This window comes from Chaetodon auriga, chromosome 15 (assembly GCF_051107435.1).
Source record: "Chaetodon auriga isolate fChaAug3 chromosome 15, fChaAug3.hap1, whole genome shotgun sequence".
Lineage (NCBI taxonomy): Eukaryota > Metazoa > Chordata > Actinopteri > Chaetodontiformes > Chaetodontidae > Chaetodon > Chaetodon auriga.
In genome coordinates, this window is record NC_135088.1 from 8810475 (window position 1) to 8954653 (window position 144179).

The following is a 144179-nucleotide window of genomic DNA, read 5'->3' on the forward strand; positions in this document are numbered from 1 at the left end:
TACTAAAAGCATTATGAAATCATTTAGATATAGTCCATTTGTTCAGTATTCTGTAGACTTATGTCATGATTTTTCTCTCCTTTCTGCTCACTGGCCCCTTATAAATATACAGATCTCAAATATGAGTCATCAAAGAGAGAGTTTGATTCATGCTGGAAGGAGGGCTTACTGTCGGTGGTGGCGGTGGGGAAGGGGTCACAGAAATAGGCAGACCCACACATGCACACACCCAGATGGGAAAACGGTATTCTTGGATGATGGTGATGTGATGGGATGAGTCACACAGCGGCCAACCCACACCAACTGAAACTTTACACCACAATTTCCATCATCAATCAAACTGCTACTCTGCTCCTCCAGTTCCAACACATTCACACATTCTTTTCATCTGATGCCGTGGATTTAACGGAATAACCGCAAACTGCTCTTTCAGTCTGACTTTATTGTGCACTCTTAAAATGTGTCTTTGATGTACACATTGTTCTTTTTATTTGTTCCAAGCGTCCAGTTTTTCTTCGTCGTGCAAAATCGGATTGAATTCGTTTTGCGCATTCGCTCCAAACAGCGGATATACTAGCTGCACAGAGGTTAGCTGTGACATAGCTAGCAATGTATATAATGACCATAAGTATAGAGTCTATCTATGTGTGTAGAGCTGTCAACACACGTAGACACACTCTGTAAGTGTGGAGTGTGTTTATACGTGTTGAGCTGTCAACGCACATTGACACACTACATAAGTATGGACTGTGTCTGTGTGTGCTGACAGCTCAGCCTCTCAAACTCCAGCTCATCCTATCATTTTCCTCTTGACTTTGCTCTTGACCCTGTCTCTTGTCTTTTCTTAGTACGTTAATGATTTTAGTCATGAACCTTTGAGTTAAGCACAAAAATTTTACTCAAGTTGAAACATTTTCAACTCATTGACTTTATGAGCAATCTAGCCACTAATGTTCAGGCCGTACACACTTTTACATCCCCAGGGGCCGAGTATGTGTATACCTACAAGGAAACTGACCTGTTTCTCTCAGTGTAGTTATATTAAGAACTGTGCTGCAGAACAATTCTCAGGAAAAGAGACAGAATAGACATACAGCTAAAAACAAGGACAACAAAGCTGAACAAAGATATGTACAAACAAACAGAACTATTGCGTGCATACAAGTGGGTGAAAAAAAAGAAAAGCAACAATGAACATCGACATGCAGTGTCTATACGCGAGTCACATTCTTTCTGCAAATTGTAAAGAAGAACATAATAGTGCAAGGATGCACTGAAAAACATCTTGTCATGAATGCATAAAGGTCCACTGTGCTGTTATGATGATGGCAAACAACGTTTTCATAAACTAAGCTGGTTTACCCCCATAAACCAGGGTTAGGGTTAGGGGAAACTGAGGTACATTATTTGGGAATTCAGTTTCCAGATGAAAAGCAAGCACATTTAAGTCTAAAGTAAGTTTTTTTTTTTTTTTTTTTTTTTACTTCAAACACTGGATATGCAAGCATACCTTTTATGGCTTCAAAATATGTGGGTTAAGACAAGTTTGGTTCTGTCAGAGTAACATCATTTCAGTAGATAAAACATTGCTTCTGGCTGCTGGCCACTACAGTATATCTTATTCATCAACTGGGCATTCAGAGACATGAAAACGAGACGTGAAAACAGTAAACAACAATTATGAATCTGAATGGGAGGAAAAAAGAAGTCCAGTCTAGATTGTAATGGTCTCTCAGTGATAATGTGTTCTCCATGGTGCCCTCTCTAATCAATGAGGTGTGAGTGTAGAGACATAAAAATGCTCAAGACGCTATAGACACTGAAGACTTCATTAGGATGGAGGACTCAGCTGAAATCAATGTCTTCCAAAGAGGAAGAAGAATGAGGAGGGTCATATATAAACTGCAATCAATCTCAGCTAACAACACAGAAGCATAAACACATTCATGCCAGAGGGCAGGCAAGTTTTCATACTGTATACTGCACTCAGTAGAAAAATGTCTTTTTTTTTACATTTTTTTTACTGTTTTAAGCAAAGCTTCACATTGACCAACAAGCAGAAATTAGTTTTTTAACATACGTATGCCACTCTTAATCACCCAATAACATTACAATGGAATATTATTATTAATGGAAATCAGCACCAGCAAAGCATAGCGTAAACATAACTAATAACTAATGAACACACAGTATGATTTATCTAACAAGGGACGAGGGTCAGTCATAGCATAAAACCTCCCTAAGCTCACATTATGAGCAGTCAAGTTGTATTTGCACCAAAAAACAAACAAACAAAAGTCTTGTTGAGGTGACTGTGGTAGGAGTGTGCTAGTTGTGTCAGAGGCAGAACTTCTGTGGGGACACATTATATCATCTCAAATGTGAAACCTTCATTTGACCGTCTGGCAAAATTGAGTAGGCAAAGTCTGTTTATTTGAAATCTTCTTGAACGAGGACTTTAGTCAGAGTGAGCGCTCTTGCTTTGAAATTAAGGCTCCTAGAGGTGACATGTGCCTCATGTGCCCTTTGTTCAGAGATGTCCCTGTTTCCTAAGTATTTTATCTTGATCCGTCCCTTCCCTTTTATCATTTATGACATTGAGAAGTCAACCAAAAACAAGGGTTTCATTACCTGGCTAATTGTTGCACTAATGAGAAGCTTGTTTATCTAGGAGGAGTAATTAGATGTGTCAATTAGCGTCAATTAGACCCATGGTGTTTTAATCTGCCATTAGGATGCAGCCAGAGAGAATGTTCCCATGCCTACTCCAGGTTGGACACAGCTATTATGAAGGATGCGCTGCACAATTTGCCCCAAGATGGAAGGATGAGTGCCTCTAATCTGAGTGTTAAGTGGATGGGGAAGATTTTACTGAGCTTAATCCAAATATTAACAGAGAGAATGTTTTGAAAGTATTATGTGAATACGTATAATGTGTACAGGGTTGATCTCTGTCGTCTGGGGGTCTGACCTCATCACTCCGTGCAACCATTCACACAGGAGAGATTTGGAAATGCCAGTAATAAACAACATGCATTAAATACAGAGCCTGGCTCCTTGTATTATATGAAATGTGTTACGTGGATATTTCACATAAGACCGGCTGCAAACAAAGCATCTCCAGAGAATTATCTGCTATAAAGCAGCAGCAATGACTTGGACATGGTTATGTTGATGTCACGAGATCATGCCTTGTAGCAGACAGTCTGTTCTTTTGAATTGTTATGTCACATGAAGAGTGAAAATGATTATATCTCCTCTGTGTGACAAAAGCCATCCTAGTTTCACATGAAAGCAAAATTGCAGCAGAACAATCACATTGTATGAATGGACAACAGTCATGTCTACATTACGATTAAGCTGATCTACAGAATTATAATGCTTATATAAAATCAAGTGTTAAAGACATAAAACAGGAAATACACAGTGCAATTACAAAACTGGATGAAAACACATAATGTACAGAATGTAATTCCCAATGGAGCATGACATTACCTTTTAACAGAAGCCCGAAGAGCTAATGGAAACTGCCACCACCATAACAATGGCAACAACCAAGAAGGAAATAAATCTAAAAACAAAAATTCAGCCAATATCACATATAATGCTCAAGTTTTAGTATTCATATTTCACCACAACTCCTAAGAGAAAAATAAGATCAGCAGAAGTTAATGCATTAATACGTTAAATGTGCTGTAAATGCATTCAGACAGCAGCAGCACAAGAGCCAAAAATTAATAACCAGCAGACACCAAGACTATCCAAACAGTTCAATACTACAGCCAGGAGCAGTGGTAGCTTATTTCCCATAGCTACTGCCAAGCACACCAACACAAACACTAACTACAAACCATCGATGTGGCAAACATCAAACACCAACACAGACAGTAGCTTGGGGAAGGGAAACAGTGCACCCAAGCAACTCGGTGTAGAAACAATCATTTGTCAGTGTGGCTGAAGATGCAGATAGCTGATATGGCAAACATAGATGTAGAGCATGAGCGAGACTATTTTCTCCACAAAGCCCTCCATCATCAGACTGTTGGCAGAGGAGCTTGGTTATGAAATGCAACAAGTATTCAGCAGCAGACGCAAGTTACAGCAGAAATAGCATAGCAACAGGCCAACACAGCAGAGCAAAAGTCTTGCAAGGTCCTTAATGTCTTAAACAGGCTGCCGAAAAGTAAAGGTGCCCGGCATACATGTCACAACAGAGGATGTCATTTGTGAGTGTGGCAGTGGACTGAACATGTTGTCCTGAACTGTGCACATCCTCTCATTTATGCTCAATTTGATATAAAAGTCCAATTAAAAAGCACAAAAGTGTTGTGTTGTTGTTGTTGACAGTACATTGTGTGGCCTATTGTCCAGAAAATAAGGCCAGAAAAGTCCTGTTTTTAAGCTGCTAAGCAGAGAGTCATTTCCTGTATCTCTCAGATGATTTTTCCACTGGCCCAGTCCTTTAGGAGGTCCAGAGTCTGTTCACTATGATGGAAGAAGTGAACGTGAGCAGACTGTAAATACTGAAGCCAGTTTTCACAATCGGATGATATCACAGATATTCTCCCAAAATTCTGACACAAAAATGTCATTTTTCAGACTGACAAATCAGGGGAAAATGAACTTTGTTTTGAGAGCTGTCTCAGTCTCAGGAACACACTTGCAAGATCTGGAAATCTTGAGTGAGCATACCAAGATAATAGATAAAAACAAGCATCAAATGAGGTGCAAACATTAAATTTGTACTGTGTTTTGACATGAGCATCAAATAGTCCATCAGCTGTGCGTTAGTGTTGCCCACTGAGGATGGCAGGAGAGGCGACTGTGCCAACTTTGGAGACAGAAAGTGTGCACCATTGGTGCAGCTTATAATGGGTATTTCTTCTGCTATAGGCCATCTTTGTACTAAGCACATTCAGTGTGCTGCATACCCCGGGCAGCTAGAAACTTTTTGGCATATGCACCAGGCCAACAATTCTTATTAGACTGAATAGGCGCCATCTTTGGGTCCAGTTTCCAGCTCTTATAATACACCCATGCCATCATCCTGGTACCATGCCACACGTTAATAGCCTACTTTGCTCTTCGAAAGGCGGATAGAAAGTCTGCTCTAGGTGATTAGTGCTCTAACAATCAGAGCACAATGATCTAATTTGCTATTAAGCTGTGCATCATTCATGCATGGCTGAAGACAGAGACAGGCACTGCCTGTGCAGTACTGTGAGGAGAGAGCGAGAGAGAGAGAGGGGTGGGGGCGTGGGGGGTGGGGGGGTAATGATGAGGAAGTGAAACAGTCAAATGATTGCCATGATTGCATTTGTGCATTATGATGAATATCAAGAACAAGTTCAACACATAACTGTAATTGTAGATTTCATCTCAGGCTTGTTACCCATCATGCTGCTGGTCGGAAATGTTCTCTGGAGCAACTGTTCAACTTTGTGCACATAAGTTTTAGGGCACCAGCTTGTTCCTTTGTGTGGTTAATTTCTCTCACTGTTGCCTATAGCCACTATAGCACCTACATATTGTGGTTACTAGTAGTCCTTCCGTAGGGCTGGTGTACAATATGAAAGGCGCATACCCTCACTGAGATAATAATATGTGCATGATTTATATTGTATGAGTTCTAAGAGCAAACTTTTTCATTGTGTGTTACAGTTTTAGCTACCAAAATAGCTAATCAGTCAGGCAATTTCTAAGACAGCTTGTTAAATTTGTTAAATTTGCATTCGCATTCACTCTGGGCTGTTCTTAGCAGTACAGTAACTGTAGATGAGGTAGCAGAAATATTTGTTGGATATCACACAGTCTGTGTTTATAGGCGACACAAGAATGTGTATCTTTGCGATTAACAATATAATTTGACAGATCTGGGACTATATTAGTAAAAAGTGCTGGTAAAACAGTAAATATGTTGGTTATATCGATGTCACACACACAAACAAAAAACCAATAGCACATTACTTGCCAAGACAAGTATGTGGCCCGCTGCACAGAAAGTATAATTAGTTTGTATTTTAGTACATTATATTACTCACTAAATACCAGGGATTTATTCAGCACAGTCTCTGCCCATTAATTAGTGACCTTGCACAGTCTCTCACAGGTTGAGAGGAATGCAGGAAGAACGCAGTGCAATCTAACAGAGTTTTTTCATTTGTATCACTGAGCTAACCGCTGAGTGCTCATGAGTCTATATACAAACACACATAAACAACCACAATGGAGAGTAGATCTGTGTGTGCATGTACGGTATATCATATATGTACCATACATTATACATTTGAAATTCATATTTACAAATGTCTTGCATGGAAATGTGCAAGTCAGCTCATGAGAAAACTCAACTGATTAAATCAAGTCCATTAAAATGAGGTGCACAGTAGTCCGGCGAATGCCAACTGCTTGGCAAGACGAGCTGTTTCCACTACAGTATGGAAACTCTCCATTCATTGTGCAGTATCTGCTGAGCCACAGAGCACATGCTTTGATTGGCAGTCATATTTCAATGCCCAGCGCCCCTTGCTGTACTGAAAACAAATGACTAACACTAGCTTGTTAGCTGTTAACATTTCTCTATGAGGTTTTCTGGAATCAAAAAAATGAAAACAGTGGTTTATTAGATTGTAATTGGGATATGCAACCAGTAGGTGTGCAGATTATATGACTGAATTATATCTACAACAATCTGGATATGAGACACATGATAATGACAGGTGTAAAGGGGTCTTATTTGCATAATATGCCAACAAGACTTGCCAGACTCTGGACTTAGGGCCCCAGTGCAATGACTAATAAGATAAAGCTTATCAGGCTGAAAGACAAAAGGGTGTTGCAGCAGATCACATTGCACAAACTCCCCTAAAGAGACCCGGTGTCCTCTCCCTGTTGATGGCCTAAATTAATTTCTGGCAAATAGAGCAGCGATGGAACATCTATCCAGTGAAAGCTTGACCTTGTAGCGATTGTTGACTGTACACCAGCTTTTGCATGATTCATATCTGAAAAAATGATTTTTTGTTGCCTTCTTTTTTTTCCCACAGGCTCTCTGGCTGTGTCTTGGTCCATAGTATCAGACCCAGAATTACGATTGTCACCAGCCATTCTATAAATAATTAAAGGCACGGGGTTATGCGAAGCCCTGGCAGAATTCTTTTTTCTTCTGCTTGAGCTCTTCCCTTTGAGTTGCAATAAGGTCCATAGATCCCTCTGCAGCTCTCTGACATGCTGCCAATTACTTCCAGGTTCCCGAGGAGAAGAGGGAGTGGTTCAAGCTACTGCTGCTGCCATAGCATGAGCTGTAACTACCGAGCTGATGACTCCTGAAATAATCATGATGTTATCCTTAGCCCACTGAGCACTATAGAATAAATGCTGACTGCTGTGTGAGGGAGTGGCTATGACAAAAAAAAAAAAACAACAAAGGTGATAGAAAAAGAAAAATCTTGTTTATTTCACTGCTTGGTGCAAACATCATCCATAGATTATAAAAGGTCTGTGTTCTCTTTAGACAGCAGAGGAGCATGAAATGTGCACGAGGTATATGCTTTCTCAAGACCATGTTAACAATGCACTACATGTGTGCTATGTGCTATACTGCATTTACTGTATAAGCCTTTGAAGACCACATGAAACATACTCTAAGCTGCTGACTTAAGTTCAGGGTCATATCACTAGACACCAGTGCTGCAATGAGTATAATGCAGACGACAAACACTGTGTAAGGATTGCCTTTAAAACTTTACAGAGTTACAAGTTCAGCACTTAAGACGCTTCTTTGGCCTGTTCATTCTTCTATTTGTGCACATGTCTGAGATTTTGATCGTTCAGCTGCAATGGTATGGGGCTGTTGCATAATTTACAGAGAAGCATAACCCTGTCTATAAATAGGACGCAATAGCTTTCATTAAAAAATAAATAGGCAAGATGATTAAGTAAATTCATATTTCATTACATTGGGTACTGCAAGAAAAAAAGAGAGACACACATAAATAGTGGCAACATTTGTGGCTTATAAACTTAAAATATGGATGAGCTGCACTAGGTGTTGCGTGTTATTCCCACAATCCCATGTCTCACATTGGCGTGACCATGTGAGCAGAAGTTAGAGGGAAGACACAATATAAATGATGAGTCACATTACTACTAATGAAAGCAAAAATATGGAATGCTGTCAGCTGAGTTGCTGCTTGCTGTGGTAAGCTGATGTTCTGAATTACTATGCTTATGTCATGCATATTGAATAAGAACGCCCCCAGCAAGACCAGATGGGTTTCCGGTCTTTGTAGCTGCTCTAATCTGAAGCTGCACACAATTTCAGTGCTTGAAGTGAACAATAAAATCCTTTCATAAGACAGCCAGGCAGATTAATGAGAGGTTAAATAGAGTATACTGATAAACGGTCTGTCATGGTGGGGGGAATTATTGTCATTCAGGCTGAATCCGTCGCGTTACGTATGTCAAAGCTAAATCATTATGGGTAAAATAGATTCATATGACTATAATACACAAATTATGATGTAACACTGTGCTGAAATTATTCCTTTGTCATCAACCAGACGCTGCTTGGCTGACTCAGCATCAGGTGCTTCAGTTCATCTTCCTGTATTCCTCTATAAGTAAGTAATGATCCATTGAAAATCTGCTCATGATCACTTCGCAGTTCTTTCTTTTGCATTGCCTCAGTGAAAACCCAATTCTGTGGAAGAGAGGAGAGCACTTTCACACACACACACACACACACACACACACACACACACACAAACACAGAGATACATGCTACACACACACACATTTTGTGAGAAATCAAGAGAAGGCAGAGGAGAAGTTGGTTTGGGAATCGATTGAAGGAGTGAAGAATCTCTTCTCCTCGACTGGAGTAGATGGTGCCAGGCAGCACAGGGAGTTGAAAGAGAAAGTGCTATTTCTATAAAGAAGTGGAATGGTTGCTCAGGGGTGAATTCTCACATGGTTTTATTTCTCCCCCAGACAGCAGAACGAGCATTTGAACATCTGTCCAGATGAATTAACAATGGACTATTGATCCATGCCTTCGAATGATGTTTTCCATGAATTTGTTTGACTAGTTTGCAAATATTTGCTCTTACGAATTTAAGATTTTCTTAGATGAAAATAGCTGCGTAAATCCACCAATTATGCAAATTCCGAAGATGAAGTTGCTGCATGATGCTGAAAGAATGAGAGAACTACGCCATTGCCTGTATGCCTATTTTAAAGCCCGCCATTCTGACGTCACAGTAGGAAAATCAAACGTCACAGTCATAACATTTAAGGAGACTCCATGCCATTTAAATGTCCCAGGAGGCCATGCCAGCGAGTTGTGATGCCAGGGTCCTGGAACACCTTAAATAAATGCTGCCACCAATAAAATTATTAGTTCCATGTCTGTTTTTCCTGTTATGGCATGTCACACTGCCTGCTGTGAAAAGGACTTCCAGGCAACATCCACACTGCCGTCTGATTTGTGCTGAACTGTGAAGAGTTAGTCTGCAGAGAAAACACATTTCACATACGGAGGTTTTTGTTCTTAGACGTCCATCTGAGCTTTCATAAAAGCCATGCAACAGTAAGTGGCTGCAGCTCAGGCAACTGCACATTAGCCATCCGAAATCAATGTGGCTTGACCATCATTTTCACGCTTATAGAAGCCATCTGTGTGTGTTTCTAAACATGCTTGTGTCCATTTGTCTGTTATATATGTGCGTTTGTGTGTCTTGTGACATGTTTAGTTTATGCATGTATATGTTTTTAGACTAAGATCAACATGTTTTGCATGATCTGTCGAGCTGAGCGTTATCATTTCCTGTCTGCATCTCCCCCAGAAACACACAAACACACTGCATGTACATAGAGGCACCTCCATAAAATGTTATGCTTGTGGAGCAGTACATTAACACACACACGACATGCACACACACCCATGAATACATATGAGCATGCATTCATGTACACACGCACACATACAAAATCACAGGTTCTCTCAGCTGGACTCTGCTGATCGTCCCTTGCAGTGTTTGCGTTAGTTCATTGAGTTCTGAATCGACTGTTAGAAGAGTCCGCAGTGCAATGAGGGAGGACAATTAGCCTAATGAGGTGCAGGAGCAAATCACACTCAGTGCTGTGCTAACAGTTGCTCAGTGAATATTCATGTGCTGTTGGCTTTGCAGATGCATTAAAAGGCGGCGCTGCGTTGCTGAATACCAATCGTTACATTTCCACCTGTCGCTCGTCTGCTCCCTCAGTGAAGATAACACCCTAATCAGCCTCATTGCTGTGAAGCTTTTTGGAGTGCATCGTGTACACAGGCCACATCTATTATTCTATCCAGCTGCATCTGCGGCCATTTAAAAACAGACACCTTCTCACCTTTTACAAAATAATTAGTTTGAGTTTTTAGAGGATAGGGTAGAGGGGTAGACTGCTTGTATGCTTCACTCTTGATACGATGATGTTTTTAATGTCAAAGCTCCTTTCTGTGGCATTTCTAGTTACTAGGGCATCTTTAAAATGATTCTGGTTTCAGGAAAATGTCCATCTGAGCAGTTTGAGGTTATATTTTTCTATATTTCCAATAGGAGTTACCAAAGTCACAAATATTATACATCATACACACCACACCAGTCAGTGGATTCATTCTCGGAAATCATTCAGCAAAACTTTGAGTCTAATTTTGAGTGATGAGTTAGAATATGAAAATATTACATATTAACCTCCCTCATTTTATAACAGTAACATGGCCCTGTGCACTACTGACAGGTCATTTTCAGCTACTTTATTTATTTATTTGCCCACATGGAGGCATAGGAACAACATTAGGAAGACATCTGTCTGGAAACAAGACCATTGAGAGCTGAATTTGTGGAATGGAAAGCAAAACAAGGACCTAAATTAGATTAAAAAATGTTTTTTAATACTAGTCTTTTGCATTAAACATATAAACTGTCATAAATATATAACAAATATGATAAATGACAAAATGCATATTAATATTTTCAAGCCCTCACCACTAATGTCATATACATACATTAAAAATCTTTTTATTTTTTTAAATCTGTCACTACATTAATGTTGATCTATTGGCCTGACAGAAAATATTGTCTATTTTAAAGCTCATAGTGGCAGTGGAATGGGCCACGGCTGCCTATAACAACACAGTGAATATAATTTTGCTTTAAGCAATATAACAGAATCTGTGTCATACTAAAGTGTAATTTAATAGCATAGGAAGTATAAATGCATATTGTTGTCTTGATATTACTTTATGCTCAAGACTCCTGTATAAGCTCACACTAAAAAGACAGGCTATAAAATATAATGAAATGAACTGCAAAAGCAGGCTAGTCGCAGTAGCCCTGTAACCTGCCCATCACGAATCATTCCATTTTCTGATGATATTACTGTGCAAATCTCATTTTGTGCCGTTTTATAACAAAAAATTAGGTTATGTTTTGTCTTTTTTTAGTCTTTAGAACAACTCCCGTCTGTTCCCCTGCTGTCCTCACCCTCGCCTCCATCCCCACAGCTTGTTTCGCTCCATGTATTTCTTTTTAGCAGAGCAGGAGACGGTTTCATCATTAGCTGCTACTCACCAGTCAGCCGGGCCAGCTTGCTGGGCAGAACAGACTGCGGCTCAGGGCGGCCAGATGGAGGTGAGATTATCCTCCATTAGGTAACATAATGGTACGGTGGCCCTCATTCCCCGGAGATGAGCAGACCAGTCAACTACACAGCTATTCCTAAAACTGCTCGTAGGTGATGATGATTTTTATGATTAGTTGCATTGTTAATGCTAATATTAATAATCGGTATGAAGGAGGAGTGATGGGAGGAACAGCAGCAGCAGGAGGACCGTGGTCATTCCAGTGATGACTAATACAAATAAAACTTTCTTTCCAGGGCGTAAAATTAAAGCGTTTTATATCATTCCGCAATATTTCTTTTATTGCAGTTTTCCCATTCATTTCACTTAAATGTTGCACATTTTGTAACAGTGATGGTCTTACATCGTGCAGGAGGGAGGAGGTGTTTACAGGGACAAATTTAGGGACTGTTAGGGATCTCTCAGGGCCCACCCATGGTAAAAGCACAGTATGTGTATTCAGGATACTTGTGGCACTTAAATAAATGTGTGCACTTAAAGGCATTTTCTGCTATGTTGTGTACGATGAGCAGTGCCTGCAAACTAAGCAACTGAAAAAAAAAAAGAAGAAGAAGAAAAAAAAAGAGCCAACCGAATAAATGTGTAAACAATTCTCCCATGAAACAGTCTGAGCAGTGAGCTGGGTGGGTCAGACTGAAGCTCCCCAAAGATGCTGATCTGATCCACAGTGAGCCATAAATTTCCTGATAATGACTCTAAGGAAGTCTCAAAAAAAGAAGTGGGGATGTAGTCACTGCTCCAGGGGAAATGTCAGGCTGTAGCCATGTGAACACACCAAAAACAATACGCAGTCTGCCAGGAGGTTATATATAACTCAACACTGTCATCTAGTGGTGCTGGGGTGTAAATATTCCGGGAGGTGATGCAAAACAGAAAGACACAACTCCTCGCTTGTATTGGTGCTGATTCTGCCCTTTCAGCAGCCATCTGGCTCCAATCAAGCTTTCTAACTTTTTGGACAGTAAATATTCCACGTGGGGAACGGAACAAACATCTCAAACAGTCAACTAGTTTGAGGTTCTGGCTTCAAGCTTCTGTTATTCATCCCTCTTTTTGCTATTTTGCATTAGTGTTGGGAACACAAGTGCAGACGCTTTGGCTCATTACCTGTTCTAACTGGGAAGATACGCACTGTCACCTCCATTAAATCCGCCTGACAAATAACCCAAGTGTGTGTGGAAATAATGTCAAAACACTGCGCATAAAGAAGCCTTGCAGCTGCTAAAGGATGGCATATTCAGCAAATTCTGCAACCACACTGGCCCAATGAAAGGATAAAATACTAAAATATAGCAAGAGCCGGGAAAAGGACTAATCAAAATTCTGTACTGACACTGACTTTATGACCATATTCATTTCCTATAATGTAGACATTTTTGCTCACAGATGTAGCTACACTTTTCTCTACATACAGGAAACGATCTCTGCAGATTGTGTTTAGGCCAAGCCAAAGCTTCGAACATAGTCCAAACAGGTATCCAAAGCTAACTTCCTGCCTCCCTCTTGATGGGAATGATGGGAATTATACTAACCTCAGTGGTCATTGGCCGGTGCCGTTTCACAGCCTCAGAGACCTTCCTTACTAACACAAGGAGAGTCTGTTGTTTGCATCCTGAATAGTGATTGATCACATTGTAATATCTGAGCACAACCTTTACAGGGATCGTGACATTTGCCTGTCAAATCAGTTTGCTGCTTCTTTGCAGTGCTTCATTACTTGAGAAGCAAACAGCTGTGCATATTAGAGCGTAACTGCGTGATCCTGAGCAACACTGTCACATGCTCTTAACATGCAACTTTCTTTATCCAAAATGTGGCCTTTTGTCCTCCTACATTGGTGATTTTAAAAACAGCGCGAAGAAACTTTGAGTGTAATGTGATTTTTTTTTTTTTTTTTCAATGGCACTATTTTACACACACAGGGAGTGAGTCACGCTGTCTTGCTTCTCTAAATATTACCACAGGAATGCATTAAATAAATGTGTCTTCGCTGTGAGAGTTACGAGAGTTTTCTAACTTCAGCACTTTGTGAAACGCTCGTGAACCCCTAGGAGAGGATGATCAGATGGTGAAGAGGTTTGAATGAGGACCCGTTTTAAAGGAAAAAATTGGAATTTTGGAATGAATTCCTTCTCTGAGGGAAAGAGAAGAAGGAAAATGTGAGAATGTAAGATGCCCCTGAGTGAATCCAGATGCGAGATATTGAAACCCGACTGCAAACTGGCTGAAACCAGATAGTGTACATACACGAATGGTGCGTGAATGTCAACATCCTGCTCACTTCTGTCCGACTGACAATGCCTTCAACTGTTTCTGAGCTCCCCAGAGCTGAGAAGACGCGAAACTGCAGAATAATTTGAAGCACTCCCGTCACCGCAGAGTGTGTGTGTGTGTGTGTGTGTGAAATGAGTTGCAAAAAGAACTCATGGCATATACAATGTTTTATTTGGAGAGAAACCAAATCAATACCCACGAAAGTGCAGCACTGAACACTTTCATACATACAAGTGAATGTAAGTGGTGCTGAAATTCAGGTTGGTTCTTCTTTCTTTTTAAGTCTATGCACAAGACAGATTCTACACACAGAAGATGCACACTGTATGTAAACACTTGGTCATACCAGAGAGCAGCCTGTGAGGGCAGACTGCTCCTGCTAGGTTTGCTTCAAATGCAAAATATCTCCTTGATGTCAAGTTTGTTGGAATAGAAAAAGCACTCCATGTTCATTTTTGAATTATTCATTCCTCCTAAGTGGGTTACCGTCCATTTAAGAAGCCCCCCCCGTGTGTGTGTGTGTGTGTGTGCGTTTTGTGTATGTTAGTGCAAAGAAAACCCAGAGGCGAGAAGAAAAAACACAGGATTGTGTGCTAACCATAAAACTGAGTATTTCTTCTTGCTAACCTTGTTTACATGATGTGGGATCTTGCATTTAGAAGCTTTTCTTACAATAAGGAAGTCAATCAATGCGGTTTTAATGTAGTCTGACCAATCCCCTGCACACACAGCTGTGGTTCTTAATCTGTCAAACACAACTGACCTCAACAACCACGGTTCCACTGATGCAGATGACTAAATTAGACCAAAATGTAATGACAATGACCGCAGAAGTCTGGGATATAATACCAGGAAGTGTGTGTGTTTTGTTTAAAAGCTGATCCTGACTACACCATTAGGGAAGAATCATGCATGGATTAAAGTATGTTTACGTGAGCTTGTGAATAAGTAGCACCTGCATCGTGTGCCAGGGTGTAAAGGTGATGTTTTTACTGACAAACATGCTGTTCCTGTCAATAACGACTCCCTAGTTGAAGATAAACAGAAAACAAACATTTAACAGCAAAATTCAATAAGTAGCCACAAATCACCCAATCCCATCCTGAACATGTGAGAGGTAGAAAGCTTTTAAGAGTGCTTGCAGCTGATGACTTTAGAAGTGGAAATATTCCATTACAGGGGTGAAGCAGGAGAGGTGCTGTGTGGTTAACGCTGCCCTCACCTGACCAAGCTTTAGCGCTGGAGGTGCAAACAAGTCCACAGAGAAATGTCTGCACTCACCTTTCATATAATTACAAACCTTGTTTTAAACCTTGAAGGTCTTCCTGACCTAAAAAGCCATAAAAGCAGTATGGAGCAAAGCACGCAGATTATTTCTTTTGATCTAGCAACCAGCTGTGATAAAATCTCCCCCAGGCTGTTAAAAACTGTCATTATGTATCATACACCCACTTCTTCCATGGCTCACCAGCCGTCCCTCTGCCACACAGCAGCCAGCCATGAGTCCACGGGACAAATACAGTCCTTGTTTCTGTCTCCCTCTAACAGAGGTTATATCGCGTCTTCAAATTATCTGCTTGACTTTTCAATGTAGCTTTTAATGTCACACGGCTGATAACCTTCAAAGACAACTTTAATGTGCACGGGAAGGCATGAACAACAGATGACACATCAAAGCATACAAAGTGAGTCGACTCTAAAATAAAGATATAAGAAATGCAAAGGATGCAACAATCTATGGAGACATGTCTGCAGTTGGAAATATACAGCATCTCTCAGACTATTGATTCTCAATGTCCAATCAAATTTGTCTGCTTTTGGAAATTTGAGAAAATACTTGTGCGCAATCAGTATTTATGTCTTCTTGAAAGGCATTAAAACTCAAATGAATTTCAAGAGAATATAATAAAACATTACATGAGAAGAAGATTGAGCGCAGCTGCTGTTTTTACATCGACGATCAGGTCACTGCTGTGTTGAGCAAACGATGAGATTCCTGGCTCCTCAGTCCTGGAGAAAATATAGAGGAGACCCGCCTCATTTTACTCCACCCTTTCTGGGTGAAGTAGAATGAGCTACTGTAGTCTTGTGCAGAAGGAAAGTTGATGTTTCCTGTTGTCTTCCAGCTGTAGGTGTTTGCCACAAATGGCTCACAACAGCTATTGCAAAAATCACGGTACGTGGCATTTCCACTGGCTCTAAATTGGGCTGCAGGGTTGGCTGAGGGGTGGTCCTTTTCCCGCCTGTGTCCAAATTAAACAGTCTCCCCAGGTTTCCATTGTGTGAAGTAGTTGCTCGCTTCCTTTCCCTTCATGTCCTTAAAATCATAGGACTGCAGTCGGACGTTTAAGGCTCAACATGGTCCACAGGAAAGTTAGTTTTCGCGCGGTTTATTTGACAGTCCTCTCCTTTAAGATGTGTGAGGGGAGCAAGGCGGAGAGACATGACATGAGTGACACAAACTCCAGCCAGCAGATGGTCGAGTCAGAATGTAGTGAGAGGTGGAGGCTTATAAAAGAAAAAAAAAAGAAAGGAAAAGACAAAAAAATCCTTGGTGCCATTTTGGACAGGAGCTCCCATTTCTCTGTAATAACAATGTAATTAGCCCATAATTATACTAATTCCACTGACACTAATTCCACTGAAATTACAGAAACGATGGAGCAGTTGTTTTAAACTCTTTTTTTTTCTTTTAGAAGACAGAGATGAGTGCAAAGACCCCGTATAGGAGAGCACAGGGGTAAGCAACTAACAGCTGCTGCCCATCCATCGCTAATGCCGAGATGAAGATCTTTGAGGCTGAGAAACTGCACCAGCCAATGATTGCTGCCGTTAATACAATCCCCACCATGCCCCTATAGAGAATAAGCAGGAAACAGGAAGTTAGCCTCTGATTATCTTAACACTTGCCTGTATGAATGCAGCATTTGTACAGTCCTACACATAAATATCACACTTAAGCTTTGCTGAACCTTAGCAACCAGTGGCCATTTTAAAGTCGTACCGTACTAATACACCAAAACCCTATCTGGGAAGTTTATGCTTCTAGACAGTGTCTAGTAGCGTGGTCTATAGTCTATAGGAAAGCCTTTGCTTGATTCAGGTTTGCCTGTGTACTCACTGTAAAGAGAAGAGGACTCCAAAGCTGGAGAGGAGGATCATTGGGAGGAGGCAGTATCCCAGCACGCTGGCCACACAGCCGAAGGAGACGCCCGTCATACTCATTAGGTTGAGTAGACAGTACATGCCGAGGCAGCCGATCGCACTGATACCGTACACATAGCCAAACTGGATCTTACCTGACTGTGAATGCAAAGGAAAGAAACACACATCCATCCGCACAGTCAGATACACACGCCTCCACGATGACAGATTTAGATGTGTTTGTACCAAACCAAATGATTTACCAGAAGAAGTGTCGCTCCGAAGGCCAAGCAGAAGACCATGGGGCCAGCCAGGTCTGTCTCGTTCATGATGCTGCCGTCCGCCACCTTCATTGGATGGAGCACCGTCAGGGTCTTCTGCCAGATGTGGTCGAAGTTGATTCCTAATTCTGAGACGGAGAAAACACACATCAGACACATTGGATGACATTCTGTGATCAAGGAGAGGAGTTCAGGAGTTGTACTGGAACTTTAAAAAAGGATGATAATGACAATACGATTCGCAACACTGTAGTTTTTTTTTATCAGTATTTTTTAAACACCCTCAGCGAGTTACAATAAAGAAACAGTTCTCTTCCAGGATTTCTCAGACTTTACGTTCAGCACTTTGTAAGAGGATAAAGACAGAAAGGACTCTCTCTGGGATTAAAGTGTGAGTTCTTCTCAGAATAGCCTTGAGGTGAGTCCAGGGAATGAAATTAGCGCCTCCCACTGGACAAACACAGGCTAAATGTTGGCTGCGGCAGGTAAACTTTTCAGGGAACCTGCCACCATGGCAGACAGGTTTCCCTTTCACTAATCAGTATTATTTTAAAAAGCAATTCAAAAGAATATTCAGGCATTTTCTCAGACTTACACCTTTTACACCTTTAAAACAGAAACAAAAACAAAAACAAAACTTCTTTGATTACTCAATCACCTAATTATTCAGCTGCACAGCATGTATGCCAATGAAAGGCTTTATCATGTGTGTAAGTTGAAAGAAAATACTGCCAAAGTTTGGAAAAGCTAAGTCTGCCAATTTTGTAGTCGCACTGTCAAGTAGCCAACCTTTCATCCATCAGTCCCTTCTATTCTATCAAAACTTGACTCTGTTAGCGTCTGCAACAGGTGAATGAAACTTTAATTTCACGCCTTAAGAACAGATCTTAGGTTCATGTCCTAGAAGTGATACTGAAAACTGATTTCAACAGGAACGCTGCAATTTTAGATTTCAGGAATTCAACTGGCGCTCTCGTAAAAGTAACTTGCAATTATTCCAAAAGCCGGTGAACAGTGCAACTAATTATCATTTTCATTAACTGATTATTTCTCCACTTTACTTCAAATTACCTGAGCAAACAAGAGCATTCAAGCCGCAGTAACATGAAACAGAGCAAATGAAGCAAATCCTCAATTTTGAGAAGCTGCAACCAGCTACATTTCAATGTTTTATCAGTTATAAAAATACATCAAAAGCAATCAACTGAAAGAATAATAACAAACAATTTTAGCACAGTGTGGACTGTGCCCTCATAGTCAGTCCCCTTGCAATATCCCTGCACTCCTAAATGAGAAATATTATAAGAGAGGAGTTGTATAAGAGCAAAACAGGTAGAAGTCATGGCCTCCAGGTTGTCGTTCACCCACCTTCTAGCAGCGGCGGCTCATCGTCAAAGCTGCTACTGTACATGGATTGTGATGGAGATGGAGTGTAAGTCTGTGTGGGCTGAAAGATTTGTCCTGTGTAGGGCTGCTGGGGCTGCATCATCCCCGGGGAAGAGTAGCCCATCGGCTGGGAGTAGTCATACTGACCATATGGCCTAGGAAACACGAAATAATAATGCTCAACAGTGCTCTTTCACTAATATGACTTCTCAGCGTGCCTATTTCATCTTAAAACAGCAACGTCACATACCAAGTGTGTTGTTTCAATTAGACGATAAAAAACAAAACATTAAAACTCTGCAGCCTTGCCCTTTAACTTCATGTAATTTCCAAACACACCTTAAACAAACAAACTGCCAAACAGTGTGTTCATTCAGGCAACAAAATGTTTGGATAGTCTTTGGAAATGGCAGATAATGGAGTAATAACGTCACTCTTGAAGGTGTTAACAGTAGAGAAAGCATCATGTGAGGAGGACCTTCTTCACTTACTTGTTGTAGGGGTTTTCAGCGTTGTTGTAGCCATAGCCGGCCTGGCCGCCCTGGCTTTGCTCATCTACACTGTAGCTGGACTGGTAAAAGTCTGTGTTGAAATTGTCAAACCCTGACATCTCTCAGTCTGCTTGAAACACAGAGGCAGAACAAGAAACATCACTTGTCAGCTGGGATGATCACAGTGAGGTGGTACAGATGGTAGTCAATATTACACTGTTTTGCTTTTACTCTTAAACTTTTAAGTGCTGCTATAGTGAACAAACAACATTATGCCAGTGGAAATAATCTTGTTGGCACCCATTAGGTGAAATAACGTTTTACGTAACATTGTAAATCATTCGCAAAACATTTCATGGCTACATCTTGCAAACAGATAGGCCCTGGACAAAATATTAGCCTAAAATAAACTACCTAACGGAAGTCGTTTTCTCTAACGAACCATTCGTTTTACATTTAACTAGCTAAGTTCCTAGCTAACGTTAAGTTGACGCTTAGGTGAGCGGTAGTACCGTTACTGCTTCATTAGTTAGGTTAACAGTGCCTCCGTATACATTTAATACAACTGTGAGCTAAAGCAGCTAGCTAACGTAGCTTCACACAAGAAAGCCAAGATAAAACTGAAAATCATTGGTCTATTATGAATCAGTTATTATTGACCGACTGTATGCACTATCTAACGACTCGACCATACAACCACCTAAAAGGATAAGCTAACAATCTTGTCAAAATATTGCAAAAGCTGCTAATCTTTGGGTGGCTAACGCACCGCTCACTCTGCAGCTAGCTAACCGCTCAGCTGATGCTAGCTTTAACAGTTACGGAGACCGGGTTTGCACGTCGTGCGGATAATGTCAGCAGTGGCTTTAATACTTCATTTACCTTTTCTTACGCAATGATTATTCTTAAACTGTAAAATCATCACAAATGTCCACACTTACCTGTGATGTTTGACAAATCTACCCAGAGCCCTGCCAACTTAGTTGAGGTTGCTACGTGTCAGGAGAAAGGTATATCTTCCGGGGTGGTACGTAGCCGACGGGAAGCCGTTAGGGACAATAACAAAATACTGTTTACAGAAAATGTGCACACTCTACAGACGACTGCTGGTACTGCATACTTTTCACAAACGCTTAAATTACAAACTGGGGTAATGTATGAATTTATGAAAACAGTAAGTACCATGATTTCCGATATCCGTTGTTGTACAGTTTCCTGGTTGAAGTAATTGCAGTGTTAGACTCGTGCTTAAACATGCCCTTATGCAATCCTCTTGCCTGCTTTAGAAATCCTGGCTTTTATGCAGAAAAACATTACAGAAACATAAATATTGCAATTCTAAAGGTCAAAAAATTTGAAGTGCTTGGACTTTCCTGTATTATGGATTACTCTGATGAAAAAAGAACATCAGCATTAGCCTATAGAACATTTTACACCAGCATGGATGCAGTGCAAATACTAATGAATAAGCTATTAAATGATTTTATGGTGATGCATACACAACGGAATTAAAGTACCAATAAGCACTAAAAGGTCAGTCGCTTTGTGCAAGGACACATAATAATTCTTTGTTTGAAATATTCTGTTCTTTTACTAATAATGATAAATAAAGAAAAAAAAAAGAAAAAGAAAAAAGGTTGAATGTTGTTGAATTCACAAAGAGATGTGCTTAGACATCTCAAACATCTCAAACTACTGCCTGGTTTTGCCCACCACGGGTAGGTATGATATCCTACTGGGTTCTGACCCACAGTCGAGAGAGAAAACTGTAGTCTAATAGTAACAAATAGAGACAGACGGTAGAAGGTGATTTAACTGGACATGCACAGGGCTCCCAAGCAAGAACAAAGGTAGTCTTTTTCATTAGGAGACAGAGGAACAGATCAATCACTCTGCCTGCCGAAACCAAATAGTGCAGGTGGATCCATCCTCTTTGATGATGACAGATAATGTAGAGTAATAGGCTGATGACCTCTGCTGAGAGGAAATAGGGATGGGAGGGAATGAGAGGCAGAGAGAGCATCACAGATGTGAGTTTGACCTGTGATGAATGGAAGGGAACAAATGGGGAACAGTAAGAAAGGAATCATTGTTCATCCGCTGCACCGCTCTTTCCTCTTTTTGAAAGTCTGGTAGGCACAAGAGAAATAGCCAACAGGAACAGCAAAATACAGTAAATATGAATTCAGATGGCACAGATTATAAATATAGAATGATCAAACTGACTTTTCGTGAAAAGTCACACCAATGTTCCTCTGTCACATCTGTAAAAATCCCTTAGCCAGGGCTTATTAAAACTAGATTATTTCTGCCACAGTGCTGAAACAAAACACCTCTGGCATCCATAACAATGTTTGAATTATAATCGTAGATTAACTGGTGCGGTGTGAAAAGGAGCTAAATTATATAGACTTGGCTCTGCTCCCAGCCTGGAGTTATAGAATTCTTTACAGAATGTAAAAAGGGAAAAATAACAGCATGGAGAATGTTGTCAGAGGAGACATATTCGGCCTCTTGTGTCTTTGACAGAGAAACTGATTGAGTTATGGGTCTCAGGGCAAAAATACAACAAGAAATCTTTGGGCCAGCAGTTCCCTCAGCAAGGTTGCATGAAAAAATGTCTCGCCAGGAAACTTTGTGACATCTCTAACATTTTCTTTCCTGTTGAAGGCAACGCTGGCAACTAAATTCCAGCCTTTATGTTAAATTGCTTGTTCCAAGACAGCTTCAAGGCAGTTCTATTACAGTCATTTAATGCAAAAACAAAAAATGAAAAGAGAAAACAAAAAACAATAAGCCCAAAAAAAAAAAAAAAAATGTCATTAAGAAACCTTTCAGCTGTGCAGACCCGACATGGATCATTTCTCTGCCTCATGATGAACAAAATCAATTTGATGCACGCAACATGAATTCCTACAGCACACACCCATGACTAATCATCAAGTAGAAATTAGTCGCCTCCCCTCCATTGCCTCTCATCTTCCTTTAGACTTTTAATCATTTCTAAACTTGAAGAACATGTCTTTCTTCTTAATCCACTTAATGAAAGAAAATTGAAAAGTGCCAGAGAGGGTAATTGAATTTAGGGCAGTGTATTACCATATGCTGTCATAATTGCCTTCTTTTATAAAGTCTCTACTGTAATCCTGCTGTCACTGCCTGGGTGGATGAGTGGATTAAAACTACTGAATTTCCTTTACTCCAGCAACCCCTCGTCTCTAACCACCTACTGTACCCTCAATTAAGATTTCTCTCTGCACCTCTTCAGGCTCAGGAGAGAGGAGAAAGCAAGGGAGAAGGCTATTTTGAATATATGCTCGTCTTGTCTACAAATAGGCAGATGGGAGGCGATTTTGCTCCTTCTGCACATGACATACCAAACATGTGAGTGAGCACAAAGCACACACACACACACACACACACACACACACACACACACACACACATAGCTCTATTTTTAGCAGACATTGAGGCGCACATTTCCTCAGAACATTCCCAAGACTAAATAAATTCCTTTAATTAATCTAATTCAATTTCCTGCCACCCCATTGATACGACTGCTGCACAGATCACAAATTAGTAGGCATCTGGTACTTGCAGGGTCTCCTCTCTGAAGCAGCTTTCTTCACTCTCTGAGTGAGATGCATGAGCACTAAAATAACAATCAGCAGCTGAAGAGTTTGTGAAGTTTGTTTGTTCCAAAATGAGATTTCCACCCACTTGATATTTAGCAGCTTTGGACAAAACGACAGTCAACATGAAAATACATCTCATTCTGGAGGGTAGTGATGGTGCTTGTAACACCAAAGCATTTAAACAGGACAAAAAAACATCAGATGAGGTTGCTCTTAGGTATTGTGGACAGATATCAGGTAACAGTTCTTGTTCAAAATGGTTTTGTTTTCATCAGGAATCAAATTATTTTGAGCAATTCATGCTGGAATAGAGGCGTTACTCAACAATGACAGAAAGCATGAACGAATATACAGTAAAGTGCATAATATAAATGATAGAATGTGTTTGACTGAGATGTCTGTGCTTTGTTTCTTAGTCAATATTTGATTAAAAAAAAATGATATTGTGATATTGAGTAAGTGTCATTGCCTTTGATACTGAAAGGTAAGTATGCTCTGATACAGGACTGATGCATTATGACGGAGCACACCGTGGAGTTTTGCCATTCTTGTCTGCCTCTGGTTGGCATCGGGGACAGTACCAGTCAACCCACGAGTGTTCTACCTGTCAAAACAGATTTAGAGGCTTCTAAAATAAGTCTCACATTATAAACAGCAGCATGGCCTTGGCTCTCCTTCCTCTTCCATCCTACCCGAACAGCCGTTCTGCCAAGTTTTACTTCCCAGCTCCTTTAACTTCTGTCACAGCTTTTGGCCATACTGGTTCCATTCACTGCAAGATATGTCACACTGGACATAAATAAGTTTTGGCCCAGTGGGTTAAGGCTGCTGTATTTTGTTATTGTAGATCAAATGGAAAAAAAATATATCATCAATATTTTCCACACGACAGCATCTTGGGGGTTGCTGTTTACAGCGTCTTCAGAGTGCAGAATCAACATCTTGCAATTAAAATCTCACATCATCCAAGTTCTTAAGTTGCTGTGAAGGATAAATCGAGATTGATCTCGGCCATCAGCCTTGATGCCGAGATCAATTTGTTTGCGAAGAGAACTGCTACTAAGAAAAATTTTGTGCTGATAAATATCTTTAAACTGGCAATTTTCACAAGCTTTCGATCTTCCCCATATTTTTCTCTTTAATAGCAGAAAAGAAGATAATATGAATATCGATAACACATTTCCATGAACATGTGATTATATGAATTAATATTTAATCAAAATGAACAGACAAGCAAAGCTCATCACCTGGGAGATTCCTCTCTCCTTCAAATGTACTTTTCCCCCCCAAACTGAAGCTAATCATTCGACAGAGGTAAGAGTGGCTCCAAGACTGAGAGGCAGAGATTTCTTCTGGGACTTGAGTGAAATTGCCAACATACATTATGTGGTCGTCAGACTGGCCGCTCAGTGCCAGACAATCCTCCCTCAGATGTTCTCACATGGTTTTATATCATCACTTTATGATGTTTAACGCATTTCAGAAGTTTCAGAAGTTACAATGAAGTGTTGAAATTTCTCTTGAGAATTTTGTAGGCCTACCCACTTTCCCTCAACCCGCCTCCTCCATTTCTGCTCCATCCTGTATTTCCCCCCGAAAGCATTTTGACAGTCCTTTGAGAACAGGTATGATCTTGTTGCCTCCGGCTGGGTTTTCTTCTCTTAGCTGGACATTGGTTGAGAAATAAATGATAGGCAAGTGTCTCTTTGACTGGATGCACACTGTCTTGATGCTTCATTGCATTGTTGCATTATTAACGTTCCTGTCAATGGAGGGATAAATATCTGTCCTTCAGTGATGGATTTCTCCCTGAATGGCTGTTGAACGTCACTGCTAAAAGATGAGTCCGGGCAGAAGCCCTTGCTCTGACTCTGTGGGACCGACAGAAACGCTAAGTTTAGAGTTTCTGTTTGAGATAACTGGAAGATTTGCCTCCACGAAACACCAGCTGCACGTTATATTTCAGTGCAATTTGAATGAAAAAACTCTGATTATCAGAATATTTGGCAAAGCTGTCAGTGCACAGGTGCGTTTCAGACTCCTTCAAACTGCAAACAAATTCAAGACTTGTAATTCATGTCGACTCTCGCTCTTTGTTTGGGGTGACGCCCCGCTGGACGTTCTGCTTTTCTGATGAAATTACTGATGACAGGAGTGAACTGAGACGCAACCACACACTCAATTATACATCTTCAACTCACTATCTCTCAGAAATTATTCATTTTCACTGTGTGTGCAGGGAGCTTCATAAAGTTCCTGACTGCTCACTTTATTCATCTTACTTTAAACTGTGTCTCAGTGTGACAGCGCTGTTGAAGATAGCAGGATCAAAAGCAGAAGGAGCTGGAAAGCTGTGCATATGAATTCTATGAGTATATATATATTAGATGAGGAGAAAAATTACAAAATTTAGTTTTCCTGTAGTTCGGCAACACATTTGCAGCATACGATATACTGAACATCCTCCAAAGCAGTTACAGTAAATTCCTGATGGTATTAGCTGAAGAGTAAAATTGGATAGTGCACCGTAAAAAGAGTTTTACAGTTCTAAGGACTTTTGGAGATTTGGCCCCATCAAGAGATTTGTCACACACTGACGACCTGTGGAAACCACACTTTAATCCCAAGAGCCAGGGAGTAAAGCACGGAAAATACTGGAGGGTGGAGGGGGGGAGTTGAGCTAACACACACACACACACACACTCACACACACTCCTACACGCTCACAGAGACAGAAACACACACTGCAGGAGAGCTGACTATGGCAGTAAACTAGCACAGCTATCTAGCCCTCCACAGAGCTCCCACGTGGCCTCGACGCTGGCCGAGGGAGAACGGGTGCTTAGCAACATCTCATCTACATGGTTTGCCAAATCAACAGGGTCAAGATCCCTTTAGGCTCTGAGAGCTCGACTGTGCCATGCACCGCCGAGGAGTGGCCTCAGAGACGGAGAGAACGGCATGGATATGGGCCGACTTTACTTGGCATGAATCCCCTCTTAAATTGCTTATTCTCAGTCTTTAGCCTCCAGGATTTATTCTCACAAGAAGAGGAAAATGGCTGCCAGTGTGAAACGATCCGTACGTTTCAAGAGCAATTTGCGTCACAATTTTGATTTTGAAGGCGTATTTCAGCCTCACGGCAGGCAACAATCTGCTTCGAGGGGTTTTTAATTCAAACTGATTTAAAAACCAAAAGATTTGTGTGAAATGTCTTTCAAGCAGGTTGACTCACTTAACCTTTTTTTAATTTGTCTCAACAAAAGAAGACTTGAGGACTCAATGCGAAATCAAATGACTGCTTTGTTTTTTTGTCCGGTTCGTTCACTCTTCTTAATCAAATTTGGGGATTATTTTAGAGCTGGGTTTAAGTACAAAAAGGGATCAGTCAGTGCCGCCCAAAAGCTTCTGTTAAATTACAATCTCAAAGATTTGAAAAGAAACAAATGTCTGTTATATCACCAACTATTGCCAAACGAGGTAACACAATAGTGACTGAGGCTATAGCCTATTGATGAAAGTACTGCAATATTTCTAGATTTGCTGTGTTACAAACAGGGTGTCTGCAGTGACAATCCCAGAAAAAACACAGCATTAGATTACTGCTAATGCAAATTTCCTACTGATGCAGCTTCACATTAAAAGTGTTTGGCGAAACATGACTTGACTTTTATTATGAAGAAGTCACAAGAAATGCAATGTGTTTGTCAGTGAAATTAACACTGACTGACTATCATTCATCAAAAATGCATTCACAGCCTGCTGTCTGCAGACTTGTGCTGTGTGCAGCATAAAATCAGTTCATGGGAAAAGGCCAATTATTGCTTGACGTCTTTATCAATATGCCAACAGCTTGTTTTGATGCCTCCAGAATTATATGACCTGTGGTATTAAACTACACTTGCTGTTACCACCAGTAACTGCAGGTGTCGCCAAATCAACAAGGACTGAAATCTTAATGATTGACACTTTAAATCCCCAAATCAAGAATGAATGGAAGGCAGTGGAAACGAGTCATCACCATCATTTTTGTACAAAACACACATACTTTCTCATCCTTCCAGCTGATACGGTGGTCTACTGAAAAATGTGCTGCACGTCAAGAATGTCATTTCCAATGAGGCACAAGTTATACATAACAGAGTTACATAACAAGAGTGACTTTAAATCCAGCTAATGAAGCAGTGTGTTCATAATTAATGCGTTTTCGTAATGTGAAAGGAATATTAAAGCACTTAAAGCACATTAAAATTAAAGCATGCACACTGTGTTTATTTCAATCTGTGACTGAACTGGAAACCATGAAATGCCGCAGACTAGACATGATTTCACCTTTTGGCAAGTGTTTAATGTCCAGTGAACATATATGGTTTGAGGATCTGACTGAATGGTTACTCCGTCCATGCTCATCGCGGCTCATCTGCGTCTGATGCAATCCGGACGGAAAGATGAGTCAGTATACACTTACACACACTCTGACTCAATTGATGTTTTTTTTTTTTTTTTTAAACAAATGAACAGAGATTTTTTTTTTTTTTCCATGGAGCTGTCAGATCGTCCGCCCCCTCCCATCCTTTCACTACACCCACAACTTGATCTTGGCCAACTGCTTTCTGAGTCCCACATGGTGCAAATTGAATCAAACGCCAGCTACTGTAAGATACACTAAAAACCTCCTGGTTTCAGCAGCGTGTACGCATTTGATTGTCTCTGTGAGTGCAAATGGGCTATGAGTGGAAAAGAACATTAAGAGAGAGGTCTGGCTGCAATCATCACTTTTCAGCAACATTATTGTTTGTCTCCATGTGGAAATAAAAATGCTGGTTAATCAGTTCTGCTGTGCGTCTAAAACCCACAATTATCTTTTTACTTAAAACTCAGGCTGTAGAAAGGCAGAGTAAATCTGTACATGTGATTCCTCTACCATCCGTTGTTATAGCATTTGGCTGATTGCTGATATTTTAAACCGTTGGAAGCCAAACCTCAGGGCAAAATGATTTCACGCAGTCACGTTCCTGTTATGTCTATCTACTCATTAACAGTCCCAGATCGTTTTCTAACCCGCAGCTGGAAATTTATATGCATGTGGGTTGTCATGAAAAGATTTGTAAAGAAGATAATGATTTGACTAGTTTCTTCCTCATCATGACTCAAGCAGTGTGTGCCCACACACAAGGCTGATATCACAACTATCTGCCTGAGAAATAAAAAGCGTGCAGTGAATGGACTTTTAACGGTAATCCTTGGTAATTCCTCTGCTTTATCAGCTGTGCCTGTGATAGAGTGGTGACCTGAAGGTACCCTGCCTCTGATCTAATGCATGCTGGGATAGGCTGCAGCCCTTCTGCAACCCTTGAGAAGATAAAATGCTAGGAAAATTGATGGATGGGTAAATTATCACTTTATCAGCCTACAGTTAACCTGCTGTCTACTAGATTATGCAATGCTATAACGCCAACCTCGTTAAGAACTGAAGAAAAACGTAGACATATTCTAGTAAGTGAATGCCTTGCAGTAAGAAGGAGAAAAGTTCTAACTTGTAACTCTGATGCAATCTTTTAACTTTCTGGATCAGCATTTTGGCTCATCATGATATAAGCCATAGTGTATGAGACAGGTGATTTAATGATCTGAGTCCACAGAGATGTCACTCATAGCTCCTCCGGCATGAAGCCCACAGGACACCAGAAAATGCAAGACGGAGAAGTTAAACAATGATAAAAATAACTGAGAAGAGAAACATCTGGATGCTTGCATTCACATCAAGCAATAAGTCTGCAGAAGAATATAAATACACCTTCGACAGACTGAACATAATAATCAGCTCTAACTGCCTTTTAAGTAAATGTTTCAAAGTTTATTTATCAAATAGAGAATCTGTGACATGCATTCATGTAAAAAAAAAAAATGGAGAAAAAAAATGGAGAACTATTTATAGAAATGGTCTTCGCTTCATTGTGTGAGCTTCATCATCTCGCATCATCCCCATTGTCAGATCCCCGAATTATGAAAACAAAAGTAACTCCTGGCTCATCTGGCTGCATCCAAAATAGCTTTGGATCCATATTTCCCTGCTCTGTTTAGACTTGGCTCCAAGGATACAGCCTCTTTCTTGATGCCTTCACCAGTACACAGTACAATACGCACACACAGAGACACCTGCAGAGTCAGTGTTAGTGAGTGGGATGACAGCTCTGCTGCTGTGTTTCTGGCCAGAAGACAAGCTGAGATGTTCAGCTTCCTGGCTCTCCGTGGTGTCTTGCAGGGTTGAACTTATCCTGGATCCAGGATCCGCTCGTCTGTCCCTCACCACCCTGCTCTCCTCCGGCTGCCAAAGCCCTTAACGTTTAGTGGGCTTCCTGTTAAATAGCTATGTCTCCAGGGAGAGCAGCGGACCTAGTTTAGGAGGGAAAGCTGCCTCGGCCTGTGCAGAGAGTGGATGAAACAGGGATTGTGGGCCAGAGCAGCAAAGTGACACAAAACAGAAAGAACCTCATTTTTTGACCTGCAGAAATAGGCAGAAGTCCAGGATCCTATTGCTCAGTAGTCAAGAGAATATCACACTGTAAAATTCACAAGAAACATGGCCCTAATTTGTCATTCTGCTGGCATTTAGTCTGTGAGGAAATTACTTTCTAGCAGAAACTGTTTGTAGATCATAATATTGATGCCGTCATTGAGATATGATGATTATACCGTGAGGCAATTAGATCCACTTCCTCAACTGACTCCTGTAGCAGATCTGAGTGAAAGTGGTGGGAAGCTGTACGTTTGCTGGGATCAGCTAAAAATATCTTGTTTTGACACCAAATCTGGGGCATTGGGACTTGTTGCTTATCCCCCCGAGGAATTCAAAGAGTTTATGTTTGAAGATCAATATTGCAGAGATGTGAAGCTTCTTAATGACTGTGAGTTCATCAGCAGACTTAAACTGAAAACCTTGTCACGCAGTCTTTGAAGACACATTTTGAGACTGATGAGTCATTGCATTAGTAGCCGGAGGTGTTGGGGTGTACCTGCTCAGGAGGACGGTAGGAGTTCAGTCTGGTCACCGGCCTGCTAAGACGATCTCATGAGACGCTGAGCATCAGGAGGATGTTTTTGTACTCACGCAAAAACTGAATAAATATACATTTTAATAGTATAACCCCACAGAACCACAAGAACTTTAAAATACAGAGCACTGCCTTACTGTAGGTTGTTGTAGAAAGTGGACATGCACCATTAATGATTACCTTATGCATTTATCGTTTGTCTTGTCTGATGTTTATTTTACTTTAATGCATTTTTACTCATTTTCCTGCTTTCCTTCGCGAAGTTTACCCTTTGCAGGACTGCCCTGACCACACTCACACGCTTTCACATCTGGAAGCTGCCCAGTACGACCTCAGTCTGATCTGACTGGGTGTCCACTGGGGGAGGAGGAGTCAAGTGCCTTGCACAAGGTTAACTCTATTTCTCCCTCCCAGGTACATCCTGCCAGTCTGGGAATCACCCCAACAACCTTCTCTAACCTCAGAGACATTACATCATATTTGCCTTTTCTCTCTTGAATGGATTTTGTTTGGCTCACATGCACAAACACACACACACACACACACACACACATACAAACAAACAAAAAAGTGGACTTAAGTGAGTAAGAAATAGATAATGAATAAAACAAAAAATGTGTGTCCATGTGCACTACATCCTGTGTGTGTGTGCTGTTATTTCAAAATGTGGTGGCGTATTGTCCAGTTTCAAGCAAATCACTATACCCTATTCTAAATGGGTGAAATTTGCAACGAAAGGATACTTAATGTCATACATACTGTGTGTACTGCAGCAAAAGCGCTATCGTGTGATTGGCTTGATTTTGATCATAAAGTTGTTCAGTCAAATATGGACACCGGAGCAGAATGTGTGGACAAATATGGAATAAACAACATACTGATATAACTGATGACTGCTGCATGATGTCATGGTCCTCATTATAGGCAGGTTCTCTCTCTCTGCTCTTCTCTCGCAGCTCTTATGCAAGCCAGCACACACACACACACACACACACACACACACACACACACACACACACACACACAGACACAAATACAAGCCTTATAGCTTGCCATCAGACCGTCTAATCACACAGTGACTCACTATACTTGATGGCTCCCTATTGGCAGCTCTGAAAAAAACATCAGCAATGTCTTTTCCATGTCACCTGTAATCACTTTCTTCAAATACAACATCCCACCAGACAAACACCATTATTCTGCCTTAGTCTCTTCTCTTCTCCTCTGATTGGTTGTGCGTTACGTATCGCGGTGTCTCTTATTGCCAACGGAATTCTCCCCTGTGTTCAGACTGTTTTCTTCCTGCTGAGACCAAATTAGAAATGGCTGACCAAGTTCAAATAAAAAATAATAAATGTCCAAGTTTGAGGGATAGCTGAGGCTCACATAGAAACTCATTTTGGTAAATACTCTGAGTCAACTGAAATTATGCATTGAATGTCTGCCTGCTGTACTTGCAGATTTCCCATCTAAGGGCTGGCATCATTCAGTGTGGCTGTAATGAGAGATGGAAGTGGGACTAGTGTGCTGTTTATTTCAACCATCTGTGACTGGCCTGAAAATTCCCTTTTAATGTTCTCTCCGCGCTGCGCGTTGATGTGTGTCAGGGAAGTGAAGTGCTCTGGATGTTACTCAGGGTGTAAGAGGTGGGTTTCTTTAGCAAGCGAAAAATTAAAAATCTTTCTGATATTGTGTCTCTCTTGGAAAAACGCTAAATTATGAATGTTGCCGCTGTGCTTGTGGAGTAAATATTTCATCATATATTTTGTATTGACTAATTTGGAAGTGAAGTGAGTTCACAAAGATATAAAACAGCAAAGAAACCAAGGAACTGGAATAGATGTCCCAGCCTGTTTGTTACAAATATGTCTTTTTAGCGCTCTGATGATCTTTCGCTGGCTGGGAAGGCTGAAAACTTAATTTCCAAAATACACTTTGTAGAATCCCTCTATAAAGTTACCATTAACTAAAATGTGTTTCGGTCTATGTTGACTTACTTTGAAATGCTTTCATGGAACATCACCATGGAGGAATGTGTCATTTGCTTTGGTGATGGTGCTGCTGTATGTTTTGCAAGCATTAAACCAAGTGCTCTGTGGGGACAGAGTAAGCGGAGATGAAATGAATTGTGTCGGGCCAAACTGCTTTAACCCTGTACAGGTGGTCAATCACCTGGTCTTTAAATAGCCGCACAGCAGGGAGCGGTGTAGTGGCTACATATATTTATGATGAAGCCAGCAGCGTGGCCTACATGCGGGTGACTGCTCAGGTCCCAACCAGGCTCACCTCCTTCCTTTTTTATCGACTTTGTTTTATATCATTCTCTCTCTCGCTTCATTTCTCTCCTGTAGTGTCAACTCCATCTGAATGGATAGTAGGACTTACTGTGAAGAGCCAGGAAAAGTATTTCAAATGGCACGGACATTTTAATTCGAGAAATACCACCAATATGATGATACTGGCTGACACAGACTTTACATTACTAATTCTATAAAGTGTATGCTGTGTATTATTCTTAATGGTGTATTAATGTGTCAGTTTGTGTGCAAGAGCATAATTTACTATTCTGTTTTGTGCAAGATATGATGCAATGTGCGTGTTGGTGGGTGTCACGCAGAGCTGCAACATTAGAATAACCACAAACTTCAAAGTGGGAAATGTCACAAAAAGTGAATGGAAATGTTTTCTCTGCCTTTTTAAACTTATTTGAAACACCACATCACAGATAAGGGCATCCACCCTTTTCGATAATCTTTCTGGACCAGACTGTCCATAGACATCAAATTGAAGTCAAATGTTTTTAAATATATGCAGTGTGACCATTTAAAACATGGTTAGCATTAGTATTTCTTTCAGAGGGAAAGAGTTGTTTAGAATTCAGGCTACGTACGGGCAGTGCTGCTTGAGCGGCTACGGAGGAGCTGAGGTCTTGCTTGCTCATTTACCAGTACAAGTGATGTCCAATATTGCTGAAGTGCCTCTGAGCAAGAACAACAATTTCCTACTGTTTCCTGTACCTCCAAGGTGCATGTGACTGCCTCTGTGGCTCCGTCGCTCTAATTCCAATTTTGAAATTTAAAGTGAAAAGCAGCGGCATCGTGTCCTCAGAGGTAGAACACATATAGCAAAGGAATGCCAAGAAATGCAGTTGTGCTCAAGGCAAGGTTGGTTAAAAGTGGACAGATGAAAGCCAAGGGAAAATAGAAGGAGCATACATGCAGAAGGCTGTAATAAGAAGACTGTTCGGTACAAACTAGACTTTCTCAGATGCAGCACACAATGCATATTTTATACTTCCCCTCCTCACAATATTTGTATGTAATTCAAGCTCTGAACTGGCCCTGCAGCTGGAACATGTGCAAAATGTGTGTGTTTGTGAGACTACTGATTATACAGTACTGGCTGTCTTGTTTTTGATTAATCACAAACTGATAAGTCAACATCATCTGGTCACTTTTGACTCATCACCTCAGTGAGTGTTGTTTATTTTTGTGTGTGGATGTGAAGCATGATGTAGCAAAGACAAAAAAAAGTAAAATCTTAGTCAAATTTCCCTGGAAAATGCACAAAGTGTTTTTAATTGCTCTGAAATGGACATGAAGACACAAAAAGTAACAATGGCATAAAAACACACATACATGCGCTCATGCACACTGAATGAAAGTTGACTTGCGTAAACAAAACAGCTTTTGCACACGATTTCAGTCCCTTTCCTGTGTGAGGATCTGCCCATGGTGCTGAAAGAAGTCTGGGCATGTCGCAATACAAACAGAAGGAGGCGCTGTTGCGCATCTAACACATCCTGAGACAAAACCCGTCATCTTCCGAGCCACAGGCAGTAAGTTCCATTTTTTTCTTGGTCTTGAAGACAGTGTTTTTCGTTAGGAGATTTTATTTTGTAAAAGGGTTCCAAAAATTAAATCTGCAAAACATTAAGGGAACGATATGCACATGTCGTACCATGCAAATCACATTATTTCCTATTTTTATGTATGCAAAGCAAACGGCATGCAAATTGATTCAAGCTGGGGGTCAAACTGCAGCAATGTGAGCGTTTAACTTATTAGAATAATGGCACAAAGATGGATGCAGCAGTTTCTCCATTATGCACTGAAATTGCTGTAAAAGCCCAAACTTCATTTTTTTTTAAAAAACATGCAGCCGTTTAACCTTTGCCAACACGAAATTTCCACATTTGGGTGTAGTGGGGGGTAATATTACGCATTATATACATTAATAATACCAAACCGATGTGTGATTCATATGAACATAGGGCTTTTCTGACAATACAGGTGAATTCAATGGTTCTTGAGACTTTCATTTCCCACAGAGCACCGTTTACAGCTTGGAATCACCCCTTCAGCTCTTAGTAGCCTCTCTCTCTCTCTCTCTCTCTCTCTGTGTGTGTGTGTGTGTGTGTGTGTGGAAGACGGGGGAGCAGCCATGAAGACACCACCCAGGTCCTGAGGGGAGGGGAGGCGGTACGAGTGTGGATGGGAGGGAAAGGAGAGGAAGGAGGGTGAGATGCTCGTTTCAGCACCGCGGACAGCTCCCGGTGAAAGCAGCCAGCAGCAGCGGGTCGGTCCTCTCCGCTGCTCTGGAAAGACGTCCAGAGAAAAATCTGAACTGTGCCTCTCGGAGACAACAAATAAGATATGCTCTTTCGAGGAGGGGGGGGGTTTAGTTTAATTCAGTCCGGAGCAGGCGACATATTTGTAGTGACAGGCTCCAGACAAAACCATTACAGGACTCCCGAGGTTTGCGTGTGCAATCTCTACGAAGTTTCTCGCCACTGAAAGGCATTCTGCCTCCTCCTCCCGCTGTTGTGCACAGCCCGGAAAATCTGCTGGTGTTCAGGGGAAGTTGAAGGGGAAACAAAAGTGACATCGTCGCACCAGCACCTTCTTCTGTTTGGACTATATCCTAAGAGAAGTTGTTGGACTTTTTTTTTTCTCTCTCTCTCTCTTTTACTCAGTCCCGCTGCGTAATTTTCCGGTTGCGTGCAGAAGGATTTCTATTTGCTGGATTGTTGGATAATACTCCTTGTAGCAAAAAGGCAAGCAGAGAAGTTTTTTTTTTTTTTTTTTTTTTTTTTTTCTTCCATTCGATGCTGTAGGCTTCTTTCTTCGCCCCCCCACCCCATGCATTAGCCACTGATGCAAGCCTTTGATGCGCCCGGATACATTTCTCCTCTCTCGCAGCACTGATTATTTCCTCCTCAAGTCACCCACCTCAGTCTTTTTTTTTTTATCTTTTTATTCAAACATTCACAGAGGGACGCCCGCACTGCCATCTTCCCCCTATTTTCGACAACTGCTAAGGACTGGTAGGTGATAATGGCCATGGATCGATGAAAAATGCTTATTGAGATTATTGTGAGATGAAGTTGGAGGCCCTGCGTCGACACAGACTAACAGAGGACACTGCTTAGCAACTTTTGACACTGATCCATCTTTTTTTTTTTTTTTCTCGACTTGCTGTAGAAATAGGTGTGTAGCCCGGGTGTAGCTGTTCATGACGGAAACGATGGCGCTGAGTGGAAACTGTAGGACTAACCCCAAAGATCAAGCATCAGTTCAGAACAGTTTCCCAGATGTGGTTGAATTAAACGTGGGGGGGCAGGTTTATTACACGCGTCACTCAACTTTGGTGAGCACCCCGAGTTCATTACTCGGTAAGATATTCTCCTCCAAAAAAGACGCATCTAACGACTTGGCGAGAGACCCCAAGGGCCGGTATTTCATCGACAGAGACGGGTTTTTATTCCGGTATGTGTTGGACTACCTCCGAGACAAACAAGTCGTCCTCCCGGACCACTTCCCGGAGAAGGGGAGGCTCAGGAAAGAGGCGGAGTACTTCCAGCTGCCCGACTTAGTGAAGCTCCTGACGCCCGATGATCTCAAGCACAGCCCGGACGACTTCTTCCAGAGCGACTATGAAGACGGGTCCCAGGGCAGCGACCACCGGCAGTGCCCGCCGCCCTCCCTCGTCCCCGCGGACAGAAAGAGCGGCTTCATCACGGTGGGGTACCGGGGGTCGTGCACCATGGGCCGAGAGAGTCAAACCGACGCCAAGTTCAGGAGGGTACCTCGGATACTGATATGCGGGCGGGTGGCCCTCGCCAAAGAAGTTTTCGGGGAGACCCTGAACGAGAGCCGGGACCCGGACAGGACCCCGGATCGGTACACCTCCCGGTTTTACCTCAAGTTCAAGCACCTGGAGAGGGCTTTTGACATGCTGTCGGAGTGTGGTTTCCAAATGGTGGCCTGCAACTCGTCAGTCACAGCCTCGTTTGTCAACCAGCACACAGAGGACAAGATCTGGTCCAGCTACACAGAATATGTCTTCTACCGTAAGTGACACTTTTTTTTTTTCTGTACAGCACACACACATACACACAAACTTGGAGTCACCGCTAGAAGGCGCACTTGGTTTATGCGTTCTGTGTGTGAGCGAGACATCTGGTTACTGGGATGGGCCTTTCTAGCGAGGGACCACCCCTCTTCTGAATGATGCGGGTGTATTGAACGCTCCAGTGTGGCGATCAGAGCTGCTTCCACCTGTTTCTATGACTCATAGCTCCTCAAATTTCCTCTCTGTTTTTTACTTGGACAGGGTCAAAAAGGCTTGCTCCAGTTCCACCTGTCCACGACCTCCTGGTGGTCTGCCTCACCTTGGTTTTAAATGCAAACAGAGAGTCAAACTTACTCGCTCTGTTAGTGGCTGAAGTTTTTGTCTGAGCCCTGTGGAACAAAACCAATTAGAGATCACTCCCGGTAATTGGGGTTAAACCAAGGTGTTGCTATCTCTCCCAGGAAGATGAAACCTTAGCAGCAAACACATCACAGACAGGCTGGTTCATGTTTTAATCTCAGTGTGTTCAAACCTCTTACAGCATGTTGCAGCATTCAGCACGCCCTTGCAGGCTAGTTTATATTTCACAAGATTAAACCAGATTTTATAATTTTACTCCCATCTCAGCCGCGGCAGTCGTCAGAGCAATCATTTGCCAATGCTTGCCATTTCTCATCTTGGTGCAATTTTCTACTCCACCTCCTCTCTGCTTTCATCCGTCCCATCCTTTCAACTTCTTGCATTTCCTCCTGGCTTTCCTATTGCTTTCATTCTATTTCTCCATCTTTGCTGCTCACTGGCTGGCAAGAATCTGGCAAGAGTGGTAGCAAGGAAGAGAAAATCATTTCTTATATTAGCTTTCATAAGATTTTATGAGGCAACAAAATAATCCATATTCTCTGATGTGACAGTGTGTAATTTATCAGAAACTCTCTGATAGCTGCCACAATGAAGCTGCCATGAACGAGACAGACTGTAAGTGATAGTGTGAATGTGCTTAGTGCCCATATAAACTATTTGGATGTTACAAGACAAAGCTTCTGAGAGACTAGGATTCTGAAAATAAATCAACAAAAAGGCCTCTAAAAATGAAACCAAACTCTTTGTTTCCCATGCTTAGAGTAAAGAAAGTGCAGTTACATTTTGGGATTGTTGTCACCTCTAAAACTGACTCAAATTGATAGTGGTTGACCATCTAGGACAATGACTAAGGGCCAGACAAATTATTCTGGATTGTGAATCACAAAGGGCAGTGTAAATTCTGCTTTTTTGTGATTTATAATTTATTTGACACTTACTAAAACTCTGCAGGTGTAGTGTAATAGATCATACCCCTTCTGGCTCTCCATGAATGTATGCTGTTTGTTTTGTTGTCTAAATATGTCCTTTTGCCCACACAAGCCCTGTGAGATGTATTTTTTTTATACACCATGTTTTTATGGATATTTGCAAATACTACTGGACCCTGTTTTGGGCATAGATATAGTTGCTATAGTTACTACAGTGACACCATTTTAACACATATGTGGAAGTCTGTCTGTGGATTTCTGTGAAAAAATCCCAAAAGATTAAACTGAGTCTTGTTACATAAGTAAGAAACAGCACAACAATGCACGATGTGCTGGCAACAGCTGCCTTGACACACTTAGATCAATGTGTCAAAGCAGCCATCTTGATATTCACTGATAACAGAGTAAAAGTTTCTATAGGCACAGTGGAAAAATTGTTTATATGCCCTAAATAGATTACAGTTCAATACAGAGTTGTGACTTATCTCTTGGGTAACAGTTCAGTTTTTGTCAGTGCTGAGTGGGTGTGGGTTTCATTGATATTTGAAGGCTGCATGTCGACTTTATTTGCAACACTCCCTGCGGTTCCAAGCCCTCTTATCAAACCATCCTCATTTCCATCCTCATTTCCAAGTAATTTGTGATTACAGAGCAGACAATTTTGGTACTTTTGGAAATTGCAATGAAGCGACGGACGCTGCTTCATATTCATAGGAAACATTTTCCAGTTCAAGAGGAAGGGCATCTAACCCAGTTCTTTTCACTGCTGGCTTTGCCGTCTCGTTTCAGTGCCCAGTCGTCCAGATGTTTGGCAAGCACAAACAGTAATGGGCTGATATGCAAACATCCTGAACAGGCAAAATTTTTATTTTGTAATATGACTCACAGAAGCCTCAAGTTGTGTTTTATGACATTCTAGCATGATCTGTACAATTCCTTACATTCCCAAAATATCTTTTATTCATCTTCTTCCAAGATTTCCATGTAATGACTCGGATGAGGGCCAGGGCTGCTGGTTAGAAACCACTGAGCTGTGCATCTACCACCACCTTAGGGAAAAGTACTGCCAGAATCATAAATCACATAAGTCAAATGATCACATGATCACAGAGCAAAAAAAAAAAGAAAGAAAAGAAATACAAAAAAACCCCACATGAGAACGAGTTTCTGGGCTCGTTCCAGGCTAAATGAGCTCTGCATTAATGGCCTGCATGAAGCAGCCACAATGACTGGGTGACTATTGGCTCTCATAACCCCCAGAAGTAGCGCTAACAAGCCAAATCAAGTGGTGGTGGGGGCTGCTGACACAGACAGTGCAAACACACACACACACACACACACACACACACACACACACACACCTTGCTTATGCAATATCTGGCAGTCTGTCTGTGGGCTGCCGCTGCCGGCCTCTTCTTGCTTACTGACAAACAACAACTGCTTTCTGGCTTTGTTGACGAATGTTCAGCTTGTTAGAGGGCGCACACTCAAAGGCGAGGGCACAAACGGTGGCAGATGTGTTGGGCCTGTATGTCAACACGCACATTCGCACGAAAAGCCTCCACGCAGCTACGCAAATAAATACACACTCATGGAGCGTGCGCACGATCACAGAGGCAGTTGTGCACACAAGCAGACACACACGCACGCAGGTAAGCAGGGAGTTTGTTAAATGCTGCAGTCACCCAGTGGATTAAATGTAGTCGCTGACAGTCTCTTGTTTATCTGCCTGTCACATTTTTGGCATGCCCTGCGCGCCAGCCGGCGTAATGGGAATGACTGACATTTTTGGCACGCTCATTTTTCCCCTCTCCTCATCCTTCCTCTTCCTCGCCTTCCCCGTCTTTCCTCTCCCTCTTCTCCTTTCATGTCTTCTCATTTTGCTCTAGTCAATCATACGTGGCTTTTCTCTTTCGTCTTGGTTCCCACCCTGCCTCTTCTCCAGCTTCATTTTGCTCTGTGCGCCACAGGGGCAAGGAGCAGTGCGGCGGCGCCAGTTGCCTTTACATGCCTCACTGCACCGTCACGCCTCCTGTCTCGCTTCTTATTCATATCTCTGTCTGTCTGCCTGTCCATCTCCATGATTGTTTATTTACCTTCATCTTCTCCTGCCTCTTTCTGTTTGTGCCTCACCTTATTATACATGTGTCGGTTAGTCTTCCTTATTTACTGGCCCTTTATTGCCCGTATTGGTCTCGGCCAACGGTAGCAAATGATTTGGCCTGGTCATTTTGGTCATTATGTCTTTGGATCTTGTCAACTTCTTGACAAGTTAAATGCAGTACATTACCAAAAGCATGTGCATATTCCTCTGTGTACTTTTGGATTGGAGCTGTTTTCATGTTCTTAGACAATAGCGCGCTTTTAACATCATGCCAAAGCTTTGGCAGAGGTCCATAAAGAATGACTTTCCCAGCTTGGTGTAGCTAAACCGGCCTACGCAGAGCCCTGACCTTAACCCCACTGACCATCTTTACGATTAATTGGAACATCAGCTGTGAGCCAGGCTTTATCCCAACATAGTTAACGCTGCCATTGACCATACCATTGGATGCTTTGTTAAAGTTGCCTGCTGGACAGTTAATTAACTAATATGACCAAAATAAATAAGGCCAAGCTGTTTAGGTCAACTGAGCAGACACATTTAGTCCAGACTAAACTTTACAGAGAAAAGGGAGGTCACTGTGTCGCAGAAAGCTAAATTTGGGAACAAACTGACCTGATTAGAGGGTTCTCTTTAAAAAGTAGCATTAATAAATCTGCCTACCGACCACAACAGTCTTTTTTTCAGGAAGGGTATCTCATTATTAGCACATTTCTCCATGGGGCCTCCATAATGGAGCCACATGTGTTTAGTGCTTTGCTTAAGGGCACTACAACAGAAGTTCACTTTCAGTTCCCAATTTGAGTGACAACTTTGCCAACTTCCACTTGCAAGCTTCATGTTTTTCTTGCTAGAAGCCTGATCCTCCTTTATCTCTTTCAGTCCCTGTTTTGCTTGTTATCTATTTCCCTGGATTCTACACTCCTCTGATTGTACCTATCAATCTCTTCCTCTGTTCATGGCTATTCAAATTCTGGATGGCCTCCGAAACCCCAGAAGGCAAATGTATTTACCGATTTGTTGCATGGCTGGAGTGACTGATAATTAATCATCGGTGCTGACAGTTGGTTGTGTGGTATTCACCGCAGGCGCTGACGAAGCCTACCGCAACGGAACCATCGGACAACGCCACTTCTGTTTGTTTTTTTTCATCTGTGTGGCAATAAAAGGAAACATATGTAAAGTCTGTTGAGAGGAGAGGAAAATCATATTCTGTGGCTCAGGATGTATTCCTCCAGGCTTTATTTTTACCTCAGCTGAACATGCCAGAGCGAAGTGCTTGTCATTGGAAATGGCCGTTTTCCTATGACCATGTGTGCTGGTGTGTGACACACTGTGCCATTAGCTTGTTATACATAGATGAGTAACTCCTTGTGTAGCAAATGTGTTTTGGCAGGTGGGAAGAAAATAGGGTTTTGGTCATGGTTATGGTGTTTGTGTGTGTGTGTGTGTGTGTGTGTGTGTGTGTCTAAATCTGTGACCCATGTTGCACTACCTGAGGCATTTACACACCCGTTGAGCCGCTGGCTAAACACACCTGCACTCCACCAACCCCTCACACATACACACACACACACACCTCCTCGCAGACACACACTCTCATCACCATATGAAGCTACACCACGCTCATCCTGCGAGCTTTTCCCGGCCCAATCGGCGACAACATTAGCAGCGGCGGTCCCATGCTGCAGGCCTGTAGGAAGTGATTAGCCGAGGAGCAGACAGGCCATGACAGCTCTGAGGAGAGTCTTGATAGGGACAGCTGCTACCCTGGCCTCAGCTCCACAGGGGAGTCCACCACCACACACTTCAACTCTGCATTATTCAGACTGAGACGAGAAGGAAGGAGAGCGGAAACAGGTGGACAACACCGTTTGATGTTTGAAAGAAGAGAAAAACACTACTATTCCTCTTATTAATACTTGTTATTGTGACTACTGGTGATGCCACTGCTCTGCCTACCATACTGTTAAAAGTTCTTTTAATATTTTTGCTATTCGACTGGATGGAACTACAACCAGTAGTACTTTGTTAATGAAAGTACTGCTGTATTTAAGACTACTAAAACTAGAAACACAAATACTACTAGAGTATCATTAACATTTTTACTGCTCCTGCAACCACTGATATTACTACTACCTACTGCCCTAAGTACTTATTATTTCAAAACAAACTTTAAAAGCACTTCATAAAGGAGTACAAAAAAAGCAAAGTCACATAAAAATCAACAGCAATTGCAGTAAACTCAAGGTTAAGAGTATAAAAGCAAGGCCAGAGCCATAAACACCATTAAGAATTCATTTCAAGTTATTTACATTGCGGGAAGGCTTCACAAAAATGACAATTTGAAAGATGAGACATATTTAGACTCTTTAAATGTATGTTGACCCTACAAACAACCTGTTGACTTGCTATAAAAGTGCAGAGCTTCTAGCTGCAGTTACGTCGTCGATGTAACGGTCTCTCTGTCTCTCTGTCTCTCTCTCTATACACATGCTTGTGTATATTGCATACAGTATACTATATGTGGCTTTGGAGAGTTAATATAGCAAAGTAAAACTGGTGTGAGCCTTTTCCAGTATGAATCAGTGCTGCTACATTTGGTACAAGCTGCAGGCGAGGAAGAGACATTCAGAGAGTCAAGAATTCAGAGTAAAGAAATGAAAGCACAAACGACCCTTTCCCTTCGTCGCCGAAACAATAAGAAAACTGCTGTGCACTGGGTTATTCTTCAGTTAAGAGAAACCAAATTTTATAAAGTAACTGCTCAATCCTGTTTGTCTGAAAAAGGAAGTGTAATTTAAAGCTGCAATGGAGAGCAGAAAGGAAGAGAGCGAAAGGCGATACGATCTGTGGGTGAGGGAGTGCATGATTGAAAATAAACCCCGAATAGTTGAGGGTAAACATAAAATGAACTCCATTTTCACTTTTGAAATAGAGTTTACTCACCTTTTCAAGATGAAAGAAAATAAGCTACAGTATACAATGCATTAAAAGCAAGTGAATTAGAGGATGATGAGCCTGTTCAGGGAGATAAATGTGGAGTAATCCCACCCTGAAACAATATATTTGTTTGAATTGATAATGTTTTTTTTATTGATTTGGGGTTAAAAGCTCATGTTAGGGGGTGCAGATGAGGTTGCATGGAAGTAAGGGGAGGACAGTAAATAAGAAATGATGGATAAAGGGCGAGTGGGTCAAATATAGAAAAAAAAGATAGACTTTCTTGTTTGTCTAGCCTCCCCTTGACCTTCTCCCCTGGAAGCTTAGTGTAGCTACGTAGTGTAGATTCCCATAATCCCCGGCCTCTGGAGGATGTGGGGAACTACAGAGCTGTGGGAGAGAGAGAGAGAGAGAAGAGAGAGGGAGAACGAAAAGAGAGTGAACACCGGAGCGTCAACAACAAGCTCCCCTAAGCCCTCTGCGACTCCCTCCTCTCCTCGCCGTCTATCAGCCCATTTTCTCCTCCTCTGTGACTCTTGACACTCTATTCTCTCTGCGGTGGTAGGCACAGTTGATATAATGCTGATGCTCTTCCCCTGTTGTGTTGGAATAAGTGCTCTGCGGTGCGACGAGGTGTGGAGCGTTGCCATAATGACAGAAACTGCAGCTGGAGAGCCTCTTCACTCGCTCAACCCACCGGCTGGCTGCTGCAATGCATCACTGCTTTAATAGTCCCGCTATGTGCGAGTCCAGATTGGCTGGAAACACAATGTAAGGGATGCACAGGATTACTATCACATCAGTAATCGCATCACCTAATCATACCAGTGGCGGTCTCTGCTGTGGCAGCGCATGTCACAGCTCAGATTAACGGCTGCTGCTGTTTGTTAAGAGGCAAAGAGGACCTACATCCTGTTTGAGAAATTCAGCGAATCATAGTTCTACTAATCCTAATTGCAGTGTAAAATATTGTGTGCTGTCTGAGGAATGATTCAAACATATTCTCGAGTATTCACTTGAGAAGGCCACCTACTGTTTGTTGGGGCTTTTGCCTCATTTAAGTACATTCAGTGCATTTATTCAAGTACTACAAATTTGAGGTACTTGAAATTTACTTGAACACTTCAATTTTATGCAAATACGTACTCCACAGCACCTCAGAGGCAAATATTGGACTTTTTTACTCTACAACATTTGTCTGTCAGCTTTAGCTACAGTTTTTCATATCCTTCCTGTCCGCTGAAAACCACACATCTCCAAAAATTGGTGATTTCGTGTTTGAATGTTTTTGGATAAACTGAAGGGTGAAGTGTTCCTTTATGGATTGAAAAACGTTTTCCCACTTCTTAAGATAAATAAATTCTTTAAAAACCCTCTTGGGTCTTTAATGCATCATCACGAGGGTGAAAACTGGGCTGTTTTTCTGAGTTCATTAAAAGTTGACTTTATGGACATACGTGGTTCTGCCAATCTCACAGGATGTGATGCGTTACTGCAGATTAAACTACCCAACAGTATATGAAGTAGTTAAAATTAGCTCAACCTTAAAACATCTACAGCAATAAAATCCAACATACACATTAAAGCAGCAATAATATTAATTCAAGCACATCCTATATAATAGTAAAACACTGAAATGGAACGTTTATTTGCATGATTTACTTTAATACATTAAATAAATTTTGCTGATAATACAAACTTTTACTGAAGTAAGCTCTTTAATGCATCGACTTTAGTATGGTGTTGGTACTTCTGAAAACTCTTCCCAATAAAGACACAACCACACCAGTGTTTTTAATATGGGTGCTTCGGGCAAGTCTCCGCTGGTGTAATTCATTTTCTTGTTCTCTCCTCAATTTGCTCAGCTCCTCATTTAACTCCACCTGCCCCTTCATTCATCTTCTTCAGGCTGAGGATAGTGTGACTGATGAAACAGTCGGTCAATATTCAGACTATTAGTGTTTAAACTTGGTGATGAAACTTCCCAGTTTGATGGTGTTTTGGATCATTCCCTATTCCTCTGTGACTCATTAGAATCACACATTGTCACTCACGCAGCAGTGGTCCACAGCTTGATGGAGCATATGGTCATACCGCTGTAATTTCATTCCACAGTGCTTTATAGCTTCCTAGGGCAAAGTGTCAGTGGCATTTCATTTGTAAGTGGCAATGAAGTCTTTATGTCCATTAAGAAAGCCAGGGGCGCTAATGTAGCAACTCCAGAGGAAATTAACTCCCGAGGAAATTACTGAAACCGCCAATGGTAACGAAAGTCTAATGTGTCTTGATGTTATATTAAAATATAATATCACGGTTGTTTTTTCTTATTTCTAGTAAAGGAGAGAGGGCAGTGTGCTGCATTCGTTTTCATTATGGACACAGTAAGGGATGCAAGTAAGGGTCACACAAAGACACTTTACTTATCTTTGCCTGTATTGGATGCACACAGAGGAAAAGAGAGTGGAAACATAGGAGGCAGAGTGGGAGGGATTTGTCAAATAATCACGTCTCCTCGAAATTACGTCCATATACAGCTAATTTGCATTCATAATCACAATGTGCTAACAAAACGTAATCACTGCCTGGATTATGTTCAGAGTCAACGTTTGTTTGAGTGAGTGAAGCGCTACATTTATGCACCGTGCTGGAGTCACAGGGAGGTAGTTGAGGTAGATGGTTGGTGTATAAAGTGCAGCACTGTGACACCAGACTCAGTTTGGTTCAGCACTTTGGTTAAGGGTCGGCAAAGACCATCATTGCTGCTGATGTTTTTGTATTCAGATTTTGTGTCAGTGCCTTAACATGATCATAAAAAAGAAGAATAACGCTGTAGTCAGTACGAGTCGATAGCGCTTTGAAAGATTAAACTTTTTGGTTGCAAACAAATGGAATATGTTTTCAGTAAACATATGTTCAGTATCAACATTTTTGCAGCTTGCCAGGTATATTAATTAACAACATTTCCTCATTATGTTACAACAAAATGTTCAGTCGCCATTATGTTTGTGCTCTTGCTAATTAGTTGTACATAAATATAATTTAGAAGAGACAGTTACATTGTTTGCATCTCAACCAAACCACAAAATGGATTATTAGTCATTACAGTTTCATTTTGCTGAGGTACTTTATAACAAATTTTGCTAATCATGAATGACTGTATACTATACTGAATAAGTAAATAGTGTATAACAATCTTTAGCACAATATGAGTACCTGAAGTTATGCCACTGCAGAGGATTATTCCAAACTCCACTGCTGTGTCTCATTAGTAATCCCTCGGTGTCATTTTGGAATACTCAGCTGCTTGCTAGAGCATGCTGTCATCACCATTTCAGTCCTAAGTGGCTGCGAAGCTCCCTGTCCATTAAAACACACACATGCCATACTGTAGGCATAGGCGTGGCATGCAGGCACACACATGCTCTCCCCTCTCACACGCACTTGGAGGTGAACTTAAACAAACAGCTAACCGATGAAAAATGACTCTCATTAGAGGGGAGATTATAGATCAGACCGCTCACTTAAACACACTCACTGTGTCTATAGATCCGCAATATCCCTCGCTGTTGTGCTCAATTCCTTCTGCCTATTAATGCAAATCAGACAGTGGACGGACAGTGAGAGCTTCCGAGCCGTTTTACGTCGACGGATAAGATGGATTCTGCTGAATTCTTCTGGATTCAGATACACGAAAAGTGTACAAAATATTAGGAACACCGCGGCATCACGGAGCTGCACCTCGAGCCACTTTAATCTGTTTCCTTTGCTTTCATCTGCAGCTCGCTTTTAAGACTGAAGGGGATTTACTGGGCAAATATATCAGAATGAAATCAGAGTTCTCACCAGAGCCGTTGAGTTCAGCCCTCCCCATTTCCTGGAAAGCGTACACACTGTTGCACTTGACACCATGTTACCTAAGAGACGCTTCACTGCATCGGCCATGGGTACAGCGTAGAGACTGTAACATGGTCATGACTAATGTTGCCTTATCAACCTCAAGCAGAAATGAGGACCAGGCTATAGAGGTCTGGCAAGCTCACATCTTTCCAGCTACACACCCTTTACTTATCATCAAATTCAACTTCAACTGACACTGCCTCTAGTGACATCACTTGAGGCAGTTAGTCAGAGGGGCAGCTCCCTCTGAAGACACAAAAGGCTTTCTTCCATGGCCGATGCTACACCCTTCCACCAGGTTTCATGAAAATCTGGCCAGTAGCTTTTCCGCAATCCTGCTGACAAAGTGAAACAGAAACAAAACCTCCTTAGCAGAAGTTTTTAATGCACGCTGACAACAATTAATTTAACAAGTCAGTGGGAAAGAAAGCATGACACAAAAAACAACTCTTTGCTTGCGACATGAGTTGGGATTGTAACAAATAAAGAAGGGAACATCAGCATCAGATTGGTTGAACTCCCCTGGCCATGCTACATCAGACAGCCAGTGTATCTGAAGAGTTTGTGGTTAATGACTGTGTTTTCTGTCTCACAGCGATGATGATTTATGGAAAACCAGAGTGTCCGCTATCTTCCCACTTCCGCACTCCTGTTTACTATTCATGATGCAATGAATTATTGAGTGCTGTTCACAGAGGATTGCACAGACTGTGGCAGCCACACAGAGGGCCCGACTGTTTGTTTGCAAAAGTAATGGGTTGCTACCTGGGGTCCTATGTACACATACTACCTGTATAATGGTCTCCTAACCACAGAAGCCTGTATTAGCTGTGTGTAGATAATGATTTGCTGGTTGTGAGCCTGTGTGATTACTCTCTGCAGACAGGTCTGTTGGTAAATTGGTTTTGCAGGACAACAGCAAACGCATCGGGGCGCAAGCACTCGATGGCACGTGCACACAAACGTTCACACATACACACGTTATGCAGATAAGATCAGACAGCACAGTCTGGCCTAGAGACACACTGTTTACTCCAGTATTAACCTGGCCCAAGCTTTAGAGGGATTAGTAAGAAGTGAATGTCTCTCTATGGCAACGCAACCAATGAACCAACACAAACCAACAGTTTGCTAATCTTTAGACCAATCTGCATGCATGACCCTTACACTGAAACTCTGCGTTGGATCTTCGGAGAGAGGTAGGTCTCATTTGTACATGAGCGCACTCCTGTGTTGGGCCGAGAAACAAGCAAATGGAGCAAGACAATTATCAACATCCATCACCTCAGAAACTCATTTAGCCAATTAAAGCCGTTACAGGCTGACATTTAGGTGCAATGATCCTCTTTAATCATTAAGGTTCTCCCTTTTATGCACGCACACACATGCACACACACACACGCGCACACACACACACACACACACACACACTTCAAGCTGTTAAAACGGTGGGATCAGAGCAATAATGTAGTTGTCTCATATTATAACGACATGTCCTTGTTGAAGAGCAAATCTCATTCGTCTTGATTAGGACTTTGTGTGTGTTGCATGTGTATGCTCTCTCTCTCTCTCTCTCTCTCTCTCTCTCTCGTGTGTGCATGTGTGTGTGTGTGTGAGGTGGAATAGAGGACACTGTCCTTTTCGGATCTGACTCGCCCTGTTTTCACGCATCCAACACCCAATAACAAATAATGGCACTTTGCCCTCCACTGTCAGATGTCACTCACACTTTGGAGAAGCACTTCTGTTCTTCGCTCCCCACACACACACACACACACACACACACATGCACACACTTAAACTCCCCTCATGAATATGCTGTTAGCTATGCTTTGTTTTGTTTTTTGTTTTTGTTTTGTTTTGTCAGAGCGAAAGATTGTACGGTTGGAGAGATGTGTCAGGTCGTGGAGGCAAACAGACCAAAAATAGGCTCAAAAACAGACAAAGTCAAAGAAAAATATGCATATTGAGTTACTCAACCAATGAGCTGCAGCTGAAGATTCAGAATAAATATTCAGGGAGTGTTTGTTGACAACAGTTCGCTTTGGAACTCAAAGTCTTTCCAAAGTTCTTTTGGCTCATCTGTTAATACCTTAACTCCTCAAGGGCATTACAGGGCTTTGCCTTGTTTGGTTTTTTGATTCCCAACTCGTTTTACTGATCAGGTGGTTTGTGTTCTCGCTGTAACACTTAGAGCATCACAATCCTGTGCTGTTAGATACACCACATGGGCCTTCTGAGTATTTGTTAATAGAGTGTCCGACATACAACATGTAATCTATTAAATTACACCAAACGACGCATTGTGTGCGATGTGCTAAGAGAGAAAACATTTAGAGAAGAGCGGAAAATGATGGTGAAAGGAGAGAGACGAGAGGGTGGGAGCAAGACAAGCAGAGGAGAAAAGAACATTTCACACACGCACACAAACACACACGCACACGCACGGGATATATGAGGCACAGCTTAATCTCTAGTGATGGTATCAGTGTATCTCTGTGCCTGTTGGCCTTTGCTAAGTTATCAGTTCTCACCATTTTAAAAGCTATGGGCAGTGGAGACAGCTGAGTATGAGCAAATCCATCATGGAAAACAAACAGGCTTGCAAAAATACAAATAGATGCTTAGAATGGACTCGCTGGAAACATAGAAATACGTTTTGGATTGAAATCTACAAGTGGGCGTCAAGTATGTACGTATGCCACAAGCATGTTTTTTCAGGATTTTTGTTTTTCTTCTTGGGTCTCACCTTCCTGTTCCGCATCTGATGCTGCTTTGAGCATTTGATTCTCTGCCAGTTGAGCAGATCAGATGTTTTTCGGTTTTTCTCTGGAGCATTTAAAGCATCAAGGTGTTGTGCCGAGAGCTCAGCCTTCTGTCTTCCGTAAACAATCTCTGGCTGGTGTTTCGATGATTTCAAACATGTCTCCTGGAGTGCACAGGGTGGCACAGCTGCCAGTGCTGAAGCTGCCGGCAGATGTTTTTGATTGCTGTTGCTTTCACTGCTTTTACTGCTCTGAGCTTCTGTTTCACTCTACAGCCCTCTCTCCTATCAACCCTCCTCCATCCCTTTCTTTCGTTCCCTGTATGTCCCCCTCTGACAGATGGAGTAGAGTGTTTGGCCAGTGTGGTTTTCACTGCTCCAGGCCTTTGTCTCTTTCTGTACCTGCCTCTTCTCTGTTTTTTTTCTTGTCCTGCAAGAGCTGGGGTTGGCTGTGATTTCGCTCTGATTTTCTCTAACACTTTCAATGCATTCAATGCTCTGTCTTTATCTTGCTGTCCCTCTTTATTCGGTTGGTGCCTCTGTCTCTTTTTCTCTCCAAGCGCCTCAGGAGTAAAATCAGCAGCAGCCAAAACAACAGTGCTACTGGTCCTTGTCATTCTGCTGCATTTTATTTTCTGCTTCTCTCTCACTCAACTCTATTGGCTCCATTTGTCTCTTGACTGGATCTTCGTGTCTCCTCCATTGGTTACGATGACAAAGGTGAGAGAGGCAGAGACTCACAGCAAGCAAGAGCAATGGAAACGGCGAGCCTCAGAACAGGAGATGCACTTCTTGGCTGTTTACTGCTCTTATATTTAAGCTATACAACGTAAATACTTGGCCTAACTGACCGTACATTTTCAGTTATCCACGAGACCATAAAATAAACCTCTAAAGGTCAGTGCAAGAAAGATGAGTGGGACTGGGAGTCATTTGTAAGTGAGGTTGGGTGCCTCGTTAGGTGTATTCTGTACTCAATTAGGAGGCATCGCTGCCCAAGTGTGAAAAGAGGAAAGTTGAAGGAAAAAGGTCACAGTTTGAACAATTTCTCAGGTTCCTCCACTGACTGTTAAAGTTTATCTTATTGTATTTTAGCTTATTTGCACCCTAAGGCATTTTCCACTGAAAAACGACTTCATCATCTTTGGTTTCTACTACATTAATTTATTGTTTTGGTATAGGCAAATCTGACTTTATTATCTAGTGACCCCACTGTGATTTCTGAGTCTCCTTCATCCAATAACTGGTGCAAACTAAAGTGCATCCAGTGCAGCTGAAGAAAACTATGCATGCAGCCTAGATGCTCTTTTCCCCACCCACATCCAGCCCTTCCTGAGGGATCATGAGGAGTTTTCAGGTCAGATGGGATATGTAATCCCTCCAGCATGTTCTGGGTCTGCCCTAGGGTCTCCTATCAGTTGGACATGCACAGAATATTTCCACAGAGAAGCTTCCTACTGGCATCCCAATCAGATGCCAAACCACTTTAACTGGCTACTTTTCATGCGAGGAGCAGCGCCTCGACTCCAAGCTCCTTTCAGAAATCAAAGCTTCTCACTCTGTTCTGAAGCGTAAGCACCAACACCCGTGAAGTAAACTGATTTATGCTTGTGTGTCACGGTGAAGGAATTGATTTATAGTTGAGTGTTGGATTTCATCCACTGTTGATTAATATCTTGCTTTCATGCATCCCAAAATCGCTGTGTTTACATTCGTAGAGAATGAGTTTGTAGCCTCGCTAGACGATGACATATGTCCATCAGATGTTGTCACCTGAAACATGTAAAAGAAAACACAAGCATTATAAGGTGACGTAATATTTCTTGCATCTGAACTGTATCTGCGTAGACACACAGCGCCAATGTGAGACATATCCTGCACATGTAGCTTCCAAGGATACGGTGTTGCTTCTAAAAAAGGAAGTGTGTTGAGTTTGCACAGCAGTGTGTGTTTAGAGGTCTTGGAGAGTACTACAGCAAAAAAAAAAAAAAAAAAAAAAAAAAAAAAATCTTGTATGAAGCCTTTTTGTGGTTTTAGAAGGAGCTGCGGAAAGTCTGACAAATTGCCTCAAGTGACTGAGGAGGCAAAGTTAGTCGGGGTTGAAGACTACAAGCTTAAAAATGGATAAATTCCGGGGGGTGTAGTTAGAAAGGAGTGAGCTTACTGGACCTCTGTAGGCCACTACTCATCTCTGCCTGAGGCTAATGGATTGAGGCTACATTGGCCACTCCTGGCACAACACTCCCAGAATCTCTGGACTGTCGGTGGTCGAGTTGCATCGTGGGCCATGCAGGTGGCAGGTATGCTTCAATTAAAAAAGACTCTGGCTCTGTTTCTAGATCGATTTTCACCCTTTATCCTTTTTTAAACTGTCCAACAATGTTACAGGACTGCAATGCGAAATCAGTGGAGTACTCTTTTAATGAACAAGTCATGCACTAAAATGTGATTTAATTTTGGCTGTTGGATGTGTCCCATTCCTCTGGTTGCTACAGCCAGTGATCACTGATGACAGTTGGAACACTGCTGTCTTGTTATCCTGTCATTTTCGTTTTTCTTTTTTTCCTGGTGAACATGTACATTTTTATTGGTTTGCCTTGTGGATTTCTGGAGTCTAGGATTTTGGATTGTTTTCACTTTGTTTGGCTGTTTCTTCCATTCTGTGTCTGCAGCGGTGATTTAATCCCGTCTCCCCACAAACACAGACAGAAATGCCTCCTACTGTAACCTTCAATCTCAGGATGAAATTGTCAGCCTGTGTGCTTACGTGCGCCCGTCTGTAGAATACACTAAATAACTGACCGGAGATTGTGTCGGTCAGACCTGTCCGCTTGTATTTACTACATCTCCGGTTTATGTTTCTGTTTGCTTCTGTCCTTGCATGCTTTCATGTGTGTTCATGCAAAGAATGACCACAGGAGAAGTCATAGTGACTTCCAAATATTGACATCAAAACACTCTACGATGCCATCCAAAATCCAGGAAATGAGGCCGGATATTTGGGAACAAACTGCTTTACCAGGCACACACACACACACACACACACACACACACACACACACACACACACACACACACACACATACCCTAATGCTTACGGTAAGACAGGAATCCATTATCAATATGGAGTAGCCCAGAGAGTGTGAGTGATGTGGTATGAGTGGGTGGGGTGCTAATGTGAATGGATGCCTCTCATATACTGCATGCAGTTACCAGCCAACTGAAGTGATGACTTTGTGCATCCACGCTGAGCGGAGGACTTCCTGTGATCAACTTGGTTACGGTGTGATGAATGCAGTTCAGTTCAGCTTCATTTTGGGGAGACGAGGTGCTCGAAGCCTCTGCGGCAGGATACAATGACTTTGTTTTTGAGTTTAGTTGAGAGCAATTTTGAAATTGACAGGCTGGATGAAGGCTCTCATTTTATTTCACTTACTGGGAGACATACAAAGAGACACTTTAAGAATATCTTTCATTAACACCTTGGTTCTGGTTGCCTGAACTGGAGTCATGTGTGTCTATTATTACTTTTTTGTGTTTCACATTATTTCAGATTTATTTGTGTGTCACATTATTTTAAGTCTAAAGCTAAAATACTTTTCACAGTGCATTTCACTCACCTGTTCACCCACTCTTCAGCTAAGGCCTGGACACCTCAACTTTAAACCAGCGAAACTTTTAATTTGTGCAAAAGGTCTCATAGAGATCAAGTTTGGTGAACTTTGACATGTGAGAGCCAGAAAGTCCAAAACAGCTAAAGCTGTGTTGCACCATTCACATTTACTAAACCTCCTCTGTTCACAACAGATCAATGATTTGCAGTTATGAGACGGGAGTCTATGGAACAAATGTTTCTTTTAAATAAACCTGAATGTGAACTTCCTCTCTTATTTTCCCTCATCAGTAACTACCTATAGAACAAAAACATGTGCCACGGTGGAGAGAAGCTGCTGCAGCTGTATGTAACTGACTAGTGCTAACCCAGCCAGGCTAGTATTGCCTAATGCAGCTAACAAATAAGTATTTGGTTGGCAAAATGATAATATTTTTGAGACATCACAAGATAGTTTTGAATCAAAATTACTGTCCAAATAAATTTCAGGTCATGTTAAATTTTGGATGGATTTTTTATGCTTTGGAAGTGGCTGCAATTGCTTAGCCATGTAGGCCATTTGACTTGATGTCATTCTGCATTTTAAGTGACCACAGGACACCGTGTCAGCCTCTTGGCCAGTAACGTTTTACCACTGTCACCTAGCAACGCCACTCAAAATGCACGATGGGATATTTGCTTTTTAGCTGGAGGTGCATGGGACTTTTGAACGCTGCCAAGTGGCTATTAGACAGAATGCTGTGCACAGTTTCAGTTTAATATATTTTTAATATTTAACAGCAAAGCAGTGCCGTGATTAAGTCTTAAGAACATGATGTTCCGTGCGTGTTGTTTTTAAGGAATATACCAAAAAAAGAAGGGATAGAGAAAATAACAATTTCTTCAGATTGCCTTGATTTATTAGCTGCTGGGTGCAAACAGTCGTCTAAGGCACTCCGCAGTTATAAGTTTCAAGAGTTTCAAGCATTTCTCAAAGGAGCAGCAGTGGGGGAGAGAATTACTTATTTACTTCTACTCCTTAGTATTGTTTTGTTTTTTTTTTTCTGCTTCACACAAACATCTGTCTAAGGCAACCTATATAATCTCTGTCTCATCTGGAAGTTTCCCCACATGCATCACAACATTATATGACTCATAAATTGCAGGGTCATGTGTTATGAAAAAGGGGATCTGATTTGGTATTATCGAATGATATTTCCACTCTTTGGACTGGCTTTCGCAGCTGCTTCAAACGCTCATGGATCATCAGATAAGGCAGCACTTGTGCCTCTGGAGACTCTGCCACTCTGCTCACACTGGCAGCAGAAACGGCACACTTACTGTATGCACATGCACGCCCACGCACACACATACACTCCCAAAGATGCACAGATACATAAAACACAGAAAGAGAGACATGCAATGTTACGTAATAATCACAGCCTGTTTTTTTAAATTATCTATATAATTCACATATAAGTGGGGAGTCTGTGGCTCAGGAGGTGGAGGGAGTCGTACATTAATCACATGCTTTGTGGATCGATCCCTGGCGTGTCCTTGAACTGAACCCCAAATTACTTCTGACGGTTGCTCCTTGCACAGTAGCTCCCTGCCATCAGTATGTGTAAAAGTAAAGTGCAGTCTATTTATCACATTTACGAAGATGTGCAAAAAAATCCAGCTATTTATTAAGAAGTCATCGCTTTAAAATGTGACTGTCGTAACATAAATGTGTGTTTAATAGTGAAATACAGGTTGTGCTAAATCTTGAAAAAGCCTTTTATACACTGCATTACACATATAGATATGAAGACGGTGAAGTCCAGTGTGAGATTTTCTGTCATCCATTTGTTGGCAAATGGAGACTGTCAGGTACCCAGAAAGACATAATCTTTACATTTGTGACATCTCATCTGAGACAGTCACCAAGGTTGAAAATTACAACAATCAATGCACTGTCCTCAAAGGCTGCTCAGACATTTTAAATGCTTCTCTTCTTCTTCTTCTTCTTATTGTGAAAAGAGAAAATGAAAACAGCAATTAATGAGTCTAGTTTTCACCAGAGTTCATTTTAAGGCAGTAGAAACTCTCCAGTACAGAACCTCACACAGAGAGACATGACCTTGAGGTTTGCCTCAAAATGATTTTTCACCGTTGCTTTCAGGGTGGGGGCCTTTGAAGTCGTGATTGTTCTGGCTGGAACGTACAGGGTGTCTTTTGTACATTATGATACTAGAGCCGATGGCTCCAGGAAATGTCTGGTCCCAAATGGAATTCTCCGTTGAATTCAATTTATGTGTGTCTCAGCGTGCTCTGGGGACCTCTAGCTCCATAGCATACAGTGAAAGAGATATATATGGGGCGGATTTTGCAGCTCCCAGCTCGGGGCCCGAAATTGCAACAAACAGGAGATCGCCTGGTGAGCAAGTAAGCACGCTATTGGAGAAAGTTGTTTTTGTTTCAGTTTTTGCTTATTTTTTATCCCCTGAATGTTAATTGTGAGGTTCTCACATGAATGCACCACGTTTATAGCTATCTCTATATCAGCTTTGTGCTTTGCTCATTCTTTTATTAGACTGTTGCAGCTTAAAATTGTCCCCTTCTTTGATACTAGCACTGCCTCATAATATTTAGCTTCAGAATACTAAACACTGAATTAAAATAGACAGCATCTGATAATGTGAGGAAAGCACTCTAACATGAAGGATGTGGGAAATTAAATCCCAGTCATACATGCATGTGAGATCCTTTCAAAGTTAACAAATTCCTGAGCCCAACGTGAACATCTGGGGCAGCGGGCTAACAGCAGGAATTCAAGCTGACAGTTGATAAATCAAGTGTCATAAGAGCTGCAGATGCCTTTGAAACATTAAAACTGTCAACAGAATACCTCCTAGCAGTCCTTACATGTGTTGAGATCTTTTTTCAAACCTCAAGCTCATTCGCTGTCTGCCTCTGCGACAATAATGCTTTCTTGATTTGTGAAAGAAGTCAAGAGCTTTGAAAAGTTTTCACGTCACGATAAATATGTCATTTCACAAAATGCAGATTTATTGCAGTAAAAACGTGAGAATCAGCAAACATTCTATAACTGTCATTCTAATAGCGCCTGGTCCTTTATTATTTATTTGAACAGTGAGGCCTGTTCTGCTCTCATTAATTCAGCGAACCGTTTTGACCTGCAGCTTTGTATAATCAATTGCAAGGTACTGTGAAGGAAAGAGAGATTCAGGGAAAGAGACAGATATTGGATTGAGAGTGGGTATTTGATTGGATAGTCCTGTGGACAAAGTGCAATACTTCATCCTAAACATACAGCTGTAATCAGTAAATTGTTGAGGTAAAATGAAATGTTATTATGCACTCTGCTCTCATATTTTTCCATTTTCTGACACATTTCTGCACAAGGAATTTACAGCTGATTAAGTAGGCCATTAAATTCACTGCTTGTCTCATGAATTAAAGAGTTGGTCCCATAGTGAACCTAATGTACTGTACGCTGTTAGCCTTTTGCCACTTGCATTCTATGTCATCAAGGAAAAGCTGGCTGTAAGCTGTAATTACTGTATGTGTCCTTACCTCTGTATCTGGTGATTATGCGATGTCTGCTGAACGAAGAGTTTGGTTCAACTTATGAATTTCATGTGGACGTGATTTGCATAAAAGCCGCTGCTGCCAATGGACAAATTAATTTGCATGTAAGTACATGATTGGATAAGCACCGACTCTCTTCTTGACATCAATGAGTGACTGGGTGACCGCATTTGAGAATGTCAACCCACAGTGTAAGTCTATAGTGCCAAGAAAGACATGATTGAGACATTTTGTGCAATTACCTGACCATGTTGTACAGAGTGCTCTCTCACGAGATAGTCTACCTTTTAGCGTCACTTGATGAAGGGTCGTTAGACAGAACACCAGGCTGCCTCTTCAAGGGCAGTCCAACCATGCTGTCACTCTGTTACCACGATTTATGGATAAAATTGAAAATGTCTCACAGCAGTTCGAGCTGTGTTGAAGGTGTATTCTGTCGGACTTTGCATGGAATTCGCAGGTTTGTGTTTCATATCTTCTCCGTTTAACATTGACTTTGTTGCATGTTTATTGCAGCTTAATGTAAATACTTAACTGAGGAATGCTTAACCTGCACTTTCTGCTCTTTTCTGCTTTGCTCCTTTTTCCTTTCCTTTCCTTTCCTTTCCTTTCCTTTCCTTTCCTTTCTTTTCCTTTCCTTTCCTTTCCTTTCCTTTCCTTTCCTTTCCTCTTCATTGACTTTTACCAAACCATGGAAATTGACAAATTGTAGAAGCACACAGGCAGTGGCCCCTTGAGGCTGTAAGGCCTGTTACATAAACCAATGATAATATAAAGATCAATCTGACGTTATTTAATTTGGAGCAATTGAAAGGAATATGACTACTTCCACCTCATCACAGAACTTTTAATAAATATCTAGGGCCTAATTTAGCCTTGGCAAAGGTCAATCTAATTTCCCCCAAAAATGGCATCTCCCTCTGTGAAGGAGCTGAGGTGCATTGATGTGGGGGCAGGGAGTGCACTGACAAAAACAGGCAGGTAAAACACAGCAATGATGTACAAGAAAAGATGTATGTAAAGATGAAGCAAGCATCAAACATTACAGCTTGATTTGCTGGGCTGCATGCAAGCAATGGCATGAGTGTTGTCTGCATAAAAATGGCAAAACACATCATGATTTGAATACCGTTGAATAAGAGGCAGCACGTAAATAGAAAACAGAAGGGTGCCAAGAACTGAGCCTTGGGGGACAACGCAATTCAACTGAGCCATCAAGGAAGAAGAGTTACCCAGAGTGACAAAAAAGAAGTTCTGTTAGAGACGTATGTGCGTGATGAGCTAAGTGCCGAGCCCTTGATGCCTACCCAAGGCCCCACACAATGTAAGAGGTAATTAACTGAAAGAACTGAAATCAAGCAGTCGCCTCTGTCTGCAGTAAGCAGCAGGTCATTAGTAACCTTAACAAGAGCTGTCTTGGTACTACTGTGTAAGTGTTCTGAAACCAGACTGAACACTGTTAAAAACACTATTATTATTCATAAAAGATATCAGCTGGGATGAAATTACTTTCGCCAGAACCTTAGATAAAAAGACAGTTTTGAGATTGTTCTGTACTTACTTAAGGACAGGGGGTACAAATTAGGTTTTTTTTTATTTTAGCAGAGGGTGAACAATGGCATCCTTAAAACTGTCTGGGAAAGAACAGGAGGCCAGAGAGTTGTTAAACATTGGCTAAATAAGAGGGCTAACAGTGGGGAAATACCTCTTTGAGCACCTAGTGGGCATGATGTGACCACTGAAATTGTAATGAGTTGAAACTGGGTAAAAGAGGCAGAATTAACATGGGAAATGTAGAGAATGCCAAAGGTCAGGCTGGATTTGGGACCTGATATTCTCCACCTTATTCACAAAATGAGCAAAAAATGATAGCTCACGATCAGGTTCAGGAGAAGAAGTGGAAGGACCTTTGATGACAGAATCAATTACCTGAAAGAGAGCTTTGGTATTATGGTTATTTCTACACATCAGCTCAGAAAAGCACTCCGAGCTCACATCCTTAACTGCTTTCTGATACAGTAACATTTGGCTTTTAAGGGTGTTATGGGTTGTTTTGAACTTTTTGACCTCCCATTGTTGATCAGATCTCTTTTCATGGATTGAGTTTGATTGTTCAGCCAGGGGAGGTTATTTGATTTTTATTTTCCTAGTTCTAAACAGTGCACTTTGGTCAAGGATGAATACGCACTGACTGTTAAATGAATTCAACGGTACATCTGGACTGAGAGGAGATAGAGTGGAATTAAAGGATGAATGAGTGTGTTGTGTGGCAAGGACTACTGTACATACATGTACAGTATGTGAGTGTATATAGTATGATAGGATACAATGATACGATTCAATCTGATACCTTAATACTTAATTTTTTTGAGTGGACCTTCAGAGAAGTGTGTGGCAAGATTCAGCCGTCTAAATCCACCGACTGTATGTCACCATCATATATTTGTCAGCACAGGATATCGTCAATAAGAAAATGGAGTCTGGTGTCCTTGCAGCTACTGTATGCATCATCATCAGGCCATCACAAAGGAAACATGCAATGCCTGTGTCATTAAGAGCAGAAAGTGGTGAATGAAGAGCAGGTTTAGTGAAGATGAGATCGTCACAATATTGTGCCACACAGATTTTCAATGTGAAGGCCCAGCTGTTTTCACACATGATCAAGCAAAACACTTTTTATATTGACAATGTAAAATTACTATGTGTCATTTGAAGGTGTCACTCATAGTGAAGAAGCCACAAAGAATAATCGTCCGACTCTGCAGTTAACCTCAGCTATACAAAGCCTTTAAGTATCTTTCAGCTCATTGATTTTGTTTTTATGGCCCACAACTTTAGTGTTATGATTAACCCTCATGGCTCTCACCACCACTCAACCATGAGCTCCCTGCAACAGCAGCAACAAACTTAGTGACTAACTGTTGAATATAGTGCAGCATCATCCCTCCAAATAAATGCTAATGCCACTCCATGTCTGCTGAAATTGCATGTTCACCGTATCACCTTCATGAGGTGACAATAAGCCAGTGTTGTGCTGCTTGTTGCACTGACCCTATATGGCCAAAATCAATTATTGGTGGATTAATTGTACCTTCACCGCACAAACTCTCATTTGCATATACACATGTGCACACACGAACAAGCACTTAGCATAATAGACAATATGAAAGCTCCGAAGATGAATTAGAATGCACAAAAGAAAGTAGTTAATGTAATAACTATGTCGCTAATTCTCAATCATTCCTCTGACAATGCCGGGGAAAATATAATTGCTACAGAGACTTGGCATTACACACAATGGAGAACTCTGGATGGAAGCTATTTTACAGTCGCATGCTATTAATTAATTAAAGACTGCTCTCAACAAGAAGGAGAGCGAGACACACAAAGACAGAGGGAGAATTTATTTTAAGCAAAGTGCCACTGATAGCCTTTTTGACTGCAGGGTGAATCCTCTCTGTGACAATGAGGAGTGAGCGAAGCTGCTGTCCCTTTATTTTCAGCGAATGTCATTTATCCAGGAAATTAATCTTAATTTTCCTCCCCAAGCATGCTCTTTACAGCAACACACTTTATATTCATATCCTCACCTTGGGGAGTTTTCCAGAACAACAACTCGTTACTAAGCAGCTTCACTGGAGCAATTGGAGGCTGTGTGCCTTGCTCAAGGGCACTCAGAGTGTAAACACCCATCTAACCTCTGAGCTACACCTCCAGGTACAACAAACCATAAGTTAACTCAACTGGATGGCTGTTGTTGTGATGAAAGAAACAGTTAAATGGAACCTTTAACCTTTTTGCTCTGGAAAAAGAGCAGATCAGAAACACCCTATGAAATGAAACCAGTCACCGTGTTCCTGACACTGCCACACATGACTAACATTACGTCCTGCAGTCCACGACCAGCCACCTCCACTTTCACTCAGACAACTGTAAAGCTTTTTTTGTTTCAACTCATATTTATGAAACACAGAATCATGAAACTTCAAAGACTTGGACTTGAAAGACGGTTTTAGGCTTTGAGGCTTAATTTGATATATTGCACGTCTTGGAAATTGTTTGCTTCGCTCTTAATGCACAGAGGGAACTTCTGAAATTCAGTGTTTGCCGTATTAGAATGTAGATGAGAGAGCTTTTTTGCATGCATTTGCAGACAGTGGAGCTGATGTCCTACCTGACTTACTGGTAATCAGCAGTGTCTGTTTTAATAAGTGATGGCTAAAATAATGGAAATCTTTTATACAAGTAGCATTAGCACAGTGGTCAGAGGTGCTAATGACTTAAACCCACAATATCTCATATTTCCACATTAAAATGTCTAAAATCAACTAGACCTGTGCTATATATTTCATTGAGCTGTGCACTTACATTATCTCAAATGTTTACAACAATCTTCAACCATAAGAAATCTGTATTTTTATTTAGGGGAACATGCATTTCATTTGGTCGTCTGTCAGCGGCAACACAGGAAACACAAGATGATACATCAGAGAGTGAGGAAGGAATTTGGCAAACGTGACCGAACGTAACGTGAATGAGACTTTAAACCTTCAACTTTTCTGCCTGAGTCACATCAGGTAGATTTTCATGAGCAGTGGTGGGTGTTTAACAATACAGACAGCAACTTTCACGATCGAGATTGAGAGATCCGTAGCAGCAGAAATCACATACTGTGCATTTAACAATAAAGTAGCATTAAAATAAAGCAAAGAATATTAAAGTAAATGGATTACCAATAAAGTGGATTCAACTACTTTTGTGAAGATGAGTGTATTTGGTTACAATGACAGCTTTATGTTGCTTTTATCTCTAATAAATTGCACCTGCACCAGCAACTAAAGCAGTCAGATAAAGGTAGTGGGATAAAAGTACAATATCATCCTTCTGAAATGCAGTTATGTTGAAGCAGTGCAAACACAATAAACTACCAGTACTTTAAGCCCTGTGCTTTACGAAATGAATGTGCTTTTTTTTTCTACTTCTGGTTTCAAATAGAGACAAATAGATGATGGCAAAGTCGAGCTAAAGGAGCATCCTCTACATTTCCACTAATGTTGTTAAAAATGATTTAAATTCACAACGTTTGAGACATCCCATCATAGGTTTTTAATGTTCTCCATGCTACAAAATCAACAACATAATTTGTATATTTGATCAGTTTTGAAACAAAGACCTTCGTAGAGAAAGCACTGTCTGAATTTTCTGTAATCCTCTTTATGTAATGTTTATGGATCTATGGTCACTGTGATACCAACAAATTTCAACCTTTTTTTTTTAGGCCAGTTAGTTTTTGTGGGGTAAGTTAGCGTGGTGAGTTGCCAAGGTGAATTACCAGAGTGCGTTGCAAGGGCCCAGAGTCCCATTTTGATCGACAGGGATGCAGATTATTCCGAGCATTCTTCAGTGACAGTTCAGCGCTCTCTGGGACGCTGCCTCCAAGCAGATATCCTGTACGGCAAAAGGGACAGGATGATGACATGCAACACTAAGCTGACCCAAACAGGAGGAGAGTGCACTCTCTCCCCAGAGGGACAAGCACCTTAACTTGTTCCCTGTACGCCATGAAGGCATAATGAACTTAGACATATGCGACCTGGCAAAACATGAAACTTGAAGTTACCACTGGCTCATGTACTTCAGAGGGACAGATCCGAAGACTGCATTAATTCACTGGAAAGAAAAGATTTAACAACCAGTCAAGAGGGGAGGATGCATCCAGAGAGACTGATGCTTACTGTCTTCCTTCATTATTTATTTCTGAATCATAGTGGGAAACAATGAGGCACAAGTTCCCTTAAAGACCACCATGCTTCACAGGTGCATGAGATGATTGAATAACATCCAGACTGTTAATAACACACGTCTGGGAGTGCAGACTTTTCTAATGGTGTTTTTAGTCAGTGACATGAAAGATTTATGTTTTTTGCATAGTGACGCAGCTATTGTTGTGTCGGCCTTGTGCTCCAGACCATTTGATTCTGTTAGTGCATCAGAGTAATAGCCTTTTTTATACATCACTGTCCAAACACTACAGTGGATGGAAGAACAGGGGTGCTAGTTTCCAATTCTTGATGGCTATTAACTTGAGTGTACCTAATATTATTTTATGTTGTAATTATTTTTCCATCTTTTCATTTACATTTTTCTCACGTGCTACTCCTTTCACTGCTATGTCGCTGCGCAAGCACATTGAAAATATTTATGACTTTTGGTGGCAATCTGGGACAACCTGTCCCCACACTGAATGATGGGATGCCAGTTAGGCTAAAACTCTGCTCTTGTGTTGTCGTACTAGTGATTAAAAATGTTGCCACCTTTTGTGAAATCAGCTGAGGTTTTTTTCTCCGCTCATGCGTCTGATTAGAGTCACCTGCAAACTGGTTATGTTATCGATGACAGCACATTATTATTGTTCACCAGTGTGAATTCACAGCATTCGTGCGTATTCAAAACCCCATTTGAAACGACTTTATAGTTTGGAATTGGGGCACAGCTACTTTAAATCTCTGCCTCTCTCCGTGGTGCTGAAATATTCAAACAGTCTCTCTATGTGGTTCTGAAACATTGAACTGCTCTCTTTCTCTATAGTGTCTAAACATTCAAACCTGGTCTTTCTTCCTGTGTTTCAGTGTGTCTTGGTGTGTATGTGGGGAGGTGTATGAGTGCATGCATATATTATAAGTCATCTATTGTTGCATTTAAACATGCTGAAGTTCATGCATAATGTTAAATAGTATGTTTCAGATGAGCATTACAATTATATCATGGAATTCACCGCATTTATATTACAGAATCATTTCGCTTTCATAGCTAGGATCTGTGCTTCCCACTCACCCACACACCATTAGGCAAGTTTGCCTTCACCCTTCAAACGTTTCTTCCCCTGTTTGGGGCCTTTGGAAGGAGCTGAAGTTTTTTCCTCGGAGTCTCACGCACATCAAAGCAGTCAGGTTACACACAGATAGAAGAAGAGAGCGCACAGTGGAGGAGATGAAGAGAGAGAATGTGCTGCAGATCTCATCAGTTGGATGTATTTCTGTTTCCACAGTCGCTCTCATGCTGAGGAACGGCACACCGCCTCTTCATTCCACACCATCTTCTCCTCTGCTGTTAAACACATGAGCACACGCACGCCCTGCACACACACACACACACACACACAAAACATATACCAAAATGAAGTTGCGTAGTAGCACAAAAGAATGTCACTCCATCAGTGGTGATGTGGAAAGAGTTTAACTGAGAGAAAACATGTCCAACTGTCTGCAGTGATTTAGTTGATGTTGCTACCAACAATCAACAAAGCTGCAAAATCACTGTGGTTATTTGTTGCCTTTGATTTCCTACTTCTGTTAACTTTTCTCTGCTTGCTTGTCATCTATCTGTATCCATCTCCCTGTCCTCCTCTCCACTGCCACTCCCATCTTTTGTTCCATATTTCTCTTCATGTTTCTCGATTAGTTTTCTGTCCTTATCGACGTCTCTGTTGGACCAGCCCTTCCCCGGCTCTGTAATACCCCATCACCTCCTCTGTCTATCTTTCTTTGCCCGTCTTTCCCACCGCGTCCGTCTCCTCATTAGCCTGTCTCCTTCTCCATCACCCATGATGCTCAAGTTCAGCCCACTGCACCAATTTGCCCTGACAGTGAATTGTGTCGAAAATAATTCCCGTTGTTGAGCGGCCCGTTCTGGGCTGGGGTTCAGACAGATAGGACATGATGGGAAGGGCCGTCAGCCGAGAAACTGTGCTGCCAGGGAAAACACAGAGCCAGTGCAGGACAAAGCAAAATAATTACACCACCAGCTACTGGTACAGTACATAAAGAAAGACAGCATGGAATCAAAAAACGGTTGTATATCAAGCTTGAAAGAGCTCTATTTACTTATTAAAAAGAACTACAAATTGCATAATGAATTGTGGTCTGCTTTGCCTTCATTTCTATTACTTGCATTGAGTCTTTTTTATAAAATACATAGTGTACAGGACTCCCTTTTGTAATAATTAATAACACTGAGCAATGAATAAATTGAATTTCATGTTACTGTAGCTATTTCCTGCACATTTAAGAACAATGTGCTCCACAACTAGCATCTTATCTCTTTTTCAACACAAGCATAACAAATACGCTAAACTAATTTATATAATCCGCTAATCTCACCAGCAGCGTTCTCATCTCGCAACACACACATGCACACATGCACACAGAGACAAAACACACAGGCTCACACAAGCATCACACACATACACACAGACACACAGACACACAGACAAAAATGGCATAGATTCACCTGACAATCCCAGTGCATTCCCCTAAATTCATGTATTTGGATGCGCGCGCACACACACACACACACACACACACACACACACAAAAGACTGACTTGTGGGGTGTTCTTCGCCACCGTGTTGTCTGGCTGACACAGATCCAACTGTACTTGGGTGCTGGATGCTGAGTGTGTCTGGTCGTACTGTAGCCAAGACGGCTTCGGGGCCAAAGTCTAATTCCTGCACGTTCAATAGCAATCTGATTAGAGCTCTAAATGGCTTTTCCGCTCAACCTCTTAGCGCTTTCACAGTTTCTCTCTCCCCCAACACCCTATCTCAGTCCCTTTCACTGTCTCTCTTTTTTCCCTCAGTCGCCTTCTATCTTTATAATTACTGTTCGCCTTTCTATCTCTCTCCCTTTATTTCCTTATCCTTCTCACTCTCCTACTACCATACTGTCTCTAATACTGCTGCGCATCTCACTTCCTTTCCCCTCTGAATCTTTCAATTTCTTACTCTCGCCACTTCGTCTCCTCCTCCTCACATCGCCTCTTACTCTTTCTTCCCCTTACTTTCATCTTTTTTTTTTTCTCACCACCACCACCTCAGTCTCTCTGGGTTTTTCCTTATCCACACCAGTCAGGGTGGAGGCTCCAGTTCTCCATTCTTTTTCACACTCGCCCCATTAGCCCATTAGAAGCTGCAGCAAGATGTACATTATACTGGTGTCAGGGGACAGCCTATCACTTTCACTACAGGCAGAGAACCATAGAGAATGGCGTGTAGTCAAGGCGAGGGGTCCGGCACGCCTTGTTAGGTGTGTCTCAAGCTTGAACGATTAGCAATTACACTGTCTGGCTAAACTTCTTGGGACTGGATGGAGTCAGCATGCTTGTCCAATCAGATATCAGAATGACGCTGTTTTCTCCCCAGAGTGACTAAGCATTTGGTGGTGGGCATTACTGTGTAGGCCAACATCCAATCCTGGAATGCAGGCTCTTTTCTAAAACACATTTCATGAATATGAATGGCAAAGCATTTCTGCTCCATTAAGCAATATGCAGAGGATATAGGCTGGTCAAAGTTGAATGAGTCGTATTCCTTTAACAATGATAATATGATACCTTGGTGATCACTATTGGGAAGTTCTCTTTTCACCACTCACCCTCCAGCAAGGTCAGAGCTCAAGCTAAAGAGATGCAGGATGTGGTACATTGTTGTTTGAATCCTCTTTGTTTATGTGTCACAACTGTCAGAATTTGGTGTCCTGCTCAGGAACGTCGAAATGGTCCTGTTCTACACGTAATCACTGGAGGAATCGCGTTGTTTGTCGCCAAACCTCTTGGCAGTGTTGAACAGTGCGTTGTAAACCACTCAGATTTTGGTTCATGAGACAGATCCTAGCTATGCACTGAGTCTTTAAAAAGATCCGGGGCTGAGACATTGAGCATTAATGTGTAAAAGCAATTTTTGTGTGAATGCGTGCCGCACTCTTTGATCTCTGAAGGACATAGATGTATTTTTTTTCTCGACACAGCTGTGACAATGTGTGCTTGAATGGTGTTTCTGGAAATGTATTTTCTCCTCATCCCAGATTGTGGATCATAGAAAACTCTGATCACAGACAGAAGAGGAGGCCTGGCTGTGATAATCTCCATCCCTCTTCATCCCTGACTTTAAACATCCTCAGCCTGCTGCCTTCTCCGGCCAGCTCAGCCTTGCTTAGCATTATCCCATCATCCCACCACCACACAGACAGGGACACACAGACACAGACACACGCGCACACACAGACACACACACAGGACTTCCTTTCATCCCTGTCCATCCCTCTGCCTCTGTAACCTAAAGCTCTTCTGCACCTCTGTAGCCCTTCAGCTCTCTGGCCTGTTACCCGAGCAGCAAAATGATGGATTTGTTTTCATCAGACCTTCTGACCTCCCCTCTGGCCATGCACTGGCTACACTGCCCAGAGTGTGACTGACATTTAGCCCTCTGCCCCCCACCCCAGTCCCGACTGTGGAAGGACTGTAGCTGACCTTTAAACTCTCAATCACCACCGGCATATTTACTCTGTGGATACAAACACATATATAGGTGGAGAGGAATGGAGGGTAGAAATGAAGAAAAGAGAGGGTGGTAACTTGAGAGGCAAGGGTTTAAAAAGCCAGGGCAAGTTCACGCCGTAGCCATTGATCACTGTCAGCAGTTTGCTGAGATGATAGAATCAGACAGCTGAAATAAAAAAAACAAGTCAACCGGCATCAGCAGAAATTCTGCAGTCATGCAATCTTGATAATTTACTTTATATTTAGTTAGCTTGATGTCAGCTGATGAGCTCTATTTCATCTTCATGAGTCTGCCACCCAAGGCAATTACATATTCATTCGATTTGGATCGTAAGCTGAAATCTTTGAGGACTGTGGTCGTATGTAAAACACAACCCGCCCAGTCCTGGTGTTCTCCCGGCGTGTGCTGCGGTGAATGGTCTTGGGGAGGCACAAAAGTTGTTTTTTGAGCATCTCCTCTCTAATCAGCTGACTGTAGATGCAGATTCAGCAGCTTACACTTGTGGAGTAATTAATGGATGGGCCATGCTTACATTTCCTGCAGCAATATCTCCACTGATTTACACATCAGAATTTGTTCACTCATGGTCACTACGACCCCGATTTCAAAAAAAGCTGGTGTGGTGTTGCTGTGGAAAACACTAATAAAACAGAATGCGATAATTTGCTTAATACTCAATTGACAACAGTAAAAAGACAATATATTTAGTGTTTGGAACATACTACAGGTAAACAGGTTCATTGGTAAATTCCCACCCATAGGCGACCATAAAAAGGCTTTTAAAACGACCAAATTCAAGGGATTATTTACATATAATACAATAAATCACAGCTAACTAAAGATGTAAGGTCAAAAAATAACACAGAATCCAAGTCTGAGAGGCAGCCAGACCAGCAGTGCCCATGCCATAAACCTCTCTTCTGACGCAGGCACAGGAGCTTTTAAGCACTTCAGTCCCAGGTCAGGTGCACCTCATTCAGCAATCAGATGTAGCACACCTGGGCAGAGCTAGAGAGGAGAGGAAAGGGACAAACAGCACAGGGAACACACAGCCGTAACATAACAGGTGATGACATCGTGATTGGGTATGAAAGGCTCAGTCGTTCACAAGCAAAGATTGAGTGAGGCTCACCACTTTGTGAAGCTGATGATTGTATAAAGGATATTTCTACATGGGCTCGGGAACACTTTGTAAAACCTTTCTATGACTCTGGGGGCAGATTTATCTGAGTCTGAGATAATATCACTTGGGTTGTCTTGATTGGGTCTACACCTTAATGACATAAAGGTTTTATCATAAACTGGGGTGTGTAGTTTTAAAGATGTGGCCTTTAAACGCTTTTGAGTTGTATTATGGAAAGTGTAGCATCCAGTGTTTTTGGATCTTGATCCGCACTAGAGACCTCTGCTGTATCAACCGCTCTTTCTTTAATCTGTTTTCTCAGAGCTCCCTCAAGTTCATGGAGGTATTACACTTCTTGCTGCAATACTATTAAATAGATACCTGAAACAGTCGTCAGTCAATCCGAAAGTTAATGTGGCACGTTACACTAACACAGTGCAAACTTGTATTGAGTGTAGCTAGATTTTTTTCTTTGTGCAGCATCTCAACAGGATTGCAAAAGACTAAAGGACACCTTCCAAAATACAGTATATTTAGGTACAAGACTGAGAAGCTGCAGTGGTAACACAGTGGGTATCGAAAAGACAGGACCACTTACCCTTACACAGAAGCATTGTGTTCCACTATTGGACATGTTGTAGTAATACAAGGATTTCTCAGGTTTTTCCCTGCACACCATGTAGTGTCTACCAATAGCAGGCATGCAGATTTTACAGCCCTGGCACTGCCCCCTGCAGCGACACAAGATGTGTGCTTCATCATGACAAGCCCTTAGACCCTTGCAATTGTTCTGCCATCACTTGAGCTGTCTCTTTGTCTTATCCCGTCTCTCACTCTCTCTCCTCTCTGTCTCGCTCTGTTTCTCTGTCTCGCTTACTTGCTCCATGTTTCTGAGCCACTCTATGACAAGTCCTCACCCCCCCCCCCCCCACCCTCCTCCCTTCTGCGTGCTTTATTGGTCCAGGCAAGTGGCTGTGAAGATGCCCCAAACAAATGTTAAAGAGGGATGTGTGGGTGCGAGGAGGAAAGGAGGCTTCTTCAATTCCATTCCCTCGAGGCCTCCTCATATAGCAAAATACCAGCGCTAGAAATGTCAGACACACTCGCTGCTCTCTCTTTCTTTCTCTGTGTGTTCGTCTGGCTCTCTCTGCAGAGGCACATTCCCCTCTCCCCATTTTTTTCCCAGCTCCCGGTCTCCCGCTGTCCATGGTTTTGACATGCACCAAGCTTGTTTAAGCCATTGATAAGGAGGCTTGTCATTGATGTGTGGTCAAAGTGTTCTCTGTGGAAGGTAGAGGTGGCTGTTTTGACAGCAGATAAGGTGGAAGGTGGGCGTCTGAATGCTAATGCATGCCAAAGGAGTCAGCAGCTTCTTTCATCTATGGAGAGCTGGGATGAAGCACAGGAGGTGAGCTGAGGCATCTGGTACAACACAGGGCAAGAACTTCAGGTGGTGTTGTTTATTTATACACACATTTCAACTACTCTTTGACCCATTCATGTCTGCTGGTACACTGTAAGTAATAGCTAAGCCTTTCGAACACTCATAATTTCATGTTTGTAGGTTATGAGCACGCAAATAAAACGACTGTGTTTTTTTGTGAGCGCATATGAATTGCATTTGAATGCATCTCTTTCTGTGCCAGTGCATTACGCACAAAGATAATTACTATGAACAGTCCTATTACTTTCTCTTTGTATTTTAGTCAGTTTTCCAATTTCCCTGTAATATTCTGAGAAAGGCAAGCCAATTACAAAGGAGCACTGTTCTAATTACATAAACACTGATATCTAGCTTTGCAGTAGCAGCTGGTTGAATGATGTTCTTGTTATTCTTAGCCGTTGTTTCATTCCTCTCCTCACTAATTGCATCCCCAGAAAACAGGAAGTTAAGAAGGTCAAGTGCCTCCTAAAATAACCCCTAACGTTCTGCCTCTCTCAATGTAAGGAGTAAAAAGCATCAAGGTTAGGAGAGAAGGAAGGATCAAAGTGAGAGTAACAAACATGAGGAACAAGAGGGGAGGGAGCTGGGAAGGTAAGAAGAAGCACAGGAAGAAAACAGACAGTGAGCTAAAACCAGCTGAAAAAAGTGGGAAATGCAAACAAAAAAAAAAAAAGAGCTGCGCTGCTCATCAAGTCGCCCTCAGCAAACCTGTGGGTTTGACATCTGGATACTTACTATTATCACCGCAACCTCACTTTCCTACGTCCACTGATATCTTCTTGGGGGCAGCATATTGGGGTCAAGGAGGATGTTGTACAGTGGCAGTGGAGGTTTTGTCCAGGGGCACAGCACAAGATTCCAGACCCTGTACACAGGCATTCCTCTATGGGCCCCTCCAAAGTCATCCCAGTATCTTTGTGGGCCCTCCTCACATGTTTCCTCCAAGTACTACGTCCCTGGCTGCGTCTGTGGCCATACCCCAGGTGTGCCGGGCTGGAGATGAGCTCAGGGCCTGGCTCTCGGCAGGGCTGTGGAGAGGTAAGCAAGGAGATGACTCAGGGGACACAGGATCACAGTGGCAGGTTTGCTCAGTCTTACGCAGCCAGTCGATGACCTCGCTCAAACTGATCTATCCAGACGCACACACACACACACACACACACACACACACACACACACACACACTCTGTACTTTACTGCAGTGAAACCATCATTATAACCAGCAGCAGTTGCCTCACAGGAATCAATTTTCACATTGAAGCCCAGTGAAGGAATAGCTCATTCTGTTTCCTAAATGTTCTCATCATTGATCCAGGTTTTGACTACTTTCTGATGAATGGCCCAAGCCTGTATGGTGCACACACACACACACACACACACACACACACACACACACACACACACACAGTCATATACATACACACAGACGAAGGTACTATTTGCTACATTGTTTTCAGTACATTAAATAGTCAGCGCTCGTGGTGCAACAGCAGAGTTAGTATTTCCTGAAATGACTGTAGGATGATTTCCCATTAAACCTGCTGTGACAGTGTTTTTTTTTTTTTTTGCTCATAGGTTTTCTGTTTTGCTATCAAAGTTAAGCTTGCTGGAATTGGTCCTTCATTAGCCTTTTAAACATTTTGCTATCTCTCTTTGTGAGAATCTCTGAAATGTTGAGTCCTGTTCTGTAAATCAATCCAGCAGATTTCCTGTCAAACTCAGTGACACTGTAAAAATGTGAGTGGAGGTTTTGATAAAGACTGGCAGTCTCTCTATAACACTGTGCTGCAAAGTACTGCGTTGCCGCAATGGCAGCCGAGAGACGTAAAGTAGTTTAAATACCATTTAACTAGATTGGTTAGTGATACACAGAAAACTCACTGTGCACATTACTCAGTTAGTTCACTACATAGTAATTGGGAGGTAGAGAGCAGTGTGATGAGAAAATTAGACTGTTAATTCCTTTCCAGCTTGAACTGCATTAAACGCCTCATTCCCACAATTAGTGCTAGTACATCCAGTTTTCAGAATTTAAGGACCAGCCCGGTCCTCACCTGTGGAGGAAAATGACACAAAAAGGTAGAACATTCAGACATCTGATGCAACAAATGAATGAATTAATGAATAAATAAATAAATAAATAAAAATTTAATGTTGACTTACTTGGCTTTTCAACTCTCATAGATGCAGTATGTTGTCATTTTGTTGAAAAATCCTCTGACTTGTGTTGATGAGATCGTTTGCTAACATTTCTTCAGTTTGTTAAAAGCTTCCTGCAGTTACAATCTTGATTCCTGCAGATTTGACCTTTAGTTTTTTTTGCATATGGAGTTTTACATATTTGTCCGCTTGTATCATAAATTGTAAAAAAAAAAAAAACATACTTTGAGAGGCAGCTTAATTAAGGAACCACACGATGCAAGAATCCATGTTGCCAGGCTACAAGTTATACACTTGTGGCCATACCTATGAGGAAGCACTGGTGGCGTCATCAAAGCGACAATGGCGTCTCCGAAAGAGGTTAGCATAGATGCTACTATAGCATCAGTAAGAAGTAGGGAGTATTTCTTCATTGAGAGAAGAGCAAGGAGCTGCACTCAGGCTTTTCTCAATGGAAAAGATGTTTTTCTCTCCTCCCAAATGGTTTCGGCAAGAGTTTCTCTCTCGTACTACATCATATGGTTCGTTAATGTGATTGGTTGAGGTTAGCCCATGATAGATGGTGACAGACAGATGGTACGTCCAATCACCTGCCAAGTGTTTTTTATGAAGTGCCTGCCCTTTTTCAGTTTCCATAGGACGACTTTCCAGATGGTTCCATGTAACAAACCATCTGGCACGCATTTGTTGTTAGCTAAAGCGAACCCGAAGTGGAGAAGTGGATATAGAAAATGGATGTAAGGATGGAAATTAATGCAACATGCCAAGAGCATCATTTCATAGGAGACTCGGGCCAGTGGAGAATGATTAAATATTTGACAGTAGAAATCAAAAATTGTATTATATGATAAAGATTTGTTTGGAATGAGTTTCTGTGGAAGGACGTTAAGCAATATGCAGAAATACAACTGCACTAAAAGGTAAAATAGAGAACTGTAAACAGCCCTGACAAGCATGGAAAATCAGATGACCTCAAACATCAGCTAATGCTTCTGTGGGTGAAGAAGATGTGTGATGGACGTCAGGATCTGAGGACTGAATATGCATTTGCAGCAACACTAATAAACACTATAATTATCATCAAAGTGTGTGTGTGTGTGTGTGTGTGTGTGTGCAACTGCTGTGTCCTGTAGTGAAAATGCAGCACCACAGTATAGAGTGAACCACGGCTCTCATCACAGAACTGACAACTGGGCAAAGCATGCAAATACACAGTACTCTAAATGGGAAAAAAAAAAAAACCCAAAGCAATTTAAACTAGTTCCACTGCGTCTCCACAAACATAATATCTGCGCTCTGCCTGCAGGCCACTTCCTCTGTAAATGAACAATGAACAATCACAATGGTGTGTTGAAGTCTGTGTAGGGAGCTCTGCCCCACTCTTCCTTTTTTCCTCACTCTCATTTGCTGGCTCCTTTTTTCTACCTCTGTTTCTCCATTTTCTCTCGTCCACACCCCTTCTTTCTCTGGCTCCCGCATTCACTTTTGAATGAATATGAAAACTTCTCTTCCTCTCCCTCCCTCTTCCTTTCAGGCCTCTGTGTAGCTGCTGAAGTGAACCTAACATTATTTGCATTCTTAATGAGCGCTCTTTGAAAGGCACTCTGCTGTAACGGCACAGCCTGGTGCAATAAAATAATACAATATAAACAAAACATACATAGCCTGCTCTTTTTGAAAAGTAATGAGTCACTGGGGGGAGGGGCAGCGCCAAGATGCTCTTTTCCAATTAATCATTTCAATAATTTTTAAAGTAAGTGCATAGAGTATAATCTTGTCCCTTCATGCTGCCTAACTTACAGCCTCCAAACTCCTCATTTACATCAAAATCCTCTGTGACAAACAGAGCTGCAGAGGCCTGAAGAATGGTACGACAAGCTTACAAGATGTGAGATGCAAACTGTTCACATTGTCCCAGGGGAAGTCAGTTCTCAAGTCTAGCAAAGGAAACACTGTGAGTCATAGGCAACAGTAGACAACATACACCACGCTGAGAGGTAAACAACATTCTAAGATTTCAGTTTAGTAATGCCAGCTCCCTGCTAAGCTTATTTTACAGGATTATTCCAGACATGGTGAATGCTAAGCCCTGTCTCCTTCATGAAATTCCCGTATATTTCCTGCTAAACTCTAGCTGGGATGATTTTATAGATGTCCTACATTTTATTTAAATTATTTTCAAAAAATGGGGGCAGCAGTTAAAGACAGGCTTAGCTACAAAATCCTATTAACTGATGTTTGGATCTACTGTACATGTCAGAGCATCAGACCTGCTTGCTTAGCACTATATTCTAACACATTTTACAGGAACTTAACTACACGGCAATGTGATTTATTATTGATTTGTCTGACCTTAAAAAGCGCCCGTAAAGGCCTTGAGACATGATTATGTCAGCGAGCTGCATGACGTTAATAGATGTTATCTCATTTTCTTTGCAGAGATGACTTGAGAACCCATTTTTCTCTTGTTCTTCAGTTGGAAGTTAACTAACTTCTTGAACTACTTCAGGTGTAGGGGAGAAGGATTAGATTTAGGCAACCAACAAATCATGAAGATTAGTTTATTACAAAGCCTTCTGCTCAACACCTTTATGTTAATAATGATTAAATTGCCTCTGTGTATAGAATGTGTCCCTTCTACTGATGAAGACACTGAGAATTGTATTGAATTTCTAGTATATACAATATAATATATAGTTCCACTCAGTTGTACAGAGCTTTATTGCCATTGTTTAGCTCTTATGGCCCACAGCTTTATTTTCTAAGGTCACCCTCAATGCCATCATCAGCGTTGTTCCCAGATGTAACAGGCAGTTGTGGTGAAAATCTAAAAACCCAGCACCAAATAATACAATATGATAGCTACAAGTTGTTGGAAGCACAGCTAAAAGGAGACTGAATCCCTGCCCTGAGTGTCCAGAAACATGACTCTAAATGAATGCTGATGCTGCTCTGTATCTGGATGTGTATTTGCTAACAAGTCTGACACATCAGCTTTATTATGCCAAAGTTGTGTGTGCAAGTTGTTTCCACTTCCCTCAAGTGGCCAAAAATTTTTGTTAATGCAGGTTTGAGTCATTGTAGGAAATGTCTTTTTAAAATCTAATACTGTTGTGATGACACAGCTTTTCTCATTCAGTCTGTGTTGAGGGTTTCTGAATGCGTGCACTCTGTGGAACACTGAAACTCCTTTCACAAATCATTGAAACAGCCTGGATTTGATGTTATTTAGAAGACGAAAGACGCCACATTACATGTAGAGGTGTAATCCTCTGTGATAATGAGACTGGTGAGAGTTCTGTGGGGAAACACAACCATCAAACATGTAAATAATACCAGCCAGATGTGGTCTTATCAAACAGTCCTACATCATATCATTTGGACAAATTTAAGCACTCTCCTGCACAAATTCATTTCTCACTCCATTTCCCAGAGTCCATCCAACCAGGAAGGAAGCTCTGACCTCCTCTACCTGTAATAAATCAAGAGCAGGTACTGTAGATGGAGTGTATCCACTCAAACATGTTTTGATGAAATAATTGTTCCCGAGAAAGAGGCTGCTCATTTTCATTGTTTTCCAACTTTATAAGCTGCGATATGCTGGTAAGAGGGGAGGGAATTGTCCTGCTGCAATTTGTCTATTTCTATTACCATGCATAATTTAAAACACAGGGCTATTTTAGGGGCATTGTGCAGGCTGGCAGGAGTGCAGGCACAGTGTGTGCCAAGTGAATCTGCGAACAAGACTAATGATGGTAATGGCTGCAATTATATATATGGCCGTGTTCTCACTTGGCTCACAAAGTCACTACCCTTTCCATCTCTCTCCCCTGCCTATCTCCTTTTAACTCGCTTTGAAAGACAGCCACCGGATCTGCCTCTCCCCTCTCTTTCCATTTCTCACTCCTCTCTGCATCTCTCTGTGTCCCTCTTGTCTCTGTTTTACCATCTGTGTCTGTGCAGACAGGTGAGCAGAGAAGTCATCTCAGTTCTGCTAACCTATCTATCTATAGCCGCACTGACACTGCCGCTACAATGACAAAAATCCCAGAGTGCGTGACACCAATCAGATGGAGCTGCTCTGTCATCAGCCGTCACCAGGCTGGCTCTTTGACGTCTTTAGTGCACTTGTTCTAAACTTTAAGAAGGAGACAACGTAAACATTTTCAAATTCTCGCAGCCATTTTTAAGAAAAGCTTAATAATGTTTTACAGGAGCTGGCCTTTAAATCTTGACAGGTTATTTTTTGGGGGGATTTGATAAATCTTAATCAGAGAACTTTTCCATCTAGGTGAAATGCCATACGTTCATCTTATCTGATGAAAATTAAGTTTCTGGGTCGAGTAATCTCAGCTCAAAGGAAGACCCTAGTTTATATTTTTGACTCTTCTTCCTCCTCTCCCTTCCTGCTCTACCTTTCCCAGCTACCTCTTCATTATAGTAATTATTCATATGCGGTTTGAATATTTCAAAAACTTACATACATTCCATTACACCCCTGCACTTATTACCGTATTATAACACTGCATACGCTCTCCACATCAGCCTAGTTTCATGGGCATGCAGTGCACGCTATGAAACTTTCATGTTTGGCCGTCTCACGCTTCTCAACATCCAGGTTTTTCTCCAGAGGAAGATGTTAGCTCAGCGCTGAAGCCAACAGCCCGGGTGTCACAATGTTCTAGAGGGAGCAAAGTCTCCCTGTACACACACACACACACACACACACACACACACACACACACACACACGTTCATATTTCTCTCTCTCTCCTCCAGTAGTCATCACATGCTGAACAGGTTGACATGATTTATAGAGTTCTCTCTGAATAAATAATCCATTGCAGTACTGGGGAATTGGTAATAGGGGATGCAAAGGCTTACTAGAGTGATGGAGAGTAGTGGGAATGGGACAGTATGGAAGATGGGATGGAGAGATAGAGGAGGAGGGATGAAGGTTAAGATAAGGAGAGAAGAGGGAGGCTCAATGAGGTTGTTTGTTCACTTTGTAAGCCTTTTACTTATGCATTAAATTCAAGTATATCAGCAATCCAGTCCTATACAATTGGATTGCTTTCAGTGACTTTTGGATTGGTTTTCCATCACGACCCATCAAATATTAATTTTAAGCCACTGTAACAGTTCATGTGAAGCAGCTTTAGTGGCTGTTTAGTGTTCAATGCTACCGTACAAGTTCCTATTAAAATATATTTAAGATGCCGGGGACTGTTTTAACTTCTGCATGACGTTGTTTGGGTCGACAGTCTGACTTCAACACGTAAAATTATTAAATTATACGCAAACTGAACAAAAAGAACAGTATATTCCTGTAACTGATGTTTGTAAAATTTTAGAAAGACTGTTGCAGATTATGGAAAATTTCCTCATGTCCTTCATGACTGTTACCAGAGCAGATGAAATGTGAAGGTGACACAATAATACCTGCTGCACAAATGGACACGGTTTGGATGGTAACCATGAATATGTGATATGAAGCAGAGGCAAATATGGAGTGGGGAATGCGAGGGCAATACAGGTAAGTGAGGGTAATAATATTCAGAGAGTCTTTAAAGCAATATGAGAAGCAGAAAGGAAGATAGAGGACAGGTACACAAGATATTTTTAGTTTCACATGAAAATATTATGAGTATTTCTGGTATTTGCATGTACTGTACTTCTCTTCCATTGCAGAGCTGCAGTTGTTTGAGCTTTGTGCATCCATTATGCATGTTACGAGGGTGTTTGCAAAGCATTTATGCAAATGAGACTCATGTGAGCATCTGGCTAGTTCAAAGGTAAGGTGAAGGTGATGGACAAAGAGCTACAGTAGTGAACAGAGGATAATAGTGAGGGAGATGAAAGCTACTTACTTTGTTGATGGTAAGTGTCTAATGAAATGGTAATGATTATGAGAGGAAAGATGGATGGAGACCTGCCACATGCACCTTCATCTTACTCTGAAGTGAACATTTTGGCCATGTCTTTGATGTGAAATTGAGCCCTTGAACTCTGCAGTAATTTGCATAGCAAAAAAAGCCAACTTAATGCTGGATATGGTGCATGGAACATATGGTCATCATGGCCAAACACATCACAGAGAAGAAGTAGATTGCTGTACAGGCTCATGTGAATCACTGCCTCAGTGATGGAATAAGTTCTTAGTCTTCAGTTGATAGTATTGTGGGCATCAGCACTGAACAGAAATATTTATTGAAGGCAAGGCATCCTCTTTCAGTCTGAGTGGTGCTTGAACTCACTACTATTTTCAAGAATTTCATGATCATGTTTCTCTCGGTTAAAAAGAAATGGAGAAAGGATCCCTCTCTTTTTCATAGATGAAATGAGAATTTCCAGAAATTACAAACAGATGTTTTAAGAGTTGTTACTCACGTCATCCAATAGATTCATTATTTATGGCGTCATTTAAAAAGTTAATCTGTTACCTACGGTACACTTGTATGTGAATGGTCAAGGAAACCACATGGCTCTGATGCACAGTGTTCCTGTAATCACTCAGTTGGAGCAAGGAGAGGATGCAAAAGTGTTTTTTTTTTCATCAAGGCCAGCTGGATGTGTGTGGGAAGGCAAGTAATTATGCAAACTTAAATTTCATGCAAAAAGCAAGTTCATGGTGAACTTCAGAGAGGGCAATAAAACACATTTTTTTTTTTTGATAGGTAACTAATAAAGTGATAAAATAGTATTAGTGACTGATTTATTATACAACTGTTCCAAGCTTTACCAGGGGAGTTGACAGACGTTACTGGTCCCAGCCAAGAAAGAGTTTGGGAAATTACCCTCTGTAAAATTGCCAAATTAACACTTTGATTAAATCAACAAAATATGACATCTTAGTTAGCTTTTGAGGTGATGATGAGGTGAATTTTAGAACCATTGGGTAGAGCCAAGCTAGCTGTTTCCTCCCGATTCCAGTCTTTGTGCTAAGCTTTACATCTTTATTTAGTGTGCAGAAGAAAGTTTATTGCCAAATGAGGGATCCTGTGAGTTTGCAATCATTATACTCCATCCTAATTTGCCTAATTATCAGCATCTACGTCTATGTGCGGTCACCTCAGGATAACATTTGTGGTTGGAGGCAGCGTCTGTATCCCTGTGGATCCAGCTGTTTGATGTGAGAACCCTGTCCCTTGCCTCATCAGCAACTGTCTGCACCTTTCTGACAGGCCGTGTAGAAATTATGTAAGGGCTCATCGTTTAATGTGGCGGCCCCTCCGCTTTCCATCTCAGCTGGGATCTTAAAAATCTCTGTAACAGTCAGTAAAAATTGTCCAACATTTGCTGCCAGTTCTTCAGGGAGCCCAATCAGAGTGTTTTGGGTGTCTTATAGTCTCTCATTACAGTGATGGAAGACCGGATCAATCTCTCTGTCCCTGAGATCATTATCCAGTCATTCTGATTCTGGTGCTGCTTCCAGACAGACTACTGCTAACAGACGTGTGGAACTCATCTCACCTCCGAAACTTCGGTTGCATCATTATGCTTCACAAAGTCATTTGGTCAAATCAGTGCATCGCAATGGCGTTTGGTTGTGTGGATATCTAAGGACAGCCTTTGAAGAAAGTGTTGTGTAATATCCAAATTAATATGCAGCCCCGTTAACTGGCCTTTTGGCAGGAGTTGCTGCAGAGATGTGAGAGGCGGATATGACTTGTGAAATTTTTATTGAGAAAGCATTCAGAAGTGTACAACAGTCATTCATGTATTCATGCTTTCTGTTGAAAAAAACAAACACAGTACTCGACCACAGCTCACAACCATTGCAAACCAAATGCTGGATGTGATTTCAATTCCCGAATGGTTTGCCTGACCTGTGTCCCACATTTGAGCTGTTATTGGAGTGGGGCAGTAATGCATCACTGGGAACCAATGATACGTCGGCAGAGAGCACCGGAGCATGTTAACGTCAAACTGAAACCACCCACACTGACCGACCCTCGGCAAGCCAGAACGGAAAGTCAGGCAAACAAACTGCGGTCCAGCAGGGATATAATATGTTCTTGTTGTTCTTTTTATCTTCCCTTCAGAAGAATCCGGTGTTCTCTTTGATATTCGTCCCACACGTTCTTCAGATGAGCACAAGTGCGGAGTGGAGTGTGTTTGAGAGCCCTTTGTGATCGTCTGTTCTGCTTTGTCTGACCCACAATCCCCCATGAGCACACACACACACACACACACACACACACACACACACACACACACACACACACACACACACACACACGCACTCTCTCTCTCTCCTCCTTCTCTCTCTATCTATCTCACTCGATTGATTGCTGTAATCAAACAGTGGGCTGTAGCCAGGTCATATGAGAGTGCCGTGCTATTTTCCACTTCTCTGACCCATGCTGGGTGGAACACTCCCATTTTCTGCACAACCAGGTCGCAGAGTGAATGAGGTCACAGGTAAAAGGGGAAACAAAAGACAAACACAAAAGCATCACAGTGGGAACAACACCACTCCCTCCAGCAGGCTCGTTTGCTTCAGAGGCGCTGATTGGTCGAACGCGCACAAGCCCATCTTTCCGAGTTCTTGCCTATTAAGTCTCAAATTGCTGACCACCATTATACAAAAGAGAGTCTGGAGACCTTTGATGCTTCTATTTTCATCCCTATCTTATTTTTATTATTATTATCAAGTGGTTTTATTCTCTATCAAATTTTCCATGCATGTCCTTTTCATGTGATGCGCTTGCTACATGTGATTTCTTTGTTGTAAAGCACAGAAGCAGTCGTGGTGAAAGAGCAGGACGGACATGTTTTGATAGAGTTTAGATGGTAGCAGAGAAAACGACACAGGAAACAGGTGAAATTAGCATGTTTATTCATTTTATTCCACATAATGCTTTCTTTGAAAGAGACAAAATATTCCCTAGTGGCCTGAGGGGAGACAAGTTAATCGGCTGGCAGACAGGCAGCAGATAGGAAGCCAGAGCAGACAGGGTGCTTCACAGAAGACAGACAAAGGCTGCATTCAGCCCACAGAACTTCAGGTTCAGCTTTGACTCAAGTTCATGGCTGATGCTTTTGGAAGGCTGTTTGTGCCTGATCTATGATGCAACCCATTTCTCATACGAAGAGGTAAACAAAACTTCACACATCAGTTGCTGTGCTCTTCTCACTTCATGGTGTGTGTGTGTGTGTGTGTGTGTGTTTTCCATCCACCTTTTTATGTGCACATTTTCAATTTGTCCATAACACTCAATGCAAACCCTAATGAAAGTTCTCAGAAAAACACGTAGATAATAATAAAACTGTTTTTTTTTTATATATATATACACTTAGTAGGGCCGGGAAAGTTGGTGCATCAATAAAAGGAAGTCTCCAGAAAAAAATAGCAGCAGATGGCAACCCCATGTTATTCACAGACAGAGGAAACAAACTGCAGTAATTAATAAAGGTAACAGATGGGAAGTACCGATGACATGCCATGATCTACTTTATATAGAGTTACAAAGAAATTACATGGACATGCACTTCTTTTCTCATTTTGTGTTCCACTCCTGTGGTTACATGTTGTGGTGCCGTCTTCTGAGTGCTGAAGCAAACTCACATTTAGATGCATTACAGTCCATCTATTATCCTTATGACGATTGTCAAAAGATTTTCTCCTTTGGCTGAAATGCACCATAAACCACAAGTAAAATCATTTTCTTTTGAGAACTGTATTTGCTTTTCCTGCCAGGGCAGAGAAGCAAAGAAGCTGCATACGCAACATCTGGCATATCATCGCCTTATAAAGTTGTTTTGGCAAAGTTGTTAGCAAGCAGTTGCCAACTGACACATCCAGGAGTAACATTAACATTCATTTGGAGTCATGTTTCTGGGCATCAGATGAATAAATCCAACACACTCTCTTCTTTTCAGCTTTGTTTTGTTTTCTTCCAGCTCCTTAGAGAAACACCCAGCTGTTTAGCTAGTTGCTAACGCTGTCTGTCTGTCTTTTGGTGCTGGGCAGGTAGCTTACTGTGGGTTTATCAGAGCTTGTTTTTCCTGTTAGCAGCAGGAAGCAAGGTGGATGAGGGGCGAAAAAACAAGCAGAATGAAAACAATGAGGCCCGAAAATAGTGAATTAATACCAAATTAGCAAAGGATGAAATGCTCACTGCTGTGGCATTAATGTCTTGCAGTATTTCTTATTAGAGTGTTTGAATAAAACTTCTATAAATGTCTCACAGCATCTCTGCATAGAGTTAAGTGTGTATGTGTGTGTTTGTGTAAATAGTTTCTGATCTTTAGTTTGCTAACGTCTTTCCCTTGTGCCCTTCACACAAAGTAGTGGTTGTTTGATCTTGTGAAATGATTATAGGAATTTGCGTGCTTGTGAGCATGTTGGTGTGAGCAAACAAGGACAGAGTGAGCGGCAGCAGAGTTGAAGGGAGGAGGCAGAGCAAGGGAGCGCCAGAACAGTCAGAAAACAAAGGACTGAGACAAGGCAAGACCCCATATGGATACGACGAGACGCGAGCGAGCGAGAGATAATAAAGGAAGAAAAGAGAAATGAGAGCGAGGGCAGAGACGAAAAAAGTATGAGTCAGAGCAGAACTGAGAAAGCGAGAAAAAGAAAGAGGGAGATGGAGGAGTGAGAGGGACGCGGAGGAATGTGTGTGAGTGTGTGCGAGACTGAGTGGAGGCAAGATTAGGGAGGCAATATCAGACTGTCCATCAATGTCACAGCGCTTGTGTCCTCTGTAAGCCATTTCATCCATCAGCCTGGAAGGCCTGGCTGTGTGCAGACGGCACTCCCCGCCTGTTTACCCATTCTACATCGACACTCAAATCCCCTCCTCTAATACCTGGTCTAGATTAGGGGCTTTCTGGAATCATGCTACTGATGCTATTACTGATAAAGTATTTAAAACTCTCCCCAACTCCTAAATCAGAATATTTTGGCATACGGGAAAGGAAATGTGCAGTGGTACGTTATGTAGGAGCTGCTTGGTGCTATTTCTTATGCAAAGAAGAATCTCCATCCCTGTATCTCTGTTTAGCATCTCAAACTGTAACGCAGGTTCAGATTGTGTTGCTGAGCACAGGTTTCGGTTTTGGCCTCCGCACAGGCACAGTGGTACCAAACCTGCCAACCAAGTGTGTAATGTGTCAACAGTCTTTCTTCCTCCATTGCATGACACACACTCTTAGATCTCACATTTGTGGGCAACCGAAAAGCTAGAATTAATATCAGAGAAGGCATCGTTTAGAAAGTTAAATATCAGATCGTGAACGGATAATGTAGAAAATACGTTTAAAGCAGAATGCGCGCGTCAAATCACCACCCAGCTCCACATTTATCCGCTGTTAACTTTTGACAAGGTGATTAAAGCTCAATTAACACGGGCTTTAATGACTGAGCATCACAGTCTGTCAGCGTGTTCTTAACACCGATGCTAACAAAAAAATCTGAAGTGCTTCGGCTGCAGAAATCCCCTGTGTACCGCTGTCTAAAAGTGACATTGCTTTGAAAATGGAGTAAGGGCTTTTGTAGGTTACAAGTGCTACAGAGTGAGTCCGCGCTGATCCAGCTTGCAGTGATTAACCCTCCATCCGGCCTCCTTAATACAGAAGTACTGGCTCAGGATAAGGATATCTGTTTCCATGCTCAATTTGTAAATATCCTTCGCTCCGCCAGACAAGTTTTGACAGAGAGGCTGTCGAGCACAAGGCGAGTCTACAGTACCTAAGGGGCCCTTTGAGGCCGTTTTGTGTGCTGTGTTTTAATTGGTCTGGAGAACAGTAGGAGCTTTTCAGGAATATTCACAGATTACCAGGCTGAAATTCAGAAAATGTCCTAATTAAAAGACAACATGCAAGCAGCAGTTTCAGCAGCCCGTTCCTCGTAAAGGAGCTGCTATTCTTAGCTTGCAGAGATGTTACACAAGGTTCAAATGTGATTCTGGTAGTAAGAAAAGGGCAATACCTATAGCGCCGGATAAATGTGCTCATTTTACAGTTCTCGCCGTGTTCTATCGAGATCTCTCTGTTTATCTTGCTGTTTTGAAAGCAGGGAGCCATGTACATTTTTTTTTCACCTCTGGCTGTTTGTTTTCTCAGCATATGGAGTACGATCTGTAATGAAGCGCTGGTGCTGCTTCATGCCAGGAGATGGACTGACAAAATCTCAAGTAAAGAGGGAGGGAAAAGCTAAACTGTGTTTCTTATTCCAGGGCGCAGCAGCTCCAGCTTGTCCATCTATATTTATTTCCGTGTTAATTCTGATTTCTACTTTTAGGATTAACCTTAAAGAAATGTAAGAAACATTGTGTTTTGTTTTCTCTGAGCAGTTAGAGATCACAAACTGTTGTCATAAGCTGTTGAATCCGTTGACATTGAAAGATACTGACCATGGGATTTAAGCATTTTTATAAACTTTATGAATTTCTCCCTCACTCTCATCCATCATCTAGTTTTTTTGTTTGTTTACTGGTATTTGGTCGACCATGACAGAGCTTTATGAAGTTCTGCCCTGCGCTAGAAATCACTGATTGTCACCATTTTCTGGCTCCGCTTAGGAGAATAATCTGGTGAGACCGCTCACTGCAGGCTTCAAATAAGATTTTCAACCCTACATAATTCTCCCCGGGGAATTTATTCATTTTCTGCTCTGTATGCATGCACATATTCGAGAAGCTCAGACGTGACAATGGTCCAAGAAGTGCAGTCTATTCACACAGCTTGGAATGAAGGTGCCTTTATTCAAATGGTGTGTGTAAAGTGCCGCATTGCAAAGAAAGACAAAGCAAATGTTAAACCGCAGCGAGGTGCTACACTGAGGCTGTTTTTATTTGCGTCTAAATGAATGCGGCTAAACTGTCTGATGATGATGTTGATAATGATGATGATGGTGGTGATGATGATACTCATTTGCTTATTATGCAATGAAAAGAGGGATGAGCAGGAAGTGGAAATGATGAGCATCTTTCTTTGTCAGTTTGTCCCTGGTGGCTGAAAAGTGAATAGAACCATCTTCATTTTGCTTAATAGACATGAGCTATCTGACCCCTCTCTCTCCTCACCAATCGCCTATTCTTTCTATTTCTCCGGCATGATGTTCCCTCCATTTACATCTGTCATCAAAGTCCATTAAAGGACTGTTCATCAGACAGGCCGCACTATGTCATGCCGTGACACACAGTGAATAATGCATAATTTGAGACTGGTGGGGGCTGGTTGGCATTGATTGAGAACCAGGTTTCCATTGATAACCTCTGCGCTGATGGAGGGACATTTTGCAAACCTTTGCTCGCTATTTCTTATGGAGAGTGTATGAAATATGGAAAGACGATGAAGAATAGAACAACGGGGCAGTAATAAAGACAAATTAAAAGGAGTGCTCATTTCACTGTCGTGTTGAGATTAAATGGCTGTTGCCTTGGATACCATGAATTTAAACAGAGAGGGTGATAGAGATAGCAAAATGGGCAGAGGCTGAGGAATAGGCAGAGAGAAATAGAGAGAAACAGCAGGACACATCGTTTAGCATTGTGCCTCTTATCGATTCCACCCTGTCATGGCTGAGGTAATGGCTGAGGCTACCTACCAATTAGAAGATTAGGGATGTGGTATATCTCTCACGGACAGCCGGGTGGCTGGAGTGTTGAGGGGTAGAAGGAGGGTCGCATTGAGAATTGAGGCTAGTAAGAGTCCTCAAAATCCAATCCAACACGACGAGCAACATACGGTCAACAGAGCATAACAGTAAAAAAGAAAGACGGGAGCGACTCAGAGAGACTTTCATTCCTTGTGTTGTCCTGCTGAGTCACAAGTACTGCTAAAGGGAACTGACAACTGGCACATGAAATCCTTCAAGCACACATGCAAACACAGCACCAACACCTGCCTCCTGCAATCAACATTCACGCTGCAGTTTTTCAGACAAGCCTCAGTGAGCTTCAGCTTTCTCTCTTACACATATAGAAAACCTATATATGCATATAGAGAAGGCTGTGGGGTTTTCGTCAATAAATGGGCTAGTGGGACAGAAAATGGTTAAAATGGATTGAAATTCAGTAAAGATAAAAACACCAATTATCCAGAATGCCTTGACTGGTACAGTGCAAAGACATTTTGAGTGCAGACAGAGACATTGACATCCTCATATAAGAACTGTATGAACTGTCAGTAGAGCACATTTTTTGTGTTGCTCCCAAAAAGTTACTCTAGTAAGACGTGCTTATGTATTGCATGGCTACAGTGGACCAACCACCCAGATAACAGAACAGGTTGACTGTGTATTACTTACATCGTATGTTAGAAATGCTAGTTTTAGCAATAATAGGCATTTTTATAGTAAAGATTTTGAATAGTCACAGTAGGAAAATCTTAAGTGTTACTAATAGTATAATACCACTGCAGAAGAAGAAATATTTTAATATATTCAATATTTACACCTGCTTTTTCTTACTGTGACATGCTGAAATGTCCTCTGTGAGAACGGCCTACATTTCAGCCAATGCCACATGTCTGTGGACAAAGATGCATCTAAATTTCCCTCTTGACAGCACAGAAAAGCTGTTTTTCTTGTCTACCCCCCAAGGAGCATGTTGCTGCTGCCAAGGGTCGTATGATGTACTGTGAATGGTTTATTCTCGGTGGGGAGGACAGGAATACAGACCCTCCCACTGTGCCATCTGGGCTCATTACAGGACAGTATCTGTATTTCATTGAGCAGTAGTACTTTACCTGAGGGAAGCTGACTCTGTGCATACTGTATCATTATGCTAGAAATATCTGGCTATATGTGGTTTAGCATGTGTGGTGAAGACAATAAGGGGAGCATGGAGAAAAGATGCCACCTGGGGATTGCACCCCTGGAAGTACTGTCAAGAATCTTGAATATGGTTTTGGAAATTGATAAGGCACACAGACCAATTACTGACATAACACGTGTTTCATAGCAATCCAGCTGTTTTACTGAAATAAGCAAAATAATCAAATGGGCAAAGACTGGAGCTGCTGGGGTGGAACGATTTTTAATGGTCAAATGCAAATTACTGCAAATAAAAAGAGGAATAAAAATCATGCTTTAAGCCAAAAAAGAAAACCATAAGTGAAACCTGGAAAATACCTGAGACAAACATAGCCCAACCAAAACTGGGGAAACTGAGGCCATTTATAGAGAGGCAGACAACACTGAGGGGTACCCAGGGGTGCTATCGCTTACTCACTTCAGGTGCAACACAGCAATCCTCGCAGCAAAAATGGTGCAATCTACGTTCATGTCCCAGGAGCTTTTATTCACATAAAGTGTGGGGACCTCACCATGGGTGCCTAGCCTTCCAATAATATGGCACTATCTTGCATTGAAAGTAATGCAAAAAGAGTCTCAAACAAACAATCACAGGTAAAAAAACAGAATGATAACTCAAGCAAAACAAAGCAAAAGGCCAAACACAATAATAAGGAGTAAAACAGCAGCAGGTGAGCCAGCTCTGGTGTGGAGCATTCACACACTGAATCACTCAACTGGGTGGGCAGGACAACAATGGGGTTACAGCACACAATACGCCCAGGAAACATGCTAGATCACATTTGTAACACCAAACACTATCAGCCACGACAGAGACAGGGGATAGGAACCAAAGGAGGGAGCGTAGGCCAACAGGTGCTTTACATAACAGGGCCCTGATGAGGGAATTGGTTGAGGGGGGAGTCAGTCCTGAGGCTGTATTCACCAACACAGGTATTACTTGCATGTACTGCATGTACAGTGCAGTACGTGTGCTTTTCTACACTGCCTCATGGCTGGAAGCTACATAAGTGGCTTGGAGGCATAAAATACATCTGTGCTGCTTTATTTTCACTCACAGAGTAAGGCTGAATGGATGAATTAATAGAATCAAGATAAACATTGTGAGATTTCCACCCATGAACTTGCCAATATTAGTTAACATTGTGCTATAACATCTACTATTAATTGACATGTTAAGCCACAGTGGAGAAATAACCTTTTGGAGAGTTTAATGGTGGTTTTCATGTAAAATTGGATTTATTTCAGTGTGTTTCAATACAAAATAAAGTAAGTATCACAATTTGAAAAACGTTGATGACTTGCATAGCTAACAACAGTGGGCTATTTGACAATATTTGAAATGATAATTGAGTCTTCTTATTCACACGTAATATATCACGCTTATATTCCATGTAAGCCTGTAGAGACAAATCAGTATCCTAAAATAAAAAGAATACAATGAGCAAATGATATTTCAAAAATATAGTTCAGCCATGGCGAGCGTTTCCATTTTCAGTATATTTAATAGCATTACACATATCACTTCCAAAGTGTCTGTCTTTTTTTCTTTCAGCTGGTGTATCTGAAAGTGAAAAGTTGCAGAGATTATATGTGAGGGAGAGCAGATGAATATGTGGGTTGGATTTAATCTTTGACATAGTGAGCAAATCATACTGTACACTCACGCTTCAGCTTGATGAGCCAAAGAACTTCATGTCATATTTAAGAACTAATAACTTTTTTCACAGTATAAAGGAAAGCAGGTATTTACTTACTTAGCTGACGTACTCACCAGGTGTAACAGCCTGCAACATACATGAGGTTAATTGTCTCTTTTTGTAAGTCACCAATGCTTAAATCTTCCAAGGAAAGTGGCTACTTTAAGGGGGGAAATTTCATTTTTTTTTTTTTTACTGCATCCTGTCTGTCAGTGTTTGTAGGGGTGCCTGCCTATTAAAAAAGCATAAATCACACATTGTGATGGGTGCATGAGGTAGAAACTGAGAGACACCATATGGAGCTTTGTCAGTGAGCTGTAGAAGAGCTAAATGTAGGGTGTCGGAACACAGCCTGCGCCTAGTATATGCACACACACGCGCGCACACACACACACACACAAGCATGCACACACACACACACACACACACACACACATCTACGCACACTTTGAGACGTACACACTTGTGCTCACCAGCTGCGTGAAAAGACGAGCAGCTTAATGACACTTTGCATGAGATCAACTCTAGAGACGCTCTAAAAGTCACAATGAACCAAAGCTGTTGCAGCTAATGACCCAACACTTTCACACACACACACACATGCACACACTCACACAGATGTATGTGTACATCCATGAGCGCACACAAAAACACATGAATTTAATTAACTAAACTGACAAAATAACAACGCTGGGATTTCAATTAGATCCTTTAGCTCTTGCAGTTAAGAAATTTCAAGTGACACTCAGTTTTTTTCTTTTTTAAACTTGTTTCTGGCATTTGCATGGCGCTTGGTGAGCACAGCAGCCCTGACACATCAATTTACAGCCAATGACGTTTGCAGACTGTCATGCTCCAAGGCCCCTGCTATGGGTCTGCCTGTATGAATGTGTGTGGCCCATAGAGAGAGACAGAAACAGCATATATATGTGTTAGTGTGTATTCATGTGCATATGTGGGTGAGAACGTGTGATTTTGGGTCTGTGTGTTTGGTAACTGTGCCCCACTTCCCCCATCTACCCATCATAGATAGTGCCTAATGAGGCTCCTGGGAAACTGTCCAGAGTTTTTGGTTCCCTAAAATTGCCCCTGTTCCAACTCTATTTCAAAGCTGTTGTCTTCAAGGCTGCGCCGTCTTTGAACTGCCATGGTTGGTAACCAGCAGTGCAGCTTTGTCATTGTCCTCGCTGACATTAACACCATCAGTTTTGGCCTACATACCCTGATGATGCTTGAAACAATGTTGTGCGTCCATTTGCTCACAATTTGCACAAATAGAGAAACCGCCCAGACAGCAAGCTGACGCTCACACACAAACTGCTTACAGCCGCTTGAATGATTTGGACGTTGTTTGCCCAAGCTGTTTCTTTTTCATTTTTCCCTCATTTCGCTCTCGTTTGTCTGTCATCGTGAGCGGCACTGGAGGAGAATCAGTGGTGACTTAAAACAGAGCAACCACACGGAGAGTAAAATAATGCCTCTAGTCTGAACAAAATGCCTGCAAATGGGCCACACAATGGATGACTGGCAGGGAAGCAGAAAGAAAAAAAAAAAAGCTGCAAAATAATTGAGGAAAAGAGGAAGAAAGAGGCTACGAAACGTGTGAGCTGTAGAGAGACAGAGGAGGGAGCATCAACATGTAGGGCTTTACAGTAGGTTATGTTAAAGAATGTCACGTCCCCTCAGGGAATACTCCTTTACTTCTGGTTCACTGAACATGCTTTTTCTTGCACATCCTGTCCTGTGCTGTTTTCTTTAAATCCTCCCTGCTGGGAATACTCCAGGTAAAATGGGACAACTGCGATGAGCCATTTACAGACGATGCTCCAGACTGAGGCACTTAACACAGAGTAGATGCTTGGAGTGGAGTGTAAAGAGGGAAAAGCAGTTCTCAAGTTCACGTAGTGTTTTGTTTTCGCAGAGTTCATGGGGATGAGATGTTAAACTCTCATAAGCATGCACTCTCACAGCCACCTGCACAGAGAGGAAGCATAAAAGAGAGAGATTCACATTACCAGACGATGGTGTAGTGGTAAAATCCTGCTCGAATGCCTAAATTGAAAATTATCCTTGGTGGCCTCAGAACAAATCTCTCCAGAGCTCATCGCATCTGTTTACCCTCTCAGCTTTTTTCCTCTCAATAAAGAAAAACAATTCTGAACCATGTAGCCGCCCGCTTAAGAAGAGCAGAGCAGATCGAGTAAAAAAGAAAGCGTGATGGAATCAGAGATAAAGAGGCCAAGTACAGGGAGTCCTGCCAGGACACGAGAGGATTTAACACCATGATAAGGTTGTATTGATCAGACGCCTTTCAGTCTGTATACCTTTCAGAGCCAACAACAGCCCTTCTTAATCTTTTGATTCCTCCACTTTTCAGTCAATCCCTTCATCACTCCAACCAGCCATCCTGGACATCTGCATTGATTCTTTCTGAATCCAGAATTGCTCATGTTTGCTTTAAACTCTTATTTGGTCTTTGAGTTTTGTGATTCAGAGGTGTGATGAACGGGTCCGTGGAGTTTGTTCTCTGAACTGATTATTTTCTGTGTCTGCTGTATTTCAGACGTCAGCGTATGATTATTCCTGACAGTCCAGCACTTCTCACAGTTGCCTCAGTCATGCACACAAGGGCATCCGGGGCACAAGATGGACAACACATTTGCTGCCCAAGCACTTGAGATGTCTGGCTGTGGACTCCTCATGGGAAATCAGTGCCAGTCCCATGAATTGTTAAATTCAAATGGTCACATGGGGCTGTGGTTGACTGTTTGTGAACTCCTGTGTGGCAGTATCCACCGAGAGGCAGTAGTGCATTTGTCATATTCATGCACAAGAGGCCTGCCGTGTACAAATGCAACAAAGATACCACAGCAGCACAGAAAATGAAGCATAAACAAGCCATTATACTTTATTGGTATCCATTATTTCGCAGGTATTTAAGTAATACGCACTTTTCAGGTATGTCTTTTATGCTTTATTCCACCTCCTTGTAGTTACAGTCATTCATGCAGTATTCAGAGTTTCAGTTACATTACACCAGACAAGTTGTGTGACTTAATTAACTGAACGTGGTATTATCATTACCGCTTGGAAACAGCCAGCCTGCTGGGATTTTTCAGTGTCTTTAGCCTCCTGAGAACGGCAACAAACAAAAACATCAGCCGTCAGCGTCAATCCTGTGGATGAAAACATCTAAAGAATGAGAAATGTGAGATGTGGAAGTGGTGACGTCTCCCGCACAATGTTGACTCCGAGCCTCTCAAAAATTCTGGAGGGCAAAAGAGGGTCCTATCTGCTTCTAAGTAGGTGTAACTGATACATGAGCCACCGAGCACAGAAGGAGGCATGAATGTTTTATAAGTCGAGGTGGGTTAGTGCTGTATGTAGCTGAAGTCTTGCATCACATGCACAGACTATACTGGGTCTAGGGGGCAGGCCTCGGCTGACACTCATTATTATGGACACCCAAATAGGCTGTCACATCCCTCGCTGTTGCATCCAGCATCACAGCAAAAACTTCTATTGAAGCTCCATCATCAGTACCCATCGAGGATAGGGCTTGAAAGGACAGTTAGAGTGGTCAAAGAAAGAGAGCGAGCGACTGGGGATGAGGGAGAGACGTTCAGAGAAAGAACTGAAAAGTGAGACTAAAAGAAAAAGAGACAGAGAGAGACAAGTCTGTAAAGGCACTCCATTTTGTTGGCAGAAGAGGATAAGAGGGGTCAGATGACAGATTGGGGAGACAAAGAGTGGAGTGATTGAGACTGGATGAAACAAGCGGATGGAAACCGAGTGAAAATGAGACTGATTGTGGCCAGAGGGAAAAGGAAAAGAATAAAAAAATGAGAGACAGCAAGGCTCAGTGTTGCTAATGATGGAAAAAAAAAAAAAAATAATAAAGCCATCTTTTAAGAGATGAAAAATGGATGATCACTCTTGCGAATGACGATAATAGCGGAATTAAAATGAAACCAAGCGCCATTTAACCTCAGATTTCAGATATAACTGTAACCGCCACAGCATCCGCATAGTGTCAGGATTACTACAGTCATGAGGAAACATTCAGTAATCTGTAAGCAATTACAGTTTGAAAGTAACCTTCCCAACCTTGTGTGTGTGTGTGTGTGTGTGTGTGTGTGTGTGTGAAACAGAAGGATAATGAGTGAACGTGTCTGACAGAGGGACAGAGATAGCGTTCTGGCGAGCGCTCTGCTGGGCAGCGATAATGCCCGTGCAATTGTTTGCCGATTACAACCTGTTTGTTGGTGCTGACATCATAGATAATTCAACACTGGACACCGTGCCAGAGTGCTTCTGTTTGTCAGGAGCAATATGCACCCTGCACTTTCATCCCCACCAACGTAACGTAAGCAAACTGTATATATTTAACTGTTGTGTGTACACGTGTCCTCACGTGTTGAACAAATGTTTGTAGTGCGTGAGCCCAATCATAGAAATCAGATTTTTTTTTTCAGGGGGCTTTCTTAAGATATTTCCTGACTAACTTGCACAACTCTGTGCTGGAGAGATCAGTTGCTGTATTTATTGTTTACGCTGCTGTATGTGCGGTCTGCATTTCCTTCCATCGCTGGCTTGCAGGTGCCAACATTTTCTGCTGCTTCAGGCTGCCTGCTCGGTTGCTTTCAGATTAAAACCCACTCTGTTTTACTCACACTAAAGAATCACCTGGTCATAGGCTCCCGTTAATCACCCATGTTAGCCCGCAGGGAACACATGTGAATATTTGGAATCAGTGCAAAACAACGGCCAGACCAAATTGCAGACATTAAATCTCCATCTGCTGATAATGGTGCAGTTATTACTACTGATTATTATTATTATTTTTTTTTTTGGATTTGGGGGCATATTGTTTAACTCTGAAGGACATTTAAGCATTTGCATAAATGTTGTGTTGATATTTAGAATTTTTTTTTTTTTTTTTTGCACATTTTAAATAAACGTTTGCTGTCCCAATTCACAAACATACAAATGCACTGAATATATAGAAGGATCAAGATGAAAGAAGAGATGGATAGATGGATGAGGAATCAATGGAGGGGTCAAAGGTAAAGTAGTTATGTAGGAATAGTAGATGTAGGATTGATTGCGAGTTCTGTGCATTGATGGATGGCTGTGAACACACCTTAAGATAATGCAGCAGACTCTTAAATAGCCAAACACCTAATTACCAATGTGAGAGTAAAGCTGTGGACAATCCATACATACTTCACATACGACTGGTTCATGCGATGATAACATGTACGTCGTGTCAAGTCTTACCTGCTGGGACCAAAAAAAGGAGAATGCATGAAGCGGCTGATTCATCTCAACGATGTTTGGAAGAAATGCTGCAGTTCGTACTTTTTCCTCTCTAACGTGTATCGATATAAGCAGGCTAGTTAAGAGAAAATCATAAATAAATAATAAACAATCACAGTAAGGGTGGGAGCACTGATGGCCTGGCTTTCAGTGTGCGCTGCGAGAGACAGGCCAGAGCCGGAGCTTTCTTGAAGATCCTTAATTTGCATCAGGATGAATGTTTAAGAGAAGCGTCTTGATATGGTGGTTTGAAAGGCATAATTTGCATGAGTATTATTAATGAATGCAAAAAGAGGTTGGTGCCTCTCTAAAAGCTCTAAAATTGAAACTTTCCGAACATTTGGAGAGGGGGCTTGATTAGCAATCAGGCGGACTGGTCTTCAAGAGGAAAGTTTCATGGCGCCTGCATCAGCACAGCTGCTCTGTGTTTCAAAGTGTTTCAAACTAAGCAAGTCCCCATTGTTGCAATTAGCTTCCGTGCATGTGCGGACAGGGCGCTGCTGGGCTGCTCCACGTCAGCCGCTAATTTTCCTTCATGTTCAGATGATGTTGAATTTCTCACCATACTTCTGAACATTACCAGCTCTCTTTCGATATCTATTTTATCTTTTCTCCACCTACTCTGCTACTACTAATAGTTTCTAATGCTTGAAATGAGAATAAAAGCGAGTGCCAGTGGTATCACATTTGTTCTCGGATATTGTGCCAATTTGCCGAAGTACCTCATGTAATCTCCGAGGAATAAGCTTGCCAGTGCGCTTCTGTAACATATGGTGAGTTATGCATGCATTTTCATGTGTTATATACATTTTTAGACCCAATTGTTACGTTACTGTGGCTTTATTATGATGGTCACACTGAGATTTACAGACTCCAGGAGAGTCAGAGTGGAGGCAATCAATAGGCAGAAAGAATGAGGGATAGAAAAGAGGGTAAGTGGGAAAGAAATATGCTGCTAGAAATGGCAACTCCTGTCACCACATAGTGTCACTCTCTGAAGCGAAATGTGACACCTGCTTCTAGGCAAGAGAGGCATTTTCACTCAGCAAACACACAAAACAAAACAAGCGCGCGTGCAGAAACGCACACGCCGAGGCACACAGTCCTTGAATATAGGGGAGAGAAAATCCCGGCATAGAAGAAGTGGACAGTTTAAGAAGCTGAACAGTCAAACACATCATTTCACGCTGCCTGGCGAGGGACTAATTATGCTGCAACAAGAGAAAGACAGGGGGGAGGAGAGGAAGAAAGAGGGAAGGAGGGAGAGATGAGAAATGCTTCATTTTCGTTATCTATTATGCCAACCTTGCAAATATTGCTGCAACCAAAACAGTCTGCTTAGGAATGCATGCCTCTTGCATTCTGAATATGCTGAGTTTCTGTTTGACGGCTGACGTCTTTGTCCAGAGCTCATTCCCAGGGCCAGGGACAGTTTAATCAATATCTGACCAACCGAGCTTCTTCCCACAGCTACAAACCAGACAGCTGAGATGTAAAGCAGGCTCCTGCAGGTTTGAGACTCCTGGCTTGACGAGCATCTGTCATGCTGAAGTGTCCTTGGGCAAGACTCTGCATCGCTGCCAACTTAAGTTGCTGCTCTTTTGACCTCTGAATGGAGGAGGGGATATAAAAAAATCGATCTCCTCATAGGGATAAATACATTATCACATATTTATTACATTTAACCGGTGATGACATGAGGTTGTGCCTTCGCGCTGGGAGCTGCAGTGGAAAGAAGTCTAACTTTATGGACCCAACGAGCGTTTGTCTGAGCTTTTCAACTAAAACAAAATCCATTTCATTGTAGTGATATCAGCCCTGAACCAGAAAATAGACTCATATGCCCAGAAAATCACACAGGGTACAGCCAGCGTCTCATTTTCCCTCTTTTCTGATTGATTCTCTATGGTGCTACACATTGGTCTGATGCTCAAGGGAGGAACAAACTCTTTCTTTCTGTCTCTCACTTTGTTTTTGTTAGGGTAGACTGAGCACTCAGTCATATAATCTCAGCTTTTCTTGGGATTGTAGTGATAGCCTAGCATCCATTTGTAATTCTGTTTTAAGTTGGAGTATGGCAATCGATCAAAGCCACCAGTCTCCTGATGTGAAATATAGTAGACACTGTACTGTATGTACAATTTGAGGCTTATGCAGTATAGACACTGAGGCTTATTCGGAAAGGCTTGTGGCTTATATTTTATCCTTGTGGTATTATGTTGTTATGGCACCCTTTTACAAAGCCCATTTGTACAATAGTCTGATCCATTCTGTTCATTAAGTGAACAGTGTCTCTGAAAAGAGACACAACACAGACATACTGTACAGCGCTATTGAGTTGAACAATCCAAGCCAGTCAATATCACAACTGCAATCCTAAAATTTGAGCACTGAAATCACTGGCATACCCGCTGTGTATTGATAGAATAGCCTTGGACAGATGAATGTTTATATAGGCAATTAACATTTATGCACAAACACAGACAATGGGGCTAGCTGAAAGGCAGTCACAGATATTCAGGCTAACACTTTCTCCTGTTTTATCGTCCAGTGCCTGATAAAGGTTAAGGTTAGGCCACATTCAAAGAGGGGAAATAACAACTTATTCTCACTCCCAACTCCTCACATATGGACGCACAGTCAGGACCCCTTGGCGTCACTTTTTAAGGCACTGGATACCCCTTTAGGGTCATCTTTCAATACGCAGGACACACAAAAACACATGCGGCTACATCAAATTGACTGCCATAAACTGTTACTGTTAGCCTTATTTGTGCTTTTGGCTGTTTTACTTTGTTGTTTGGTGTGGTACACTTTTCTGCACTTAACTGGATAACGACTGACGTAACATCACATTGAGATATTGTACAACTACAGTTGGTGTTAATTGGAGAACTGGAGGCAAAGTTTACAATTATCTCAAACGTGCACCAGTGTTCACCTGTCATACAGGGAGCCATCCATCACAGAAAAGTAATGCAGCCAGAAGACATATTGAGTGTGACTCACGTTCCCTCAAGTGAAATTTGCTTTCATGAAACAAATTCAGAAAGTCTCTGAGCATTTCTGAAGGTTTTATGCAAAATGCCGGATTTAAGTAAGGCTCAGGGGGACTTAACTGCAACACAAAATAGGCTTTGGTGGTATGTAAGTAAGTGTCTGATTTCATATAGCAACTTCATTATTTTGTTCAAATCAAATGATAATTACTGTCAAAACAAATGCAGAATTTATTTAAATCACTTCTGGTTTCCTTTTTATTCAAAGCTGTTCTCTGTGTTTGTAGATCACCAAGCTAATTTTCATCATTTTCAGAAACGATTAATGATCTGTTGTCCATTCAAATTCAACTACAACACTGGACTGAACTGCTGCAGTGGAGAGGAGTGCAGGGAGTTGACACACAGAACCTGCTAACAGGGGTGTAGACTTGCCAATATTAAGCAAATAAGAAGAGAAAGTAAAAGACGGAGAGAATAAAATGACAAAAATGGAAAGTGACTAATGGAGAATGAGAGGAAGCAAAAAACGAGACTGAGGAAGAGACGGGAAGGCCAGAAGAGAAGGGGTGGGGAGCGAGACACCGTGGCAGAGAGCTGCAGACGCCAGAGTTGAGGTGGGACTCGGGAAAAAAAACTGACAGGGAGGAAGTGATAGATAGAAGAGGTTTATTTGCTTTTGTTGAGCCAACATCATTTATCTCCGACGAACAGCCTCCCAGTGCTGAGAGGCTGCATGACAGAAATCAATCAGAGGGCAATCGTCCATACTCTTCCACTGATGCGCCAACCCATCGATAGAGGCAGTGGGAAAGGAATGGTGCGGGAGAGATGCACGGGGAGGCGGTGAGAAAGGTAAAGGTAGCAGCCAAAATATAGAGAAGGTACAAGAAAAGGAAATAAATAAAAAGACAGCGGAGGAACAAAAGAGAGAAGGGAACTCCTTTGCTGTGCGTGTGTTTATCTACTCATTCAAGTGTCAGTCAAAAGCCCTTTCATGTTTGCATGACCACCAAATACTCCAGCAGTTGTTGTCTTTCTTTCATTTTGAAACTTGACTCGAGAGGGAAACATAATTAGGCCGTTTCTTTTCCCCAGAATAACCCGACATAATAGGGTAAATATCTGAGTCTGCTTGGAATCACCATGTAGTATTTTGGGAACAAAACAGTTGAATCATGCTGTATGAGTTGTTTAAAGACAACTAAATTGATGTGCTTTTTGGATCTCTACTCTGTTTGATTTTGCAAACGTCTGTGTTGTTTCATGTCAAATGGGGATGGAAGAAGGTAAGAGAAACAAAGATGCACATTGATATAGTTTCATGGCCAAATGACATTAACATATTAGATAATATGTTTTTTTTAACAAGTGCTCAATTAAATATATGGATTAACCTTTCAAATGATAAATGGTGTGTGATTTCCTCAGTGTCGTGTGTCTGAATGTGTTCATTCTATTGCAGTGTGAGTGTGGTGTGAGTCAGTCAGGACTTTTTACTGGCCAGTGCTAACACAAGTTGTGGTCCCTGCTGAGATCAATACATCAGAGCCTCAAGCACCTGTCAGGAAGCATTGTGTGCCTGTGTGTGTTTGTGTGTGTGTGTGTGTGTGTGTGTGTGTGTGTGTGTGTGTGTGCATGCGTAATAGCATGTGACAGTCATTAGACTTCAGTCAGACCTCCCGCTCACCACCCTGGAAGAGAAACAACATGAGATCACATGAATCAACTGCTGCACATACAGTATAACACTGAATGTGCAGCCTACACACACACACACACACACACACACAAAGCGAGGGTGTGTGTGCTGAGTGATCCTGGCCAGAGGCACGGCCGACAGTCTGACACCTCTGATGACATGAATGGGAACCCCACCTGACATCAGCCTCCCTTTCTCTGCCCAACGGCATACAGATAATAGTTCCAAGGCCAATGTCACTTACACACTGAGGGATGACCACAGGCATGCACACACATGCTGTTAGTGTATAACTCTCACACACACACACACACACACACACACCCACACACACACACACACACACACACCACATTGAAAAATGTATGATGTATGTGGAGGAAGGGAGGCTGCAGTGAAGCACACACACTGACCAACATCAGGCACATGGTGCATTATCTCACGCATGTTACATGCATGTGCATATATGCATTCCCATGTGCACTTAGAGACACATCCACACAAGCATGCACTCAGCCCTGAAGGAGAACACGACCTTATTGTCACATGAGAGCACAGGCTGTGACATACAGTATACAAGGCCTACACATATATAGCATTTACACACATGTGCTGATGTATGTGCAGAGACACACATGTAAACTAAAGCACACAGAAATACACAAATTTACTTAAAGAACATGCACAATTATGATATTTTTTCTGTACTACTTTTGTCACTTAGGTTGGAATGTGGGATATAATAATAGAAACACAAGAGCACATAATGAATGTAGTCCATATGGTATAACAAAGTCAGGAAGGATTACCATAGGATAAACATATATAAGACTAAATCATGTGTCAAGGCTGAATGTTTGTTCATCTAAGGTACTGCAGGTTTGCTGAGCAAAAATGATGTTTTTCCCTGCCTGTAATTTACACAGTTAAACACCATCCCACCCAGGAGCAGCTCAGTCTTTGTTGATGGTCCCTGGAGCAGTTTGGGGATTAAGTGCCTTGCTCAAGACTCAAGGCAAGTGCTTTCTTGCCCAATTTGCTCCTGAAGGTGTGACTTTGAACCAGCTGCCTTCTAACCACAAGCCCACTTATCTACCTTTAGGCAGCTGTTTTTGCATTAAACAATGCAGGAGATCTATTGGACTGTGATGCAAAGCACACTATATATCTGTGCACACTCTAGTTTGAATAGATTACTTATTTGTGAGGTTGTTTGATGTCAACACAAGACATGTTTTCCTTGTTACTCTAATTCAACACATACCTTGTTTTCTGGCTTGTTGGGATTTAATGCATTTAAATGAATTAACTAATATTATTCATTGGGGTTATATTATCAAGAGGCAGCTGGACCATTTAGTTGTTGAAAAAAGTCATTATAGAGAGAGACATAAAAACTCTGGCTTTAGAAGTGTAGCCTACAGTACAATGAATCCTTTTTATCCTTTGTTAAACATATATATATATATATATATATATATATATATATATATATATATATTTTTTTTTTTTTCTTTTTTTTCTCCCCCCCCCCCCCCCCCCCAAAACATATATCTCATATCATATATCTCTAAGTACTTTTTTAAAAATCTCTAATTTTATTCTGTCTTTAGTCTCATGTTAATTGAACAAGCAATGAGTAGGTAACAGGATTAAGTAGGTGACGGGATTTTAGAATTTAAACACTTAAAGGTGCCATAACTTACAAAAAATAACATTAGTATTCCAATTTCCAACACATGCTTGCTGCACCTCCTCCTCGCCTCTGGTGATTTATGCTACATTTTTCCAAAACTGCTGACATAAACGTGGGCGTGATTGACAGGAAGTGGGGACGCCCTCTCCCCAAGACATCTCCTGATGAACAATGAACCTCAGGTTATTTTTTGAGTGAGTGGATCATTCAGGAGAGTCGCCTGCCTGTCACACAGAACTGTCACATTCCTGGCATTCAGGCAGCTAAAATGCCTCGTCTATGACAATAACTAGACAGGAAATTGGTCCATCCTTAAAAAAATATATCATATATGCTTTTTCCACATGGGGAAATTCAGCTTTGTTGTGTCAGAGCGCATGCAAGATCTACATGACGCCTGTTATACAGCAAGGCCACCAACATCTCGTGTCAAACCACCGACTTAGCCGACTGCAGTACATGGACAAGATATTGCCCCATTAAACAGGGAGATTTATGACTGTTTAAATGGCCTCAGGTGCAAAATAACAAGAAAACTTTCAATTAAAAACGTCCACCTTGAGTGATGGATGCGGGCATCCTTTGGGCCACTTAGCAACAAGATGCATCACTCCTCCCCAGTGTAATTAGAATCAAACAGTTTGGGTGGCAGCTATAGCCTTTAGACTGTGAAACCTTGACCTTTAATTATGGCACCTCCATCAGTGTAAATTTGGAAGCTCCAGAGCACACTGCCAAAATGCATTATTCATCTATGGTTGGGCAAAATTAGATCAAATATCAAGCTTGAGGCAAATAGTTTGACCCTTAATACTAGATCAGACCAACTGAAGAAAACAGTGGATTGTTCATTGCAAATCAAATTAGCAGTGTTATTACAGTATCAGTATTAAGATTTTAATAAGTTATGCCTGAACTTCAGGGTACCCTTGCTTTGGACTTGGATCAAATAATGGAACAGTTTACTTTGTGCCTAATGATGGAGAGGAGTTTTGATGTAATGCAGAAAACTTGAGCAATAAAGAAAAATTGTTCAAGCAGACAAGCAGAAAAGATGAACATAACGTAAACAGTGGTGTAATTTTCACCTCAATTAGCTAGACGATCTAACCATACAGTGGAAATACCAGTGTAAAAACGCAGGTCTACACATTTACAATTATTTTTTTTACTTCAATTAGCAGAGGAAATTGGTTTTACTACTAACATGACTCGATGTGCTACGGAGCACTAACGCTGCACCACATCCTTTCTGGAACATAATTATAGTATCATTGTGTAGGTGAGGGTAGAGACACCGCTCAGTGACTTATTTTACTAATCCCAGTTATCAGCACTTGGATTTTAAAGTCCCTGTAAGTGGTGTCCTCAACTGAATTATATGGCACTCGATAGGAAATCCAACTGGTCAGAATGATAAATCAGAGCCCTCCGTGGTAGTCTTTACTGTTAGCGAGGCTAATAGCCATTCACAATACCTGTAAATTAAAGCAGCATGTCACTGTCAAGACTTGACAAACTAGTATGAAGAGCTATACGCAGGTGGATATATTTACTAAATGCCAAAGTTTAATCAGAATGTCATTTATCAAGTTACAGATGCAAGGCGACTCACTCACACAAGGCGACGCACTCATCCCAGTTATCACACACACACACACACACACACACATACATAACAAGGCTCTTGTGACATTTGTTATAAAGCGGCTTTACCCGCCTGATCGTGTTAATTTTATTTGGACAGGCAGATTGGCTACTGGCAGACTCAATAATTCACCACAGTCTAGGGCCATTTTTCAAAACACAAATTACAGGTCTGCATCTCATCGATCAGCGGGCTACCTATTCACTCCGAGACATAAATTAACTCATGTGTCCCGAAACAAAGGTTGGAAAGATGAAGAGGACCAGTCAAAAGTTTGGACGTACCTTCATGTCCAATGGTTTTTCTTAATTTTCTGCATTGTAGATTAATACTGAGGACAAAGAAACCACCACTGAGGGAGAGCAAAAAAAAAAAAAAAAGAGTTTTTATTATTGTATTCGTAGCGAATTGCACTGCTGTAGTAGTGTATGCTGTGTCTTTGTCCAAAGCAAGTGTATTTGTGTATAGAAGTGTTTGTGTAAGTGGGAGCTATAAATGCAACTGGTAATTATAAAAATGCAGAGCTGCATCACTATGGGTGACAAAGGGTGTCACGTTCCATTTCTGTCACTGCCTCTGATGAGTGATGTTTATTTCCCATACAGTTGGCAGCCATGTTTGTGTGTGTGCGAGCGTGCATGCATTTCCAGTTCTGCACTGGATGTTAGTCCAGCTGCACTTTAGACTTCCAGTGGGAGTCAGTGTCAAAGTAATATTTCCTCTATTTATACTCACATAAACGCAGTTACGATATGTAGCTGCTTGTGAGAAATACTCGGAGGAACAAATCTTGGCTGGATGAATTGATTTCTGTTCTGCTGTCTCTCCATAAAAAAGCCAAACACGCTGCTGAGGACAAAAGGAAGTAAAACTAAACGGGCGTTTATTTTAAGCAGCGTTATTTATAGTCTTGTACTATCTCGTTTGAAGTGAAATACTCAGCAGCGCATGAAAAGAAACGATGGTAGTATTGAACTTGATGCGGAAGCCTGTACTTGTGCGCGTGTGTGTGTGTATGTGTGGGTGTGTTTGATAGTGTTGATGGTGAGGGGTGGGGCTCAAAATCAGAAAGGGTGGTGTTGCACGTTGTTTGCCTCAAGGGTTTTGATCTCTCTGCTCACTAAACAGAGAGGAGTCCATCAGCAACAGATACCCTTTTAATAATTCAGGAGGCTAGCATGAAAAATAAATGGCTGCTTCCTACAGTTAGAGGTGTGGTGCTGCTCTGGTTCCTCTGAGTCTTTCAGCCTACTGTATGCTCACACAAAGGTTAGACTGAGCAATTGATTCCTTTCAGCGATGATTGCGGATCACTGCTTTTGACTCGTTATCGGTCAAGACCACAACTACTGGGCAGCTGCCTCAACCCCATCTCTGAGATACTCTGCTACATTTCCAAAATGAATTCCTGCTCAGTGTGTGCTCCGGGTCTGGTTAAAAGAAAAAAAAAAAAAATGCTGTGGCACTCAAATCTACTGATCGTATGTTTGAGAGAAAAGCAGTTCAATAGAAACTCTCCACTGACTTGTACCGCTTCAATTCCAGGCATTGCACAGCATTTCAAAACATTTGAGGGGTGATGGAAAATACTCCAGAGGTTTGCCAAGTAATCATGGATTTGGTGGTTTGCGGGTCAAAAGATTTCTAAAGATCCAAATGTTTTTAATTACTTAAGACTTACTAAAGACAGCCCTTTCTACGATCTAAAGTTTGAGATTAATAAATTGGCTGGTGAACAGACTAGCAGACGTCAGAGAATCAAGCTGCACATACAGTATTTGTACACCTCTATTCACCTCTATTCACCTTAAATTGACGGGCTCCACTCTCCTACATTTTTTTTCTGTACCAATACTGCCACAATTTCTCCTCCAGCAGTTAAAAATCTTTGCAAAGTCACAAATTCTTCCACTTGTCTGCAGCGACTCGTCTTTCATTAAGTTTAAATACCATTGCCTTCAGCGTTTTACTGTAAGTACATTTACAGCATGTCAATCTGGACCTTCAGTCTGTTCTTGCAAAGCTCTTCCACTTGTCTCAAGTGCCAGCAGGGATCTATGAGGGTAGTTCTCTGAACAATACAGGCTTGTCACACAGTCAGGCAGCTCACTTCCATGATTAGACTGGAAGCAAGCCAGTTGTCCCTGACGCCATATCACTTTATTCTAGGTGATAGCCGTTTGCTATTAGCTGACTTTTCTTCCTTGTCTGTCTTCGGTACTTCTTACTTTGCCTTTCTTCTCCCGTCTGACTAATTTGTGGCTCTTCTTTGTGTCATTGTCTCATTTTTCTCTTTATGATGCTTGGTCCTGAATGAAAGAAAAGGTGGAAACATATGGCTCTGCCAAGATCTAATCTTAGCTCCCTCTCTGGTTCTCTCTCTTCCCAGGTGGTCCATCACGTTGGTCCTCTCCTCCATGTGACTGCTGCTGCAAGAACCACAAAGGTGACGGCGAGGGTGAGAGTGGCACCTCCTTCAACGAGCTCTCCACCTCAAGCTCTGAGAGCCAGTCAGAAGCCAGCTCTCCCCAGGGAACGGTCATCTGCGGCCCGGTCAGCCGCCAGTCACACCCCCACGCCAACGTCCAAACCCTGGACAGGCCGCTGAAAAAGGGCCCCATCGCCATGCTGCAGCAGTCCGAACAACGGCGGAAGAGTGACTTGCTGCGCACGCTTACGGCGAGCGCCCGTGACACCAGCACCAAGAAAAGGCCGGCGAAAGAGAAGCTGACAGTCGAGGAGGAGCTGGAAAAGTGCATTGAAGACTTCCGCAAGATCAAGATCCCGGAGAGGTTCCCCGAGAGGAAGTACATGTGGCAGGCCGACCTGCTGAGAAAGTACCGCCTCTGAGCCAGGAAACAGGACAGAGGGAGCAGACACATGAGGCCAAGGATCAGTTTACATGTTTTTTGATCAGGACCTTTGCAACAAAAGGGTGATAAAACTAAAATCATTTGAATCCAGATTCACTGGGAAACTTCACCTTGATGCCAGTAGGTTGAAAGTCGACACAGAAGCTAGTGAGAAGCAGAAAAACCAGACTGTTCTATTATTGACATATGTAGTACGTACGTGTGTGTATGTAGCTTAGGCCTACTGTATGTACTGTAAGTATGTGCTGTACCTTGCTGAATGCTTCAGAGCTTTGAATAATTTATCCCTGAGGACCAATCCAGGTGGGCACAAGACATCCTCTATGAACCCATCAACCAACTGATGGCTGGCTAATGGCTACACTGGGGGTTACTGAGGGTTACTGGACTGCACACACTGTCATCTGTCATCATTTCACCAAAAAAACACAAAGACACTGATTTAGTATGTGAATGTGTGTGTTTATGTATGTGTGTGTGTGTGTGTGTGTACGCACCCAGGTGGCCTAGAGGTCACAGATAAATCTGCATCAGGACCATTAATAATTCATGCTGTCCCGACAGTGCTCTCACTATAAATACACCCAAAGCTCTGTGCTACCAGGGTGGCGTAAACAGCTAAGTGGATTACTTAACTTTCAGGCAACATTTGGGGACTTGACTGAGGCAGGAGGAGGTACAATTTCATCAGCACCACAATTAATTTTCTTCTTGTAATATCAGTTATACTGCAAACGTACCCCAAGTGAATGTAAGTGCCCTGCACTGCATTGATTTTTGCCGTGTTGGCGAGATGTGGAGCAATACCCAGGTTCCTGTGTGAAGGATAAGTGAAGGAGTAAAGGATCTGATGTTCAAACCATGGGGAAATATAGAGGTTCAATAAAGAAAAGTCCTGATTTAACACAGCTGTACACACACACTTACAACATGTATTTTTGCCAATAACAAAATGAGCACAACACTCCTTCATGCCCACATACAAACACAGAAAATGATCAATCATGAGGTGATTTAAACCATGCTCAATATGACACCAGTAAATACAGACAGAATAGGACAGGATTGCTACACAGACTAACCCCATCAACGCATAGACGGATGCTTTATACCCTGACTGCTGACATGCTAATCAATAATTATTAATGACAGGGTCCGGTGATAGAGTTGATAGATGTGGCTCTTGTTTGCAGTTATTAATGAAGCTCCTGGGTTACTGACAAAGACAAGCTGTTTGTGTATTATTATTATTCATGTATTCATTTATATACTCCTGGCTCTGTCAGAGTCGATGGGATGTATTGTGATGTGGTTACAGAAACAAGGCAGACGGCTATTTTAAAAGAGCACAATTCAAGAACAATTTCATTTCACCAGTTGTTGTTTATTTAACTGGACGTTCACTGGATTGAATGTTACTGACAGAACGATTTATTATTTCAGGGTGCAAAGTAAATTATTGACCGGAGTAATTGAAAGAAGTACACGGACATTCGGTGATGATGTAAAGATAAAACGTTTTCTTTTTTAGAGTTTGGTGGTAAACTTTTAAATATGATAAATGCATTTCAATCACTGTCATATCAGTTTATTTAAACAGCTAGATTTATTCACATCACAATCTCTGTTTTAGGAGAGATATAAAAGGAGAGAGCACATATAAATAGGAACATATTGTACAGCAGGTTGCGCAACAGTCAAAAAAAAAAAAAAAAAAAACAGGAACAAATACACAATGCAGTGAAACGTAATGTTAAGATCTTTGATTGGCACAAGAAAATCAAACGTTAACCTCTTTTGTAATTTAGGCCATCTGTGATGGGTAAATAAAAAGCATGCTCTCCAAAGTACTGTAGAAGCAAGCTTCCAAACCCTCATTATGTCCAATGTGTGAGACAAATTTGATCAGATTTAGTTTCCAGAAGAGGAAGTAGCTGCTTTGTTGATCCCAACTTCAGGTAAGAATCAAGGTATTTATGAATCGTATGACAGACAGCTGTGATGAAACATGTAGTTTGGCATAGGAGGACATAAATACTAATGAACTGACTTGTACAGATGAATGTTCAGAATGAAGGACAATAAAAACAGAGACAGACAGCGGAGAGCAATTTCCCAGAGGAACTGGACAAAAACGTCTCATTATTTGTTACCGCAGCTCAAGAAAGCGCAGAGGAGTGGGCTTTATAAACAATCACAGCTTTTACAAAGCACAAAGTATAAAGTTGATTTAAAAGCACTGAAAAATAAGAGCAAAATATGCAGAGTATAAAGTTATTGAAAGATCAGTTTATTTAAGAACATCCCTGATATGTTAATAGAAGAGAACAATTTAAAGATATGCTCTATTATACTTATTTTTCTATCTAAAGACCTTTAAATTAATGGTTTATCAAACGCCCATATGTTGCCCATAAAATGTATTTCCTGTGAGAGAAGAAATTTCTAATTGTATTCAGCCCACATGTCTGCTGTGGTTCATTATAGTACAAAGTAAATGCAGTTGCAATAGGTGCTAGATACAAAGCAACCATTTTCCTCATGTCAATACAATGAATATGACTTATTTTTCTACATTGCGGGAATATTACATTTTCATTTTAAAGTCATTTATCTTATCAGTTGGAGTTGCTATATGTTCATCCAGACTACATATCATATGTAAATAAACATCATAAATCATACCTAACCAGAATAATGTATTATACTCTCTGTAAATAACATGCAAATCCATGAGGTGTGGCTGCTCCACTGTTCTTAGTTATGCAGTAGACTGACGCTAATGTAATACAGCCATTCTTGTTTTATCACTTAGAGTGTTTGGCCATCAGGGATGAGGGAAAATATAATACACACCTAGAACATATATATATATCTACCACTATAACAAATGATGAGCTGCTCTGTTTTCAAGACAACAGTGTCATAAGCAGCCTGTCAGCACAGTTGCTGTCAGGTGACGTCTCAGTGATGCTGGACAGCAATCAATGGATCTGAAAATGAATATTCAGGCCCTAAAACATCAATGAAAAAACAAAAAGCTGACTCGAAACTGACAAAATAGAAACTGAACCCTGAAGCTTTTTATTTTTTTTGTAACATATCGTGCAGTCAGAGAGTGTTAGGACGGTGATGTGTTTTTGTTGTTTGGGCTCTGTACTCCAGAACATTGGCTTTGAAATGAAGCAATGACGATGGGGTGAAAGTGCTGACTTTCATCCTCTAACAGTGTTTGAGGGTGTTTACATCCATACTGAGTGAACAATGGAAGACTCATAGCTATCCCTACACCAATTAAAAGACAATGCAGCAGGACAATGACTAATCTGCAAAGTGTTGTTGACTGATCAAGTCAGTCACTTCACCTCAGTCCAACTGATGAAGTGTTTTACTGATGAATACCAGACTGAATGCAAAAAGCGCCTAAAACCGGCAAGAAGTGACAGCTGCAGGAGAGGCCTGGCAGAGTGGGCAGCATTGACTGGATTTGCAACCAAATATTGAAAAAGACAACTCTGTTTGGAGGCTATGTTTCTGCATTTCCCAGCCTGTTATCTCCTGTGGATGTAAACACCCTCAAGTTAAAGCTGAGAATCAGAACTTTAATACCGCAGTCTGTTTCATTTCAGATCTCTGGAGTAAAGAGTCAACAAACAACGCAACTGACTGTACTTTATATACATCTTTGTACAGGTTTGTATGCCCTGTTAGTTTTCCTGGTCTGAACTAAAGGAAGAAGTTCACTTCTATGTTGTTGGACGACAGCAGTACAGCAGGTTCACACTGCCCGGTTACAAACAACGAGGGCTTGTGATGAAAAGTCACATGTATGCTGGTCTTCCTATAACTTAAAAGTGCAGGAGGAAATAGCTACTTTTGAGCATTAGGCCAGACAATAGTTTGCCTCTGGTTAATTGCTGCTTTGTAAAGCTTTCTAAGAACAGCATGCTGACATTGACACTATACCACGAGTTTCTCCTTCTACTCATAAAATGTGTGTTTTCAGTTACTGGTACAATTATTATCTGGCCAAAAGATTCAAACACAGTTTGAATAAACTAGTGCAAACATGATTCATGGTGATTGTTGGTGAGAGAACTGTTGCATCGCTTTCTGTATATTTTTTTGTGAAGTTATTTTTGACATCTGCAGTAGTTAGTCTTGCGCTGCTCATATTCAGCCCAGTTAAATTGTGAAAGCAAGTTGATATTAGGGATCGTGTTTGCTCGACTCTGCCTGCAATTTTACAAATGTGTTGGGTTTGTTTACTTTGAGATAATTCAACAACAATGCCGATCAGTCACAGAACTCTACCTGAGAGCATTTTCAAGCACAGATTTATCATAAGACGTATTCAAATGCTGTTGAACAGACACGGAGTGAAAATGAATATCAAGACACCTGGTGGCCTTCTAGAGTAGACTACAGCTGTTTTTGCACAATGTATAAAGCTAACAAAGAAATACAAGCGAGAAAGTATTTGAAAAAGAAATAAATATGTTAATAATCACTTTACATGCACAACACAGCCAAAATTAATGTGTCTGTCATGAGAGAGAAAGATTGTAGATCATGCTGACCAGTTTTCACCCTCAGAGCACATGACATTCAGTTCTTTGGGCCTGAAAAGAACACAAGATCATGTAAATCTTATTGATAAATGACTTTTCAGTCAAATGTGATGTATGAAAAGGAAGAGCGACTGTGAACTGATGTTGAGTTTGTCAGTTTCTGTTGTTTTGGAGTGCCCGACTACAGTCTGTGATTTTCTTTCCTGAAGTTATAGTCATGCCCTGCTAGTGAAGCCTGTGCACATGACTGCAGGCCCGTCTTTATTGTCCTCCTGCCTTTGAGGAGCCTGCGAACCACAAAGAAAATCACATTATTCTGATACCACCACGGTAGATCTGGCACATACTGTTCAAAAACAAAAGGGCGTCTGTTTTGATTATTGTTGTTCTGACACGAAAAAGAAAAAAGATAAAATGGTTCAGAAACATTGTGAGCATGTTGGTATACAAAACTTATAACAGATTTAACTTAGTCTGTTCTTGTGAAAAAGGTTATGTCAAAAACTGATATTTAACAGAAAAAAGAAAACTTGCAAAAAAAAAAAAAAAAAAAAAAAAAGATAAGCACAAATGTGTTGATAGTGTCTGCTGTTCCTCCACAGGTGTATAACATTATCAAATAGAAAGTGAACTCTGCAGTGTGACCGAGCTCCTGCAAGACAGAGTGATTCTCACCAGGGGCACGGGATCGCAGTTCATGGAAACACCATGAATCATTCAGAAAATAATAAATACTATTTTTTGGTAACTATGGAGTTATTTAACAAACTGTCTTTCGAGTTTTTCTGATCTGAAAATACGTAGATTTAGTTCCAGAAATTAAACTGCATGTTATTTGTCAACAGCCAAACATCCGTGGTGAGAGTTGCCCTGTATTCCAGGTGTTACTACGTCTGCCTTTAGAGACAGTACAATTCATCTGAGAGTCTTTAGATACGAATCATATAGTAATTTTGAAAGTGTATGACAACAACCAATAAACAAGACATTCTGTACAGCGACTAAGACTTGTATTTATTCCCAGTTCTTATCTGCTTTGGCTGTGGAGGTCACTAATCCTCTGGGGTCCACGCATTAACAAGAAAGTAAATAATGAGTATCCATGTGGCATGTGCACTACTTCATGCTCACTATCCCATGATGCAATGCTTCCCATTTTATAAATGATTCTGGACAAATCTGTGATGACATAAACTATGATTCATGTGTTAAAAGTCTTAACATCTTAATTTACTGCTAACTATAAAGTAAAATAGGTGGTGTTTACCATATAGGGAGTAATGAATGAACAAGAAGTCTATTTTCATTTCCCACATTTAACACGTAGCCTAGAATAATGTGTTCTTTAAACATGTCTGTCATTGATTTAGCTTGGTGTTTTTCTTTTGTCACAGGTCACAACGGACCTTGGACGCACATGCAGACTAGATGAAATAGGTTCAATTAAAAGCCTTCACCAAAGGGGTTGGGCAGGCAACAAGCTGATCATAAACAAACAAAAGGGTGGCAGGCAAAAACACAAAAGCCAGAAGGTAAGGCAAGAACAGGCAATCAGACAGCTAAAAGTGCTAAAGCAAGCAGGACAATCTGACAAACAACAAGGCTTAACTGCCCACTATATGTACTGAGAGGCTAATGAGGAAATTAGAGGCAGCTGTGCAGGTGAGTGATGTGATCTGCAGGAAGAGGAATGCTTGACAATGAAGGGGTCCAGTCCCACTGTTGCTAAGTCTATGAAGGTTTAACAATATCTGGGACCATATCTATGCTCCCTAGTTAGTTCCCTAGAAAGTCTGATGATGTTGACTGAAAACAGAAAGGGCATTATTAAATTCAGAAACAGACCAAGCACTATGAAAGGCCTCTGCTCCAGCAGGTAATTATATCAAGCTCTGCTGTCCCAGACTTCATGAAGCGACCTTTCCCACTTTAGGCCCTTCCACTGATCATGCAAATGATGTCCATTAAAGTCTATGAGGGATCAGTTCTCTGGTCGGCCACTGGGACCAGCCATCAGACGTAATAGATGCAAATAGAGCAGGAACCATGATGACGTTTTTCCTATCAGTGAATGATGCAGACACATGCTGTTATTTATTTAAATCGTCATTTAACATGAAATACTTGTCTTCCACCTACTCCAAGTCCTCTAACAAAACTTCAGGACAGCGAAATCATCTTTTTAGCAACAGCATATGGAGAGATATCTGCTATTTCTGTCAGACTGGCTCGTCCCCTGACAATGCAGTTAATTATACTGATTTCAAAGTCCCAATCAGGAGGAGAAAGTCTGGTTGTGAGGGAAGAATGCATGTTTCATGTCCCTCTTTGTAGCTGCCAGCTCTCCATGGAGGGGAAGAGCGGGGAGAGTATGCATGACAGGCTTAAAATAGCATCAGTGGGATCAGCTATCTTCTCAAGATCAGGCGATGGGGGCTACATGTGGTTCTCAGCGCTGGCCTGAGCAAGCGATGAAGAGACTGATAAAAGAGGAAATGGGTGGGTGAGGGGTGTGGATGGAAGTGTAAGGGAGAGGTGATGAAGAGTGTTGAAAGAGGGAAAGATAGTGAATTAGGATGAAAGGTGAGAAAAGGAGGGGAAATGAGGCAGAGGCAACGGACGGCGGGAGGGAGAGGTTAGAGGGTGGAAAAGATAGATGCAAGTGGGCCGGGTAGATGGAGGGAGTGATTATAAGGCAGGGAAGAAATACAAGATAAGTCACAGAAATCACGGATAAGAAAAGGCACTTTGTAGGCAGAGGAGGAGCATAAAGAGGTGTCGACACAATTGGACTAAGGGTGGAAAGTAAGCAAAAAAAAAGGCAATGCGATAAAGATAAAGAGCTACGAGGAAAAACAAAAAAAAAACAGGAGCAAGTGCAGGGAGCCGTGCTGGTTGTCAGCATCCATCTCCAAGATAAGAGCTCAAGCTACATGATCTGTTTTCGAGCATTACAGATGAAAGCGAGCGCTCCTGCACTGCAATCAGATCAGCCGTGTGTATCGCCATTGTTGCCACTAGCCGGGATGATTTTCTCAGCAACACAGCTGAATGATGCACACTGCCAGGCATTGTGGAGCAAACAATGGTACAAGCCTGTGTGCACAATGGGCTGATCCAGCTTCAGCTGTGTCCTGGAGCCACTATTGCGTTGACAAGATTAGTAAAAGGACATTTAATGCGTTATCTCTTTTTCTCTGTGAGTTGAACCAAGCCAAACATCATTTGAGGTCATGCTGTGCAATGAAAGTCACACAATAGATATAGCAAGCCCGTTAATATACTGCAGCAGACGTGTCAGAGAAGGGCTAACAATGGCAATGACAACACAGGAAGAGACTTGGGACCTATTGTGCTATTTGCCCATCTTTTCAGTGTTGGACTTCAGAAAACATGACATTTTCCTGACTTCCTCACTCACTCTGTATTTTTTGAGTGTCTCCTCATAAAGTTAAAGTCTAACTGAAATGACACTGTTATTTCCTTGCAACAGGGTACCAAAAGGGAGACAGTTATGTAAAAATGACAGGTTAAATTGATAAAGGTTTATCCTGGCACAATCAGTTTGTCAAGATTTGTCAAGGTGCATCGCTAATGTCAGCTTGCAGGCTAGATAACTAATTAGCGAGTTAGCTGCAGCACATTACAACACTTTAAAAATGCCAAATGTCATTTTTGGTCATTTTGAACCCGCTACCAAAACAACCATTTCTCATAGCTTGCTAGCACTCTCAGCACAGGTTGTGGTCTCTCCACGGCGCCGCCGAGGCTCAGCCAGCTGGCTCCACACACATACACCAACATGCTCCTTCAGAGGCCAGTGGACCAAAGGAACGGTTTCGATCTTTGCCCCAAGACCACTTTCCTTTCCTTTAATGATAATGAATTATTATAAATTCATTTTAAAACCCCTTTAGGAAAGACAAAGCCTTACTGTGATTTCTGTTTGACCACCACTCGCCCTTTTTTTGATGGAGCCCCATTTAATTGTTCTTCTTGTTTTATTAACATGCACAAAATGACACATGCATGCACAAACAAGCTGGTGATGGTGTACACATCCTCCCTGTGATGCAAATGCAAATGCGTAGTATGACTTCCAGCGGTTTCACACCACTCCTGGTAGCACTGGACTGGCCAAATGCAAGGGAGAACAACATGGATTAGCAGGTTTCCAGATATTTTTAATAAAACAGCATTATAAATGTTTTATTAGACAGGAATTGCATTCAATATCTTTGTTAGGCCTTAATGATCCAGGCAATGCATTTAGGTTAGAACCTGTGAATGTAAATAATACATTGTTTGCTACAAGAAAACTCCACAGGGAACCTTTAATAAGCCTTTTATGTCTCCTGGGAGATTTAGGTTAATTATGGTTTGTTTCATTATCTTTGGTTTTACACATTGCCTCAACATTTGTGACATTGCTATTGATTTGAGACTTATGATAAACCAATACAACCACAGAAGAAAACATTTGTAAATATGCTGATATTTGCAATTCTGATTAAATGCGGACAACATATTGTCTTATGCACATTTAAAGCTTAGGACAGTGAGCATTTCAAAGAGCTTTTTTTAATTGAGTGTGTTTTTTTATCTGCTGCTTTCCTCTCCTCTCTCACTAACACTTGTGCCCTATAAGGACATATCTCAGAGGAACATACGGGAACACAACGAGGAAAAAAAAAAAAATGAACAGAATAGAAAAGATAAGCGCAGCACATGACAGTTTGCTAAACAGAGCTCCTGTTGCTGTTCTGTAGGTCTGAGATTTCATTTCGTTTGACACATATCTTCAAATTTCATAGACATAAAGTTGAAATTGAAATTGAAATGTTAAAGGACACAATAAATTGGAAGACTGACTATGATGGGTAAGGCAAGTTTACTTTCCGTAATGCATTAAAACATTAAGAAAAGAAAGAAAAACAGTATAAAAACATTAAAATGCAAATTATAAGGATAGAAACCTAGAGGCATAAATAAAGGATAGACATGCACATTAAACAAATGAGATGGGGGGGAAAAAAGCTTAAAAGCCTTTTAAAATTCATTTGTTATTCCATTTGAGCTATAATAATTCAGTATTTAAAAACTGAATACAAAATGATTTTTGAAAGGCCGCTTTTTTTTTTTCCATTTAGTTTTTAATGCGTCATTTAAATTAAGCAATTCATTAATTCATTATAAATCAACACTGAAAAAGACTGTAATTATTTCAGTGGAACCTGCCACAGTGCATAATGTATGAGGCAGACATAGGATAATGGGTAACTTTCAAAAAAAAATGTTTGTTCATCTCTAAAAGCCATAATTCAACACATTAATTTAGTGATGAGATTAATGTCGGCATTGTACTTTCTAATGCGACTTCTAATTTGCGTTGATTTAAATGATTCACCTGTGAATTGCAAATACTGCGAACGTTCCTGATAACTGGTTTTCACGCCATCAGGATCATTTAGCACTTTAGCGTCCGTTTGTACAGTGTGTTGTCGCAAATGAAGGGAAAGCCATTTCCAGTTAGAGGAGTCACAACCCCAGTCCATTAGCCTGCTGTTGTTAAGACTGACTGCAAATTATAGGGTGAGATGTGTTAAACGCATGCGAAGTGTTGATGCTGTGTAAATGAAAGATTCATTTGCTGTCTTGTGTGTGTTGAGTGTGGGGTGAAAGATGGAGGTTTTCATGGGGTGCTGGATGTTCCTCTCTCGTCACTGCCTATTGATCTTGAAATGACTTAGATGACATCAATCAATCAATCAATCAATCAATCAATCAACCAATCAGATACTCGGACTCACAACTTCATTTTGACTAAAATTAAATTTGATTTAGAAATCAATTAAGGGGACGGACCAATACTCTACTATTTTGTTTTCATTATATATTTATTTATTGTCAACATTCAAATTAAATGATCTTATGGTAAGGTGGTTTCATACTGTACTATAAGATACTCTATAAGGCTGTATCTGGAACCACCTACAACATACTACTGATGAATGCATGATGCAGAATGTACTCCATATTGCTTCTCATAGTAGTGTACGGTATGGAACTGCTTAGCCGGTTTCCGGTTTTGGAAAGTGAAGTAAACGACAACACGGCTAATGGCAAATAACCACTACTGCGCAGCATCTCCTTATACTCCAAACAAATATGAATTATAGATGTGGATTTTCACAGTTTTGTTGAAAGATGAACAATTTCCTGAGAGATGGGTAATGCTTTTGTCTGCATACTATGTGCCACATTTTGCCCAAATCAGTACAACCTGCTGGTATTGTAGGCAGTTTTGAATGCAGCCTGTGTCTCGGTTGCTGAGTAAATGAAGAATTTCATAAAGCTTTGTCAGCTGTATGATATTGGCATTCAGGCTTTATTTTTTTGTTTAACCACTTTCTTGAAAGTTGAGAAGATGCAGACCAAGACGTTACACTTCAGAGTTTGCAGTTTAAAAATTGGGATCTAATGAGTTTTATCCTGAGCGGCAGGGCGAAGGTGAAAAAACAAGCCACTGAGAAAGCACACAGTCATTTCTCCAGTCACGCTCCAAACTACAGTCTATTTTTATCTCATTGTTGACTTGGTGTATTTTTAGAAATGTTGACTTATAATATTTGGCTGCATCTGCTGTCAACAGCTTGTGTATCTTTGCCGCTGATGGCGGATCAACAAAGCCAATCAGCTCATGACGGCTCAATCAGGAAAACGTGTCATTAGCGCCGTTTGAAGGCCTTGGATATTGGACTGCATTGTTATTCCACAGAATGTTCTCCAGAAGCGTCTATTATTCCATCCCAACACAGAGGGCCAAATTTATCAAGTGCCAAAACAAAATTACAAAATAAAAATCAGCCGCCATTGCTGCAGTGCTTTTGGCACTTGGCTGGAAACTGGATGTTGAGGTGTTTCCAACACCCCATGAGTTTGAACAATAAAAGAATTCCTCAAAAGCAGATTAGATACAAACACACGCACACACGAACATATTCTATGTAAATGCACACACACACACATACACATACAGGCAGCATTATGCAAACAAAATGAGGGGTGGGGTGTGTGGAGGGGTAGCACCATGTGAGGGACATTAATATTGCACCATGTTGTAATATTTAATGTGTTAATTAATGTGCCCAGTGGGAACAGAATCTAACATGCTTCACTGACTTGGTGCAAAATCACCTTTAAATTTCTTGAGCCAGCAATGTCTGTGCAAACTGCATTATTGTATGTTAAATTCAGCGTTAGTTTTACACATTGTGATCAGGCCCTGTTAGCTACGCTACGAAGCTGTGACTATTTATGTAACACTCTGTCGGATTAATAGGGGATGCTCATTAATACAAGCAGCGTAATTAATTGTGCTATGCATGGAAAGGCTGCGAAACAAATACAGTATCACACAGATACGTTTAGTCTTGTCTTGCCTAATAAATCATGTTAGATCTGCAATGTCGATGCACATTTTTTAAATTCTACCTTCAGTCTGTGCTGTATGTTTTCTTTCATTTGACTTTCATTCAACAAAATAATCTCCTTAGTACTGCTCTTCAGGTAAGTGACAGTAAGGTAAAGAAAACACACACACGCACAAAACATCATTTAAAAAATATCACATACCAATAACAGAAATGAAATCCTGCAGATAGATTTGCCTGTGTAGACAGTGGCTTCTCATATTTGCCAGAAATTATTTCTAGGTGATGTCGATTGCACCTGTTGCTAGATTTAGCTACTGCCCTTCAGTGAGCACTGGGGGCCGGTCATTGACCCCACCTAAAAAGAATGAGTAATGCACAGACTTATACACACAGTAATCAACATAGTTACTTTAATTCTGTGCCAAAGAGTGTCAATTCCTATAAGTAGTCTTATCTGTCGATAACTTGCCGAATCTGGTCCAGCCGTGTTTTGTTACACTGCAGCATACATGAGGCCAGACTGTTCCACAGTAAAGTCAGTAAGAAAGAAAGAGTAGCTGTGAGAGGCTTCCTGTTTACATAACAGTTTGCTCTACATCGGTTGCCCAAACCAGCTGCAAGTTTTTAATCTTAGTCATTGTCACATCTAAAAATGAAGAAAAACCCCAAACTTGATAGTTAAAGGGTTTCCATCAAAGTTTTTGAGAAAGCTCAGACAGCCTGGATTTAGATTTTGGAGGATTTAGGAAAAGCTTGTTAACTCTAAACCATAAAGCAGCTCTTTCCACATCCTCTGTTAGAGCCTGCTGACTCAAGTCTCATTCTCACTGAGCAGTAAAGAACCATGTCATCTGCATACGTAAGGATTATGCACTTAGGCAGCTGTGTTAGACACTCATTTATATATGCAGAACAATAAAGGTCCAAGTATGTATTCCTGTGGCATGCCATATCAACAGATGATAGGTTGAAAATGATATTTTGGAAATGAGCATATTAGCTTCTTTCTTGCCAAGAAGATTTGGATTGCTTAATTTTTATAACATCAAGTCCAAGATTATGCAGTTTCCTAACCACTGGGATTATCTTTGTTCTGCTTCATAAATATGTGACAGACTTTTCTAATGTTATTTACTTTGTTCAGAAAGTTACATCAGAAGAACTACAGTGAGGGGCTCTGAACGCCTGGTGAAAAAACAACAGGGCCACATACATAAATACTAGATGGAGAGAGTGACCTGGATGCAGTACTGTTGATTACAGCTCAGGCTACTGATGCCCAGAACAATGCATTTCAGAGGAGAGATATAGAAAACAATGGCTGGTGAAAAAGAAAATGTTATTTTTTTTGACAGATCAGAAGTAGCAAATGTAAATGTAAAAGCAAGCAAAAAAGAGCAGCCCAGAGAGGCTCATTACTCCCCCAGATATGAAACTGTTGCAAAAATAAAAAGCTGAGTGTCCATTTTTAGAACCTCAGCGATAGCATGGGGCCCTGCAATTTCACAACAAACTGCACATTAAATTTTGATATTTCTTGCTCAAGAGTTGGGAAGTCCAACCAGATAGCAGCACTAGATAGAAGGTCAGATGATCACCAAGCTATTAGAAATCATTCTCTGGGGACATGAGATAAATGTCTGCAGGCCAAATCCCCTGTCACCTGGTCAGTAGTTGTCAAGGCAACTGGTTCTGCACCAGGGTTGCTGGACAGACCAGCAGACTGATTAAATAACATTGCCAATCTCACTGTAGGGAGGCCACGTTGGTAGCAGGGCAAATATGCATCTGTAGTTTACAGATGTCCATGTCGACATTTTGTAAAAATTTGATTTGAAAGTTCCAATGTTTAAAAATCCTTACACCTACCACTACTAATTACCTGATTGATTACTTGCATTGCCTGATCCATTAGTGGGCTTGTCATATTATACAGCTTCCAGTTGGAAAGAATGCAGAAAAAAAAAAAAACCCCAACTCTAAAATAGACTCATTTCCCCTTCCTGGGCAGAGTGACAGCAACATCAAATTTAAATCTGGCCAATGATTACAAAGTGTGAAGTTTGAAAGCCAACATGTTATAGCAACAAAGAAGCTGTACAGAGAGTCTGACCAGAGAGATCTGGAAACAGCCTGCTCTTTATGTGGATACCTGTTAACCACTGCCAGGGAGGCCACTAGTGATTTTAATGGTGGAGCACACCGGAGCCTGCCAACATGGCAGTCCAGTTATTATCGCGTATGAAGCCTGAAATCTGAGTGTGGCTCTGCGGAGAGCATGAGGGGCCTTTGTTAGGTTGGCAAGGTGAGTGCTGTTGAGATTAAGAGACCCTCAACTCCCCAAGCATTGAACCAGGGTCAGCAGCTCAGGGCAGACAGGTGCAAGCAGACAAATGAGTTACTGCTTCGTGCGTGAAGCTCATTAGTCAAGTCGGTTCCCTAAACTGTAATACAGTGGTATGAAATCCAGAGTTAATGTCAGCTCAAATCCCTACAAATTGTATTCACAGCTTGAGTTCATGTTTTTTTATGATTTGAGGGATCAGATGGAACCCTGATATTGAAATAGTCATAGTCTGGCTTCTGCATTGGCCCTGTCATGGTGAATACACACAAAGTAACTTTTTCTTACTATCTAGGATTCAAAAGCTATGACTTTGTACTTCTGTACTATTTATCACACATACAATAGCTGCTATAAACATTTTTTTGTGTGTGCGCTGTCTATACTCGAGGAATGTAGGACTGTTTGAAACAACGTCCATGTATTTAAAGGTGAACGGTATCATGAATTTCTCCTTAAAGTCAGCTTTAATGGTTCTCAGTCATCTGTTTATATGGTGCATATATATGCTATCTGCTGCGGACCTGCCATCCATCCATCCATCGACCACTGAATCTCGTCAACATGTCTACGAGTTGACAGTGGATCGTTTGCGTCTCCTCAGAAACAATAACAGAATAGAGATGGGAATTGCTTTTGGCTCAGTGCTTTTATTTTAGTGAAAGTCAATATTAACTCAGTAAATAGAACAGAAAGTCTTGCAGCGCTCCAGGCCGTCATAATAAGATAAGATAAGCCTTTATTGATGCCACAGGAGAAACTTAGGTGTTGTAACACATGGACAGAAATATGTACAGATAAATAGAAAAAGTAATGATTAAATAAAAATAAAGAACATGAATAAAAATAATGAGCTTGTATGTATTTTAGCTGGAGGAACTATGCTGGCTGCAGCATACATAATGCTGCAGCCCCATTAAAACAAACACTAAGAAACATCTGCAAATGTTGACCCTGTTGTGTTTTCTGATATGGACAGGAGATCAAGGAGAGAGCGCTGCGGCAGGATTACTTGGAGATGGCAGTCAAATCCTTTCAGCACCAAGACGGTATTACTAGGCAACAAAAGGAACTGCACAACAGCAAAAAGGCATTTTCCATGCAATAATCTGACTGTAAAATGCCCCATAAAATTGTAGGGCCATCCAGACTCTGAACACCTGGAAGTGAAAATGGAAAAAGTTTGATTTGGTGCATTGAGAGTTGTTTGAAAATTGAAATTGCTTGTGTTGTTTAAGTTTAACCTTGATTGAGGGAAAGAAAACAAATTGCTTCAGTGTTTTCTGTCTTTTGGACTGAACCACAGTTCTTTTGACATTAAAAAAAGACACTGTTTTGATTTGAAAATAGATAAACTGGACCGCCACAGTTCAGCCTTCAGATTCACCAATTACATTCATTCCATTCGATGATTACACCGAGGAAGCTGGCAGGATAAAAAGGAAGCTTTTTATTTCAGCAAAGGAACCCCAGGCTCCTCCAACGTGTGATGCTTTCTTGCTGCCACTGGGTGACAAATCAGACGTAATAACTCCAGCTATTAGGATACTGTGGCAGAGCTCTCGCTTTCATCCATCCAATTAAATTGGCTCAGTCATTACAGGAATGAGATGTACTAGAGGTTAGATGCATCTGCACAAAATGCAGCCAATCACATTTAATGTATTCACTGATTAGGTCTGTACCCTAAAGAGACAGGAACCGATGGGACAGGCATTTCTGTTGACAGGGCTTCATTTTTACAGGAGAAATATTCTAACAAGGCCCAACCCTATGATCTCCAACTGAATGCCTGGGCCGCTGCGTCATTGTCACGGCTCCGACTCCATTTCAAGCCATCACAGAGGAAGTTCCAATCTTTCTGCTCCAGCAAATCTACTCCTTTCAACTATTGTTAGAGACTAATGCACCATGCCACACAGAGAATAGCCCCCTCTCACACAGCCCTCTATAAATAGCTTTCTACTTAATCTATCCAAGATTTCATAGATTTATTTCAGATAGAGCTTCCAACCAGCTGAATTGTGGCAAAGGCTGTGAAAGGCAGTGCACACATCCTCTTAAAGTGATTGTACTGCAGTGAATGCTGAAGCCCCCTCAACAGTCCTATTTGGCCAAAACCTACTTAAATTTTGGTAAAGACCTGTATGATTTCAGTTTGTGAAATAATTTCTACCTTCAACAAAGGAAATTTTTTCATTTATTTGCCAACAACCAAATCACTGTATTTGTAGCTAAAATCAAAGGGAAAACTGTTTGCACACAAGTACATTAAGCATGGTAAGCTGAACCAGACAGTCAGTCTGCTACCAGTGATGGATATTTGAAAGAATCCCTCAGGACCAGCGCTGGGCTGTGAGGTGATTTCGGTGTGGTAGCATCAGTCAGAATTGCAGGTCATGTGATGCCCATTGGCCCAGAAAGTATTGTGTTTTTCTTTTTTTCTTCTTTCTGTCTTTTTTTTCCTGAGACTGACTCTCTGAGAGACTCTCAGTATTATCATGATTTGAGCTTTTAGGGCCAATAAGAATTGAAAAGTTGAGAGCTGAAACAGTAAACTATTGCCTAAACCACGCTGACATATTCTAAATGAAGGAACTGCAGTTTAACTAAAAAAAATAGCAGCAAAGTGTGGAGTAATGTACATATGTTTATAGCATAAACGGTAAAGGGTAGATATGAATATACTTGTATGCGGTATGGGCAGCATGAACATGTGTATGTGCCCAATGATTAACTTTGTGCTGTGTTGGGATAAGGTATTCAGTTTTCTTTACACATCCTTGGTTTACAAATGAATACTTTGGGTAATATTTTCACTGTCTGCCTTCATTTCTCTTCCAAATAACCTGAGGTTGGGATTAAAAACTGTCTGATTGTCTGACTGCATGTGTTTCTTGCCTTGTTCCTAAATCTCACTAATTAAGTCAGCATCATTATCACAGTATTACTAATCAGAATGACAACCAAAACTATAAAATTAAGAAGTTGCAATAAACCAGAACGATCCTTAAAATTGGATTCTTCACGGTGAAATCTAGGCATAAATAACATTGTGTGTGTATGAAGACTTGTGGGCAGGAAGTAAACTGTTTCCACCTCATGTAATATTGAAGCTTTAATATTCGTTTGGCCCCTCATGTGACTTTTGTTTGATTTTTCTTACTTTTTTGCGACATCATTGCTGTCCGTTGTAAATGCACAGCTTGGACATTCATGAATGAAAACACAGAGCCAATTGTTTCTGTAATAATGGCTTGCAGTTTTACCAAAGATTTCTGGTTTCAGATCCCCATATATTCCCTTACCTGCCATGGGAAAGTAGGACATATTTTTGCTTTGTTGTACAGAAAATGGAACACAAAAAGATGAACGGTGGAGTGTATGGCATTTGGCAGTGGGTGACAAATACATTATTGCTTTGCACACAGCAGCAAACAATCCAAGTGCTGCTTTGGAGAGTGAGCTGTCACAGTCCCCGCACCCAGACAGCATCACACCATAAATATCAATAAAAGAGAGAAAGTGAGATGTCCTCAGGGAGACTGCGGCGAGGTACATGAATTAGAAATGTCACCAATAAGTTTGGGAAGAGGGGAGCAGGTCTACAGCATGGTTCGCACTTCATTCCTGCACAAAACAAATTTTACCTTGAGGGAGATAACATCAAATGATAGCAGTCTGTGGACTCCTGTCAGCTGTAATGAGAACAACTGGATAACCATTAATCAAGAGCCAATATACACAGAATATTCACATATTTTCTGTATGTATAAAAATGAATAAATAAAAATGAAAAAAAAAAAAGAAACAAAGTAAAAGGATCTCACAAAATAGAGCATTCTTATAGACAGCCAGAAAATGACATATTATATGCCATAATTAAGGGCTGCAGCTGATTATTTCCATTATTTCTTAGAATAATATTTTTTCTATGAAAAGTCAAAAAAAAAAAAAAAAAAGTGATAGAACAATGGAACAAGGAAGCTGATGATCACAACTTCTCGGAGGGTGATGTCCTCAGCTTGGTTCTGTTGTCCGACCAACTGTCAAAACCCAAAGATTTTCCATTTCCACTGATACAAAGCAGAAACGAAATACAGCCAGTCTTCACATTTGAGATCAATAATGTTTGCCATCACTGCAGGACAAGTGACTGAAGGGGTTTATCAATTATCAAAACAGCTGACTCAGTTTCTGTACATCAACTTATTCATTAATCGACCAATTTTCTCATCACCACAATACATAAAGTGTATAATATTGAGGACTATGCGATGGTTGAAAGCTCTGAAAAAAGATAGTCACCTCTGAATTAGGATTGTTTTATTCTGTAAGTAAACAGCACATTTTTTACTGTTTTTAATGTGATTAATTAATTAAGTAAAATTAAATAGTGTCTAAATAATGTTGGAAAAAGGTGTCCCATTGTTTGCATTTACTTAGAAACATAAGTAATGCTGTGGTGTAAGAAAGCGATGGCTGACTGGTGAAATGTTTTATATTATTTAATAAGTACTGCAACCTATAGCTGTGCTCACAGCGAGAGGAATCTAATTCAGATGCTGCACAAAGCTGCAATTATTAGTTTATGTCTTCTGAAGATTTTTAATCAAAATACAACCTCTACCTCCACAGCCTGTGGTCATGCATATGCAGTAGTAGCAGCAGCAATAATAATGATAATAATAATAATAATAATAATAATAATAATAATAAGAAGAAGAAGAAGAAGAAGAAGAAGAAAGACAAACAACAACATCAAAACTGAAAATCAAATAAAGCACAAATATTCAATGGTAAATTAATACAGTAACTAGGTATAAAATCATTATTAATGCAACACAGATTACACTGTGACATCTCATCCTTGCATTCACTGACTCTGGCTTGAATTAAATGCATGTTCACAGTGTTTTCCCCACATCTGAAATAGGTAAAAAGCACATCTGTACTCATAGATCTAAGCCCATTGAGATGTAAGAAGCGTTTTAACTCGAAGGTCTTACCGTGTAGCTGTGTTATTTCCTCTGAGGCAGGAATTAAGAGGCATTATGAGCCACACCTGGCAAGACAGATGTGTGGATGGGGGCTATCTGGAAGCCTTTTGTCCCCTTCTGGTGACTTCACCTCTGAGACGCACTCATAACAGAGATAAAGCAGCCGATTGGAAACTAAACTTTAACCTCTTGTGCTGCTGAGCCGAAGACTGATGTGTTTTCTTTTTTGGCTTGTCTTTGTGTAGCGGCCCTTGTGCTACCGACTGTGAAGCTGGTTGGTTTGTTTTGAAATGTATTTTCTGCAAGTTGGGAACAGATTTAAAAGCAACACTTTGCTCATTCTTGATGAATTTTGAATGATAGAGTATATATATTTTTTTATAGCATCTTTGTTTCAATTCACTACTCCAGCGTTCAGATTCAGGTGCACCAGCTTATCACAAAACACAGAAACACAGCAGCCCTATGATACTCTTTCCTCTGTGCTACTCCTCTTCATTTTCTCAGCAGCTGCTTATCTATTAGCTATCCACAGTAGGAAAGTTAGTCACAGACCTCCTCACCTTTGCACATCAGTATGGAGAACTCTTGGGCTCTGTTTCTTTTCATAAGATTCCTCCACTGGTTAAAAAGTAATTTATTAAGCTCTGCATTGTCACCCACTGGGAAAGTACACCACACACCTTCTGACCCGCTGCTCATTTTCACTCGACAGGCTCCGCTCTTAAAAAGAGCCTGGGATGCATGGAGTCATAACAAAGATGGTGCGCACAGCCAGACGGCCATTTATTAGGCTCTATTGTTTCCCACCGAGGGAGACTTGGAGAAACACCCATCTGACCTGCAGCCTGATTTCGCTTTGCAGTGCCTCGGCATAAACAGTGCTGCAGTTGTGGTGTAGTGCAGTGTTTTCCTCTAATAGACACGTTTTTCATTTGAAGATTATTCCTGCAGTGGTGTAATGTGCTGTCTGACAGCTCAATCCTTTTTTCTTCAGCCTGAGGCAATGCATTGTAAATGTTTTCCCCTATGCTTCTATTGAAGGTATTGTAGGTAGGTTTGCATATTGAGAAATAACAAAGGGGAGTTTGTATGTTTGGCTGTTGAGACATTGTGGATTTTAACCTTGAAATATTAGTCACGTTAAATGTTTGCAAGAAACTCATATCAATCTTGCACTGACTTATTTCATATTGATTATAATAAGTGCAATCACAGTCAGAGATATTTGGCAATAGGCAACACATAAAATGTTAACTTACTAAGTGTTGCTAACCACATTCAGCTAGAACTCTCATTTAGTTTTGTACCGATGTGAAGCAGTCACACTCACCCACTTCAACTGATGTGTAGCAGCCAGTTTCTGGCACCAAGGTGTGTAATTATCTATTTTAGCTGCCCCGGATAGACAAATCAAGACAGCACCAGCACCAGCCATCTGGCTGTGTGAGAACTCAAGTCTCAGCTGGCAGAAACACAAATGTGTTTTCAGCCTCCCTGTCCAGACACCCACCATAAAAACCTCCGCTGTTCTTGTTTTACAGATTGTGTAATTGTCACGGTCACCTGGATGCTGTCTCTGTGATTTTGTGGGCTCCTTTATTCCAGCTGCCAGTCAAATGGCCAACCTGGCTTGTTGTACTCCTCCTGGCCTGACAAGAATTTATAGAACATGACTGTAATTTTCAGATAAAAGGTGACTTCTTTCAAATCTTTGTAATGCTCACAGTGGAGGCTTTTTACGAAACGCGAGGAGCAGAGTGTCGGAATGCATTGTGTAACAGTCCTCTTTCTAGAATTATACAGTCGTCTATGCATGTGGTTACTCTGAAGTCTCTTTATCAGGTCTTAGATGAGGAGCATGGAGGATGTTAAAACATCATCAAACAATCGAACAAACAAACAAAAAAGCATTCAGCCTCTCTTTCACAAACTCATTCTTGGAACTGCTTTAATGTATGTTGCTGCGTTCCTCCGAGCATAACGACGGGCTGCAAACCAATTACCCTAAGAGCCTCGCTGACCTTAAGTGACCTTGTAACAGAGCCCACTGCGTACCATTTGCACATGCAATCAATACATCACCAAATAAAGCAATTTTGTTGTGTGTGATTGAAAAAAGGCTTGATCTTAGGGACATATGCATAGGTCAAAGCTATCTTTAGTTGAGACTGAAGGCCTATTGCAGTTGTTATCTGTGTGAAACAGGGCCAGATGGGGCCTAACCTTGGCTCATTCCCCAATGGGCATTCATCTTAGCTCTAATTAGCTGCTTTTAGAAGCTTGCAAGGCTAGTTATACCACTGTGGACACAGAGTTCTCTGGCTCTCACACCTTGGCTCACAGTGGAGCCCAGGTGGCGTTCGGAATAAGAAATCTCAGCTGTTTTGGAGCTGATGACATTCTCTGATCAAACAGAATGCTAATGCAGGTGATTGGCATTCATTACACTGTTTAAATGGAATGTAAATGCATGATTTATTATGTAACTCATTGAAACCCAAGAGTGTGTTCTGCTTCTACTGTACAATGCTCTGACAAGTTATTCTTCCCTATCCATAGACAAGAACATCTGCATTACATACAATGACGTTTTGACATGCTTTCTACAATATCTGAGCAGGGTCTAGGGTATGGTAGGAGAAATATTGTGAAAAAACTTTGGTTAAGGTTGGGGAAACATTGTGGGTATGATTTATAAAAAAAGCAGTAATTTCAGGTCTGACAGGATACACGCCCATCCACCACCCCGATCTTCACACCCCCTGCTATATGAAGGGCACACCACTTCCTCCTCCTCTGCTGGCACTGGACATAAATCATGAGGTGTGGAATCATCCAATATTAATGTAATTCCTTGGGACCCTGGGATGCAATACACCAGCCCGGCAATAACTCCCGAAAAGCTAATATTGTTCAGTTTTTGTTGACATCATGTCAGTGAGGTGTTGATTCAACTTTCTGGTTCTTTTTGTAAGTTTGTCAGAGGACAGCGGCCTGTAGGGACCGCTGATTCAATAAGGTCTTGGATGAGCAGTGAGCGAGAATCCCCTCTGACAGAGCTGCATAGGAAACACTGGATCTGCAAGTCTTTACAAAAATAATACCTTTCAGCATAATAAGTCCAATTAATGGCATCACGATGTGCAACCTCAACAACTGCAGCAGACTCAGTGTCAAGAAAAATTGATTTTCACAAAGGATGTAAAGCAGACCCACTGCATTGAAAGCAGTAGACTGTCAATTGGCTGTTGTACTGGGATGTGCACCTGCTAAGCATACAGCTCCTATGAAGGTATGAAAGAAACTGAAATGAAAAAAGGAAGAGACTCTGATAGGAAAATATCACACAGGAGCTCTGTTTTGCTTTATTTACAGTGAACTTCTCACTCTGCTACCGACTGAGTTGATGTGGTGACTCATTCCACGATGTTAAACACTGGAAAAGCAGCTTTGCATTTTCATGTCATCTGGATGAAAGCATTTGCAGGTGCACACATTCAACCACGGAGCGCAAAAAAGATATTTTTTCTGCATCATTTTTTAGAATCACTGTGGACTTTTCGGTTACTCAGAATCACTTGATTTACCCCACAAACGCACAAACTGCATTAATGAGGCCACAGCCACCAGCTGCAGCAGTATTGATTGCCATTCCTGCAGCTGATGATGGATTATAGATCTGATAGATTTTAGCCCTCAGACAGGCAAGACATGACAAGGTATTCTGTTAACACAGAGAAATCCATACGAACATTCAATTGGACACCTCCCACCCTCTCTATCTGACTCCTTCCATCCATCATCGCTCCTCTCTTTCTGTCACTTGTTCTCCTTCCCTAAATGTTACCTCCCTGTTTCTTTCTGGTTTTTTGTTATTTTCACCATCCCTCTTCCCTCCATTATGTTTTCTTTTCTTTCATTTTCATGCCTTTCTTGGCTGAATTCTTCTTTTCCCTTTTGCAGGGAAACCACCTCAAATATCTGAAATCAAAAGCAGTTGTAAGACCTCGCCTTACTTTCCCTGTGTGACGAGATGTCGATAGGAGGGAAGAAAATTACCATGTGCACAAGTTTTCTCACACATATACGTGTGCATGTACGTAGAAATAATTATGACTTTCTTGGTATTGTGAAGGAGAATATAATACTGAAAGTGTAATGCCCATAGAAATCTGCAGAACAGCATGCATTCGCGAAGGAAAAAGAGACAAAAGGAGCCGTCATTTCCTCTTTCCAGGATTCAGATGAGAACAACACGGCTCAGCTGCGCTGCGAGGAGGAGAAGCCAGCAATTTTATGTCATTTTGAACATGGCTGGATTGGTCATTGATCCATAACCTATAATAAAGAGTATAATACATCTCAAAGAGTTCATGTGGGTCAATGCTACAGTGCTGTGCATTTGTGATTGTGAATGAGTGTGCGTGTGTGCGCGTGTGTGTCGTGGACAAATTAAGACGAGTCCATGTGACGTTTCTTTTTCTTTTTTTCTTTCTTTTACATTATTTAGCTTCTTTATATTGTTTTAGGTCAAAAATCAACTGATGCCTTTTTGTACATTCAGATTGTACATTTTCGGATGAAACCTTTTATTTGTGAAGTTATGTGGTTCTGCTGCAAACACGGCTTAAGATGCTCCTTTGCACTGTGTACAACAAGCTTCTCTTGTCTTTGCACCATACAGAACGTGTCCCTGTTTGTCGTCTTGCACAATGAGATGAAAGCTCCCTGTGTTTCACATTTCATTTCACTGTTAGCCAGTAAAATTTTCACTTAATTTTAGTCTAGTTTAGGTCAATGTTTTAGTTGTGCTTTTCTCAGACAGTTTCATGACACTGTCATAGATTTTGCTGAATGAATGTAAGCATACCTTGTGACAATGTGTTTAGTCATCTAGGCTGATAATGTGTTCCTGACTTGCTGTAATTCTTTCATATCATATAAACATGAATGCTTAAAGTTGGTTTTAAAAGGTGCAATACAATCACGTCCTTCACAGGTTGTATTAATTTTCTGCACATATCTACAACAGTTATTTATGGCCTCTGCATGATTGGTTGCACAAAAGGGGCCCCTCTGTCACCGTGTCATGTGATGAATTATAGGAAAGGTCACAGTCTACTTTATTATAATGGTTAATCTCATTTTTTACTCAGTAGAACTCGGATTTCATAAATCAGCAACTATAATAGTCTGTAAATTGTGTTGTTAAGGCAGAGGAGCATTTTCTTTAGCAAGGCAATTTGATCACTAAATTTAGTCCTGAAAGGGAATTAACATACATACATACATGTTATCAAATCAGTCAGCATTGGAAACTGATATTTGTCTCTTCAGACACGGCAAGAATGATGTTTCCTCAGGTGACTTTTCAAATTGGTTGTGTGTTTTCAGTCCATCTTCCATCAGCTTTACAGGCGTGCTGACATTTGTCGCACTGGAGGCTGGCATTTGCGCCGGCACCAGACATGCACCGAGCAGGAAAAAAAATCATCCAATGAGAAAGATGCATGGAGGCGGTGAGAATTTGTACTTGCACTTGCAGATAAATGACTGGCACAAAAGGAAAACAACCCAGGCTTTGAAACGGCAACTGTGCTCTAACTTAGGTTGTCTGCCCAAACAACTATTTAGTCATCTTGTCGTTACCCGTCGGTGCATAACGAACAGAGATTTCCCCAATATTTTACATTTACATGGTCATTAGATTTTGACTTTGACTCTGAATCACTACATCTTGTCTTGTGTCTGGGGAACTGGGATGCTAAACTTATTTGACAGAAATTACTGTTCAATGTCCAATATATGTTAAATATGGATCCCTCATCTTCTGTGACATTTAGGCAGGAACTTTCCATCAGGGGAACTTTCAGCATTATTATAGGTTAGTCCAAAGGTGAGCAAGACCCAAACCACTGTGATATTTGTATTCTACTCTTTAATGAGACTGGCTTAAACCAGAATACTTAAATCCACTTTTTTAAGTCACATTCAGATAATCCATTGATGCTAGTGAAGTTTAAAATATTTATTTTATAATGGCCGACGTTCGAGAAAGGGATGCGATTTTTAGGATGTCCTCACAGGAGTCTCATCTTCATTATAAATCAATTCTTTCCTGATGGTGTGGGATGATGGAGGCTCGTATAACATGGCGATGCAGTGTGAGGAAAACACAGTCAGAGAGAGAAAGTCCAAATGTCAGGTAGCTGAGGCTACAAGCTTACATTCAAACCTGGGAAACAAACAGAGGGAGGTTTCAGCAGTCCTATCAGCTTCAGTGTGAGAGCCAGAGCCAGAGATGTCAAGGTCGCTGACAACTCACAGGCTTTTAGTGTAGACGCCACAACAGAACGCTTCATGCAAATGTACCTGTTTGTAGCTGAAAATGAAGCACTGAAAAGAGACAGTGATAATATCTACATGTAATGAGGTCTCGTACATTTTTGCACATTCTTCTTCTACATCTATTTAAGTTCAGGTGTTCTCCTTTGTCTTTGTAGGCGACCTTGCTTTTGTTTCTTTTGATATTTGGACTCCTTTTTCATTGGATTTTTGTTTGTTTTATGGACATCTTGCTGTGGTTTTGACTCTCATCGGCCTCACCTACCCGCAAGTCCTTGGTTGCCTTATTTTGCAATAAATTGTTTGAACTACATCTGCCCTGCCTTTTGTTTGGTCTGCATTTTGGGTTCACTTCCTGTTTTTCCCTGGACCATATTAAAAAAGGAAGGTTGGGAGGCTTCTCTGAGTTCTCTCTTCTCAAGGTTATTTCCATCTACGTTCTTTGTGTATAACGAAGGGTTGCAATATGAATTCAATATCTGGATACAAGCAGATGATGCACTCTGAAAAGAGAAGCAATCCAGTTGAGCTGTTTTTAGCCAAAGTAAATAACAGTCTGAAAACAAAGAGACCATAGGCTTAAAAAACAGTTTTAAGTTTGATGTTCAGTGAGTTTCCCTCTCAGATCTTTTCACCAGATTTGTTTTGCAGCGCAGGTCAAGATAAAGGTTGACCGATGTTTCACAGGTGTTATTTTCACCTCACGATCCAATACTGAAACCTGACACCTTCATAAAAGTGCATGGAAAACAGCCAGGTTTCAGATTTTTGTCAATAGCTTTCTCAATTATTTTATCCTCCTCCCATTATACACAACTTCTAGATTTTAAAGAAAAATCATGCAATATGGCTCACTGCAAAAACTGTATTTTTCCACTGTTGAGACCTGCTTTGTGTCCTCTGTTCGATAACTCATACGTGAGCTGCATTAGAAAACATTTTAACACAGAAAATTATGCAGTTTAAACATTTTCCAACAACGTTCATTGTAAGTTACACGCACTTCATATTTAAATCTGAATCTGAATCTGAACAGATACAAGTAGCAGCTTTATGTCTACTCGTCCCCCTCTGCAGAAATAATAGCTCTACTCTAGGTTTGCGACATACTTCTACCCGATTGTTCAATCTGCAGGGTTAGTTTCTTGGGAAAAGAAAAAAAGTTTGCTGTCTTTTCAGCTAGAATAATTTGACTACATTTGTACAAGACCTGACTGTTACGCCCTGAACTTCGCAGTGTCTCTTAACCAAAAATGTCCTTGAAGACACTGATGCAGAAATGAAAACCTCCTTGTTGTAAGAGTGAAAATGGGTGTTGTATAAACTTTGAAAAGTAGGTGTCACGCTCTGTAATGAATGATCTTTACTAATTTGACAATTACTGTGCAAGTTTATGCTCCACAGCACTTGGCAAGACTGCATCACTTACAGGCACATAAATGAGTATATGATTTTCATATTAAGTCACACATACACACACGCTGACGTGCATTCTCAGAAAGTCCGACATTGACAGTACCTTGAACTGCAGCAGTACCCATGATCCCTCTCTCCAACCTCTTGACCAGCTTGAACTCTGAATCCAAGAAACCATGGTGATTTACATAATTACAGGAACTCAGCTGACCTGCTGAAAATGGTGTGTCATCACACTGTCAGGAAATGATTTCCATCTGAAAGACCAATAATAGGGGATGGCGAGAGGAATAATAGCAAACCCCTTGTTATTAATTGGACAGAAGTCACGGTAAAACAACCGTCTGTACTGATTTATTCTCGAGTGAAATGAAAGTTCTGCAGAAATGAAAGCCAGGAACACCATGATGACGACTACTTACCATAAAGGACCTCACAGATTGCCAGTTTATAGTGAAATGTATAATTAACAGACAAATCAAATGCATTTTCCTCACAGGTGACCCATGACCTCTACTGCTGGTTAAAAGTTGAATGCGGTTCTTTAATGTTTGTTTCTTTTAACCATGAAGGAAATTATCTTTTAACTTTGTACATTAGTTGCCAAAACTAATCCAGATCATCCTCCAAGTTTAATTTAGAAGGGCCACAAGAATCTTCTTGAGAAGCACTGACAGATTACAACAACAAATCTTTCCATTATGCAAGTGTTAGGTGTTATGTTAACGTGAAGCATCTAGTGACTGGAGGAATAATGACTCCTGAGTATTGGGAGACAAGAAGGAAGCAGTGTGACGTTCTTAAGCCGAAGGATTAAGGTGCATTTTCAACTCTGAATCAGGTGACCTTTGTTGCATGTCATACTGCTCTCTGTTCAATGCTTCTTGTCTCTCGGTAGACTTTGAAGGCATAAAGGGAAAAAGAAAAAAAAAAAAAAATGGAGCCACAAAGTCAGCAGAGAGAAATCTGTTGGTTTCTTTAAGCCACAGTCTTTCCTCAACCATAGCCAAGTAATTTGTCTCGGTACAGACAAAGGTCCCCTAACCTTAATACAGACTTCTTTTAACCCAAATCACAATGTCTTCCTAATCCTAATCCTAAACCTAAACTATTTTTGTACCTAAACCAAACCTTTACCATAGCTGTGTCCGATGAGATCCTTTTGCTTTTGTAAGTCTAACCTGTCATAATTTTTGTAGGCAGTGACAAATCATGTCTCACTGCTGAAAGAGGCGTCAGATCAAAAAACTACGAATTTTATGTTCCAGGAGGACTTGTTGACAAAGACATGACTGAAAAAAGAAGAACATCGTACAGGTTTTTCATTGCCATGATCTCTTTCTACCCAGTGTAGCTGGTACTGTGTTGTCTTTCTGTTGAATTTTCCGCAACAGTTGCAGTTTCTGCAGGTGGATCTGGTTTACAGCACGCCATTTCTGAAAGCAGCTGTGCATAAGATAGAGCAGTCAGTTTTAGTGACCAAGAGAATAGAGTATAGAGATGTATGGATCAGATTGTAGAGCAGATAAGATATAATTTAAGAATCTATAACCAGGTAAACGAGCGAAAAGAGCAGTAAAGTGGAGATGACATAAATCCTTTTGTAGCCTCACATGCTTGTACAAGTGTGAAACTGATGTGAGCACCCAGTGGATAAGGTTTAGAGGATGAGTGACATGTGAGAATTGGTTCAGGCTGAAAACAGGCGGCGCTGAAGCGTTCGAGTTAAAAGGAAAGGTTGAAGGGTTTTTTTTTTTTTTACGATCTGAGACGAATCTGTGGTCGGTCTGGATGGGAGATGAGGGACTGGAATAACAAACTTGGGTGTGGAAAAATCTGGAATTTTGGCGAGATGAAATCTGCATGATCCTGACAGGTGGTTTGGACATCAGATCTCCAGGTCTCAGGTCTTCCTTTACAATTCTGACATTTCATTTTTATTCTGTCACATTATGGCCTTGCTACATGTGTGTAAAACATACCTGGTGATGCCTTCTTGTGATTCCCATGCTAATACTTCTAGCAGACTGTTGGGGTTACCACAGTCTTATCAGTGTAGATGGCAGGGTGAGGGCACGGGCAGGGTTTTCCAGTGAAAGAGCCTCAGTCTTGTTGAGTATGAGGCTGAAATCTGAGCCAAACATCTACACTGGAGTTGTCACTCAGACACTCTTCAGTAAATCCACTTAAGTAGAATCAGCTGTTTTAAAAGGACGGGACAAATAAAAACTGATTCTTCTCAGATAACATGACCACCTGGAAACCAGCTGCAGCAAACAAGGGAAGAACACTGAACCTGTGCGCCAAAACTTGAATGTGAAACTTCACACATCTGAAAGACCTGCGTGCATTATGGCTAGCTGTTATCCTTGTGATTAGGCAGGGCACTGTTTGCAATGGCACGGAGTCCCTGAGGTTGCTGCTGCTAATGACTCTGGTTCAAAAGGGGCAACACTTTCATGTCTCTTTTGATTAGGCAGGTTAGCTGGGACTCAGAGCTAGAAAACGCTTTGGAAACAGAGTGAAAGTGCAATAGCGGTGTGACCTGGATTGTAATGTCCTCTTGGTTTGGCCTGAAAAAAACTGTGCGCAAAGATTTTTCAAAGTCACACCGGATTGCTGGGGAGATATGTGGCCATCCCAGCATGAATAAGCAGTTTGTCTCTTGTGTAGATACTGATCACATCTATTTTCTCATCCTTTCTTCCTGCATTATTTTTGAAACTTCAGACCCTAAGGATCACAATTTGATCAGTCTGAATCTTAATAAGCTTCCAACATGAAATATTAGATAATTTTATTTTTTGGGCCATTCTCACTCACCCTCTCTCTCTCTCTTTCACTTTACCTCATCTTCCCTCCGCACTCAGTTGTCTCTCCCACCCTCTAATACTCAGCTGTGGTAGAATGGAACATACATTTACTTAAGTACTTTGAGGTATTTGTACTTTGAGTATTTCCATTTCATGCAACTTTATACTTCTACTCCATTGGATATCAGAGGGAAATATTGTACTTTTATTCAACTGCATTTGTCTGACAATTTACTTTTGTTAGATATTGACTGGATTTAAAAGACCCAAAGTGCCAGGCTCAGATGAATGAGGCAAGAGGTGGGAAAAGAGTTTAGGTATCTTAATGAATAAAAGGGGTAATGACAGAGTTCAAACAAAAACCAACGTCCTTACACAAAGCTGAAGGGTAGACGGGTCCAGACCTCAGTGAGAGCAAACTGACTGAGCACCAAACTGGTAGGACACAAACAAAGCAGGTGTGGGCTCGGCACCTGAACACAACACACTGGGTACTTAACATGAAGTTCAGGTAGGTTGTTGCCACACAGCAAGGCAGGCGATACAACAAAGACTGGTAGTAATCCGGGTGCTTATATACAGAATGAGCAGGTGGGTCTTGATTGGTGATTGTGTGCAGGTGAGATCAGGAGGCTGGTCACAACCTGCTGACCACACCCTGCAGGGACACAGACTAGACAGACAGGGGAGAGACAGACAGGAGACACCAGGAAGGGGAAACACTGGAGCACAGAGGGGAAAAAGGAGGCAGACTGCAGATCCCCACAGAGTTTCACATTACAATTTTTCATGCCTTTCCTAAAATGAGCTTAACCTTAAACATCTACAGCAGTAAAATGCTACATACCCATGAATGCAACAGTAATATTAATCCAATAGTGTCATATATAATAGTAAAACACTGACAAGGAACATTTAACTGCGCAGTGAATATTTTTACCTCTCGACCTTTAAGTACACTTTGGAAATAGATGAGAGAGGCACAATCTAATATCACTATTTTAACCCAAACCATGATATTTTCCTAAACCTAACCAAGTAGTTTTGTTGAATAAACTGATTCAAGATTCTTTTGTCCTGGTCTGCCGTGTCTTCATCATCCCTGGAGTCAGAGTCCTGGTCAGAGATGCTGTTTTTACTGTTGTCAAACTGGCCTCCTTTAGTCTCAGAGGCTGTGTTCAGTCCTGATCCAGCCATGTTCACTGGGAGGCTGCTGAGCCCAGTTCTGGTGCCTGTGGTGTAAACTACAACAATCCTACAGTGCTCTGAGCTCTCAGGTGGACTCCAGTCTGCATAGAAGCACTAGCTGCATTGCTAACTTGCTAACTAGCAACAGCAGCTAGTAGCTACAGCCAAATGCCACAACAAAGAGCATAGCGAGCAGAAGTTAGAGGTTATTCTGTTGATATGTTACGCTATCCTCGTTTGGAGCCTTCGACAGGTGGCCTATCCTTACATATTGTTCCTTTAAGTAAGGGATCTGGATACTTCCATCACTGCTCTGCAATATCAATTATCACACTCTGTTGAGGAAGAAAAGTTTGTATTCGCTGTGTATTTGTATCTCTTCAAATAAACCCATAATTTCTCTTCCAGAGAAAGCGATCTGCCAAAGTCAATACTCACACCCTTGGGAGAGAGGCACAGATGAACAGAATACTAAAAATGTCCAGGTTTGTTTCGCCTTGTGTTGAACAAAGCCAGCACTCACAGTGCCATCACAGTTCGCAGTAGGTGTTGTTTGAGTCGTTGTTGTGTGAGCAGATTTGCAGTTTAGCTGGATGCATTTCTGTTTTAAAAGTTAAAGTTAAGAAGAAGGGCTTCAAATCGGAGTCGGTAGGGAATCTATTGCCCCAAACATGAAAAATCAGGCTTGAAAATTGTGTTTTAAAGGTAGAAACCTCAGCTGCTCATGAAGTACACACTGAGTCAACAACATGAGACGCCACCGGAGAGATGACTGTTGGTTAGGGCATTAGAAAACCTTCCTGATATCCCTCATTAGTGCCCTGCTCAAGGGCGTCACGACTGATGTACTTGAGGGAGAATGATCATTAGCCATTCTGTCTTTGGTTCAGACCTCTACTGCCACAGGTAGAGGTCTGTGTCTGTCTACTCGCCTGTTTGTATTCCCATCAGGGTTAAAGGTCCATACTGTACACTAAGAACATGCTCAAAATGCAGAGCATCAGCCTTGTGCTATATGTGAGCTGCATTCTGTTGTGGCCTGCACTGTAAAGCAGTTCACATCAGTCCAGAAGCACTGTTAGCATTCATCAAGCAAAGCTCAATCTCTTCAGCTTCAGCAAACACAAAGCAAGCAGACAAGAAAAATGTGACAAAAATAACTTGCAGCAGTTGGGAAAACAAATTAAGTCGACCTATATGCTGGTGGCTCTGTGAGGCTGCCCTGAGGTAATGCCAACACATTCACAGTGACATGCTGATGTGTTCACCATCTTAGTTCAGCGCATTAGCATGCTAACATGTGCTAAGTAGAACCAATCATGCCATCATCAACAATGTCATTTGATTTGAAGGTATTCAGCCAGAAACTTAAGTGCTGAACAAATTAAAATTTTGACCTGATGATGGCGTTAGATGAAAAGTCAGAGGATCACCAAGGTGATTACAATTCATTGGGGGCTCTGTTTTTTGGGGGGGTCACCAATGTTAAAACAGATAGGCATGTGGGAAAGCAAGAGATACTGAGTTGAATGTTGCTTTGACATGCCACTGTTGCCCCTCATGATCTCCTAAGTGATAATAGTGTAGAATATAGCTTATTCATGTTACATCTTAGCCTACAGGAGCCTGATTTCTGCACATACAACTCATACACACACAGCTTTTCTCTCAATATTCCCATATAAGCCAAATTAATTGCTCATTTGTCAGTACAAGTCATGTTAGGACTGGGAAGTTCATGAATTATTTTTACACAAGATTACTCCATTTTAGAATTAGTGCCACCTTGATAAGGACACAGTGGGTACCATAATAACTCAATGCCTTACATAGTCTTTAATTTTCTTATACGGATGTGACAGCGCGTTCATTCACTTCTTCTGGAGAATGGAATTTCATGGACAGAATAAATGGAGATTGAATTATTCGTTATTACATTTTATCCTGAGATTACATGAACTAGCAGAACAAATACAATATTTAATAGTGTCCGATTCATTCTCCTCTGGGCGCTGACATCGCACTGATATTATAGACTTCATAATGTGATAGATTCAGGCCTCAGCACCATAATTGGTTCTTCTTCCAATGAAAATGCCAAAGGAAGAAAAAGGCAACATCTAAAAGAAAAATGGAAGAGTTTACGATTACACATTATATTAAAGTACACATATTCTCCATTAACTAGTTACTTATTAGCACACATATTAGTAGCATATTGACTTTAGAGCACTTAATAATGCCTTGTTCTTCTTGACCATATTCCACAACTACAAAGCCATTAACCTCGTAATTACAGTTTACTGAGAGTAAGAAAGTTGTTGTACATGAATTGTGATCTTAACAACATAATCCTAACCCTTACCCCCAGAATAAGGCATTTATAATTGCTTTATAATGATGAATAAAGAGCAAATATGCTACTACTATGTATGCTAATATGCAAACTGTTTAATGGGGGAATATGTGTACCTTAATACAATGTGTTACAGATTTTACTTTTAGCATTAATGCATTCGTGCATTGTTGTGGGTGGTAAGACTTCTCCTGCTCTGACTCCTAATTGCCGTTTGGAGATGTATGATGCCCAAGTGCTGTTTATTTGACCTTTCGGCTGAAGGTGCGTTTGTCTTGCAGCTCTTCTTGGCCATTAACTTGACCACTGGAGTGCGGGTCATGACCTTCTCACTGTGGTTTATATCTCCTGTGCTGATCCCTTTCCATAGCCACATTTTTCCCTACTTTATTTCCTGACTGCTTCTTGTGCAGATTTCCATCTAGTGCCCTCTTTAAGGACTATGTGCTCATGTCCAAATGCCAAAGTTAATCACAGAGAAGGCTTGGTTTCATTTTGTTTCTCCGTCTCCTTTCCCCTTGTCTCATTTTTGTAAGTATGCAGCCATGCACGGTAGTTGAGTATTGCCCCATACAAGTGTAATACCTGAGTGTTGACTTAATGTCTGGCGAGAGATAAGGTACTCTCGGACTCAATTCCCTCTCCAGAAGTTGGCAAATACTGTATGTGTGATATCCCAGCTGTATACAATTTGAGAAATACGGAAATCTTTCACATTTAAATGCAGGCTACCCGAGACGGTATTCTAGGTGCATCAATAATTCATTTCCTTCAAAAACAGACAGGCAAAAGCCTGGTTTAAGTGTTTGAAGATAAGCAGTGAGGTTGTAAAACAGCATCTGTTCCATCTAGAAATGAAAAAAGAGAGAGAATGAGCTGTTTACAGGCAGCCACACAGGTTCATACCCAGGCAGCTGGCTCTTTTCTTCTTTCCTGTCAGTTGCATCTTGTGGCATTGATCAATACAGTGTCTTCTTAATTTATTTATTTATTTATTCATTTATTTTTTTGGGGGGGGGGGGGGTCATGGGCGACATCCCATAATCATGCCAACATTATAAACATAAGGCCTGAAATAACCTGTTCCTTGAGGCAGTTTTGAATTTTTCACATGCTATATCATAGACAAATGAAAGCAATTATATAAAAGTTGAAGATATATATAGAGGGCAAATATGAGCTTCACCATAGTGCATATTTATTGTAGCAGAGTGAGTGAAGAAGAACTTTACCTCTTATTTATAATCCACAGTCACTTGGAAAGTGGTTCTTCCTCCTGTGTTCTGTCCTTCTGGTACAGTCCACTAGTCACAGGCTATGTGACTTTCTCATTTAGGTGGTTACGTGACTTCCTCATTTAGGAGTTGATTAGTGGAAAATTACTCTTTTTATTCCGTGACAAAATCATGAATTGTTTTTCATTAACTTAGTTCAGCTTACAAAAACCTTTTGCTTGATTCTATCACTCTTATTCATATGCTTCATTGCATTATTTGGTTACTTAAATCCAAACATTGTTATAGCTTATGATATGACAAAAGCTCATTTGTATTACATTACCATATCAGGACTGGTTGATAAAAAGTCCTTTTACTCAGTTCTTTTGTGTCTTAGCGGAAAAGGGATCCCAACCTCTTTTGACAACTTATATACTGATGAAACAAAGCAATGAAGTAGATGAGGTAAAACATTATATGTATTCTTTGTACTGTACTGTATTTGTGAAAAAAGGATTTATTTATATGTTTACAGGTTTTCATTCAGTTTGTGATAGAAGCGAGAGTGGGAGGGTTTGTCTCATTTCATTACTGAGAATGGACTGCTCTATGCAATCACTATAAAAAGAGAGACTGAGTCATGATGGAGATCAGACAGGTCCATTTTCGCAGACTGCTAATTGTGCTGTATTGCCTGTAGACAGATTATATTTAGAAATTTTTCACTGGTTTGGTCCAAAACTCGGAGGAGATGGCCAGTGGTTTTTCTTGTTAACTCAAACACCAACGTTATTGTCTCCTCACAGCGAGAACAGCAGTTCTTTAGAGGAAAGTACAGGGCAACACATTTAAAATTGTGCTAAATGATGATGTATTACAGAAGTGGCCACAACAGCCCACATATTAATGTGTTAGTCGGGGTTTAAGCACTGACAAAGTGAACAATTTTACCAGGCAAATAACTGCAAATAAACAAACTGAAGCACAATTTAAGCCTCATAGCAGATAAAACTGCATCTGTATAGATGATATAATGAATAAATAAAATCCCATTGACATACTTCATTTTCAGGGTCCTGGCGTTGTGCATGCTGGCTCATGGTCACTCAATATGATCCTTTTTTCTTAAAACACCTTCAAGGTTTTCAAAGTTTAGGCAAACTATACCATTGTGTATTTCAGATTTTCAGTCACTGTTTTTTCATTAATTTCAGTACAGTTTGAAAATCAACTTGAAGAGAAATGTGGTTTCCTTAGATAATAAATCACAGTGAGCAACATGAGGCTTTGTTTGTTTGTTGTTTTGGGGATTTGCACTTTGATGCATTCAGTAATGCAGAGTATGTATGCCTTGCAGTAAATGGACTTAAACATGAAATAAATGCTGGTTTTGTCATTTAACACTTCCTATTGTGGGTGCAGTGATACCCATGGAAGACCATCCTTTCAAACTCACTTCTTTTATCCATGCTCTAAGAGCCCCTGGGGATCCATGGTCTTTGCAAACTACTAATTATGTAAGTCTAGTATATTTAAAATTGCTGATCACATTTTTTTTCTTCATCTATAACTTCTTTTTGTGTGTGTTTGCTCACATGGTGAACTATGATTAGAGAACAGTTCCAGCAATTGTGGCCCTCTGGTCACAACATGGTATGTAAGATCAAAGGGTGTTTTCATGGCGTCAAAAAAATTCGACTGCAAGCAAAACCGAGATGGTCTGTGTGTTCTTGTTGTGTGTGTACAACAAGAAAGTCCAACTGAACACCACAAAGTGTATGTGCTGTAATATTTTAGACATAGGCCTTTAATTTGTGGGAAAATAGGTGGGTGGAATCAAAAGAAAATCTACAAAGTGAACCATTCCTCCATTAAAGACACAGCAGCCTTTAACACAGTTCTCAAATGTTTCCAGAATGTATGACTCAACAAACTCACCTCCTCTTTCTCCCTTTCTCCATATACCCCCTAAATCTCCCTCTTTCTCCGCTTCTCTTACCCTTCTCCTCCCTTTATCTTTACTAAACCCCATCAAACCCTTCATAAGCTTTGATCAAAGCCTCCAGCCCATGTATTTGACAGCTTGCATACATAGTGAATTACCATAAACTGGCAAAAGCGGTCATTTCCCCAACTTATTACCAAGCTATACTCCCCAGGAGGCAATTGAATAGAGATTGATGTCTTAGTAATGGTCATTCAGGTATCAGTCTGCATTAAGGACTGCGAAGGGGGAGATATCCACCCTGCAGACCCAATCTGATAAGGGTCATGCTGGTGGAGGGTTTAAATTGATCCTATTTGAGAGGAACACCTGCTGGCTTGAGGACAGAGTCAGATGGCTGATTATGTTGTGGTTACTTTAGAGTTTAGCCTCCTAATTTTCACTTGCAGTAACTTTGATCTACTTCCACCATAACTCCAGTTTTGTTTGATTAGAGAATATTTCAGTATGGCAGGTTGTAAAACCAGTAAAATAAACAAGACTGCTAACTACAAACTCATTGTCAAGATGTTATGGATAGAGAGTGCTAAGAAATCATATTGAAAATATAACATGCAGCTGTTCACAGCTTAATCACCCAATTAGGGAAACTTATGTATCCTAAAATAAAACTAAGCATGTAACTGGAACACTTACCACTTATCCCCTTTCAGTAAAACAGCTGCTCTGAGCTGTGCCCAGAAGGTTGTTGGTGCCTTTCATGAGAGCAGCCCATGGAGAAACCTGTAGAGAAAACCATCACGTTGAGAGCAAAGAGGTATCAAAGAGCAGACAAGTAGCAAAAACCTGTGTGTGCAAGATTCTGGAGAGGCCATGGAGAAAGGTTTTCAGCTCTCAAAACCATCACATGACAGAGGAAGTGAAGGCTTTGCCCCAGTCTGATATCATAAAGGGTGACGAGTCAGACTTTGAGAATCTCCTGATCCTGCCTGCCCTGCTCTGTGTGGAGATGCATCTCGCAGTTTATGATCTCTGTATGGTAGAGGTAAAAGCTGTGTCCACACGCTTGGCATTTGTTGGTGGTTTTCATGTAGACTATCAAGGTTCAGACAAGGGCTGGAATGTGGCCTTTGTATTTTGTCCCGTGCTCCGATTGCTGATGCCATAGTCCGTCTGGTGCACAGATAAGATGAGTGTAAAGTGGTTGGGTTGAGGTTCATTGCCTCAAATTGTGAGGCGACATCGAAACTAGTGAAATTCCCTGTCCTTATTTGGAGAAAGTTGTTGGTTGTTCCTCGTTGCCTGTCAGCAAGCAAATTGGTACAACATCCGCAGTTATTGTACATAACTATAGCAGTGAAGGGGGAACTGAGCCAGAAGGTGAACCTCTTTGTTTACTTGGGAAAAAAAACCCTTACATTCCAACCCTCATTTATGGTCCTATGTACTTTGAGGAATGAAAGAATTGCAAATGCAAGCAGTCAAAATGTTTCCTTGGCAGGGTGTCTGGGCTTGGCAGGGTGAGCAACTCAGAGTTTCAGAGACATCTGATCAAGATGCCTCCCGAACTCCTCCGTGTGGAGGCATTCTGGGCACATACAACTGGGAGGAGACCTGGGGAAGACCTGCTGGAGGAGTATGGCACATATTAATCTAGACTGCATTTGAAGGATGTGACTGGGTTAGTTTGTGTAGTTTGCTGCCATCACTCTGCACTCAGTGAAGCCATTGAAAGAAAGGATGGGCAGATTAATGGTTAGATAGAGGGATAGCTGAAGAAATACATTCTTGACTCATGATCAAATACCAAAGATTGCAATCAAATAGGCTTTTGCATCATACTGAATACTAAAACACACTTTTTCTTGATTGCACGCTGTTTATCTTCTTTAGGGGATGAACTGTTGAAAGTGACAGACAGGAGCTGGACCAAAATGATAGATTACAGTAAGTCCTTAACACCTGGCAATCAATTTTCATTGTCACAGAATAAAAGAGAAAGGCATGCACATTAACTTCTTCTTTCTTACCATATCAGATTTCTCGTAACTATATTTCATATTACCTAAGACATAAATCAAACTATCACTAAATTCAGTTTATGGATTTAGATTCAGATTTAGATTAGATTTATAGATTTAGTTTCCTCCTCTCGAGGATGCCATTTCAGCAGGTAAAACATAAATGTATAACTACATATGAGGAAACCACAGCTGAGTGCTTATACATTGACCAGTCTTGACACTTCAGCACATCACTCCTCAAGACTGATTTAAAAAAAGATTAATTCCTCTGACTTGACAATGGCAGCGGGCTCTAAAAGCAAGCGACTGGTTCATCAGCAGGTGAAAGAGGCACAGTAGTTCAGGCACTGCTGTGGACACAAAAATTCTTTGGTTATTGGAGAGAGCTTAAATCTGAAAAGAACGATTATCTGCAAAAGAACACTTGACTGCCTCAGCCGAGTTATTCTCACAGGGCGAAGATGAACGAGCTGTGCCAGGATTTGCACAAAAGCTGTTCTCCATTCTAAGACGCCACATGGCTTACCTCAAATTATCCTCAAATTTAATATACCCTTTCCTAATTGACCTTAACAATTAATACACCTAAGAAAATAGCCAGAACAGTTCAGAAGTAGGAACATTTACTGCAAAGGTTTTAAAGAAAATGCTTAATTGAAAATATCAGAAATCTGTTTGGGACAAATTTAACAAATTAATTACACAAGCCAAGCCACCATGGCAACAGGACTACAAATATTCTCGTGAAAGAGCTGAATACACAAGACAACTGACACATACACACCAGTGCGTAGGATGGAGTGTGAGGTTGCGGGGGGATAAACAGAGTGAGGTGGGTGCTTTGATAATGGATAACTTGCAGAGAAAGAGGACTATGTGAGGACATGAGAGACAGGATGAGGGGAAAACAAGATGGTGGCGGGCATGCAGCATCAATAGGAGGGGGCATCAAATAAAACAGTCCAATATAATGTTGCTGTCTGTCTCTCAGTTACTCCAGGAACTCTTTGAACGCGAATATGTTTTTGGGTGGAAAAAGGGACAAATGTTGGTAAATGGAGACAGCAGCAGTGGCAGCAGCAGCAGTCCAGCCAGTCATTGAGGTGCACCCACACCTTATTAACCTCGGCCTTTACGAGTGTGATTTGAGAGCCGCCGTGGGAGGAACCTTGTCGATCTTTGTGCCGGCGAAGTGGGATGTGTGTCAGTGTAGAAAGCCTCTTTCTGTAGACTCTGAGACAAACTGTTGCACATGTACTGTGTTTCTCCGAG

The 144179-nt window shown here is 41.2% G+C and overlaps 2 protein-coding genes across 3 annotated transcripts; one reads left to right on the plus strand and one right to left on the minus strand.

Moving 5' to 3' along the window:
* Nucleotides 1–15572: 15572 nt before the first annotated feature.
* Nucleotides 15573–20296, minus strand: yipf5 (Yip1 domain family, member 5). 2 transcript variants are annotated; one of them, XM_076750886.1, is made up of 6 exons: nt 20201–20296; nt 19260–19386; nt 18751–18923; nt 17365–17510; nt 17079–17260; nt 15573–16812 (listed from the first exon to the last, which is right to left on the minus strand). In XM_076750886.1, exons 2-6 carry the CDS (start codon nt 19376–19378, stop codon nt 16650–16652), a joined length of 783 nt encoding a protein of 260 aa, XP_076607001.1. In that variant the 5' UTR covers nt 19379–19386; nt 20201–20296; the 3' UTR covers nt 15573–16649. The 2 variants fall into 2 exon arrangements, with proteins under 2 accessions (XP_076607001.1, XP_076607002.1); XM_076750887.1 differs by having other exon boundaries at nt 19260–19389; nt 20201–20274.
* A 14191-nt stretch (nt 20297–34487) lies between these two features.
* kctd16b (potassium channel tetramerization domain containing 16b) lies at nt 34488–109384 on the plus strand. Its single transcript, XM_076751400.1, has 2 exons — nt 34488–36301; nt 103766–109384. Exons 1-2 carry the CDS (start codon nt 35464–35466, stop codon nt 104224–104226), a joined length of 1299 nt encoding a protein of 432 aa, XP_076607515.1. The 5' UTR covers nt 34488–35463; the 3' UTR covers nt 104227–109384.
* Nucleotides 109385–144179: the final 34795 nt, after the last annotated feature.

Bases quoted from the DNA above. Each gene is read 5' to 3' on its own strand.
- yipf5 (XM_076750886.1), bottom strand. From the start codon at position 19,378: ATGTCAGGGTTTGACAATTTCAACACAGACTTTTACCAGTCCAGCTAC. The intron at 18,924-19,259 runs GTAAGTGAAGAA...CGTGTTTCCTAG, and splicing joins GCTGAAAACCCCTACAACAA to GCCATATGGTCAGTATGACT. The intron at 16,813-17,078 runs GTGAGTACACAG...TATTCTCTATAG, and splicing joins GGAGTCCTCTTCTCTTTACA to GGGCATGGTGGGGATTGTAT.
- kctd16b (XM_076751400.1), top strand. From the start codon at position 35,464: ATGACGGAAACGATGGCGCTGAGTGGAAACTGTAGGACTAACCCCAAA. The intron at 36,302-103,765 runs GTAAGTGACACT...CTCTCTTCCCAG, and splicing joins CACAGAATATGTCTTCTACC to GTGGTCCATCACGTTGGTCC.